The sequence below is a fragment of the Corythoichthys intestinalis genome, chromosome 14 (assembly GCF_030265065.1).
Source record: "Corythoichthys intestinalis isolate RoL2023-P3 chromosome 14, ASM3026506v1, whole genome shotgun sequence".
NCBI classification, from domain to species: Eukaryota; Metazoa; Chordata; class Actinopteri; order Syngnathiformes; family Syngnathidae; genus Corythoichthys; species Corythoichthys intestinalis.
In genome coordinates, this window is record NC_080408.1 from 46,920,899 (window position 1) to 47,022,625 (window position 101,727).

The 101,727-nt window shown below is 41.3% G+C and overlaps 1 protein-coding gene across 7 annotated transcripts; it reads left to right on the forward strand.

Annotated features, from left to right (window-relative positions):
* The first annotated feature begins 1,187 nt into the window (after positions 1-1,187).
* Positions 1,188-92,671, forward strand: LOC130929477 (microtubule cross-linking factor 1). Of its 7 annotated transcripts, XM_057856632.1 has the most exons (16): positions 1,191-2,385; positions 9,563-9,787; positions 9,854-10,012; positions 33,990-34,043; positions 34,555-35,895; positions 45,726-45,851; positions 51,637-51,741; positions 53,969-54,196; positions 62,716-62,820; positions 62,944-63,111; positions 73,651-73,926; positions 78,154-78,459; positions 78,525-78,601; positions 78,871-80,263; positions 84,333-84,382; positions 91,145-91,293. In XM_057856632.1, the coding sequence occupies exons 1-15, from the start codon at positions 1,702-1,704 to the stop codon at positions 84,369-84,371; spliced, it is 5,286 nt and encodes a 1,761-aa protein (XP_057712615.1). In that variant the 5' UTR covers positions 1,191-1,701; the 3' UTR covers positions 84,372-84,382; positions 91,145-91,293. The 7 variants fall into 7 exon arrangements, 6 of the variants coding, with proteins under 6 accessions (XP_057712613.1, XP_057712612.1, XP_057712617.1 ...); XM_057856630.1 differs by lacking the exon at positions 84,333-84,382 and having other exon boundaries at positions 1,188-2,385; positions 78,160-78,459; positions 91,145-92,671; XR_009066901.1 differs by having other exon boundaries at positions 1,190-2,385; positions 78,871-84,382; positions 91,145-91,251.
* The last annotated feature ends 9,056 nt before the right edge of the window (positions 92,672-101,727 follow it).

The window sequence follows — 101,727 nt, forward strand, 5'->3', positions numbered from 1 at the left end:
GCCTGACCTGGGCTACAGAGAAGCGGCACTGGACTGTTGCTCAGTGGTCCAAAGTGCTTTTTTCAGATGAAAGCAAATTTTGCATGTCATTCGGAAATCAAGGTGCCAGAGTTTGGAGGAAGACTGGGGAGAAGGAAATGCCAAAATGCCTGAAGTCCAATGTCAAGTACCCACAGTCAGTGATGGTCTGGGGTGCCATGTCAGCTGCTGGTGTTGGTCTACTGTGTTTTATCAGGGGCAGGGTCAATGCAGCTAACTATCAGGAGATTTTGGAGCACTTCATGCTTCCATCTGCTGAAAAGCTTTATGGAGATGAAGATTTAATTTTTAAGCACGACCTGGCACCTGCTCACAGTGCCAAAACCACTGGTAAATGGTTTACTGACCATGGCATTACTGCACTCAATTGGCCTGCCAACTCTCCTGACCTGAACCCCAGAGAGAATCTGTGGGATATTGTGAAGAAGAAGTTGAGAGACACCAGACCCAACGCTGTGGATGAGCTTAAGGCCGCTATCCAAGCATCCTGGGCCTCCATAACACCTCAGCGGTGCCACAGGCTGATTGCCTCCATGCCACGCCACATTGAAGTAGTCATTTCTGCAAAAGGATTCCCGACCAAGTATTGAGTGCATAGCTAATATAATTAATTGGTTGACTTTTTTTGTATTACCAAACACTTTTTTGTATTGGTCGGATGAAATATGCTAATTTTTTGTGATAGGGATTTTTGGTTTTTCTTGACTTTTTTGCCAAAATCTTCAATATTAAAACAATAAAAGGCTAGCACTACTTCAGTTGTGTGTAATGAATCTAAAATATATGAAAGTCTAATGTTTATCAGTGCATTACAGAAAATAATAAATTTTATCAAAATATGTTAATTTTTTGAGAAGGACAAGTATATGTAAGTATCGGTTTGATATCGGTATCGGATTTTTGGATTTAGACAATATCGGAATATCGGTTATTGGTTAAAAAGCTTTGTCGGACAACTCAGCTTAAAATTTGTATGTGTCAAACTATGCAGTTGGACATGGGCAGAGGTCCAAGATATTTCTTTCTCATGATCGACGTTTCTCTTAAACGACTAATCCATTTTGACTGGGAGGGATCGCTGCTGACCCTCCCAGTCTCAATAGATTAGTCGTCTGTCGCCGTCAGTGGCAGCAAATGATAACACTGCTGGAATAAATTAAAATTCTACCCTATGCTAATATCTTAGTCACGTGGTAGAAGTGTGCACTTTTCTAACGAGCGACCTGCTTCCATCCAAAACCCACGAGGTGCGTGTGTGTGCGTGTGTTGCAGCCTGCGCATGCGCCGTGAAGTCAATCACGGGCGTCACACAACCGCAGCGATTGCGGATCTGGCACGTCGATCACAGCCGAGGAGTAGTAACCGATACGCGGGCAGGACGGAGATGGCGAGCCGCTGCCGACGTGGAGGCCGAGTGTAGCGACGCCTCCCCCGCCAGCATGTCTGCAACCTGGCCGTCTCCTCCCCCTTAATCCAGTGTGACTGCAGTCGTCCTCCTCCGCGGGGACCGCTATGACACCCTGCAGGAATAAGTGAGTGAGTGAACGCGGTACCGCGCAGGATGCTCATCTGCAAGCCGACCTGGAAGACGCTCCGCAATTGTTCCCGACCCCCGGTGCCGAGGACCGAGCGTTTCCCACGTCAACTTCCCGCTGCTGGTGTATGATGGAGAGCTCCAATGGTTCTGCAGTTAGCGACACCAGACCGAACCAGCCGGAGAAAAAGAGACCGAACCGGGTGCCCTCCCCGGCAAGACCTCTTCTGAAGGACGTGCACGCCCGTGCCGCGAAACCGCCGCTCATAGGACCCAAATCGCCCAAACTCGGCAAGCAGCAGGCTCCCATCCGGGGCTCCAGGCGCAATCTCACCGCCGTGAAAGAGAAACCCGCCGCGGCCGCCAGGAGTAGCGCCAAGGCCGGGTTGACCAAAAAGCCCGGTAGGCTACCCGGAGCCGAACTCAAAGGAGCCGGCAGTCCGATCCTCGCCAAGGCTAGGAAGACAAAAGTCGTCTCGGCGAGTGCCGGACATCCCGGTCATGGCTCCCCGCTCCGTGTACCGACAGGTCTGGTGGGTCAGACCGACAGCAGTTCGGACCTGTCGGACTGCCCGTCCGAGTTGGCGCCGGTGGCCAGCAGCGACGCCGAATCTGCCACGGGCTCGAGCGACAGGGACCACCCGGGGGCAGAGCGTCCGCTCAGGGCAGAAACACCTGCAACTCCGGTGGTTCATCCCCTCCCCAAGGCTTCTCTGTCTCTGGTCCGGTCTGGTCCAAAGAAACCCAAAGGAACCGAGGATGAACTACTAAGGGAAATTGAGGATTTGCGATCTGAGAACGATTATTTGAAGGTAAGCACATGTAAGCACTTATGATCAACTCAGTGGCTGCCATTGACGGCAATAGACGTCCAATCCATTTGAACAGCAAGTAATTACGTTAATTACGTTCCGGTACCACTGACGGCGATAAACGTCTAACCCATTTGAAGTGAGAGGGCAGGCAGTGAAAGATCATGTTTCATTCCCATTGACAACAATATACGTGACGTCTAAATGAACTGGAGATCTCTCGCCATCAATACCAGGTCATGGGACAATATTCAGCCTAGGGCACACATTGCAAACATTACCACGCACACATTTTATACATTACAGAGACTTTTGCTTGGTGATTCAGACTTGTTGATTTGTCTTTTAACAGGTGAAACCAAAGTTAAACTCAGTGACTTGTGTTATTGAGTGTTTCATACATGCGTGTGTGCACATTTGTGTGTCTCTTGGCCTTGGTGACAATTTTGCGAATGGTTAATCAGCTTTGCTCTCCACCCCGACTCTCAGGACTCGCATGTCCCATGTGTGCTCGAGCTCAGGCGACCTCCCGCAGGGCCAGCTGGTCCAACATGCTAACCCCAACACACGCATACATACACACATACTTTGCATGAATGACATTGATGAACCACCTAGTTACGCTAAACACGGCAGTTTCACTCTCACTAGCTGCAATATTGTCACAATCTGGCTAAGCGGCAGGACCGGGATCAAATCCCGCTGAGCCAGCCTGACGTGTGGTCCGGGAAGGCCTGTCTTAGTATACATTTTAGATGAAGCTGTTCGTTAATTGCATTAATAACGTCGTTAACACAAACCCCATTATTTTTTTTTAAACATGCGATAAATTATAGCTCTTCCCGCACTCCGTAGTTTGTAATTCAAGACAACGTGCAGTGCGCTCCTGTTGACGCCAGCTCTGGGAGAGAGAATCATCCTGCTGACTTGATTCTGATAAAACCTCATTTCGGGTTTTAATGGCCCAAATGGGGCATTCTGAGGCAGTGTGACGAGCATGAACCTGCCTTGCCACTTGGCACGACCCATAATGGTTTTTGAGCAATTTTGGATGAAATTACAGCAATGAACCTCCTGCCACTTTGGGCAGTTGTCGTGGCTGCCCGAGATGCATTATAGGTGGGTGCAAGCTCACGGAGGATCGGTGTGAAATCCCCATGTCAAGCAACTTTGGCTTTTTTAGCCCAAAATGTGGCACTCTGAGGTGGACTGTGGCATTTATTGAGCTGCAATTCACAAATAAACTGTGAATTAATGTGTAGAAAGAAAGAATGAGAACCTCCAGTGTGGAGGCTCCAGCTCCTGTCGCAGCCGCCCGAAGCTCACTATTTTTGGGCACAAAGTCAAGGAAGACTGGGGTGACAGCCACGCTCTCTGGCAAAATGTAACTTTGTATTTATATATTTATAACATATTATTTTTGCATTTTGAACAATAATGCCATTAATCGCAAGTTAACTGCAGACTGCATGCGATTAATCGCGAGTTAACTATAAAACTACACTATAGCCAAGACCAATGAGCAATCGAAGGACACCAGAGACAAAATTGTACACCTGCACCAGGCTGGGATGACTGAATCTGCAATAGGTAAAACGCTCGGTGTAAAGAAATCAACTGTGGGAGCAATTATTAGAAAATGGAAGACAAACAAGACCACTGATAATCTCCCTTGATGTGGGGCTCCATGCAAGATCTCACCCCGTGGCGTCAAATTGATAACAAGAACGGTGAGCAAAAATCCCAGATCCACATAGGGGGAGCTAGTGAATGACCTACAGAGAGCTGGGACCACAGTAACAAAGGCTACTATCAGTAACACAATGCGCCGCCAGGGACTCAAATCCTGAACTGCCAGATGTGTCCCCCTGCTGAAGAAAGTACACATCCAGGCATGTCTGCGGTTCACTAGAGAGCATTTGGATGATCCAGAAGAGGACTAGGAGAATGTGTTATGGTCAGATGAAACCAAAATAGAACTTTTTGGTAGAAACACAGGTTCTCGTGTTTGGAGGAGAAAGAATATTGAATTGCATCCGAAGAACACCATACCCACTGTGAAGCATGGGGGTGGAAACATCATGCTTTGGGGCTGGGGCTGCAAAGGGACCAGGGCAACTAATCTGTGTAAAGGAAAGAATGAATGGGGCCATGTATCGAGAGATTTTGAGTGAAAATCTCCTTCCATCAGCAAGGGCATTGAAGATTAGACGTGGCTGGGTCTTTCAGCATGACAATGATCCCAAACACACTGCCAGGGCAACAAAGGAGTGGCTTCGTAATGAGCATTTCAAGGTCCTGGAGTGGCCTAGCCAGTCTCCAGATCTCAACCCCATAGCAAATCTGTGGAGGGAGATGAAAGTCTGTGTTGCCCAACGACAGCCCCAAAACATCACTGCTCTAGAGGAGATCTGCATGGAGGAATGGGCCAAAATACCAGCAACAGTGTGTGAAAAGCTTGTGAAGAGTTACAGAAAACGTTCAGCCTCCGTTATTGCCAACAAAGGGTACATAACAAAGTATTGAGATGAACATTTGGTATTGATCAAATAGTTATTTTCCACCATGATTTGCAAATAAATTCTTTAAAAATCAAACAATGTGATTTTCTGCTTTTCCCCCCTCATGTTCTGTCTCTCATGGTTGAGGTTTACCCATGTTGACAATTACAGGCCTCTCTAATATTTTCAAGTGGGAGAATTTGCACAATTAGTGGTTGACTAAATACTAATTTGCCCCACTGTAAGTACATTGCTTCAATACAGTAGGTCACGACATAAGGTGACGTGAAACTCCAGGGCTGAACACGAGTCACAATATTATTAGTAGACACAGAAAAGGAACATACTTTAAAAAAAGAGGGATTTAAAGGTTCCATTTAGTGCCAGTTAAATCAGTTTGAAAATGACACCTGCAGTGTTGAGTTTCCACATAGGGCCAAATTTTTTGAATGATGCACTTTTCACTCATTAGATTCTCTTATTTACCTACTTTAAATAGCGGACCGTAAAACTCTCGCCCTTTAAAACGGTCGCTGTTGTATTTCCTTCCGAGGCTCAATGAATCAATACGGCTCGCTTGTTGTAAAAGGCTGTCGCCAGACGAAACGTTCAAAGGATTGCTGATTTATCACTGGAAATGAAATTTATCTGCAAATTAGCGCTGCCGCAAACGATTGTTTTCATAGTCGATTAATCATTGAGCATTTTCGTTGGCTAATCAGCTCACATTTTAATCTCGTTTTTTTCTTTCATTTTTAATTTTTTTATTTACTCTTGGCTTGACATTTTAGCTACATGTAAAATGTACAATGGAACCAAAACCTGCACTGAGAAATTTGGAATATCAATATTAAGTAATTATTTAACTGTGTCATTGTTTTCCTAATCAAAAGCACATATGCAAATAGACAATTTTAAATTATTCACTGCCATCGACGTGGGTGTCGCCAGACATATTTCAATGGGGCACGTGCCCCAGTATTGATCTGCAGTGCCCTGGTATAAATTTCACCGGATAAAAAAACAACTTTTAAGTCTACATGACATAATCTACAGAATAAGCCTATTTAATATGGTTATATTACTCTATTCATTCCATATACACAATCCTCAAATGGCTCCTTGATATTTATGCACATTTATGCACGTAACTTTGGCTGTGAGAGGCATATGAGTTGACGCTTCTGCGAAACACCTCCGGGAGACACGCTGCGCTCATTATTGTCGCGAGATCTGAGTTCCCAAGTTGGTAAATCGTTCTGATGTGTTGTAAAGTCGTAATGTGTGATAGAAACATGGTTTCTACAAAGAAGGGTAGCATATTTTAATGATCCAACGATTTTCCCCATCTCCATCTTAATTTTCTCCATCTCGTTTTGAGTGTTAAAGACTAACTGATTAATAAATTAGATTATTCCATTTAAGTTAAGTAAATATTACTATTTGTTCGTATTAAGCCCGTACATCTAAAAGTTGGTCATTTTTCACCCAAAACCAGAAAAAAAAATTGCTTTCAAATAATGTTATGAACTATATCTGTTCTTGAATTATGAACATTTCTGACAAACAATTTTTTAAAGATTAAACATAATAACTTTTTGCTTAAAATAGGTCTGCTAAGGTTTTTTTCAGCTAGCTATTCAAGAAATAAATGTGAATGTGAATGTGAAAGTGAATAAAATTTACATGAATCACTGGCAGATCATTTCACTTATTTCTGGTAGATTTACACTGAAAACATGGGAATTTTACTAGTTTTAAGTAGGTATGTTTTTGCATTACATATGTGTTGGTTCAGGTGATACACTGTTCAATTAAACCTTTGTTTTCAAAAACTACTAAAGAAACATTTTGTAAACTTTCAGAATAAATGTCTGGCTTTTATTAGCAAGTTTAAATTGCAATATTTGAACATAAATTATATTAAAATACACAATAAATACTGTTAATAATCTCTTAACTATCCACGAATGCAAATAATAAACATTTGCCTTAAGACCACTCAACATTGTCTAACTAAATAAATTAAATATAGTATAACTGAAAAAACGTCTTAGTGTATAACAAAAATAAATACAAATGGAGCCTTCCTTCAGGTAAAACACTACAGCTTTTGTCCACAAGCACAGCCAAACTTTTAACATAAAATTAAATCTTCTTTGGGCTGGTTTAAGACCACATGAATAAAATAAAAATGAAAATTAGGGAGAAGGGGGTAAACCTCGATTCACTAAATTTCTCACAGTTTAATTAATGCTAACAGTAGAAAACACATACAGGAGGATGTTTTTCTCAAAGCTTCCTACTCGAGTTCGGGAAAATCACACAGATTAATGTTATGCTACCTCTGATGCAGGACAGACTTTCAGTAGCAAAATTAGTGGTGTGTTACACCTTCAAAACATTGACATTACTTACAGTGGCTGCTTCTAGTGGAAAAAAAAAACTTCTAATATTCCTCGTCTATGAAGGAAGCGGAGGAGGTGGCACGTTGTATTTGTGTCAGAGCAGCGCTAAGAGCCGCAGGTTGCAGACCCCTGTTGTAGTTCTTTTTCCTTTTATTTGGCCCTAATACGCACGACATTACCACAACAATAATAGTCTTTCTGTCAACGGACCCATTTCAAGGAATAAGGGGGAAATCCTAACAGCCGTGTAAAGAGCTTTACTAGTTTTGGTGTAGATGAGTAGTTTTTGTTGTTGTTCGTGAACTACGTTTCCACACAAACGCACATCGAGGTACCATTAAATTAGCACGGAAAGGTATGAGAGTCATTTTTCAAGTGTCCTAGAGCTCGCGAAACTTGGGGGAAAAAAAGCACATTCATCAAAGTTTCATCAGCCATGATTGCGTACATATATCCGTCTGCCGAAACAGCCTGATAGCACAGATATAAGTATGCCTGCCCCTCTCGCAGCAAATTCATTCAAACTTGGCCTTCCGTCCGAGACGGCCGTCCAATGCTTACTTTCGCCGAAAAGTCCGATCCAAACCACTGTAATGTCCCGGATATGGGGAAGAAGGAGAGGAGTCGGTATTAGCTTACCTGCTTTATTGTGGTAACAATAATAAAGAAAAACAATAACAAAATAACAGCGGGCTGCCGCGAGATGCGACCGCTATCTCTTGCTATCTTGCCCGTTCTCCCATTCTTCCTACTCGCTTCCCCCTACGTCACAGCTCTCCAGTCCAATCGTCTCTTAAGGGGGTCGCGGGTAGTTGTGGACATTACAATACACAATTAAGAGGTTGCCGCTGAACTCTTCACACTCGGCTGCCTCTAGTTTGAAACGGCCTTAAAGCAACAACAACAAAAAAACCCATCTCATTTGCAAGGCGTGGCGGCTTTTATTTTGGTGTGGCGGTGCGCCATAATCTGTTGTATGTAGGGGAAACACTGCACTTAATCATCATAGGGGCTATTCTATCCTTACAAGATGTGGGAAGACAATCTAAATTACCTATATAACTGATCTCATTACAGTATATGATGCAAATAAGGTTGCTTAAAAGTTGGTGGGGACAATTTGAGCATCCTGAAAAGTTGGTAGTGTTATGTCACCACTAACACCCCTATGCAAACCTACGCCTTTGCATTGATGGCAATAGACGTCCAATTTTTTTAACTGCCAGTTTGGATGATTCGGACGTCTCATCACCATGAACGGAAAATGCAATAAGACATGTCAAGGGCAAGTTTTTTTTGTTTTGAATGTGAAACTAGAATAGAATAAAGCGTACCTTTGGGGATTACATGCTAATACGTGTTTGTGATTAGAGAGGTCCGGCAGTGTGGCTGCTGATGATGTAACTAAGCATCTTATCTTTGTGGGTTGCTCCAATATTTCATGTCTCCTTTCAGCATCCAACTCAGCTTCCATGTGCGATTTGGCATGACAGTTTGAGAATTGCTTAGTAGAAGGGAAGGAGGCTCAAGGATAGCATAATATAGGATGACAAAAGAAAGTCTGAATCATCCATGTCGCAGATGGATTTAAAAAATTTTTTTTTATTGCGAGTGCCATTGAGGTAATCAGCAGCTTCTAAAAAGATATGTAATTCATCTCATGATATTTGCAGTCATTTCATTTGTTTATTAATTTAATCCATGTAAAAAAAATTAAAAAAAAACATAAACATAAATCAACCAGATTTCAGCAATACACAAAATAATCTGATAGGATAAATCAGTGGAACTGTGTTTCGTATTCTGAGGAACCAGGTTCTTTTTTAGATTGGTAAACCCTGCTGTAGGAAATATTGATCTGGATCGATACACGGATCGGTTAAGCTATGATCCAATCAAATCAATTGAAACTCAACACATGGATCGATATCTTTTAAAGATATGCATTTCTGTTTAAAAAGGTATACAGTAGTTTTCATGCAAACGTCTAAAAATTTTCCACATCAAAATGATCCAAAATACCAAAACTGTCCAGTATTTTTTATTCCTTTAGGTGAAATACAGATGAAAACTTGTGCTTACTTAAAATCTTAATTCATCTTAATTTATTGGAAGTTTCATTTTTACATAGTGTATGAATTTAATACAAAAACTACATTTATAGCCCAGCAGTTGGAGAACACAGCGGCCCATTTATATACAATACGTAATGTATCATCTTAGTCCTAATTTGCCATTTTTTAAAACCTAAACCCATTGTGGTCGCAGGATGAGGCGGAAGAACTGCGGGCGGAGATGGAAGAGCTTCGTGACACCTACATGGACGAAGAGGTGTACCAATTGCAGGAGCTGCGGCGTGAACTCGAGCGCTCCAATAAGAACTGCCGCATCCTTCAATACCGCCTTAGGAAGGCCGAGCAGAAAGGCCTGCGTGCCGCCCAGACGGGACACGTGGACGGGGAGCTGCTGCGCGCCCTCGAGCAGGACCTTAAGGTGTCACTGCGTGTGTGTGTCCTTATTTCCTGCCTCTGCGAGACTGACTGACCCGTCTGACCTCAGGTGGCCAAAGACGTATCGGTGCGCTTGCACAACGAGCTGGAGAGCGTGGAGGACAAGCGCAGCCGGGCCGAGGACGAGAACGAGCAGCTGCGTCAGAGGATCATCGAGGTGGAGATCTCCAAGCAGGCCCTGCACAATGAGCTGGAGCGTGCCAAAGAGGTCAGTGAAAAAGAATCGGTTGCTGTGGGTATAGACTACATACGCTGCAGGAAGCGAACTTTTTTTAGGTCATGTCACCACTTGTTTCGAGGGAAAATTCGATAATTTGTGCTCCAAAAGCCCAATTAGATTAAACTGACACACAGTAGGCCGGTCATGCTCTCTATGGTTGTTACGTTGACACCAGTGGCAGTGTCTTTCAAGGCGGGGAAGCTCAGTTTCGGTCTACATCATAAAATTTGTCCGTTTATATACAGTATGTGTAAATTCTAACTCTACCTGAGCCCAGCTCACTGTCCCATAGACCTCCAGAGACGCTGGGTATCTGATGGACAGGACAAGCACAGCATTAATCCAATGACTCGTCTTGTTTCGCTGCAATGGAACAATGCACTCTCAACTCTGTAGACGCTCAGCGTCCACACTGTGTAAAACACTAAAGTTTGAAGCTGAATTTGAGCGCGTTATAGCACATAGTTAGGCAATGACATGTACACAGTACCCTATTGGCCCGAAAAGACGGCCCTGATTATAAGACGACCCCCTCTTTTTCAAGACTCGAGTTTAACAAAAGACTTTTTGAACACCAAATTAATTTTTATACAGAAAATAATTACAGTACATCTGAAACAAATGATTATAACAACATATTTGAGAGAAAAAAATTGTTATTTTGCCTCATTCAAATCTCAATATCTGAACATTTAAAAATGTAAACTAAAGTGCAATCTTATTCGTAAATGAATCGCTTCTGGTTTTTGAAATGTAAATAAAGCAATCTATTGTGATAAAACAACAAAATTTCCCAATTGTCCCAGAAAAAGAAACGCTGCCTCTGTTCCCCTTTTCCTACCACCAATCGATCTCTTAGTAAAGCTTTACACCAAAGTCATCAAGAGCTAAACTAGAGGAGCACGCTGAGAAGCACTCCCGCCTACGCCACCAAATTCAAAGCATCGCCATATTTGGTAGCCCTGCAAATTTGAGTTAAATAAGCTAATCTGTTATCAAGTTATTGCAAATGTCCTTTTCTGACTTCTATGACCTTTGACCTCATTAACCCAAAATTTATACACCTGGTCTGTGTATTACAAATACTAGTCCCTCTCAAAAAATTAGCATAATGTGATAAAGTTCATTATTTTCTGTAATGTACTGATAAACATTAGACTTTCATGTATTTTAGATTCATAACACGCAACTGAAGTAGTTCAAGCTTTTTATTGTTTTAATATTGATGATTTTGGCAAAAAAAAACTCAAGAAAACCAAAACTCGCCATCTCAAAAAATTAGCATATTTCATCCGACCAATACAAAAAAGTGTATTTTAATACAAAAAAAAGTCAACCTTCAATTAATTACATCAGCTATGAACTCAATACTTGGTCGGGAATCCTTTTGCAGAAATGACTGCTTCAATGCGGCGTGGCATGGAGGCAATCAGCCCGTGGCACTGCTGAGGTGTTATGGAGGCCCAGGATGCTTTGATAGCGGCCTTAAGCTCATCCACAGAGTTGGGTCTGGTGTCTCTCAACTTCCTCTTTACAATATCCCACAGATTCTCTATAGGGTTAAGGTCAGGAGAGTAAAGTGCTGAAAAATGAAATCATCATCTCCATAAAGCTTTTCAGCAAATGGAAGCATGAAGTGCTCTAAAATATCCTGATAGCTAGCTGCATTGACCCTGCCCTTGATAAAACACAGTAGACCAACACCAGCAGCTGACATGGCACCCCAGACCATCACTTACTGTGGGTACTTGACACTGGACTTCAGGCATTTTGGCATTTCCTTCTCCCCAGTTTTCCTCCAAACTCTGGCATCTTGATTTCCGAATGACATGCAAAATTTGCTTTCATCTGAAAAAAGTACTTTGGACCACTGACCAACAGTCCAGTCCTGCTTCTCTGTAGCCCAGGTCAGGCGCTTCTGCCACTGTTTCAGGTTCAAAAGTGGCTTGACCTGGGGAATGCGGCACCTGTAGCCCATTTCCAGCACACGCATGTACACGGTGGCTCTGGATGTTTCTACTCCAGACTCAGTCATCTATTTCTGCAGGTCCCCCAAGGTCTCGAATCGGCCCTTCTCCACAATCTTTCTCAGGGTGTGGTCACCTCTTCTGGTTGTGCAGCGTTTCCTGCCACACTTTTCCTTCCCACAGACTTCCACTGAGGTGCCTTGATACAGCACTCTGGGAACAGCTTATTCGCTCAGAAATTTCTTTCTGTGTCTTAGCCTCTTGCTTGAGGGTGTCAGTGATGGCCTTCTGGACAGCAGTCAGGTCGGCAGTCTTGCCCATGATTGCGGCTTTGAGTCATGAACCAGGCTGGGAATTTTTAAAAGCCTCAGGAATCTTTTGCAGGGGATTTGAGCTACGCGTTATTTTCGGCTGGGACTTGAGCTGGCGGCCGGTGTCGGCACAACACCGGCCCGACGAGTGGTGGGAATGGTTCTTGCTTCTTAAAGCTTTTCAGAAATACAGTGATCCCTCGTTTTTCGCGGGTAATGGGGACCAGAACCCGCCGCAATAGGTGAAAACCGTGAAGTAGCGCCCCCCTCCCCACATCCCAATTTTTGGGTGCGTGTTCAATGTGCTTATTCAGATTTTACATGGGAAAAAAGATACATATATAAGACATGTTTTTTCACTTTTTTCCCCCAAAGTATCATTTATAAATGGTTTTTAAGCACTTCAAAATGTAAGAATTATGATAAGTTTTAAACATGTTACTGCCCCACTGAATTTTTAAACAAGAATAAAGTAGTAAGAAAATGCTTGGCTTTATTAAATGCTTTATAGTGAGTCTATTCAAACCCTCTCAGGCTGCTCACTTTGTTAAACGATGATTGACACATGGGCAAACTTTTTCTATTATTGAATTATTATTTTTTTTAATTTAAGTGAGTTTTTTTTTTTTTTTTTTGAAGCAACTTATTTTTGATTGAATAATAAAGACACAAATGTCCTAGCCAAAATGTGGCCCAAACGCAAAACAACATTACTTCAATGGAAAAAGTTGTTTTAATCAAGAAAAATACTTTTCAAATGCTTTTTTTTGTCTCAAATTTATTCTTGCAATCAAAAACAATTTTTTTTATTGAAGTGACTTTTTTGGGATTAAAAATATATATTTTGATTGAAGCAACTTTTTTTTTGGATTGAATTATAAAGACACAAATCTACCTCCCGAGTTATTGAGAGAGAAAAAAATTAAGAAAGCTATAAAAATAAAAGCCACCGGGGAGTCTTTTTTTTTTTTTTTTTTTTTTTAAGATTTATATTTCATTATATGGACATGCCTCATAAGGAAAGGAGATTGAGGGATAAAAAAAGGAGTTGGATGAGGCTGCTAAAGGCAGTGGATACCTCATCAGCTGGGTGAATAGCACACTTGGTAAGAATAAGTTTGCAAGGATAGTCGGGTAAAAAATACAATTATAAACACAATTACAATGTTATTTTTCTATAAGATTTTATGCCATTGCTTTATTAATTATTAGGTATTAGAGTTGTTAAGTATGGATAATAATGAAATAATAGTTTTGAGAAAACTGTGCTGTTGGTGGCTCAGTGACCATCTAATGTGGTTTGTTTTCAGATGAACAAGTTGAGGAAGGAAGTTTTGATGCAGATGTTGAAGGAAGAAAAGAGGCACACTGACTGAGTTACACCAGAAAGTGCAGATGACAGTGTTGATTTCAATTCACTGTTGCCCCCTCCCAATTAAAGTATGTCACAGTTGCAGCCAATTATTATCTAAAGCTGGTTAAAATTGAAGTTATGTTGTTTTAAGGTGTATTAAGTACTTGTTCATGTGCCCCTTTTGATCTACGAGCACCCGCCCCTCCACCGGTCTCTGCACGACCCTGCTGAAACACAGTGTGGGTCGACAGAGCTCAATATTTTGTTGGGTTGTACAGTGTACCGGAACATATTTCCTCCACACCCTTCTCACCTTTTTAACCCCTGACCCATTTTCATGCCTGTAATCAATTCACGTTTGAATCAAACTATTATAATATTAAAGTTTTTGAAAATTATATATATAAATAAAAAAAAAAAACTTTTCACAAACCCAAAAATAATTAAAGGGTGATGGTCAGCCGGCCGGCCGGCGTTAACAATGAGCAACCCCACTCCTCACCGAACACGGATGTCGAAACCCGTCGAATATTGGCGTGTGGCTTCGCTCATCAGAATCATTTTGAAGAAAGTGAGGGAATCTCATTGACCCAGTTAGCATGTGATGCCGTGTGTGTGCGACTCCGCCAATGAGTGAGGAGATTCTCTGCCGCAGTGGCACACATAAGGCGTACTGCATGCATCCTCCCTTTGAACAGAAATACACAACCGCTATCTATAATTCACGACGGCGCTACATTATCATTAACTTTCTTTGAACCGTCTGTTTCAGTGCCATTGACGGTGATAGACGTCGAATCCATTTGAACCGGGAGAGCCGTCAATGGCAGTGAACAAGATTCCAAAAACTTCTGAGTGATGCGTTTTATGTGACAAGGTTTTCCCACTTCCCCCAGTGAATCCGCTCTCCCCGTTTTCCATATCGCTGATCCCGTGGCTTCTGTCGGGTGGCGATAACGGCAGGCGGTCACAGAGGCTCCTCCCCCCTCGTTAGTTACTAATTGTGAGCCGTGGGACTGGCACAAGAGGGCTGGTGTGGGGAGGGCGTGCGAGGGTGGCCTCATTATCAACCAGCTGGATGTGCCAAAAGCCGACACCCGCGCCCCCTCCTCTTCAAATTCAAGCCCCCCTGCATAAGTAACCCTCTGTTGTCTGGGGTTCATTCCTTCTCTTTTGTTTGGGACGCACGCAAGCACTTTTGGGAGGCCGGGCTTAATTTGATTTGCTGTGGTCACCTTTGTTTTTTGGTTAGGCGGTCTTGTTTGGAAGTGACTTTCTTCTGATTACTGATTGGTTGATGGGTTTTGAAGCCACAAGATCAAATGTCAGTGAAGAACAATCGCCAGCTCATCATCTGTTGCAACAATGGACGGATGTCAGGCTTAATACGTGATTATCCAAGTAGGGCTGCCACGATTCATCGACCACTATTTCATAAGCAGTGTTGTTAATACCTGCATTAGAGTATTACGGTGTTTCTAACGGCGTTATTTTTTTTCCAGACGTGATTAATCTAATTAATTACTTTTCACATCTTTGCAACGCCGTTACCGTTACTGAGGATGTGAAGGGGCGCGTAACTACAATTTGGTTGAATGAAGTGCGAGTTGCCTGATTTTGTCAGATATCAGCTGCCTGCCTGGAGAGAGCAGAGCGGACAGGTGGTGACGGCATTGAAAACGCAATGATGAATGGCTAGGTGGGTGGATCATGTCCTGCCTCATTGCACGCTCTGGCAAACACAATAAGACAGCGATAATGCCGACGAGCCAGGGTATTTCAACTGTAGAATTCTCAAACTTGAATTATAATATATATTATTACTTTATGGAATATTTAAGGATAGTTTTCTGCTTATTGTGCAGTAGGCCTAACATACAGTTTGCATTTGTGTTTTCTTAACAGAAGAATATATTTGATCCGAATAAATACCACATGTTCTAAAATACTGTATATACAGCAGTGTTTTATTCTTCAATCGGTTAATAATAAACATATTTGATGTGAAAGATGTTATACAATGTACAGGTAGTCCCCAGGTTATGAACGAGTTTCGTTCCTATGCTGGCGACGTATCCCGAATTTCTGCGTAAGTCTGAATTAACCATTTAAGTATGTTTAGTCTCAAAATGACGATTCAAAAAGTCCAAATTATTGAATTTTGTTCAATGATGGAGGATACACTGCCTTCTGGTGGTAGCGTTGGTTCGGGCTGGACTGTATGAATGACGAGCAGACTCGTCTGACATGGATAATGTACAGCTGCGCTCTGGTTTGGCCCACATAAGGCTGTAATTTGTTTCTGCTAATATATGGTCGTGTTTGCATTTGTAATAAAGTTTAGAGCTACAGTTTGCGGAGTTACAGTATATATAAGCGATTTGCTACGAGAATTGTAAATACGTTAGCATTCGTAGCATTAAAGATGTGTCAAAAAGTCAAAAGCTTCAAAAAGCACATGTGCCTTGTTTGCTGTCTGCAAAGCTGAACAACTTCACATATAGTGAGGACAGAACACGTATATTTTATACATGTACATATTGATAAAGTAAAGTAAAAAATAAGATACTGTGAGGTACAATAAGGTACTGTTTACGCGACTAAAAAATGGCAAATCGCATAAGTCGAGTGTGTCGTAACCCAGGGACTACGTGTATATTGTAATAACGTGTAGAGAATGAAAAGTAACTTGTGTTACTTTGACTAACTAATTACTCTTACAATGAGGTAACCGAGCAATTACTTTTTGGGAGAAGTAATTTGTAACTGACTAATTACTTTTTTAAATTAAGATTAACAACACTGGTTATAAGTCGATTATTTGTTTAGAAACATTGCACTTGTAAATAATGTTTTAATTCTTTTTTTTTTTTTTTTTTTTTTTTTTTACAATGTTAAAAGTTACCAAAAATGTACTTATCAAAAAAAGGTTTCATTAATTTATGGATTAAAAAAAAAAAAAAAACATTTAACAAATATTCATAAATAATCACTGATTGATTCCTGTAGTCCAGATGAAAGCCCCTGATATGTAATGAATCAATATTTGCCAACATCTGCTTTTGCTGTCATAATACTCTGACATAGCCTTGCAAGCAAGACAATACTTTAGTAATTAAAAAAATACATTTTTTTTTCAAACTTTTTTTTTTTTTTTATTATTAATCAAATTAATTAAAAACAACAACAACAACAAAAAACTACTCATAAGTAATTCATTGATTCATCATGTAGTACCATCTCACAAACCTCAACTGTCCAACCACTTCCCCGGTCATCTGAGCTTTGAGCCACTCAGGAGAAAGAGGTGGGACCAGGAAGACAGAAAACACTTGCTCTTTCGCGAACCAAAACGTCCTACTGTGGCTTCATATGGATTGTTCGCCTTCTGATGGTGAGCCAATAAAGGAAGAGTGGCGGTAGCTGCAGACGTGACAAGAAGCGACTATCTTTAGAATTCTATTGCGGAATTAATTTCCCCATTAAAAGAGGCGTAAAGAACGTCACTAAGTTTTCACGAGTGTGACGAAAAACTGTACCCACATATACTATTAAGTTTGATAATTTGTACCCACAGTTTACTAATCTTTACCTACAGATTAAGGAAATTGTGGGTACTATACTATACTAATCTATACCTACAGTTAACAAATCTTTATTGACAGATTAGTAAACTGCGTACAGATTAACTATGATTTTCTTGTTTATCCTGGCACCAAGGGGGCTCCGTAGTTTTCTTTGGACTTGGACGATACAATTCTAGAACGATCTATTTCAAACTTTCATGTGAAGCTTGAACTGCATTGGGATCTGAATATAATTGCCAGAACTGGAAGAGGATATGGATAGAGTATTTCACTTATTATTTTATTAAGTACAATGACTCAATTTTGTCTCTAGTATTTTCTAATCTTGATAACCTGAGGCTGCTACTTTTTTTAATCCTTCAAATCTTCAATTGTCTTTCAACTTTCAAGACATAACTTCATAACTTTGATGACTGTATCTTGATCGAGCCAAAAAATGGGACTTATTCCCCCTGCATGAACTTATAATGAGTGTCCGCCCGCTGAAAAAAAGATTTGCAGTCGCTTAATCTGCCAAGTTAGCGCGAAACTTGGAGTTACTGCAAATTACGAGTAGTTTAGTTGTTAGGTGTTATTAAATGTTCTAATTTACTGGTGGTGGCTGTTTGTCGTGCACGGCCTGACACGTTGTTGTTGTTGGGCTCCACCAGCCTGTGTGTGTATATACACATCCATTAACACAGCCCATTAAAGCACCATTGTGCGGACTTGCGTGTCGGCTCCCCGGCCAGGGTCAGCGGCGGCTTAGTGGTACTAGTATACACTTTGCGGCCAACACACACACTGATTCTCAGGTGCAGAATCAATCGAACCTGGACATTTGTGGTTGTTTTAGAAGAGATTTCATCTATCAGTCTGATAAAACATTTGGAATTTATGGTCAAATACCGGTAACTGTGGTTGCCATGATATTAAACTTTAAAATACTTCACATGTTTACAATTAGGGGTGCAACGGTTCATTTAGCCCACGGTTCGGTTTGAACCTCGGTTTTGGGATCCCGGTTTCGGTTCGGTTTCGGTTTGCGTTTTGCATTTTTTAAAAAATGAAAAACTGCCTTTATTTTCCTTTTAAGAAAGTGAAATAAACACTTAAAATGTAAACATTTTCGACTGTTAAAATGTCTCTTAGCTCTGTGTCGAGTGTAGTGACTAACTACTGAAATACACACACAGTAGTTACCTTTCATGTTTTTTTTCATGTTGTGAATCAACCATTAAAGTAGATAAAATTGCTAGTTTAGTTAGTTCCCTAGTTCATTAGTTCCCTTCTGTCTACTTGCGACATGTGAAAATTTTAAAACTGTTTCATCCTTTAAAGATAGACTCAAGTCAAGATTTTGCCGATTTAGGAGTATTTTAGATAAAAAGTTACTTAGGTTCGCTAGGAAGGTTCACTACGACAGAGCCTCTCTGAGAAGTTTACTGCTCTAAAATGGCGGCTGTTTACTAACGCTACAGAGTCTGTCATTTCGTATGTAGTTCTATATGCATGAGATATCTAGGCGTAGATTGTAGGCTGTCGGCTACAGTCAGGAAATATTGGAGCCACCTAGCCTAGCATCGCGTTTGCTACAGCATCACAACAAACACTCTTCCCTCTCTGTGTAACTGACTTTTATGGCGTCATTCAACCAACGTATTAACGCACATTGTCTCGTTGCCGAAAAGGGTGACAGAATCCAAACGGAGGAAAAAAAAAACGTAATGCACGAAAAACGTACACATTTAAAAATCAGTGCTCACTTGTACAAATTACGCCAAGACCGTACAACTTGACAGGTATGAATTATAGTGGAGGGTCACAGTTAGGTAGTAGCACATGTAGCACAGGACGTCCAACTATCAGTGGTCAGGGCGGAACTATGTGCTTTAGCGAAATAATCTTCGATGGCTTTGCATGCCTGTGACGGCCCCTGGCCGTTTAATGGTTAATTTTCTGAGATTCTTCCAGTCAGCTGATCGTCGCCTCCACCAGCTGGCTGCTTCCCCTCCCACTGTGACGGAAGCTGATCGACGCAGGATGGACTGACGACGTCGCCGCTGCTGATTGGCCAAGAAAAAGGCGCCAAGCTTCATAAACCTGCCGCTGTCAACTTTCTAGGAGGTCGCAATTTGGCAGCATTCTGTCACGTTCCTCCTCGCTAGCTATTTGCTCGCCATTCACGCTCGTTTGCATTTTGATCGCTAGTTTGATACACTCCCGCTTTTTCGGTGAGGTCTTTTGTGTTTATTCGTCATTGGATCGTTTTTGTTCACCACTGTAAATAAGAGCACTGAAGCAAGTAAGGGTAAGTCGCCATTTCTGTTCAACCCGTTTTCTCCTGTTTTGTATAGAGTAGGAAGTTAGGTTAGAAGCTGTCTTTTCTTTGTTCCTTTTACATGATCAGGGCTTAGTTAGCGGGTGGGGTTTAAGTGTAGTTGCTTTTGTTTGTTGTTTTGGCCTGGGCTTACCCTGAAGTCACGCTTCCTAGGCATTTTGTACATATTCATTGCGAGTTTTATTATTGTGTAAATAAATTTGTGTCCACTTGTCCATTTGTGTGGATTGTTTTATGTTACGCCTTTCGCGAGCCATCTTTGGCACGTAACATAAAATTGGGGGCTCGTCCGGGAGACGGACCCGGGACCTCTGTTACGTGCCAAAGATGGCTCGCGAAAGGCGTAACATAAAACAATCCACACAAATGGACAAGTGGACACAAATTTATTTACACAATAATCAAACTCGCAATGAATATGTACAAAATGCTGAGGAAGCGTGACTTCAGGGTAAGCCCAGGCCAAAACAACAAACAAAAGCAACTACACTTAAACCCCACCCGCTAACTAAGCCCTGATCATGTAAAAGGAACAAAGAAAAGACAGCTTCTAACCTAACTTCCTACTCTATACAAAACAGGAGAAAACGGGTTGAACAGAAATGGCGACTTACCCTTACTTGCTTCAGTGCTCTTATTTACAGTGGTGAACAAAAACGATCCAATAACTAATAAACACAAAAGACCTCACCGAAAAAGCGGGAGTGTATCAAACTAGCGATCAAAATGCAAACGAGCGTGAATGGCGAGCAAATAGCTAGCGAGGAGGAACGCGACAGAATGCTGCCAAATTGCGACCTCCTAGAACGTTGACAGCGGCAGGTTTATGAAGCTTGGCGCCTTTTTCTTGGCCAATCAGCAGCGACGACGTCGTCAGTCCATCCTGCGTCGATCAGCTTCCGTCACAGTGGGAGGGGAAGCAGCCAGCTGGTGGAGGCGACGATCAGCTGACTGGAAGAATCTCAGAAAATTAACCATTAAACGGCCAGGGGCCGTCACAATGCCATTTAATAAATGTCGGGTATTACGTTGTTGGATAAATATGTCCGCGAGGGAACAATGTAATGCGGGTCAAGCGTTGCAAATAAATTAACGAAGCCCGCCGTGTGTTTTCACTGGTGTCCTCTTTTGGGTAGTCCTGCTCTGAGAAAGTGATATCTGTGGGTGATGCCAGCCGGCTGAGGTGCCGGAGTCATGTCATAAGTGTTGCCATTAGCATAGAGAACAAGCGCTGAGCAATGCTTGAAAATTATTTATTTTTTTCAATATTTTCTCTCCCTCCACATTGTAGTCCACGGGGAACCCAAAATGTTGTCACACCGCAGATTCGAAAGACGCCGGTGCTTCTTTAAAATTCGGTCTCTCCACTCCTCCGCTCGCCATAGTGTTTTGTTTTCTTTCTTGTTTCACTTTCACTTTCCTTTCCTGATTCACCATTGTGTCGTCTCCAGACTCTTTGCAGGCTTGCACACACGGTAAGAGAGAATATGCAATGTTGCTTTAGCCTTTAAAGGTCTTTGCTGAATGATCATCACACTGTAAATGTAATTCACCCGCCGGTGCCCTCTCCAGTCTTCCCATTGCCTGTTTTGAGATACACACACTAATACCCCTTTCCCACTGGCCAAAAAACCCGCGTCAACCCGCTAACAATCGGCTTTTGGTGGTAGTGGGAAAGGTGCAGCGACCCGCCTCGACCCGAGTCAATCAACCCGCCAAGCAACCCGCGTTAAAATCACCTCGGCTCTGATCGCCATGCAGTGTGAAAGCAAAACCTGGGGTCAACAATCAACACCCTAATCTATGTGGTGACGTAGGCTAATACGTGATGCGTCATAACAAAAACCAAAAACCATGTGCTCTAGCCCGGATCCACATACGGCGAACAGTCGGTGTAGCAGCGTTAGCAATAGCCATAACAGATGAAACAAAGGCTCTTCTCCTCCTTCTGTGACGTACACGACTCCTTTCAATTTCAAACCAAAATTTACGTCGCCTACGTTGCCTCAGCACAAGCACAGTGTTGATCCTTTGCTGCATTTTGACCATTTTGCGGGCAGTAAAAAGCATGAAAACAGAGAACACAAACAGAATGGAGGCTTCCATGTTGCTTTGCATTGTTAACTTCCTTGAACTGAACGAATTCGGTCGCAGTTGTCGAAGCGCATCTTAGCGTGGTGACATCACGCACCTTACGCACGGCTGAGGAGGGGTGGGGGAAAAAAAGAAAAAGACACGGCTTTTTTCGTCAATGGGAAAGGTGCCAAATGCCAATTGCTAGTGGGATGCATCGGCTTGGAAAAACGCGCGTTGACCCACTAGTTTCAGTGGGAAAGGGGTATAAGATTAGTCTTCTTTTCTTGGCAAGAATACAGAAAATGCAATGAATCCTTAGCCTTTAAAGGTCTGTGCTAAGTGGTCATCATACACTAAATGTAACTTGTCGCATTAGCATAGCATTTACGTTAGCATCAGGCTATTGCTAACGGCGGGCGTCCACTTAAACTCTCTGTGCTGAGTGATCGTCACACACTAAATGTAACTCGTAGCGTGAGCATAACATTCAATGTTTGCATTACCATCGGGCTACTGCTAACGGCGAGCGGCCTCTTAAACTGTCAGACAACTTTTTTTTACATACAGTTCGTGGCGTCCTGATGGGTATAATTACTATTATTTTTATTTTACAGACGAAAACATTTTTATTAAATGTCGACTAAAACTAGACGAAATTAGTATTGAGTTTTCGTCAACAAAAACTAGACGAAGACAAACACATTTTGAGATAACTAAAATATTACTAAGACTAATAAGTATTGTGTTCCAAAAGACTAAGACTAAGACGAAATTTAAAAAGGTTGCTAAAAAAAACAATGAGCAAACCGGCCCGCATTCAAATATTCAAATAATATAATATATATATATAATATTCATAAGTTTATATGGATTGATAGCAGTGTGTGCATGACGCACACAAATGCGGACAGTTTGCCTTGACTCTCGGCCATGTACGCAATCTTGAAATATTGCTCATTTGGCGCACAGAAAGAAAACTGAGCATTCTCCCATTTTATTTTTTTATGACTGTTGTCAAGTTCGGCTCTTCCCTAAATGCTGCGTTGAAGCTAGGCGCTAACGCTATAGCACAGCGCCATCGCTAACGTAGCGTCCCGTCTCTCTCGCTTTTAGCTGACGTAATTGCTGCATGAATTGCGATTTGGGGACTTGATAATTCAGTCCACATCCACATTCTGGAAAAATGTGGGCCAGATCGGATTTTAACCAGATACGAAAGCGACCTAGATCGGATTTGAAATAGTCCACTCTTATGCGACCTGACCCCTTCAGACCGCCATTAAGACTTGCGGTATGAACCTCGCCATAGAGACATCAAATCCGTTTCAGTTGGGAAGGCTGGCATTGAGTGATCACGTTTAACTGCCAGTGACAGCGATAGACGTCCAACTCAATTTGACTGGGGACGCTTAAAATTGTTTTTTGTTTTTTCACAGGCACAAACACATAGACGACCCTACTTATCCCATGTATTGTCACAGCTTTATGGCTACACTTGTATACCACTAAAATGCTGCAGGTGGACATTTATCATCTGTAACAAGTTGCGTCTCAAAGGGCCTCCTCCAAGCATACCGTCGGAAAAATTCTTGTCATTTTTCTTCGTCTGATTTTATTTCACGTCAAAACATTTTCATGTCTTTGCGTTTTATCAGCGACGCAGCCGTCTGGTTTACAAGACGCTCGCCTCCTCCTCCTCTAGGGAGGGGGGGCCTGACCTTGAAGCGACCTCGGGGAATGCCGCATCCCGCCTGTCTCGCTGACAAATGTTCTCTCTTCTGACGCTCTTCGCTCAAACACGTGCGCACAGATGCAGACAAACAGCAACTGTTCATGTATGCTAACTAGATGTACTGAATACAATTGTATGCCGTTAGTCAGTCAGTTCATTCATTGAGTTGTTAATTGGACAGTCAGTTGGCAAAGAGGCCAGGGAAAAAAGGCATTCAAATTGGTTAGAACCATTTGAAGTATATAATTATTTTGTTTGTGTGTCCTCTTCATACGCACCTTATTGTAGCCTTCTTGCGCTAGTGCACCTGCGTCAATATTAACATCGAATTTCAGTCACGCTGCTTCTTTGGCATGATGGAGCATATATTTAGATCTAGTAGAGGCTTATACTGCAAGTCCCGCAAGCTGAATATAGATCTGTATAGGATTTGTGCTGTGAAATATGCAGGGGCATCTTAGTCTACCGTCATTGTGAAAAGGCTACCATGTTCCTTCCACACAAATTGACAAAATATAGAATTTTATCCTATTAGGCAATGGTTCTCAAAAACATGGACTCTCTCTGGCATTGTTGTTTTTGGCAGCCCTTTTAATTTTCGTCTTAGTCTTTTGGATTATAATACTTATTCGTTTTAGCCATATTATAGTGTGTGTTTTCATCTAGTTTTTGTTGATGAAAACTCCGACTAATTTCGTATACTTTTAGTCGACATTTACTCTATATTTCACTCCAAAAATACATAAATAAAAAGAGGTTTCCAACGATTTCGAATGAACATTGATAGATGAGCACGTATTGTAGCATCTACAAGCATCTACAACTCTATCATGTGATAATACACACTCAGCAGGAAAACAGCACATTATTTTCAATTAATTATACACTTGGATGCCACAAACTGTATGTAGAAAAAGTTGTCCGGGAGCTTAAGAGCACGCTTGCTGTTAGAAATAGCCTAATCCTAATGCGAATGTGAATGCTATGCTAATGCTACATTTACATTTAGTGTGTGATTATCATTCAGCACAGACCTTTAAAGGCTAAAGAGACATTGCATATTCTCTATTGCCAAGATAAAAAGACAAATCTTACCGTGTGTGTCTCAAAACAAGTAATGGGGAGACTGGAGAGGACACTAGGTGAGTTGGGGTGGGGGGGTACAGCACGTCACATGAGTGACACAACCAGGCACTGCTACAATGCAGGCTAACGACACATATTGTACAGTATATTAGAAAATGTCACAGATTGTGAATTTAGGACAGAAACTACAGTATAGCGCATTTTCATCTCATCAGACGACAACTGGGATTCGTGTCATTATGTTTTAGGCCATGTCTACACCTAGGAGGGTTTTTTAAAACCGAGGATCCTTCCCTAATATGTCGGGAAAAAATAACTACGTCCACACCAGCACATTTGTAGATTAAAAAAAAGCTTCCACAGCCAACTGCGTACATTCATTTTTGAGTAATGGCGTGCGTGGCTCAGTGGTAGAGTAGTTTTCCCCTAACACAGAGGTTGTGGGTTCAATTCTCTGCCCTGATGAACTCGCCTAAGTATCCTTGAGCAAGATACTGAACCCCACATAACTCCTGCATGCAGTAGGTAGATGGATTAGATGTAGTGTAAAGCGCTTTGAGCAACTTGAAAGCTTTGAACCTTGAAAGGTGGAAAAGCGCTAAATAAGTATAACACCAACACCAAGTGCATTGATAACAATGCGTGAAAAATAATTGCCCATAATACCCCATCCTTCTCATGTGTTCTTCAATATGAAGCACTGCAAGAGTTTGTACATAAATAGAAGCAAAAAAACATCTAATTTACTCCAAATGTAAACATTGGTCTCATGTGTGACGTAGGGACAAAGTTTGTCACAGTCAGTGACGTTTCCAGTTAAATCTTCGGTTATCAGTGTCCACATGATGGCGCCACAAATTCGCACACCTTCTCTTTGGACGGCGTTTTTAAGAACCCTTGTTTAAATGTGCGTGTGTGTGGATGATAGGCCAAACTGTAGATAAAGTTATTCTATTTGCCAAATACCCTGCTACGTGTAGACATAGCCTCGGTCTCCCAAGACACATTTTTAGCTCGTTATTGTCTCGTCATCGGCATGAAAAAAAATGTTCGTCCACGAAATATTTCCGTTATGGTCATTGTTGATGAAAACAACACTTCTCTCTAATGCATAGGTGTCAAACTCAAGATATTTTTTTGGCGCGCGAAAGTAAATCAAGTTCATTGACTGAAATAAATTTGAACTAAAGCAACCAGTTCAGGGTGTCCCCTGCCTACTGCCCGGAGTTAGCTGGGATAGGCTCCAGCACCTCCGCGACCCTTGTGAGGAAAAGCGGCATGGAAAATGAATGAATGAATGAATTTCAATAAGAGGAATCCTCCAGTTACGAACGAGCTCCATTCCTATGCTGGCGACGTAACCCGAATTTCGGAAAGTTGGATTTCACCATTAAAGTCAAAATATACTTCAAAATACTTCGTATGAAAAAGGTAAAATGCATTAAAACAAAAAATAAGAAGCTGTACTTACCATTACGACTGAGAGGAGAACGGAGAGTTAGGATTTTTAATGTTTATATGCAACTTAATGCACGGAACACTACTACTACTGTAAACAACCTTCTCGCTCTGGCCACTCCTCCCGCTCTAACTCCAGTTAGACACGCGGTTTGTTTAGAGACAGCCCAGAAAATACAACACTCAACACATCAATATTGCAATCTGAAGCATACATGCAACCCGATTCGTTACATTACTGTCCTTATTTTTACGTTTCGGAAACTGGAGGTTTAGTGAACTTTAACTGTTGGCGACGTAAGGTCTGTGTCAACACAAAGCTGCTTTTTAAAAATAAAACATTTCACGGATAAATAAATATTCATAGAGAAATTTCCTGAGCGAAAAACCTTTCATAATTTCTGCTCCGAGTGTCCGGTTTAGACAGAACAACATGAAGTGCGGTTGAAGTAAGCAATGTGTTGACAGCGTTAAAACTGCAAAATCAAACCAGAGGAACCCACAGAACCTCCAAAAATGGATTCAGTTCGATGTAGATGAGACTCTGAGACTTTTTGTGCTGTGCGCGAACTTCCTGGTTGGAAGCTGAATGTTTTGAACGGCATCCGGCTTCAAAGCGCCAGTGTGGGTCCACCTCGCCATACGGCTTAAATTGAAACCAGCTGCAGACAATAAGTTAAGAATGTGCTTTAAACCTAAGGATCTACCTAAAATATTGTATGTTTGTTCTTATCACTTTGTTGATCATTTGTGGACAAAATTATAACAACCTTTGCAGCCTGTGTTGATATGATGTGTAGATTGATACGCCGGCCACTTGAGTGACCCAAATGAGGTGAATTTACAAATTACATTACAGTTGCCGAATGCAGAAGGGCTAACACAGATTTTGTTGTTACAAGGAAATACTAAAAGATATGTATTGTAAATATAAACCAAAATAGTGTGTCATTCTTTTTTATTGTAGAAATTGATCGCAAGAAAACATTTGGACAAGATGATTCCATTTCTTGTTTTATTTAAAATAATTGGTGCATGTGCAAAACAGGTCAATAAATCATAATTTATAAAATTACTAGAAAAATATTAACGAAGGTGGAGCATAAGTCGAGCCTTCCATCATCAAAGTACAACACAAGTAGTCTCAATATATGTCCATCGGCGTACAGTAAGTGTTGTTGTGAGGCACATCAATTTGTCCTCCCTTACCGAAAAGCGTTTTCCACCTGTAAATAAACAAACAAAATACACAGGCTAGCAACAGATAGCATGTGTTGCAGCCACAGAAGTACAGTAGTAGTAAATAATATTAAACATCATCATAATTACAATCATCATCGTAATAAATAACAATATCAAACGAAACAAGTCGTTTCATGAGCAAGATTTTAGCTTTAGTATTTTTTTGAGCACCGGACACAGAGTCTCAAAAAACAGGATTTTCACAATTGTTAGTTAAAAAATGTCTCAAATTAAAATAGTTGTTGACTAGTCCATTCATTGTGGCAGCCCTTATTGGCAAACAAAACCCTCCAATGTGACCCATGACAAAAGATGAGTTTGACCCCGTTGCTTTAGTGGTATGTGAAAAATAGACTAAATTGAATGTTTGAATGACTGCCTGAATTAAACCAAACAGTTTAGGATCAAGGATTACAATCACAAAACCACACCGCATGCTTGGGCGCTAATCATCCAAGTAGTATTTACACTCACTCGAGTGCGTGCGCAGTATTAATGAATCTACTGAAATGGATTAGAGTCCGCATTCGACTCTTCTAATCGTCCTCGGAACAATTTATAGCGACATTTATTCCACTGTTGTGCGCGAGTCTTAGAGACAAGCTTTATCTGCATCCAGCCGCCCTCTAAAGCTCCTTTTGTGCAGGCATCCCGCCCCCTTTCAGGGAGCGCTCCCCCCGTTAAATCCCATTAGCGACGATGACGACGGAGCTCGTTCCGTGTTGTATCGTGGCTGTCCAAGTCATACATTTCAGTGGCTCAGCTTCAATATTTTCAGGGTGATAGACTGTTTTAAAGTTTTGTTGTATACTAAAGTGAACCACGATGTCGTTATCAGCGTCTGACGGGGGTCTCAAGAAGCTTTGTCTAATCCAGTGTCTCCCCAGACAGACAGATTAGCCGTGTCACCGTAGTGAGGAATTAGAACAGTACTGGTGTTGGAGACTCTTAGCGGGGCGACAAAGTGAGCGGACGGGAGCCGGATTGGTCATGACCCACTAAGAAAGAAAGAAAGAAAGATAGCTATAAATAGCTATGGATAACTATAGATGGCAATCGATAAATAGCTATAGATTGCTATAGATTAAGGATCTCCAAACCAATCCTCAAGGGCTGCTGTGGTCCTGGTTTTTGTTCCTACCGATGGAACACAGTTTAACCAATGAGGTTTCTGCTAAAACAAGCAGCATCTGACTGCAATCAACTGATTACTCTTGTAAGTAAGGGTGGGAACCTCTTTGTACCTCCCGATACGATGCGATTTGTGATACAAAGCTCACGATAACGATGATCTCACGATATGGCAATACAACAATGATCAATGATACATTGGTCAGGAAATCATTCTAGAATATTCTGCAAAATAACTAATAAACGGAAAAACAAGCTATCTTCATCCTTTTGCTGTAAGTTTAACACTAGTAGACGTCCAATACATTTGAACTGGGAGGGTGGCAGCGAATGAACCGCCCCCTCTTCGAAATGCCCCTCCCACTTCTGTGGCGGCTAATGCAAGATGACGAGGTAATTTTCAGGTGACCTGGGACTGATTAGGCAGTGACTCAAACTCAACAGGAAGTGACCTGTAAATGCCCTAAAATGAACAGAAAGTGACCTGTAAATGCCCCGAAAATCGGAAAGAGTGACTGTTAATGCTCTGGTATCGAATGAACGAACGTTCTTTCGCCCTTCCCAGTCTTAATGGATTGGTCGTCAAGCGCCGTAATGGCAGGCATAGAGTTAACTGACACACTATTATGGTGGAAGATTTTGTTCGGCAAATCTATATTGACTTATACGAACTTTCAAACTGCAAATTTATAACGTCTTTATCTGATATTTTTTCTTAAATCTAGTCGAATAATTTTCTCTATCTTGTTTTGAGTGTTAAAGGCTAGTTAACAGGTTAATGTAGCAGATTCTCCCACTTATTTTAAGTAAATACTACTATTATTAAGTATTTGTACTTATTAAGGCCATACATCTAAAAGTCGGTCATTTTTCATCTAGATCAAGAAATAAGTGCTTTCAAATAATGTTTTGAACAATATCTACTCTTGAATTAAGAACGTTTCTGACAAACAAGTTTTTTTAATATTAACTATACAAAGTTTTTGCTTAAAATATGTCTGTTAAGCTCATTTTCAGCTAGGTATTTTTCTTATTTCAAGAAATCCGAGTAAAATTTACTTGAATCGCTGGCAGATAATTTCACTTTTTTCTAGCAGATTTACATTGAAAACAAGGGATCCCCCCAGCTTTAAGGAGGTGGGGTTTTGCAGTGTATATGTATTGGTTTAGGTGGTACACTGTTCGATTCAAAACTTTGTTTTCAAAAACTACGAAAGAAACATTTTGAAAACTTCCAGTATAAGTGTCTGGATTTTATAAGCAAATCTAAATTGCAATATTTGAACACAAAATACATTAACATACACAAGAAATACAAACTTTTCAATCATCTCTTAACTATCCAGGAATGCAAAAAATAAACAGTTCTGCGCATGCGCTTAATGTTAAAAATGGCCGCGAATGCAGCGTTTCCAAAGTAAACACTACAAACTATCTATAAAGAAAGGAACATTTACTTACGTATTATCATGGACGGACATGTAGAAAAGCTCTCCTCAGACACATCCTGCCATGTGGCTGCACACAACTCAACTGCACGACGCTCTCTCTTTGTTAACGTCTTCGCCGTGTCTTTCAGCATTTATTTATGCCATAATCATGTTGCACGTTTATGTTTATGATGTTACTTGTTTATTTAGCACTTTTAGACAACATTGAGAGTCCACCCAAATGTAAAAGAGTGCTTGTTCACCACCACAAAGGCTTTGGGAGCAAAACATTATAGGGTTAAAAATTTGACAGGACACCGGCTGGGAACGCTTGTGTGTGTGTGTGTGTAGGGAGGGAGGGTCAAGTCATCAGCCAATCAAACTTGCGTTTGAGGGGCGGAAAAATGCACTAGTACATTCAGCATGTGAAAAGGGGTCAATGGAAGTCTGAACATATTGAAAGTACTGTAATTCACTCAATAATGGTAGGGTTAATTCTATCCTTACAGCATGGGAAGACAATCTAAATTACCTATACAATTGAAGTCATTATAAAATCCAAATAAGGTTGCGTAAAAGTTGGTGGGGACAATTTGAGCATCCTGAAAAGCTGGTAGTGTTATGTCCCTACCGTCCCTATGCAAATCTACGCCCTTGGATGCAAAGTTTTATAATATATCACCATTTCGATATTTTGTCACACCCCTACTTGTAAGACACCAGATTAGTGAAACGTTTTCTTGTTTTGTTGGAATGAAATCCTGTACCCACTGCGGCCCTATGTGGAATAGTTTGGAGACCCCTGCTGTAGATGGATAGCTATAGATAGGTGGCTACAGATAGATGGTTATAGATCGATAGCTGTAGATGGCTATAGATGGATGATTATAGATCAGGGGTGGGCAAATTATTCCACAAAGGGCAGCAGTGAAAACAGGTTTTTGTTGCAACCCATCAAGAGGACACTTTTTCACCAATCAGGTGCCTTACAACTGCAATCAGTTGATTGCAGTTAGGTGCTTCTTGTTTCCCTGGGCCCCTCATTGGTTAAACTGCCAGTGATGGGTCAGTTGTAGCAACAACCAGGACCCAGTGCAGCCCTTGACGACCAGTTTGCCCGCCCCTGTTATAAATACGTAGCTACTGATGGCTATAGATAGATGGTTATATATAGCTAGATAGTGTAGATATATCTATTCCCTCATATTAGTTCATATTGGTTTTTAATTGGTGGATAAGATAAGAGTACAGCTTTCAGCTTTTTTGTCTGAAACAAGGTCCACGCAGAGAACATACATAGTTGCTAGTAAAATTCCTCTTTCTTTTGAGCCACTTCATGGGTTAACATGGGGGCCTGCCTTTTCACATTAGGATTAACAAAAAGTGTATGTGTTGAAAAGTTGGGACAGAAGCTTCTGGAAGGCACCTGGGGCATTCCAGGGCAGGGGTCTCCAATCCGGTCCTCAAAGGCCCACTGTGGGTGCAGGATTTCATTGCAACCAAACAAGATGACTGCACTTTTTCACCAATCTGGTGTTTTACAAGTGCAATCAGTTGATTGCAGTCAGGTGCTGCTTGTTTTAGCAGAAACCTCATTGGTTCAACTATCTGTGCTGGATCAGCAGGAACAAAAACCACGACCCACAGCGGGCCTTTGATGACCGGGTTTGAGACCACTGCTATAGGGGATTCAGTCCTGGCCGGCCAGCTTTTAATTGTTCTTTTCTTAATATTTGTATTTAAGCTTTGGTGATTATTGCTTTCTTTTCCTCCTGGATTGTGTGTCGTCATCTCCTGTTCTTTAAGAGAATTAAAAGAACGCGTATAAAGAGAAAATAATCTTTTTTCTTCTTCAATTGCTATAGATAGATAGTTATACAGTACATAGATAGTTATATATATAGTACGTAGCTATAGATAGTTAGAGACAGCTATAAATAGCTAGATAGATAGCATTTAGTCAGAAAGACTGGCCCATACAGGAACATTACCAAAATGTTTTTGAGTTATTTTTTGAGATATTTTTTAGATGGATGGATGATTAGAGAAACGGGTGTAAGATAGATTAAGGGCTGAAAGATGAATGGAAGAATGGATGATGATAGATATGGATGATGGATAGATTCATTGATAAATGCTTGGTCAGATTAGAAGGTTTATGATAGATGAAGAGCTGGAAAATGGATGAAAAGGCAGATGGTTATATACAGTCGCTGCATTGACTGATGGGTGGGTGGATGAAAGACAGATGTAGAAGAATTGATAAAATGATGACAATGGCAGATGATGAATAAATGGACCTGCATGTGAAAGGAGTGTAATTCACCAATTTTATGACGTACGATATTGAATCCTTAGCAGTGGTGGATGAAGTACTCACTTTTTATTTTACTTAAGTAAAGGTACAGATACAGTACATTGGCAAAAGAAAACTTAAGTAAAAGTACAAATATCGAAGAAAAATATACTCAAGTAAAAGTTCAAAAGTACTTGCTTTAAAAATTAATTTGCTAGTAAAAATTAGTATTTTCTCCCCATGCAAAAATGTGATATACTGTATATACAACAGAGAGAGATATGAGCCAATATTCAAAGAAATAGAGAATTCACTGACTGTTCACTTTTATTTTAAACTGCAGAATAAAAAAAAAAACAAGCAACAAAACAGCCTGCACAGTAAACAGAAGCTTAACAAGCTCAAAAAAACTCCAAAATTTAGTTTAATGGCAGATTGCAAGCAACTATCAGGTGCATACTGCCACCGACTGTACAAGAGTGTGCAGCACCCATCTAAAAGCACGCTCCTCTCACTGTTGGTTTTTATTGGTCAGTATTTTGTTCACCTGCCGAACTCATGTTGCTCCCTCTAGTGCTCAATTACGATAGACAGTATTTTCCCTGGGCTTATCGATTGCACCGGAGGTATGAAAACAAAACTATGTATTCACAATGAGAAAAAAACAAGCAAAGAAACAAAAGTAATGAGTAACGCAGGCGACAATTTGAGAAGTAATGGAGTAAAAAGTACAGATACCTGCTGTAAAATGTAGTGAAGTATAAAGTACCACTTAATATTTGTACTCAAGTAAAGTATAGATACACAAAAATGTACTTAAGTACAGTAACGAAGTACTTTTACTTCGTTACATTCCACCACTGATCTTTAGGCAACGATACAATATTTGCTGAAATTATAATCTGTGATATGTACTCATTTGATCAGTTACATTTCACCTAATGTAATAAAAAAAACAAAGCAATTTTGACATTTTTGATCGTATTGTAGCTAAAACATTTCAGATTTTGGAATAAAAACAATTCTTTTGAACCCTTTCACGTACAAATTATGACTTACAGTATTTCCCCTTACAGAACACTTATTGACTATCATTGATGGTGCTAGACATCCAATCCATTTTGATTGGACGGGGCGAATGAACGTTCGCGCTGCCAATGGCACTGAAAGATGAGTTCCCACTTTAAATGAATTGGACGTCTATCGCCTTGTGGTATGCAATGAGTTCAATACTATGAAAATAAAAGTGGGGGGATGTAACCAGAGTACATTTTTTGTTTTATTCATTTTAATTTCATGAATCACCATTATGAGAATTGTTGGCTCATGAATTAATAGATGGATGGTAGATGAGTGGATGAATGGTCAGGTATAACTGAATGACTGTATGGATAATAAACGATGGAGATTTAACTCAGGGAGTAGCGGGTGGGAAAGGATAGTGGAAAAGTCCGATGTGTGTTGCGATTATGTTTTGGTCATGTTGCTAAGTGGGCGTTTCCTCCTTGCTGCCGAGCCAAGGAATGAGTCAAGGCCTACTGCCCCGACATGGATGACTCAATTATGAGACCCAATGACTAAATAATTTTATTGTCCTTTATAATTTTATCATACGTACGCATCTGTACAGAGGAACAGCATTTGAAAAGTAATATCGTTGCCCTCTATTCATCCAGATGTTGATCACTTGGCTTGAAAGAAGGTTCTAAAACAAGGATGTGATCTCATACTAAACTTCCATCCATCAACAGATGTTGAACTGATGACGGAAATGTTTATTGTTGCGCAAGATACTCAACGAGGATGAATGCTCTGCAGACTCTGTCTTTTATGGGATTATTATCAATAAAATCTCGAGCGGATCTCCGCTCCTGAGCCTCATCTATTGCGCTCGCTCATCATGTTCTCTCAATGCTGGAATAGAATAAATGGTGGTTGAATTTCTGTCTCTTTTTTTGGGGGGGGTGTTTTACAGACTGCACTGAGGCGACGAGGTGGCTCATTTAAGGACAAGAAATCCACCAACCAGGTAATTACAAAGCAGTTTAATTATTGTAAGCATTAAAATGTACTTATTTTCATTAATTTTCCATTTGTATTAAATAGTCTCAGTAGCAGAATAGTAAGAGTTCAACCCCCACCCTGATGACCTTGGCGGAATATCTTTGAGCATGATACTGAAACCCATGTTGCTGCTGATGCTGTGTCATCAGTAAGTGAATGAGAACAAAGTGTCAAAGCGCGTTGAGTAACTTGAAGGTAGAAAAGGACAGGCTAGGACATAATTTCAGAGCAAGGAGATATCATTCCAGATACAAAATGTCAAAGGAAACAGATACAACAAATACACATTGTACAAGATTTGATAGAACGAGTTGCCTGCCAGATCACCATGGAAGGCGCTCCGGTTATTAGATAAAGGCACGAAAAGGAAAGGGGGGCAGGAAAGATAAGGGTGCAAAAGCTCAGGAAAAAGCGACTTCATCCAATGAAGGCTAGTGAAAGTCCAGATGAGTTTAATGAGAATTTCTCGCCACTAGGAGGACTGTGCTGACCTCAGATGCCAACTCCAGTTTGCCAAGGAGGAGTCAGGTCTTATGCGAAAAAAAATGGCCAAACTCGGGCGAGAGAAAGACGAACTGGAGCAGGAGCTGCAGAAGTACAAGTCGGTTTACGGGGATGTGGACAGTCCCCTTCCCCTGGCCGAGTGCTCTGGTGGAGGCCCTCATTCAACCCGGGAAGCAGAACTACGGCTGCGACTCAAGCTAGTGGAGGAGGAAGCTAACATCTTGGGAAGGAAGATTGTGGAGTTGGAGGTGGAGAACCGCAGCCTGCGGGCCGAAAACGACGACATCCGCTGCCAGTACGAGCGAGATTGCTTCGGCCGGGAGCCATTCTCCAGCATGCCGTCGTCACCTTATGGCGGCGACGTGCTAGAGTCTGCCGGCGAGCTCCGCCGGCATCTCCAGTTTGTGGAGGAGGAAGCAGAGTTGCTGCGTCGCTCCATCTCGGAGATCGAGGACCACAACAGGCAGCTAACCTCAGAACTCAACCGCTTTAAGTTTGGCTGCGGGCCGGTAGGCGAAGATGGTGGTGATGGAGGATTTAAACCTGCTAATGGCTCCAATGGCGGGATGATGATGGAAGAGCTGAAATCCGCAAGAATGCAGATCAACGAGCTGAGCGGAAAAGTCATGAAGCTTCAGTACGAGAACCGAGTTCTCCTGTCCAATGTCCAGCGTTGCGACCTAGCAGCGCACCTAGGTTTGAGAACAGGTAGCCCACGAGACAGTGATGCAGACAGCGATGCAGGTCGGCGGGAAGCGGCTGAAGACGATGAGGCAGGGCGACTCCTTCTTCTCCAACCCAAGAGGGAGGGCCCCATTGGTGGGGAGAGCGACTCGGAAGACCTGTTTGAAAAAACCACCACCACCTCTGGATTCGGAAGCATCAGACCCTCAGATGGCATCGAACTTAGTGCGGCAGAACTCGCCAACCGCCGCAGAGAGGAACGGGAATCCTTTGCCAATGTAAAAAGAGAGGCTGATAGACTCGGCAAGTCTGTGGACCGTCTGATCAATGACACGGACAATCTGATACTGGAGGGAAGGCTTCTGGTGACAACACCTGAGGGTCCGCAAGGAGGAGGGGACCCTCAAGTATTGGACACAATCAATACCCGAATGAAAGCTTTCCGCACTGAGCTGCATGTCTTCGTTGAAAAGCTAGAACACGTCAGCGATGGACTCAGGGACAGGACTGATGATCTATCCCCGATGCCCAACCTCACCGAGTCCAGCAGCTTCCTGTCCACGGTCACCTCGATGTCCCGGGATTCTCCCATCGGCACCTTCGGAAGAGATCTGATGACGGACTTCCAGGTAATGTAAATTTTGTGTTGTTTGCCAAGTAACATCTCCAACCTCACATACACTGTATTTGTAAATGTTGGCTTACACAGTGACCCTAGGCAGGATAAGGTGTAGAAAGTGAGTCAAGTGTGCACTCGTCACTAGTCATTTCCATCTGGATTAAGTGAGATCTTAGGTTAGTAGTTTTCTTTGTTCAGGCCAACAATATTCTTTATTACGGATAAAGCTGGAAGACGTGATACTGTTTTAACTGTTCATAGGGAGTCCTGTGCCTAAATACATGGACAAAACAATTTTGATAAAATCTTGGATCTTGTGAACAGGAAGATGAGGATATTACAAACCATGGCAGTAACAATGCGGTATAGCTAAGTTCAGGTTGATTCAGATCAATAATCATTATCAGGTTTGCCGGATAGAAATTGCTGCATTGTAAACACCACAATGCAACAAAGAAAAAAACATTTTGCTAATGTTAGCTGTGAACGTTTGAGGCAAATGCTGTAACTTTCTGTCTCTAGATGTGTTAGTACGTCTCCTGAAATATAGGACAATTTGGATCTCACAATTTTGCAACAAAGCCCAAAAAAACGAAGATAGTTTTGAACCTAACTATTCTGTTCTACCTGACTGAAAGAGGTTTCTTAGCCCTTAGCAAAAGCATGCTGGACAACCATTTTATGAATCCTGAAAAAGACAGATTGATACGGATTTGGGTAGACTTGAAAATCCTGACGTGAAATAGAATAGAATAGAATAGAATAGAATAGAATAGAATAGAATAGAATAGAATAGAATAGAATAGAATAGAAAGCCTTTATTGTAATTGTGCAGAGTACAACTAGATTTAAAATAAGTGGGGAGAACAAGTATTTGATACACTGCCAATGGGAAAACCCATTGGCAGTGTATCAAATACTTGTTCTCACCACTGTAAATCCGGTATCCTAGATAGACTTTATTTGTCTATGCTAAGGTGAGCTGAGCGTGGTTTCAAGCTTAACGTTTGAGGATTCGCCATGGAAAATGAGTTACGAGGACTCTTTCAATTAGTGTTTATATCAAGAAGCTTTTCGGGAGTTGTATCAATATGATACAATTTGCGATACAAGGCTCATAACGGTTATCGCGCAATATGGCGATATAACAATTATCCATACATCGGGTCAAGAAAACAATCTACAATATTCTACGAAACAGCCATTGAAGCTAAAAACATGCTATTTCTAAATAAAAAAAAAACTATTTTTGTCACTCTTTCGGAAAATCTGTCAAAAACGTTTGTCTTTCTCACAGACTATTAGTCAGCATTTGTAAATAGCAACATTGTATTATTGCAACATTCTCATGAAGATTAAGTATCTGTCTTAACTCATTGCCTGCCACTGAAAATGATGGACGTCTAATTCATTTAAACTGGGAGGGCTGGCTTTGAATGCACATGTTAAAGTGCCGTTAATGTCGATGGCGGTCAATGAGTTAACATAGACACTATTCTAGTCGAAAATTTTGGTCTAGTGGGATATAAACTATTGTGATATATTGTCACACCTCTAATCGGGAGCCACCCAGCTCTACCACACTGGCACCGCTGCCCATCCCCCGCCACCATCATTTCCTGCTGCCGCCACATTGCCACTGACATCTTCATACACATGCACCCCATCGAGCGCCGCCTCGCTTGCCGCCCGCACGCACTGCCTGCTCACTTGGCCGCGATCCGAGCGTCTTTTGACTTGACTGCATGGTGGATGGCTTCTGAACAGGCCTGCCTCTTATCGCTATTTTTTAATGGGCGTCACTGTTTTGTGTTTGTACGTTGTCACCAAGGAGACAAAACATCACTTTGTGTGTCGTCAAACAAAAAGGCTCTAAAGCAGGGTTGCATGATGAAGGGAGCTTGGCCACTTTCGGGAATGTTTTCCAACCGCTAAGGCCGAGAAGGGAAGCTGCCTTCATCCCCTCCCACTTCTTGCCCTCCTCTTCCTGCAGAGCTCGCTGGCTTAGTCCCGGTGGAGCTGGGTGGATTCTGCACTCGCAGCTCTAACAAGTTTAAAGTAATAAGGTTTCCAGTCGGCCTCACTTTCAGTAGGGATGAACAAGATTTAGGTGGAAAATCACCATGTCATATCTTAGGGGTCGGCAAACTTTAACAATGAAACCAAAGAATAAACAACACTGGGAGCCGCATGGACAAATTGACATTTGAAAAGATACAGTGCCTTGCAAAAGTATTCGGCCCCCTTGAATCTTGCAACCTTTCGCCACATTTCAGGCTTCAAACATAAAGATACGAAATTTAATTTTTTTGTCAAGAATCAACAACAAGTGGGACACAATCGTGAAGTGGAACAACATTTATTGGATAATTTAAACTTTTTTAACAAATAAAAAACTGAAAAGTGGGGCGTGCAATATTATTCGGCCCCTTTACTTTCAGTGCAGCAAACTCACTCCAGAAGTTCAGTGAGGATCTCTGAATGATCCAATGTTGTCCTAAATGACCGATGATGATAAATAGAATCCACCGGTGTGTAATCAAGTCTCCGTATAAATGCACCTGCTCTGTGATAGTCTCAGGGTTCTATTTAAAGCGCAGAGAACATTATGAAAACCAAGGAACACACCAGGCAGGTCCGAGATACTGTTGTGGAGACGTTTAAAGCTGGATTTGGATACAAAAAGATTTCCCAAGCTTTAAACATCTCAAGGAGTACTGTGCAAGCCATCATATTGAAATGGAAGGAGCATCAGACCACTGCAAATCTACCAAGACCCGGCCGTCCTTCCAAACTTTCTTCTCAAACAAGGGGAAAACTGATCAGAAATGCAGCCAAGAGGCCCATGATCACTCTGGATGAACTGCAGAGATCTACAGCTGAGGTGGGAGAGTCTGTCCATAGGACAACAATCAGTCGTATACTGCACAAATCTGGCCTTTATGGAAGAGTGGCAAGAAGAAAGCCATTTCTCAAAGATATCCATAAAAAGTCTCGTTTAAAGTTTGCCACAAGCCACCTGGGAGACACACCAAACATGTGGAAGAAGGTGCTCTGGTCAGATGAAACCAAAATGGAACTTTTTAGCCACAATGCAAAACGATATGTTTGGCGTAAAAGCAACACAGCTCATCACCCTGAACACATCATCCCCACTGTCAAACATGATGGTGGCAGCATCATGGTTTGGGCCTGCTTTTCTTCAGCAGGGACAGGGAAGATGGTTAAAATTAACGGGAAGATGGATGCATGCAAATACAGGAACATTCTGGAAGAAAACCAGTTGGTATCTGCACAAGACCTGAGACTGGGACGGAGATTTATCTTCCAACAGGACAATGGTCCAAAATATAAAGTCAAATCTACAATGGAATGGTTTAAAAATAAACGTATCCAGGCGTTAGAATGGCCAAGTCAAAGTCCAGACCTGAATCCAATCGAGAATCTGTGGAAAGAGCTGAAGACTGCTGTTCACAAACACTCTCCATCCAACCTCACTGAGCTCGAGCTGTTTTGCAAGGAAGAATGGGCAAGAATGTCAGTCTCTCGATGTGCAAAACTGATAGAAACATACCCCAAGCGACTTGCAGCTGTAATTGGAGCAAAAGGTGGCGCTACAAAGTATTAACGCAAGGGGGCCGAATAATATTGCACGCCCCACTTTTGTTTTTTATTTGTTAAAAAAGTTTAAATTATCCAATAAATTTTGTTCCACTTCACGATTGTGTCCCACTTGTTGTTGATTCTTGACAAAAAATTAAAATTTTATATCTTTATGTTTGAAGCCTGAAATGTGGTGAAAGGTTGCAAGGTTCAAGGGGGCCGAATACTTTTGCAAGGCACTGTATATGTAATAGAAATATGGATACAGTGAGGAAAATAAGTATTTGAACACCCTGCAGTTTTGCAAGTTCTCCCACTAAGAAATGGTGGGTGGGTTTGAAATTTTCATGGAAGGTGCTTGTCCACTGTGAGAAACAATCTAAAGAGAAAAAAAGTCAGGAATCACAATGTATGATGTTTTAACAATTTATTTGTATTATACTGCCGCAAATAAGTATTTGAACAGCTGTCTGCTAGCTTGAATTGTGAGCTTCAAAGACCTGTTAGTCACCTTTAAAAAGTCCAACGAATAAGTGGAGTGGAGGTGGACTTTTTGAGTCTGCTTTTTGACCTATTCGAGGTGGTTCGCTGCATATAAACACCTGTCCACCCCATACAATCAGGAAGACTTCAATTACTCACATGGTCAAGACCAAAGAGCTGTCCAAAGACACCAGAGACAGAATTGTAGGCCTCTACAAGGCTGAAAAGGGTTACGGGGCAATTAAGCAGCTTGGTGATATAACATCCACTGTTGGAGCATTTATTAGAAAATGGAAGAAGCCAAACATGATCTCCCTCGGACTGGGGCTCCATGCAAGATCTACTTCGTAGAGTCCTAGGAATGGTGAGGAATCAGCCAAGAACTACACAGTAGGAGTGGGTCAATGACCTAGATGGAGTTGGACCACCATTTCCTAGGTTACTGTTGGTAATACACTAAGATGTCATGGTTTAAAATGCTGCATGGAAAGGAAGGTTCCCCTGCTTAAACCAGCATATGTCCTAGCCCATTTTAAGTTTGCCAATGACCATTTGGATGATCAAAAGGAAACATGGGAGAAAGTCATGTCGTCATATGAGATTAAAATGGAACTTTTTGGTCTTAATTCCACTCATAGTGATTGGAGGAAGAAGAATGAAGAGTGCCAACCCAAGAACACCATCTCTACTGTGAAACATGGAGGTGGTAGCATCATGCTTTGGGGGTATTTTTCTGCATATGGGACTAGACGACAGCACTGTATTAAGGAGAGGATGACCAGTGCCATATAGTGTAAGATTTTGGGGAATAACCTCCTTCCCTCAGAGCATTGAAAATGGGTCGTGACTAGGTCTTCCAACATGACAATGGCCCGAAGCAGAAAGCCATGAAGTGGCTTCGTAAAAATCATATCAAGGTTCTGGAGGAGCCTAGCCAATCTCCAGACTCAAACCTAATAAAAAATCTTTGGAGGAAGCTCAAACTCCGTGTTTCTCAGTGACAGCCCAGAAACCTGATTGATCTAGAGAAGATCTGTGTGGAGTAGTGGTGCCAACTCCCTGCTGCAGTCTGTGCAAACCTGGTGAAAAATTACAGGAAATGTTTGACCTCTGTAATTGTGATCAGAAGCTACTATACCAAATATTAACATTGATGTTCCCAGGTGTTCAAATACTTATTTGCAGCAGTGTAATACAAATAGATTGTTAAAAAATCGGACACTGTGATTTTGGGATTTTTTTCTTTTAGATTGTCTCTCACGGTGGATGAGCACTTACCATTAAAAGGTCACACCCGCCCATCATTTCTAAGTGGGAGAACTTCGCAGGGTGTTCAAATACTTATTTTCCTCACTGTGAACAAAAAAAACACTGTGGTGCATATTGATTTAATGAAGGAGTTCATAATCCTATTAGTAAGCAGAATAAGTACTTTTTACTCAAGAACGCGCCATTCACAGGAGTAGAGACTTGTAGGTACATGTTCCGAGTCATGGCGCAATGACATGGATACGCCTTCCGATTTGCAACTGTGACTTTACATAGTTGGTGAGTTCATGACTTGCAAGAGTGTTCTGTTAACAAACACACAAAACAGTGGGCCTGACTTTGTTAAATCTAGAATTCATTTTAATCCAATTTTCATTTATGTAATATACTGTAAATGTGAGCCGCATCACAGGGTTCAAAGAGCCACGGGTTGCCGACCCCCGTCTTAGACGCTTCCTAGTTGAAAAAGGATATCACAGGTAGACAATATCATTTTTGTTTCTTGGGCAAGGGCAATAATAAGTCAAATTGCAGACACAATCTTCAAATAAAATCAAAAGAATTCTTGAATATTTATGTATTAGCTACCAGGACTCCCCTATTTGTCTTTTGGAGTGGTGGGGTAACACAAAAAAGTGTTGTTTATAGTTTTTGTGTCCGTCAGTTAGCTCACAGGATAAATCCTGGCTAATGGGAAAGTGATTCATTGATGTTTGACTATACTGTACAATTTGTCTTTGGGATTGAGGGACAGTTTGTCGTGACTCAAAAGTAAAAAATAACAAACAAACCAAAAAAAAACCAAATCGTGGAGTGATTTTTTTTTTTACTTGTCCGCGTAGTTGTTAGCATGTAGTCTACTTAATTCTTGCTTGATAGAGACGAAAGGATGTGTGACTTCAATATTTGTCTTCTGGGGAGGGACCAAGATAGGTTTCATTGACACTCAAAACTCAAAAAGAGATAATTATACTCAAATATTTTTGTTTTTGATTGTCATTTTGTTATCTACTAGGTACTATCTGTTTTATGGGGAATGACCAAAGGACATAGAACAGTTATTCCCTCGTGACTCAAATGTCAAAAAGGAAATATTGTATTCGTAAAAAGTGGAGAAAAAAAAAAAAATCCTTTGAACGTATCTTGTTAGCAACCAGGCTATATCCTGGTTCAATGAGTTTGAAAAGTAAAAGTAGTGAAAGAAGTTGAATCAACTTGTCTGCAAGCTAGCAGGCTAGCTCCTAGTTTAACAAGAGTGAGTGTAAGATGACAAGACTAGATATCTACCAATATGGGTTTTTCAGGACCGATACTGATACCGATTATTAGTAGTCAGAGGGGCCGATAACTGATTTTTGGAGCCGACGTCCATTTGCATTAAAAGTGTAAAAATTGGGGTGAAAAAATTGAATGATGCAAACACTGAAATTCATTGAAATGCCTAAAGCATTTTTGTTGAATCACACAAATAGAAAAAAAATAGCTCCAGAAGTGCCTAAATTTCCTAGACTCAGAACCATCTCTTATAAAGTTGAATAAAAGGTTCAATAAATAGTTCTGAATTTTTTTCTGCAGAAAATACAATACAACAAAAATACAGGGAGTTCTCAGGCCCAGCATCACCTCTTATAAAGTTAAATAAAAACTTAGATAATAGCTCCCTAAATTTGACTCTGAATTCTCCACTCTGATGACCTCCTCTAAGTATCCTTGAGCAAGATACTGAACCCCACGTTTCTCCTGGTGCTGTGTCACCAGTAGATAGATGAGATTATAGTCTGAAGCGCTTTGAGAGCCTTTAAAAGGTGGAAAGGCACAATACAAGTGTAACTCTATTTACCATTTCCATTTAACCAATCAGAAGACGGGGTGAATACTAGTGCAGGAGACAGCAGGCAAGAAAAAGAGGCGCAGCTGCATCTGAGCCGAAATTACCCAGTTTTAAATTATTTTTTTTTCATATCGGCGGTTCGATTAAAAAGAGGCCCATACCAATACATGTCTAATTTTCAACTACCTGCCAATTATCGGTCTATCGCTAAACAGGACTGTACCATTTTTTACCTTCAACCGGATACAATGTCATACAATCTCCATACAAACTTTTGTACATACAAAATAGGGTTGCCAACTCCCTGAAAATATAAATAAGGGACACCTCATTGATAGAGCCAGCTGGCCTGATAAGCGTCACCCTTTAATATTTTTTTTTGTATGTGAAAAGTGTTTTTTTTAAAACAATAATTGTAATATAATATTTTCAATCAAATCTGAATTAATTAGGTGCATATTTGGGTGATATAAGCACATGGAAAAACAATAATTATCGGCAATGTATTCCCCCCCCCAAAAAAATAGTAGAATAAAATATACATCAATCATGCTTAATTTAAAATTGTAGAATTTAACCCTTAAGGTCCTCCGCCTTTTTGTGTGTGTGCGTGTGTGTGTATTTGGCCGTTTTTTAAAAATACTTTTTGAAAAGTGCAAATATAAGCTGAGGTAAGTTCAAAGTACCCTCAGCAATAACCGTTTCGCAAATGATCACTCCAAATACAGTATAAGGTTGAAATGCAAACAAAATTGACAAAATACAAAAATCAAATAGCGAAAATAAAGTACACAGAGAAGAACAAGAAAACGAGTGATCATCATTTTAAACTTGCTTTTTACTCAAGCTTCACTCAAACCTCTTAACTCCCACACTCCCACATGTTATCTTCCAGTATCATAGTGACGAGCCACAGTACTTTGTCGAATGAGATGAGCGGGTTTGTTATTGTTCTGTCAGCGCATTGGTCAAAAACCAGGGGAGGCGGGGGAATGCGTTCCCCTACATATTCTTAAAAAGCACTATACAGTACTAGCATTCGTTCATTCTAACAATAAAACACTATAGTTATCCCTCGTTTTTCCACGGGTACTGGGGACCGCCCCCCGATAACGCGAAAATCGAAATTCCACGAAGTACAAGCTACATATAAGGCATGTTTTTTCCCAAAGTATCATTAAAAAAAAACAAAAAAAACTTATATGTATATTTTAATCAATGTTTTTTAAGCAATTACTATATAAATGAGATATATATGAAAGAAAACAAGTATATTTTCATAAATATTTTTTAAGCAATTACGATATAAATGAGATATACGTAAAAGAAAATAATTTGTACATGTATACATGCATATACTGTATCTTAACATTTTTAAATAAAATACTGTATTTATTAATTTTTTTCAATTGAAAAAGTTCGCAATAGACAGAGGGCACGAAGTTTGAAGCGCGATATAGCGAGGGATCACTGTATTTTCGATTTTCATGACAATATAGGACAAAGCGTGTCCCTTGTAAGATTAATACAGGACGCTTACTTTTGTTTCTGAATACTGGATGATCCCGTTATTCAAGGGACGGTTGGCAACCCTAATACAAAATCACATGCTTTTATTATGACATCGGCGCCGTAAAACCATATATACAGTATGTGTGATTGAGCGCGTGCATTACTGCACTTGACTCGCTTTCATGTTCGCAGTTACATTCGTTCATTCGCCTCCTCCCAGACAAAATGGATTGGATGTCTTGCCAACATAAAACCAACAGGAGGTGACACCAAATCACCAGGAAATGATCCAAAATTAACTGAAAGTTACCCAAAAGTAACTTAAAATGACATGGAAGTGATGCAAAATGCCTGCAATTGGCAATGAAAGACGTCCAATTCTCTCATACTGGAAGGACTGGTTTTGAATGCTCACCTTCCAGTACTGGAAACTTAGTTGGCCGAAAAATGAACTACAGTAGTCATATATTGTTGCCATAAATTTGGCCCGCGAACCAAAACGAGTTTTACACTCCTGATGTAGTCCATGTCTACGTTACGTAGTAGTTACATAGTTCGTGGTTTTAAACAAACTGACATTGACACAATTTTTTTTTTCTTACTTTGGGCAACATGTCAGCATGTTGAGCGGCCATTTTGTTGTTCCTGGCACGCTCGCTTTGCCGCACTGCACCTTTTTTTGCCATGGTTACTTCTCAAGCCAGCTGCTTTGGTTTGGACTCACGTGTCCGTCATTGCATGCGCTTCATAACAAGTCTTTTGCATTCTTTCCACCCCCCCTGCCCTGAACCCCTTGTAATCCCCCCACCTTCTCACTCCCTTCAGATGTTCCAGCCCGCCATTTTGTTCATTCTCATTCTTGTCCTCTTCTCATCTCTGTCATACGCCGTCATCTTTAAGTTGGTCTTCCTCTTTGCGCTCTTTTTTCTACTTTAGTCTATTTTTTGTCTTTTTAGTTGCCCCCCCTTGCTCGTATTCATCAGCCATTCACTGTTTTTTCTTTCTGTTTCCCGCTCGCGTTCTTTCTTCCTCACCCGCTTTGTGGTCCTCTTGTCTTTTTTGTCCACCTGTCACATCACCACAATCTCCACCACACCCTCCTTTCCACTTCCCGGACCCCCCCCCCCCATCCTCACTCACAGTCCGGTCAGCGGGATGAGCTGGAGTGGCGTGTAGGACAGGAGCGAAGCGTGGAGACCCACAACCAGAGCAGGGGAGGTGCGGCGGGACTCGCTAGGTACCACAGACCCCTGGTTTTAAGAGCAGAGGTCAGTGACGCCCAAATCCTCCCTGTCCCCATCTACTTCCTGCCCCTGTGGACTGTGCGAACCCTTGACCCCTGTGACTTTTTTCTCTAATACCAATATAATATCACCAATTCATGATGAAACAAAAACATTTTATTGCAATTAATGTGACTGTGTGAAATGAAACACCACAATTTTTAACATAATTTTTTTTTTTATGTACATACAGTGGTCCCTCTACTTACGAATCTCTCTACATGCAGAATTTTCAGGGAAAATATTGCCTCTTGTTTAGAAAAAAAAAAGGATTTGAAAGGTATACAGTATGGCTGGGACTCGCAGCTCCCAGAGTTTACTGAACGTAACATACAGTGGTATGAAAAAGTATTTTGAACCTTTTGGAATATCTCAAATTTCTGCATAAAATTACCATCAAATGTGATCTGTTCTCTGTCAAAATCACACAGATGTAAGAACAGTGTTTTAACTAAAACCACCCAAACATTTATAGGTTTTCATATTATAATGAGGATAGCATGCAAACAATGACAGATGGGGGGGGGGGGGGGGGGGGGGGGGTAAGTGAACCCTCTGCCCTAAGGAGACTTAAATGGCTTGGTCAAAAGAGCTGTCTGAAGACCTGCAGATCAAGGAATGATGATTTTTATATAGCTGGGAAAGGATACAAATCCCATCTCTAAAAGTCTGGATGTTCATCATTCGACAGTTAGAGAAGTTGTCTACAAATGGAGATTCGGCACTGTTGCTTCTCTCCCAAGGAGTGGCTGTCCACAACAGATGACACCAAGAGTTTAGCGCAGAATACCCAGAGAGGTAAAAAAAGAACCCTAGAGTGTTTGCTAAAGACAATCACTGGACAGTCCATATCTCTGTGCACACATCAACTATGCGGAGGAAGCCACTGCTGTCTAAAAAAAAAAAAAAATATTGTTGCTCGTTTAATGTTCGCAAAAAGGCACTTGGACACTCCACAGACGTTTTGGCAAAATATTTTGTGGACTGATGAAACCAAAGTTGAATTGTTTGGGAGTAACACACAACGTCATGTGTGGAGGAAAAATGGAACAGCTCACAAACATCAACACCTCATCCCCACCCTGAAGCATTGTGGAGGGAGCATCATGATTTGGGGCTGTTTTCCTGCCTCAGGGCCTGTACAACTTGCAATCATTAATGGAAGAATGAATCCAAAAGTTTATCAGGATGTTTGGCAGGAAAACCTGAGGTCGTCTGTCAGACAATTAGAGCTAAAAAGAGGATGGATGCTGCAACAAGACAATGATCCAAAATACAGAGGTAAATCAACTTCAGAATGGTTTCAGGAGAGCAATATACACGTTCTGGAGTGGCCAACTCAAAGTCCAGACATAAACCCCACATCCCAAGAATCTGACTGAACTACAGCAGTTTTGTAGAGAACAATGGTCCAAGATGAATCCTGATCGGTGTGCCAGACTGATCTGCAGCAACAGGAAGCGTCTGGTTGAAGTTATTGCTGCCAAAGGGTGTGTGTGTGTGTGCAAAATATTAAATGTCATGGTTCATGTACTTATTTTTCCCCCTTCTGTCATTGTTTGCATACTGTCCTCATTAAAATATGAAAACCTATAAATGTTTGGGTGGCTTTAGTTCACGCAGACACTGTTTTTTTTTCATCTGTGTGATTTTGACAAAGATCATTTCACATTTGATGGTGATTTTATGCAGAAATGTGAGAAATTTCAAAAGATTCAGATACTTTTTCATACCACTGTAGTTTGAAACATGTAAATAAAACATTAGTACAGTACTATAAATAACATACATTAAGTAATGTATAAATAATGTAAATAATACGGACTGTACATTCATTCTCTCAATCTCTTATAGGACACGTGTGTTTGTAAGAGTGTATACATACGTAGATGTAAATAAAGAGTATATAAATATGTTTTCAGAACTCTTTTTTTTCTTATAACAAGATAAAAAAATCTATGACGCAGCAAGGGAGCGAAAGTTCAGCCGTAAAGTAGCGAGTGATCACTGTATTTAAAAACATATATACTATATTAACACACATTTTTGTTTTGACACCCTCAAAATATATAGCTACCTCACTACAGTGGTACCTTGAGATATGAAAGTTTCAGTACGCGGAAAAATAATTTTACAATCATTTTTTAGAAGCTTTTTCGCTTAATCAGTGTTGTTTTTGGCAGCCCTTTTAATTTTCGGCTTAGTCTTTTGGACGAAAATACTACAAACGATTATGATCAAAATCAGGTTCATACCAGCACTAAATCAGGGGCAGATTTGTCTAAACTACTACCATTTTTAAAAATGAGATGTAAAGGATTAATTCAGGAGTACTGCTCCTAAATTATGTCCAAACCACCAAACGCATCCATTCTTCCTATAATACTCTCTCAGTAGGAATTCAGTGTATTATTTTCAATTAATTGTACCGACCTGGATGCAACGGACTGTTTTAAGTTTAACTTTAAGAGGGCGCTTTAGCATTTAGCGAATGGGAATGCTATGCTAACATTACGAGTTACAGTTAGTGTGTGATGATCACTCTGCACAGACCTTTGAAGGCTGAAGCAATATTGCATATTCTCTTTTGCCAAGATAAGAACGCAAATCTTACCATTTGTGTCAAAAAAAGCAAGCCTGGAGGGAAGCCTAGCTTGAAGCCTGGTAAGTTTGCTAGAAAGGTGGAGATATGGTTAAGTCACATGAGTGGCACAACCAAACATGGTGAAGATGTAGGCTTACTAACTACACGTACAATAAACAAATATCACGCATTGTGAACATATGACAGAAACTTTTGCATTACATTTTCGTCTCGTTCTCGTCTTGCTAAATGAAAACTGGCAATGGTCTCATCATGTTGGAGTCATCCAAGATCTTTTTAGCTCACCATTGTCATGTCTTGGTCATGAAAAATATGTTTGTTAACAAAATGTTTTCGTTATCGTCATCATTGACGAAAACAACAGTGCGCTTCATACTACAAAATATTATCATACGAAAGATAATATGCATTGTAACAGATAATTCCCACTGGCAGCAGTGCGAAAATGTTACGTTTGACTATAAATGTAATTGAATGAAATATACACGCCACAATGTGTTACACAATGCTCATTTGTATGAAATGAAAGAATATATATAACATAACTAACAAGCGATGCTTTATCCAGAAACAAACAGCGAGGTAGCTAGCAAGCAAGCAATGGCTGCTGAAGGCAGCTCGTCTTTTAGCAGGTGTTTGCTATGAGCTTGAGTAGTCATGTGATAACGTATGTAGAATGAGCTTGAACCTAACAAACTAGTTACACTTAGGGGGGCGACAAAGCATTACAAATAAAGACAGGCAATCAGAGGACATGACAGCAAATTTATTGTGTTTTTAGGAACGAATTAGGCGATTTACATGTAAAACGCGATTCATTATATTAAAAAAAAAAAAAAAAAGAAAAAAGTCGTGATACGAAAGCCACTCTGGAGCAAATTAATTTTTTGAGGTACCACTGTATATATCTTCTAATTACAATACCGTAGATAATTTCTTGATAATTAATTTTAAAGCAACACTTAATAACTTTTCAACTTTCATTAAACATACGCTTAACTTTTGTGATTAACCATGGACGTACAAGTAGTTGAATGACTCCTCTGTCATCTGTATCACTTTCACTGGCACTTAGCAGCTTGGAAGAGGGTGGTAAGGACCCAGCCACACACAAAAAAACTGCCAATGTGCTGCCTGCTTTCAACAAATGTCACCTCACCCTTCCCCCATTTGTTACATTGTCAATTTGTCATATGATATTGTTTAGCCACAATTAGATGCATATCCTCATCACTATTCATACTTCGCACAGCCACTGGAAACACAAATGTTGTTCAGTCCGAATGTAGTTCAGTTACAACACTTGCGCAAGTCTTCATGGGAAGTGCGTCTTCTGTTAGGCAAAACACTACCACTTTTGTCCACTGGCGTAGCAAAAATCACTGACACTGAAAATTATTAAGTGTTGCTATAAGAAAAAGTATATTATTATTAAAATTCGAAAATTCCTGTGATTGGCTGGCAACCAATTCAGGGTGTACCCTGCCTACTGCCCGTAGTGAGCTGGGATAGGCTCCAGCACCTCCGCGACCCTCGTGAGGAAAAGCGGCATGGAAAATGAATGAATGAATGAATGAATGAAATTCGAAAATTCACCACCAAAGACTCCATTTTTCTTTACAGTGTTATTCTGAAATATCAAGAACATGTATCATAAGAACAGAGAAATACCAAATCTAGAGTGAGAGCCGCAATACATGATTAACTATGATGTACTACATATTCCAATTAAGAGTCATCATTTAATTGGCTACCTTCATAAAACATTCTTATCTTAAATTAGAGTAGCTAACCCTATGTAATAGGTTGGAAGTGCCACTAATTTCTTGTAGCCCCACACCCCAAAAGATTTTACCAGTCTTTGAATATGAAAAATAGTTTTGTTTTTCGCTAATAAAAACAATAAAAACTGTTTTAACATAAGTAAATAAAATGCATGTCATTGTCACTCCAAAAAAAAAAAAAAAACCACAAAAAAAAATATCTTTCATTGTATGTGACAAATAGTTTAGTACAAATTAATACCGCCCCTTTCTTCATTTATGGGCAAAAAACACTTTGATTTGTTATTCAAAGAATTGTTTTAAAATTAAGGTGCCGTTTACATGGTGACGCTGTCTCCATTCCACCGAGGGTGCAATTCCATGTGAAAACGATGTAGTATTCATGCCAGGCCCTAGGGAGCGGTGCAGTTTTACGAGGCGACAGCCAATGATGCACTTCCTTGACACCAACCTCCTCAGCCCAGAAGACAACATACCCGCCCACTCGAACCAATGGCGTCCACACGTTTTTTTTCTTTTGCTTCATTGGGCACAAAAACGCAAACATAAAATATATTTGAATTAATAATATTATAAAAACAGTAAATTAAAGCTAACGCTCCGCCATGTTTGCTGTTCTGAATGTTTACTAGCAGTGACTGCACGTGCCCAAAGTGACGTGTGCTAGTGCTGATGTCATCGGAGCGAGAGCGTTCCATTCATATGGTTACGCCGCAATCCCCGCAATCGAATCATTCCGCTTTGGAGACCGGAATCAGAAGTTTACATTTTCGCCGTCACCATGTACAATAGTTGCGTCTTGGTGTCGCAGCGTCACCATGTAAACGGTCCAAAAATCACCAAATTTTAATGTGTCAGACTGATAGTAATCTCTGATTATGTTGTAAATAAATGCATCATTAACTCTATCCCTGCTTTACCACTAACAGATGCAGTAATGTACTTTAAATGATTTTCATAAACTTTCATTCATTCCAGTTTTTCTACTGACTATCAGGTAGACTTACTGTATATAGTATATGCTTTTTAACGCTGCACTTCCCACCCCCACCCCTCACTTTGCTTGCTTTCCCGCTTGATTTAATCTGGAAAAACTTCACGATTTGACTCTCCTTTTGCCTCACAATGTGACTTTAGTTCAAACGTACAATCGGTTAAATGTGATGTAACAAATTACAGCACATCTGCGTGCACGCCTTCCGTAATCCGTGAGGTGGAGAGGGAATGAGGCGGGATTAGCTCTGTGTGGCCCACGTTTGACCGGGTCCAGTCGTGATGTTGGCAAACGATTAATTTTTTTCTTAAACAGGAGAATCGTGTGGACCTTTCTCAAAATGGGTGGCGTAGTCACATGTGTAAAACTGACTTTTGTCGCACATAGCCACGGGAGATTCCCACTCTCGACGCCCAGCTTCGTCCGGATCACGAACGATTGATGAGAGTCACGACAGAAGAGCGGGATGCGCCGGTCGTCTCATTGCCTCAGGTAGAGGGATTCATGCTATTAGCCCTTTATTTCGTACTCGTTTAACTCATTGGCTGCCATTGATGGTGCCAATGCTGTCAATGGCACTGAAAAAGAGTAAGATTTAAAGCCAAGCCTTCCATTTTAAATAAATTGGACGTCTATTGTTGCCCAAAAAATCTTTTATAGTCTTATTTGAGACCATAAAAAGAGTGTATTTTTCAGTTATTTTTTCCATTTTAATGTTATTAATTTCCATTAATTTATTAATGTATAATTTTGTTTAGTTATAAAAAATTATATAAATACAGTTGTATGAAAAAGTATCTGAACCTTTTGGAATTTCTCACATTACTGCATAAAATCACCATTAAATGTGATCTGATCTTTGTCAAAATCACACAGATGAAAAAACAGCGTCTGCTTTAACTAAAACCACCCAAACATTTATATGTTTTCATATTTTAATGAGGATAGCATGCAAACAATGACAGAAGGGGGAAAAATAAGTAAGCAAACCCTCTGCCTAAGGAGACTTAAGAGCAATTGAAACCTATTTCTATCAAACACTTTAATTCAGGTGTGTGCACAATCACTGATGAGTGGTTTAAAGCTGTCCTGCCCACTATAAAACACACACCTGGTAAGAATTGTCTTGATGAGAAGCATTGTCTGATGTGCGTCATGGCTCGGTCGAAAAAGCTGTTTGAAGACCTGCGATCAAGGTTTGTTGATTTGTGTTAAGCTGGGAAAGGATACAAAACCATCTGTAAAAGTCTGGATGTTCATCAATGGACAGTCAGAGAAGTTGTCCACAAATGGAGAGAGTTTGGCACTGTTTCTTCTCTCCCAAGGAGTGGCCGTCCACCAAAGATGATGCCAAGAGTTCAGCGTAGAATACTCAGAGTGGTAAAAAAGAACCCTAGAGTGTCTGCTAAAGACTTACAGAAATCACTGGCACTGTCCAATATCTCTGTGCACACATCAACTAAATGTAAAACTATGACCAAGAATGGTGTTCATGGGAGTCCACGGAGGAAGCCATTGCTGTCAAAAAAAAAGCATTGTTGCTCGTTTAATGTTCTCAAAAAGGCACTTGGACACTCCACAGAAGTTTTGGCAAAATATTTTGTGGACTGATGAAACCAAAGTTGAAATGTTTGGGAGTAACGCAAAACATCATGTGTGGAGGAAAAATGGAACAGCTCACCTACATCAACACACCATCCCCACCGTGAAGCATAGTGGAGGGAGCATCATGATTTAGGGCTGTTTTGCTTCCTCAGGCCCTGGCAATCATTAATGGGAGAATGAATTCAAAAGCTTATCAAGATGTTTTGCAGGAAAACCCGAGGCCGTCTGTCAGACAGAGTTAAAAAGAGGATGGATGCTGCAACAAGACAATGATCCAAAACACAGAAATAAATCAATTTCAGAATGGTTTCAGAACAACAAAATACACGTTCTGGAGTGGCCAAGTCAAAGTCCAGACTTGAATCCCATTGAGGTGCTGTGGCATGACCTAAAGACAGCAATTCATGCCTGACATCCCAGGAATATGACTGAACTACATCAATTTTGTAGAGAAGAATGGGCCAAGAATAGTCCTGATCAATGTGCCAAACTGATCTGCAGCTACAGGAAGCGTCTGGTTGGAGTTATTGCTGCCAAAGGGGGGGTTCACTTTTTTATTTTCCCCCTTTCTGTCATTGTTTGCATACTAAGCTCATTAAAATATGAAAACCTTTAAATGTTTGGGTGGTTTTAGTTAAAACTGTTTTTTCATCTGTGTGATTTTGACAAAGATCAGATCACATTTGACGGTGATTTTATGCAGAAATGTGAAAAATTCCAAAGGGTTCAGATACATTTTCATACCTTTGTATATATAAGATCTGGCATCCACGTATGTGAAAATCACATTTTGGGTTATACAGGGCACTCTTGTTATCCAAACATGAATATTGTGGCCTAACATTACCCAAAATGCAGTACGTGAGTTAAAGAAAATACTGTATGATACATGACAATCAATGTTGATATTCAACATGATAACATGATATCTTGGTGACAGGTGAATTATCATGTTTCAGTACCACTGACCTCCAACCTATTTGAACTCGGAGGCGCTTCCAGCTTCTCCTAGTTGTATGGATTAGACATCTATCACTATCAGTGCAGGCGGAAGCTAATGAAGTAAGACAATATTTACTACATTTCATTGTTTCTGCTCACGCTGTTTTCACAGGAGGACGAGCGCATGCATCCGGAGCCCCAGCGCCCACGTCTGGAGCTACCGGGCCTCCTCCAGGCTCCGGAAGCTTCCTGGGCTCAGGAGCGAGCTGTCCTGCAGCAAGAGGTCCGCCTCTTCCGCCGCAATACAGCTATCTTCTATGTGAAGCTCAAGTCCATCCTGGCACGTTGGAGGCTCGGAGGCAAGGACGGCACTTTACCCGACGACGGCACACAACCAGAAGTGAGCCGCTCTGAAATTTATTTGGAAGTGGTACGGCAGGAATTGTGATGATAAGATACTACACAGGTGTCAAACTGGTGGCCCCTGGGCCAGATTCGGCCTGCCACTGCATTTTGCTTGGCCCGCCAAAGTAAATGATGTTTCTCGCTGAAATTAAATTTCTCTTTTCTTCAATGTAGGATCAAGGGCTAAAGAAATTTGAGAATAGCTACTGAGCTGTCCCTTTTTTCATTCATTCATCTTCCAAGCTGCTTATCTTCAACGAGGGTTGCGGGGTGCTGGAGCCTATCCCAGATAACTGGGCAGACTGAATTGGTTGCCAGCTAACACAGGGCACAATGAAACAAACAACAATTTATGCACACTGTTGGGTCTAAACTTACTTGTATCTAGCAAAATAATAAAGACCTAGAGGAGGGCGGAGAGAGAATCAGACTTGAGACGAAAATAAAGCTTTTAACACTGACGGCCGTCAGGAGAAAGATTGATGCAGCCCGTGTGGCTTCAACAAGCTTATCTAATCTAACCCCTGAGGAGGCCAGCCTTTTATTAAGGAGTAGGAGAGCATTCATTGCACATGCGTAAGTTTTGTTTTATCATTTACTGAGAACAAAAACCAGAATGAAACATTATGGTGTCATTTACTGAAAACAGAAACTTTACTCTTTCCATTGTGTAAACACTAAAAAGCATAAGTGAATAGAGAAAACAATCATAACACCTAGTTTTAAACACACATAATTGCACTTACTATTGTAAATATTGTTAATACTGTTATTGTAAATATTGTTAATACTGTTATTGTGCAAAAGCATTAAAGCACATCTCACATTTCCCTCCTGTTGTGGGTTTAAAACTTTTCAGCTTTCATCAGAGTTAGACATTCCCGAGAGTGGGGTTGGTGTCAGACCCGTCAATTATCCATTAGCAGGAGTTATGAAATTGCCACGATAGGGGCGAAAAACCTAAGCACGTAGGAAAAAATTCCCCTATTCCCTCCCCATTAGCACTAGGGACGAGAGCAGCTTCATTGCCATGGCTTCATGGAACACAAAACATTGAAATAATATGGTGAGCAAGTGTATATACAGGCTGGGATTCTTTTGAACGCCATATTTCAGCGATTTATGATCGCCGCGTTAGTGTTATTTATCGAGAGTCCATAGGGTTGCAGAGTCGGGATGGCCAAAATGGGGAAAACTGTTTTAGACGACATTGTCCGTATTGTCACTGTCCATATCGCTGTCAATATCCTCTGAGTGATCTTGGGCTACGGACTCGTACTGGACGGTGTGGGCGATGAACATGGCGCTAACCTTCTGGTCCATGTTCGAGAGCACGCGGTTGATGATAAACTTGCAGAGGGGCACACAGCAACAGGAGAGAACGAGAACAACGACCAGGATGAAGGCCATTGCAGTGATGGCGGAGATGACGACGTTCCTCCAGCTGCCAAACTTGTCCTGGAACCACTTGAGGATAGCATTCTCAGGAACTCCTTCGTTATGGTGAAGTTTCTCTTTGAAATCGGTGAACCAGTCCATGAGCTGGGGGATGGAGCCGTTCTTGGCGGTGTGGAGTGGGACCATGGTGCAGCACTCTCCTGTTTGCTTGATGAAGCTGCATAGTCCGCCTTTCTCTGCGAGGAGCATGTCCAGGGCTTCCCTATTCTAGATAGCCGTAAGGGAAACCGCGTGCAGTTGCTCAGAGTACTTAGACTGTACCAAGTTGGTATAGTTGTAGAGAACCTTCGTCGATGAGCTTGGCCTTGTCAGGAATGTTCCTCGGCTGCCGGATGGACTCAGTTTGCGTCGGTGAGCAGCTCAGCCAAGATGGATCTTTTTCTTCGGCGAGTGGACTTTGGTTCTTCATCAGCTGTCATGTTGCTGTGTCTTTGATCGAGCACGATCGTTGTGGACTTTTGGAGGGGGGTGACGAGGGCACATCGTCCGATCCATTCCATCAGGAGCTTGGAGTATAGTGTTACTCCTCCACAGAACCACCAGAGGCCGGTCCTGATGACATGCCAGTGTTCTGGACTGCTTGGTTTGACAATGGTAAGGTTGCATATCAGGGGGTCAAGGTTTCCCAAGGCTTTGCAGGGTGGTCAGGAAACTGTGTAGGGGCCGTTCCCAGCGTGGGCTTGACCAGTTTTTTCTCTTGATGACTTTAGGTGAGGTCGGGACGTTAGGAATCAGGGCCTGGTGGACTGGCGTCGCTAGGTCCTTCTGGCAACCGGAAAGACTTTCACTGCAGTCGAGCTGAAGCCCACCATCTCGTAAGGACCGTCCCAGCGTTCACTGTCCCATCTGGCACGCTGCAACACTTTCAGGAAGACCAAGTCTCCGACCTGCACCTTGAGAGTCTGTGGATCGGAACATTCTGGCAGATCATTGTTGTCTCAAACTTGTCTTTGATCAAACTGTTTCTTTATGTGAGCTAGAATGCTGCCAGAACCTTTAACAGGTCCTGGGGTTAAATCTGGCAGTTTAAAAGGTGGCAAGGTCTTTCCTTCTGCATCAGTCTGTTATTAAATTGTCCAATTTGTCTTTTCCAATAGTCTGGCAGACTGGGGTCTGTACATGCAATCACTGTTTTTTCGTCCTCATGTACGCTACGAAAAATCTTAACTAATCTAGAAAATACATCTATTTTTTCCCCAGGCAATATCTTTTCCCCAACAGTCTATTTAATTCAATATAATACATGTGCAATGTATGAAATAGTTCAGTTGGTTCTAGAAACCTCCCTCTTTTTGGTCTCAAATTTTTTTTTTCTTTCCAAGTATGAATTGAAAACATTGGGCCACAATTGTCATAGTGTCTATTAACCAATTATTAACCAACTCAGTCCTCCCCCCTGTAGACACTTGACAATCGTGTGGCTCTATTCAGCTGCCCATATGATCAATAATTTTGGTAGAAACCTTTCATCGCCCATTTTTGCTTTCCTGTTGACGATGCTATGTTTTGGTAGCCTTTAAATTTCTGCAATTAGTGCCTCAACTGTTTTATCTAGCCCCCCGAGTGGGAGCGTCAAGTGACCAATGGTATCAGATGTCATCATAAGCCTCCACAACGAACTGGGAAGTCTGATCTTTTGCTATTTTGTATCTTCCCAGTAGATTGTGTGGCCAGTTAGGTGCCATGACAACTATACACATTGTTTCTGGATCTTCTTTGGGTTCACTTATCGCATTTAAAGTTGTTTTCCCTTTAGCTGACATGACGCGGATTGTTTTATTAAACGTCTTAAACGTGCAATGTCTTTAACGCACGAATGTTCCGCTCCTGAATCTACAAGGAAAAAGTTGGCGTGTTTCCCATCAATATTGTCATTTCCGGTCTTTGTCTATAGTTTGTTTCATCAACTAAGAGGTACAGATCAACCTCCTCCGTGGGAAGGGCCTTCTCCAAAGCCGCGCCCTCAGAGGTGCGATCCTCCTCCAGTCACGCCCTGCGTCTCGAATTTACTTTTTCTTCGACCCGGAACATTCACCACCTCCCCTTCGCTTATGTCTTCTATCTCACATTCCTTTGCCAAATGTCCCCTTTGATGGCACAAAAAAACCCTTCTTTCTGACATATCTAAATCTCCCTGTTTACTTAGTTAGCTTCTATAGACTCCACGTTAAACAAATTCCACAAAATCAACCAAATGTTAGCTCAATAAATTAAGCTTATCTTGGGAGAATTGTAATCATATATCGCAAATTTGAGAACAACGCACAATCTCTTAAACCCCATACTATTACGGTTACCGTTACTATTACCCTATCAAAAACAATTTACGTTCCGCAATCAACCCAAAGTTACAGAGTTACAATTCTCCCAGTATAATAATTTCCACTTGGCAAATGCCAATATTTGCTTATGATCAGTTTTGTCAGCTCCCATTTTAATCAATAAATTGAATTTTGCAGCGGCACTAATATATCGCGCAATGTTCCACTCAAAATTACAAAATTGGAATTTGTCTTTGTTTTGGAATTTCTTTAGAGCTGACAAAATGTCTTTTCACCTTCTTTGGGTCACTGTTGAAGATTCATCAACATGTAATCCAAAAATTACGATTCCACGACACAATTATAATCTATTCAATCGATTGTTTTTAGTCAAAATCTAATTCTTTAGGATCAATTTACTTCACAAAATATTTTAACTTTCTCTTTTATTCCACTATGGCTTCTCTGCTATTCTTTAACACTTAAAACACTACCTCTTATAGCATTCAATTCAATTTTTTAATTCCAATCATTTTCAACTGACATCCATATAATTTATAATGGAGGATAATTCAGCAGTCCAGAGGAGAACAAAGAATGCTTTTTCGTGCACTAAAAAACATCCATTTGTATTTCACTCCAGGTTGGTAGAACTATCTGCTTTCATTCTGAAGAACTTACTTTAACAATATCTATTCTTGAATGAACATTTATAACAATCTGATTTTCTTTTTATCAAACATACTAGCTCTTTGCTTAAAATAAATCTGTTAAGTTTATTTTCAAACAGCTATTTATCAACAGTTGATCTTTTCCTTTTTCAAAACATTAACTATTTTCTTTCTCTTTTAGCCATTCTCTTATTTTCTTTTAAGAGTGTTCTATAAGTTTCAATTTAGCTCAATAGTCTATTTTTTATCTCTAATGAGATTCCATTTCAAATATCATATCCTAAATAGTACAAGGGAAAGGCTGGAATATTCCCAGCTGCAATTACAACCTTCCCTTATAATTAATTTGGGCAAAAACCCAGCGGATGCCGTCGAGGACCCCATGTTGCAAATAGGGGCCACCGAAGGGCCGCACTCCTCATGTTGAAAAACTCCCAGTTTTTTCCGATTTTGCACAAAAAACGGTCAGTTATTTACAAACACTTCCCTCGCTTATCGACGCTCGTCTCACACGCCCAAAAATTTCCAAGCCCCACTTCCACAGCTCCTCTTTTCCCCAAACTTATGGTTATCTCTCCCCTTCATGCAACTTACTCAAACCTTCAACATCACAATTCACCAATTATCACTATGAACATGAAAAATCATGAAAGAAAGACACAACGGAGCCTCATAATCAGTCACATGACAACAACCATAGTTATCCACAATGACTTATCATACAAGACAGTACTATTTCAAATACAAATCAACTAATGGTTCACACCAGACCAAAAATAAAAGCATACAAACAATTTGAGCTCAATGACAAACTGTCAACACAGATACACAGAAATTCCTATTCACAACCGAATTCACCTTTCGTTTTTCCCGTTTCATCATTTTCCAGTCTATCTTCTATTGTTTTAGCGACGTTTTGACCCATTTTCGCAAGTTTCGTTGTTTCAATTACCTCTATTTTCACGTAATTTCGATTTTATTTGCCGTGCACGGGCTTGTATAACTTAAGTATTTTATGTCGGCACGTTATTTGTACGCTTCCGTCTATTTATGGCTTATAATTTGTGTAATTTTAGTCTTCCTCGCTTCTGCTCCTACTTTATCACTCCTTTAAAGTCCGTTGGGTCCCAGACCCTTTTCTCTACGATATTTCGTAACGCAAAATACCGCTCTACGTGTTAATATTCCGTAACGCAGAATATTATTTTTCCCGAAACGTCTCGTAACGCAAGACGTACGCACGTTATTTCTATGTACGTGTTAATATTCCGTAACGCAGAATATTATTTTTCCCGAAACGCCTCGTAACGCAAGACGCACGCACGTTATTTCTATGTGCAGTTCCCTGAACTAAATTTGTAAGTCCCTGACATTACACAAATGCACATCAATATCTCTACGGACTCGAAAAGCTTTAAATTCTGTCCTACCTTGGCTTTTTATTACGCTATTATGTTTGCTTTATCTCGTCTCTGACTCCGGGTTCGGACATTTTTATAACTTTTTATGGCTCGGTACTTCGGCCCGCTTTCCGCAATATTTTGTCTTTACTTCGCAAAATATCGCCTGTGTGTTAGTCCTCAGTACTTCGAGGATTACTGTTTACGTAACGTTTTTAGACCCTTTAAACGCACGTAATTCGTCACACAATAGTTCAGTACTTCGAACTAGGATGGTTTAAATTTCAACGGTTTACTTAACGGATGTTCAGTACTTCGAACAATTATGAGTCAGTACTTCGACTTCACAATTCAATCCGCCCCGTATTTAAACCCGAAAGCGTCAACAACTTAATTAAACTTTATCCTACCTCACTCCGTCCTGCCCTGGTTCGTCTGGGACCTGTCACCGGCCATCCGGGTCGTCGCAGGAACAAAGGCGCAGCCGCCCGGTCACGAGAAGAAGGTCGTAAATATCCCGGCGGCGTCCACTGGCCCCGCGGCGGCCCGGAAGGACGCGGATTTTTAGGCCCCGGCTTTCGGCACCAAGAATTGTTGGGTCTAAACTTACTTGTATCTAGCAAAATAATAAAGACCTAGAGGAGGGCGGAGAGAGAATCAGACTTGAGACGAAAATAAAGCTTTTAACACTGACGGCCGTCAGGAGAAAGATTGATGCAGCCCGTGTGGCTTCAACAAGCTTATCTAATCTAACCCCTGAGGAGGCCAGCCTTTTATTAAGGAGTAGGAGAGCACTCATTGCACATGCGTAAGTTTTGTTTTATCATTTACTGAGAACAAAAACCAGAATGAAACATTATGGTGTCATTTACTGAAAACAGAAACTTTACTCTTTCCATTGTGTAAACACTAAAAAGCATAAGTGAATAGAGAAAACAATCATAACACCTAGTTTTAAACACACATAATTGCACTTACTATTGTAAATATTGTTAATACTGTTATTGTAAATATTGTTAATACTGTTATTGTGCAAAAGCATTAAAGCACATCTCACACACACGCTCTTACCAAGAGACCATTTAGAGTGTTCAATCACCCTATCATGCATGTTTTTGCGATGTGGGAGGAAACTGGAGTACTCGGAGAAAACCCAGGCAGGCACACAGAGAACATGCAAACTCCACACGGGCCGGAATTGAACCCTTGATCTTAGAACTGTGAGGCGGATGTGCTAACCACTCGACCACCACAGTTATTATAATATAAATTAATATATCAGAATATATGAAAATTTGAATATCGACTAGGGATGTCCCGGTCGCATATTTTGGCACCCGAGTCCCCTGATTTTGAGAATCTGCTGATACCGAGTCCCGATCCGAAACCGAAAAAAAAGGTTCATAATGTGAATTATTTTCAAACAATAATAACGTTGAAAAATGCTTGTTTTTATTAAATACTTCACTGAGTGAGTCCACTCACACAGCAGTGAACAGCTTCTCACACATTGAGTTGCCACAGCACACTTATACAAATTTAATGATGATTGACAGATTTGTGCCTTTGATCGTAGAGCTACCAAGCTTCTTTGGCAAGATCAAAGCTACAAACCTGCCAATCATTGTTAAATTTAAGTACCAAACGCAAGCTGGACTGTTTGGCTGCACTGCTTAGCAGGAGGGAGGTTGAGAGGCTGTGGTACTGTACGAGCATGAAGCAGAAAAATTGTATTTTTTAAATTAAAAACCCGATCCTTTTCACCCAATTCTAATTAGACCTGTCCCAAACGATTATTTTTCTCCCGATTAGTCTTTTAACGATTAGTCGAGTAGTCTAACAATTAAAAAAAACATTTTTTTTTCTAACTAGTTTATTAAAGTCGATGGGATGTTGTGCTTGTCGAGGCATTTATGTCATCAACTGAGTCGACTAATCTGGACTGTTCTAATTCCGATCCTCTGTAAAATGTAATTGGATCAGGGTATCCCTGATATTGACATTGGTTTTTCATTATCGGTTTTGGGTCCTTCTGCCTTTGTACAAGGGATGGTCACAGCTTAGCACAAAAGTTAGGCTTATTGACCATTACATGTCTCCAAATTAAGATTCTTGGGATTTGTTATGGGAGGGGACCATATGACCTTGGCATCACAATAATATGTAAAGTGCATGACCGCATATTGTCGCATATTATCCATATTACCGCAGTTGGACAATATCGTAATTCTGGTTAAAAAGTAATTATCGTACAACTGTGATAAAAAGTAAAGTTTTTTTCACCCTGTCTTTTGTTTTTTTAATAAGAAAATGAAAAATATAAAATCAATTCAAAAAAGTAAATACTTTTTTTTTTGCTCCTTTTTGTCTTTTTCCATTGAAAAATGAAAACAGATACAAAGGAAAAATAACTTTAAAAAAGGATTACAATTAATTTACTTTTTAGTAAAAAAATGTATCAAAACTGAATCAATTTAAATATATCTATATTTATATAAAAATAAAGAAAATATTTACTGTTTATCTTTTTTTTTTTTTTTTTTTATTAAAATAAATTTAAAAATATATTTACTGTAAGTTCCCCCTTTTATTGTTTGAATCGAACCCATAAGAAAGAAACTAAAATGTGGCCCGCATCAAAGATGACTCTAATACCCCTGATCTAGGGGGACTTCAGATTATGCCCTGAGATTAAAAAGTGGGGATATTCATCTGCCTATGCAGGTTGAGAAGTCGGAGAGTGCCCCCGAGCTGGGTGGGATGATGCAACCGGCGGAGGGTGACGGTGTATCGGCTCCGGTGTCTCCCAATGGACAGTACCAGCATCAGGTAATCCCACTGGATTTTAGACTGCATATTGGACAGTTGTATGGAGCGTCCACAAAAAAAGCCACAAACAACAGGACAGATCAGTATATAAAAATTCTTTTCTGACATCCAACACGTTTGCAGTTTGGGGAGAACCGGCGAATGCTGCAGGCACTGCGCACCCTGCTCGAGCAGTTTCGGGAAGAGCTCCGCGAGGAAGAGTCACGACGCTGCCAACTGCAGCAGGCCTACGCCAACGACAAAGCCGCATGGGAGGTGAAATGGGCCGAGATGAAGTGCCAACTCGCACAGGTACGCGCAGATGGCCGCTCAGCCCCCCTCGACCTTAAAGGGGACGGAATGCAATGAGGCAATAGTGAATATGTTGTTGTTAGCGAAGTGGGAGCAAAATTAGTGGGGGGGGGGGGCTTTGGGTAACTCATAATACGATACAATTTGCAATACAAGGCTCACTATCACAATTATGGCAGTGAATGAACATTCGTCCATGCATTATCATTACATTCGTTCATTCATTGTCATTGGCTGCCATCCCTCCCTCTTAAAAACAGATTGGACATCTATGGCAGTCAATGGCAGCCAATGTATTAAATTTGGGGCATTTCAGGCCATTTGCTGTTGATTTTTTTGTCGCTCCTTGTTGATTTCGGGCCATTTCTGGGTCACTTCCTGTGATTTTGGATTACTGAATTGGAAGTGACCCGGCAGTGATTCAAACTGGAAAGGAAGTGACCTGTAAATCCCCTAAAATGAACACAATGTTCTTTCTAAGCTGTGTGCGTGCGCACTGCTTGCACAGACTCAGCACACAAGAAAATCTATGCAGCGTACAAAATTAAATTCTACAGAAACGTATTGTAGCATCACTAGGTCTACTATTTGCGTCACAATGACGTGTCAGCACGGCACTCCTATTGGTGCGTTCAATACGGCAACGTGGCGCTCCCATTGGTGGGTTAAGAGGTGCATGACCTGTGGAGTGCGGAGAAAAATTAAGAGTGTGAGTGACCAAGACTCATGTGCTGATTTGCTGAAGCCATATTCCGCTGCCAACTTGTGCAAGCGCTACAGTATTATTTAATATCTAATTTTAGAATTTAAATAATCTAGTTAATTGCACCAATAATATTGTTTTCTGTAACCTTTTGCAACGTAACTCAATATACGATAGGTGTTTAGAACAGTGTTTTACAACTGGTATGCCGCGGCACACTAGTGTGCCATGAGAGATTGTAAGATGTGCCGTGAGAAATTTTCCAATATCGCATTTATCACAAGGAAGGACTAGGTAGAAAGTTTCGGTTGTGTGCAGATGAGCGAGGTATTGTTCGTGTCACGTTCAATAACTGCTCGGATTTCTAACCATCACCCACCTTGCTGTCCTCGACATTGTGGACCCCAGCACGTCTACTGTACATTATAGGCATCATTGGATTGGACTAGTCAAGTGTCGATGTCCACGCAAGTGTCCTTTCTATTTTATTCAGGGGTGAAAGTGGGCCAGAACGGTCAGGAACGCAGTTCCGGTATAAGATTCAGGGCCGGAATGCAGTTCCGGTACATGTGCTTTGATTCTGAAAATATGATGGCAAATGTCAGAACGCTATGTAAAAGAAAAAAATACAAAGCTGCCACACATGCATTTCATCTCCAAGAAGAAAACAATCCACCAACATCAGATTTACATACACAAGTGTTAACAACAAGCATAATAAAGGGCTTGTGTAGCGTAATCCGTTTCCACAGATATTTATTATTTATTTTATTCCACGGACGGAATGGAGGTTTCCCCAGCTGCTGCAGTTATCTGGGTCTAAAGATGACGAGTCACCTAAATGTGCGAATGCATGCAGCAAAGCAAAACGCTTGGACTCATTTATCCGTTCAATTGGCTGACATACTGACATGTGATCACTAGAGATAGTTAGCTCTAAATGGTTCAAATGTGCATGTTTTTTGAAACAGCAAAAAAAAAAAAAGTTTGTTGAATTGATGCGACAAAAAAGGGCAATGCAACAGAAAATTGATCAAATCTTTAAGAGCAAGGCAAAAGTTAAGGAGGTTTATTTATCTTATTTAGTTTTATTTGCTCTGATGGGGAGGTTCAGAACATCTTAGCTGTCAATGTGCACTTTGGACTTATATTTCTTCATTTATGTTAGGCTACTTGTTCATTTCCTTATGATTTAAAAAAGTGCGCGATCTTCAAAATATATTTCATTTCAATCTGCATAATATAAGTCATTTGTACTTATTTTTCTGAATGTATGTTACTTATATCTTTATTATTAAAAAACACAACAAAAAGTAAATGTTTATATTAACTTCAATTTTAAGATACATCCTATGTTCTTGAGTAATTAAAATTGAGATTTGGCATTTAGTATGTGAGGAAATGAGGGAAAATAAAAATTAGGAGATGGAGTTTGGGGTTATTGCTGTTTTTGTTAACTTTTATTTTGCAAATCATTGAAAAAATACAATTTTGAATGAAAATCAGTTTATGTACGTGTTATAGAAATAACTGACCAAAACAACCCCCCCAAAAAGAAAGAAAGAAAGAAAGAAAGAAAGAAAGAAAGAAAGAAAGAAAGAAAGAAAGAAAGAAAGAAAGAAAGAACGAACATTTCCGTGGTGACCTTCAGAGTTACGGCAAGAAATTCTAACCACTTTCACCCCTGATTTTTTCCATATGTGACGACCGTCAATCCTTCCCCTGTGTTTTATTCCAATACATTGTCGAGGACAGCAAGGTGGCTGATGGCTAGAAATCAGAGGAGTTCTTGAATGCAACACGAGCAGCTATCCAACAGCGCCATGGTGCCAAGCAAGCTTAAACGTCATCTCTAAATGAAACACCCGTCAGTTCCAAACAATTCGATGGATTTTGTTCGCCTTTGTGAAAACACAGAGAAACAGGCAACTTTTTGGAGGAACAACTACAAAGGTAAATGAGGAAGCCCTCAAAGCCATTCAAAGAGTCCCACACTGTGGCATAGAAATGAATACTACCTTCCTGCAAAGTAAAGCCTGAGTTATACTCCCGCGTTGCGGTGACGGCGTAGCGACTACGGCGTCATTCGACATTCGATAGTTCTTCGGTGAGGGAACACGTTGCTCTGTAATTCACCGCCAAGCCACTAGAGGGATGTGGCGTTATGTTTGTACGGTTTTGGGGCATGCTTGTTTACTTCCGCTAGTCGGAGAAAAAATAAACAATGCAAGATGTAACTCTTGAAAGTAAATATTCTGCTCATCAACACTGAATAAATATTGAACATACAAATGTTGACGGGCAGGCGACGCAGAAGACGGTTTCGAGGCGGTCTGGCCGACTTTTGATGCCGCACAGAGAGTTTTAGACTCGGGTGGAGAGAGCTAGCTGTGGCGGCTAGCTTCAAACTGGCGTCGAGCACTGCGTTCAAGGTCTGCAAAGCCCTCCAGCCTGATTTGTTTGCCGTGTCCTACAACCAGCCAGTGGGAAGCCATAGCAGATTTCTGGCGTCTAGGGAACTTCCCAAACTGCGTTGGGAGGCTTGATTTTAATGTTATCATAAAAAGCACCGAGGCACTCTCAATCAGTGATGATGTATTGTGTGTGTGAACTGTCTGTTATTGAAAATTAAAGATCAAAACAACTCTTTTGACACCAAATCTGTGCTTTATTCTTCATATACTTGAAACATATGTACACAGTAAATGATGAAGTGCACCAACCAAAAATACGACATAAAGTGATAAAAAGTTGGCAGTTTTTGGCCGACTGTGTCACCGCTTCGTGTGGCCACTCGGTTCCGACCACCCACGTCTCGGTGGTTCTTCCATTTATTTATTTTTTCGATCGCCGACCTTGCCATTTGGCAGTCACAATAATAATTTCTTGACGAGACTTGCTCTTCGATGATACTCCCGTCGGCTTGGTGCATTTTTGCGTGTAGAAAATAATGTTTGATTCTATTCTACAATGGCGGTGTTTTCGCCCGGAAACAACAGTCTGAGCGTACCAATCACAGTCCGTTTTCGCTACGTCTACGCGTCTACGCGACGCGAAGGTTAGAAAAATCAAGAGGTGCGCGTCAGGCTACGGCGTAGGGTCGTAACTCGATTCTTCCTTGACGGCGTAGGTCTGACGCGGAAGTATAACTCGGCCTTAATTGTCAGCGAGATGCTCGGCCCTGGTGTGGTTAAAGACATTGCTAAAGTCCCCCTGTCTGATAAGTCTGAGCTTTTCAAGCCTAACTGTGATAAAAAAAATAAAAACAGAAAGACAAAGAGCTGTTGAAGAACAGCTCTGTGTGTGTCTTTCTTCAATTCCAGCCAGGATATTGGCTTCGTGTTCATCTAAACAGGCTCACGTCACACTGAGAATAAATATTGAGAAATTATTGGATAATTAAAAATACTGCACAGGAAGTAATTTTGGAGCCTTTTTAGTTTGTGGTGTGCCGCAACATTTTTTTCCTATGTAAAAACGTGCCGTGATTCAGAAAAGTTTGAAAAACACTGGTCTAGACAATAATACGTTAGAGTTCACTTACGCTACACAGCCAATCGTACATTGACAGTGTTTGCATATGTGCCCTGTCCATACGTCCCGTGCAGGTTAGCTAGCCAACAATAATGCAGCGGAGTTAAGAGAAACAAATGCTAACCCTTTATCATGGTGAAACATAAGGACAGTGCCACTACACTCATAAAGCCAAAGTAAAAAAGAAAACGCGGTTCTTTTAAGATGGTATAAATGACGGAGTATGGGCAAATCGAAGAGCAAGCTGTGAAACTGGGAGATTTTTTTTTTTTTTAACCTGTCCTGTAAAGCTGCTTAGACACAGATAATAGGAATCTTGAGTGTCTTTAATCTCTGAACAGTTTTAATGTGGGACTTTGATATACTCCCATACTCGGAGAGTAAGAGGGCAACAGGGGGAATAGCCCCCTCCCCGGAGGCCGAAAACGTCATTGCATATAATTGACTTTATTTAAAATTAAGACTGTGCCGGTAAAATGTTGTCTATAAAAGTTGTAAAGCAATAAAACAAACAACAAAAATGAATGAAATTAACAAAAAAAAAAAAAAAAAACTGATCAGTATTATTTTTCAAACAAATCATGTGACTCGCGCCTTAGAGACGGTCATTTGCTTTGCCTAGCCAAAAAAAAAAAAACACCTGGGGACAGAAGAGGAAAGAGGGATATATGTAATTTTTTCAAACCTAACCTTTCAAAAGCGACCGCAGCTACTGAGCGAGAACCAAGGACTGAATATGTGGTCCATAAAACGCTTGACAGCACCGCTAAAATGATGAGCGGTGTTTCAGTTTGCTCCACTAAAGAAATTAACCCGAAAAAATGATGGAAAACCAATAGCGGTCATTTTCAACGTTTTATTATAAATGTTCCTGGCTGGAATATTCAGTCAAAAAGGATGCAGCATCTACTAGGTAAGACAGGAAAACGCGCACGCTCAAACATGGACGCACACACACACAGCTGGGATGCCTGTATGTATGAGCATGGACTAAGCTACTATCTGAGCATATATCTTGTAAATTGATTTTCGGGGGTCATCAACATTTTTGTCCCCCCTACCACAAAAGTACAATCTGCCTATGTATACTCCCACTGTGGTTGTTCATTATGTTTATTTATTAATTCACCCGTGCTACAACTGGACCATACCCAGGCCAAAGCAGGACTCGTCCTGTGTTAAAGCAGGACTCTCACATACTGTATAACATAGTTCACATCTCATGAACAACTAGATTTGCGTTTTTCATTTTGAGTGGGGCAAATCAATTATATTTAAAGTAAACTGATGACAATTGCTACTATAGTTTGATTCTTTTAATAAGCTATGTAACTTGCTATGATTCAAGGTTTTAAACAGGCGTGATGGCCACAGGGTACACATCTGATGTTGCTCACAGTGGTCCTCAGTGTGCTCAGAGAGCTTGTGTGTCTGCTCAGACACATGAAAGATTAGAGGGAACATTGCTTAGAAATGCCCTGAAAATCATAAAGACTAGCTGCGAATGCTCTGGTTTCCAGTTATTAAACGTTCATTCGTCCCTCCAAGCCAAAATGGACTGGGAGTCTACTGCCGTCAATGGCAGCCATTGAATTAACAGAGAACAATATATCGATTCAACTTCAGGATTATATTGATAACCTATTGGGATTCAAAGTATCACGATATACAGTATTACTATTTCAATATATTGTCACACCCCTAGTAAATAGTGTCATCTCATCGCAAACCATATCATGCAACTTCCTAAACTAAACACGTCACTGAGAAAGGTACTAACAATAATCATTTCCATTTTACACACAAAACCATTGCAAATAAGTTGGGGATTGCGGAGAGCTATACAGTGGTACCTCAACATATGAACGCACCGACATTAGGGGTGTGCCATCTTAGGCACCCCATGATTCGATTCGATTACGATTCAGGGTGCTACGTTTCGATTTTCTAACGATGATCACGGTATCGACGATGATCGCAGTTATCGCGATTATCACGATTATCGATGCATCGTACAGTACTGATTAATAAAGTAGCCAAACAAATTTATGTCCATTATTTATTTAAAATATCCTTATGATTCAACAGGAACGATGGAAACATGCCCATACAATAAAAAGCTGCCCTTAAGCTGCTTTTGTATTTATTTATTTTTTACAAGAAAGTGCAAAAACATTAACCATTTTAAAGGGAGTAATTATTTCTCTCAACAATACAATAAAATTTACACTGGTGGAATGAATTCCACATTTTCTGGACACAAACAAAGTGTCTTTAGAAATAGGACTTCTTTTGACCAATATACTTTGTTTTCAAAGTGTTACCTCCCTTGTAGGGATGGGAATCGAAATCCGATTCAAATTCGGAACCGGTTCCGAGTGTTTCGAGGCCGCGACATCACAATGAAAAAGCCTTAACGATCCCTTTAACGATTCCTAAAGACGCGTATTGTGTCGTGACGTGTGTTGTTGTCCAGATGCATCAAACTAGCATGGCGCCAAGAACCACTCGCTCCTAAGTTTGACTACACTTCACCAGGAAAGAGTGTGAAAATGAAAGGTTACGACGGGTAAGCACGAGCATTGCAGCCATAAACATAACAATGACAACACGTAGGTTCAAACGCTCGAAAGTGTGTCTTCACTTCACGAGGAAAAATTACAACAAAGCGACTTGCAGTAATTGCAAGGTGGAGATAACTGCATCGGGAGGGAATACGATTGCGCTGTCCTCACAGCGAGGCTAAGGCTCAGTCCTGGCTATAAAAAAAAAATAAAATAAAAGTCCCGGCTATACAGCTAGCTAAACTCCCAAATGATGATGCAGAAGACGTTGGTATAATTTGCTGACTTTATTCAACCATCACTTGAAGAGTGAAACTAAGAATAGAAATGAAACAAATCAATTTCGTCCCCAATAACAAACAGGTTTTAACCGCAATAACGAGGAATCACTGTATTCTTATGGAGAAATCCGTGTCAACATACGACCATTTCGACAAACAAACCAGGTCCTGGAACTAGTCAAATTCATATGTCGAGGCACCACTGTACGATGGTGTCACATGACATCATAATGCAACTTTTTTCTGGGCTTGTGTGAAAACACGCATCAGCCTTCATCAATTAAGCCCTTTTTATTTTTTTTTTCTGAAGGGATTTTCAGAGGGTGATTATCTGTCCGGCCTCGCTTTTAATCTGCAGAGTTTTACATGCTCCGTATCCTTCCACGAGGTCAACAGCCCCTCCGTGGGAGCTAATTTACTTAGCTTGCTCGGGTAGCATGCAACTCTCTGGTACCCAGGCTTATGCACAATTGACAGGAGAAACTTTGCGTATTAGGATTTCTGCTGGTGCAGAACTCGTTCTCGCCTAATGTAATTGGGGTGACTGTGGCGCCATTGGACTCACGTTAAGCGCTTTGTGACGCCTGTATGTGGAAGACGGTATATGTGAGTAAAATAGCGTTAAGTAGTACCCCTAGGAAAGTGCAATTACACAATCGCAGAATTTACTGCAGATTTCAGCGTCTTCTGTGAAGATCAAATCAAAATACAGAGCCAGGTGCAGAACATTCACATACCTGTCAACCCGATGCCGTTGGCAATCTTACAAATAGTGACATATGCTCTTCCAAATTGGTGACTAATCTTACAATGTCGTATATAGCAAGCAATATGAAACAAAAATAAAACTCAAATTTTTAAAATAATATGAATTTATTGGTAATATTGTAACATAACCTGGTGCAATCAAAGAACAATCAATATCTTCAGCTACATCATGATTACTAAAATTTAACAGGGACTTTTTTTTATAATTGTATGTAGCACTTTTGGCAATTTCTATCATGTCTTTTGATGGCTGCACTTCATGGCACTTCAGCTCGCAATTCAGTTTGACTTGAAGGTAGTTTGTTAGTGTGTCCAATTATAAATTAAATTGATTGATAATTACTTTTAAAAAAGTAATTAATTACAGTTACAAATTACTTCTCTCAAAAAGGTATTGAGTTAGTAACTCAGTTACCTGAATGTAAGACTAATTAGTTACTTGGCAAAGTTACCTTTCATGTTTTTTTTTTTTTTTTTTTTTTCATTTTTTCAAATAAAAAAAAAAAAAAGACAAAAAAAACATAGTAACCTTTTGCTATGTTTGGAAGTCATTTAATGTTGTGAATCAACCGTTAAAGTTGTTAAAATTGGTTTGGTCCCGTTTTTGCATTAGTTCCCTTCTGTCTACTTTCGACATGTGAAAGTTTTCAAACTTTCGTCATTTAAAGTGCATACGACAGAATAAAAAAAAAATCTTAAATAGCATTATTATGTGAATTAGAATCATATTATAAGATATTATAAAATTATATATATTATATTATAAGACGTAAACAGCGAGAGTCATACGTGAGCAGCTGCAGTTGTTGTGCAGCTAACATGACAATGTGTACGAGGAGAGCTTTTTGCATGCCCATCCATGATCAAACGTAAGTAGTACTTTATTTAAAGAATGTTTGTAGTGCTTACATTGTAATCGCTGTATTCGCAGCTATTTTTAAACACAAAGTTGCAATTTCTGATCGGGTGGAAAATTTGACAGAACACGGAGCACATGAAGAGGGCAACAAGCCGAGTATAGTGCTCTCCCGGCGGGGGGATGTGCGACAAGCCGCCGGTGTTGTCGGCCGAGTCGACAAAGAGCATGTTAGCCACAAAATGCAAGCCACCTACGTATTAAAATGATCCCAGTATTTGACATAATACAAAACACAATGTTTACTCACTTTCTCCTAAGTTCAATGGTCCCACAGTAATAGGGCTTGTTTTGACCAATATCCATCGGTGAATGGCAACCTTTTGAAATCCCAAAAAGGCTCACACGCCTCTCCCTGGTGCAGAATTTTTTTTCTGCAGCTGTTTGGCTGGCATGATGCAAAAAATAAACGAATTAATCCGCAAAATCAGCTGAATCCTTAGTCCTTCTCGTACAACAGTACGGCTGGACAGTGAAGAGGACTCCTTCCACTGTACATGTCACAGCGCCCTCTTTCTCAACTCGAGACTGTAGCAGGAAGTCACTCATTTTCATTGCACGGGATTAAAAAAAAACTAAATAAATATAGCGATCGCTTCCACACACATCCAAGCGGTCCATTTCATTCAGGAGCATAAAATACCGCGGAAAATATGAAAAAAAAACATGCATTTTGCTGTCATAGGCACTTTAAAGATAGATTCAAGTCAAGATTTTGCCGATTTAGGAGTATTTTAGATAAAAAGTTACATAGGTTAGCTTGGAAGGTTCACAATAACAGAGCCTTTCTGAGAAGTCTACTGCTTTAAAAAGGCGGCTGTTTACCAACGCCGCCGAGTCTGTCATTTTGCATGTAGTTCTATATGCATGTGATATCTAGGCGTAGATTGTAGGCTGTCGGCTACAGTCAGGAAATATTGGAGCCACCTAGCCTAGCATCGCGTTTGCTACAGCATCACAACAAACACTCTTCTCTCTCCATGTCTCTGACTTTTATCACGTCATTCAAACAACGTAACGCACTTTGTCTCGTGTCTGAAACGGTGACAAAATCCGGAGAAAAAAAACGTAATGCACGAAAAATGTACAGATTTTGAACGTACGGCGTACACATTTAAAAAACAGTGCTCACTTGTACAAATCACGCCGAAACCGTACAACTTGACAGGTATGTCACCTAAATTTGCCCCAAAATTACCACAAGAAAATTGACAGTTACACATTTGTAACCACAACGTTTCACAGTGTTTTGGTATTGCATTAATTTGCTTTATAACTAGACATTTTAGTTTTTTTGGGGTTTTTGTATATTATGAAAAAACAGGTGATTATTTTGAGGAGGTGTCATTATTATTAGTCAATGACATAGGGTTTGTCGGGTTTGTTTTCACTTATATAAATGAGATTTTCATTTTTAAATGAAAATCCTCTAAATGAAATTTAAGTGTTTTTTTAATTACCGATAATTGTCATAATAAATAAGGAACATTAACAAAAATACACAATAACATTACCAGTGAACTAGAACAGGCATAGAATGTTTCTTCAACAGGAAGGATAATTTTTTTCTGGTTATTTTATAAAAACAAGAGCTCATTGCACCCAAAAACTCATTCAGAGGTATTAAATTACAGATAAAGTCCAGAACTCAACTTCTTCTGGTCTGATAGCTGGATGACAATCACGCACCCTCGAAGTTTGTGAATTTGATGGATCACATGTTGTTGATAGCTGAACAAACACAGCATCTGAGTAATCATGTCTGTCGTGCAGGTGGAGGAGGAAGCGCGAGGGAGAACGCGTGGCCAGGCTCAGGGAGGCGAAGGAGAAGCGTCGTCCCGGGACCCCGAGTGGGCACTGAAGCAGGAGCGCGAGGAGCACCGGCGCCTGCTGGCCGAAAGCCACAACACCTCGCTGGATCTCCGCTGGCGGCTGCAGCACGGCGAGAAGCGGTGGAGCCGTGAGAGGGCTGAGCTGCTGGAAAACTTTGAGCGGCAGAGGCAAGAGTGGGACGGCGGAAACCGCGAACTCTACCATAAGATGGAGAGGGTAAGGGAGGGATCATTTCGTACTACTTTACTCTTCATTTTTGTTCTGTATTCCATTCAATATCACAACTATTCAATGTAACAAGATATAAATAAAAATGCGGGTGATATTAGGATAAAGATATTAGGGATATTTCAATCCCATAGCGTGATCGGAAATCGGGCTGATCGCGCCATTTTTCAGAGGATCAGAATCAGGTGGAAAAGATCGGGTTTTTAATTTAAAAACTATGCAGGTAGTCCCCAGGTTACGAATGAGTTCCATTCCTATGCTGGCGACATAACCCGAATTTCTGCATCAATCGCAATTGACCCTTTAAGTACCCCTAAACACCTCCCAGATCTCAAAATAACTATCCAAAACCATGTATTACACATCATTGTACTATCCTCGCCAAGACGTTGGAGCTAAGTCCTAACCTGACAGCGAGCTGAGCTCCGAAATGACGATGTCTGACGTCGTGTGGTTTGCTGACTTAATTCAGCTGCTCATGACTTTAACACTTGCTAAAGTAAAAATTAAATTAAATCTGGTTCATCTTCAATAACAGCAATTTGTTTGGTTTTGTATTTGTTTTCTCCTAGTGTAACTTGTCCCTGTGATTGCCCATTGATTTCACCTGATGTGCCTTCTCCTAGCCTATCCTCCTGTGCTCACCTGTTCCTTGTTGTCTCGTTAACCCTTGTTTGCGTGTGTGTATATAAGCTCCCATTTTCTGTTCACTCCTTGTTGCGTCATTGTCTATGTCTATGTCTACGTCAATTTCAAGTCCGGTCCAAGCCCTCGTGTACCAGTCCCTCCGATTTAAGTAAGTTTTGTTTGAATCTTGCCCTTTTGATCCTCAGTGCTTTCAGTTGTACTTTGTGTTTTTGTTAGATATCATTAAACGTTTTTTGAGTTCACCTGCCTTGCCGCTTTTGTTTCCCTGCAATTGGGTCCACACAACCTGCCTGCCTGCCCGCGTCCCTGACAGAATGACGCAACCAATTGTGGACCCAGCGGGAAAAATCCGGCACCGGCGTGCACGCCGACGACCATCCGCCCGTTCCCCTGATTATGTTCTGCCTCGCCACGTTTTTTTAGATTCAGATTTTTCTGATTTTGAAGAGTATCACAATTCATATGATTTTCTTTCTGACACCGACTCCGACCCAGATTTTGATTCCATGCCCTATTCTTCACCCTCTCAGTTTTTGTCACGCCTCAGTCATTCCACGTCCCCTTCCCAGCCTTTTTCTCTGGACCCTTACCTGGGTTCCCGTTTGGCCATCTACACTGGACCTCCGCGTGGTGGCCAGCGGGGGCGCCCAGGTAAGGGCCGTAGTTCCTCCACCCCTCCTTCTATTTCACCCCATAATGTGCCACCCAGTCTGCCATCGAACACCGTACGGAAGCCTCGGCGTGCTCAACCACGCCGACGTCACGGGCCCGCGCCGGTTCCCCGCAGTCAAGTTCCTCCCGCGCCGGCTCCCCGCAGTCAAGTTCCTCCCGCACCGGCTCCCCGCAGTCAAGTTCCTCCCGCGCCGGCTCCCCGCAGTCAAGTACCTCCCGCGCCGGCTCCCCGCAGTCAAGTACCTCTCGCGCCGATGTCCAAGCTGCCCGAGGTGCCCGTCCCGGCGCCTCGTCGCCTAGTCCCTGTCCCGTCCCCTCGCCGTCTGGCCTCCGTTCCAGTGCCCGCGCCGACTCCCCGCAGTCAAGTGCCCGCGCCGACTCCCCGCAGTCAAGTGCCTCCCGCGCCGACTCCCCGCAGTCAAGTGCCTCCCGCGCCGACTCCCCGCAGTCAAGTGCCTCCCGCGCCGACTCCCCGCAGTCAAGTGCCTCCCGGGCCGACTCCCCGCAGTCAAGTGCCTCCCGCGCCGACTCCCCGCAGTCAAGTGCCTCCCGTGCCGACTCCCCGCAGTCAAGTGCCCGCGCCGACTCCCCGCAGTCTTGTGCCTGCGCCGACTCCCCGCAGTCTTGTGCCCGCGCCGACCGCTCCTGTTTTCTCCTGCGACTCCGCTGCTGTCCCGCCAGCAGACCCCTGCGACTCCGCTGCTGTCCCGCCAGCAGACCCCTGCGACTCCGCTGCTGCCCCGCCAGCAGACCCCTGCGACTCCACTGCTGTCCCGCCAGCAGACCCCTGCGACTCCGCTGCTGCCCCGCCAGCAGACCCCTGCGACTCCGCTGCTGTCCCGCCAGCAGACCCCTGCGACTCCGCTGCTGTCCCGCCAGCAGACCCCTGCGACTCCGCTGCTGTCCCGCCAGCAGACCCCTGCGACTCCGCTGCTGTCACGCCAGCAGACCCCTGCGACTCCGCTGCTGTCACGCCAGCAGACGACGACGACTCCGCTGCTGTCACGCCAGCAGACGACGACGACTCCGACGACGCCTCAGTTCCTGGTCCGCCCGACTCCGACGACGCCTCAGTTCCTGGTCCGCCCGACTCCGACGACGCCTCAGTTCCTGGTCCGCCCGACTCCGACGACGTGCCTGATTCTCTTCACGATGACGACGATGTTGCTCCCCGCTTCCTGCCACGGCTTGGTGGCATGAACGGCAAAGTCCTACCTCACCCAGGGCGCCCGCCTGATCATCCTGTGCGGTCGCCCAACGTCTGGCGCCCCAAACGCCCACCCGATCGACCCGTGCGATCGGCCCACGTCTGTCGTCCTGGACGCCCGCCTGACTAGCCCTGACGGGCTAATGTTGCTCCCTCCTTCGGCATCCTTCTTCCCGCCGTGTTGGGGACTTTGTTTTCATCGGGACGTCTGGGATCCGTCCCTTGAGGGGGGGGAACTGTTAGGTTTTGTATTTGTTTTCTCTTAGTGTAACTTGTCCCTGTGATTGCCCATTGATTTCACCTGATGTGCCTTCTCCTAGCCTATCCTCCTGTGCTCACCTGTTCCTTGTTGTCTCGTTAACCCTTGTTTGCGTGTGTGTATATAAGCTCCCATTTTCTGTTCACTCCTTGTTGCGTCATTGTCTATGTCTATGTCTACGTCAATTTCAAGTCCGGTCCAAGCCCTCGTGTACCAGTCCCTCCGATTTAAGTAAGTTTTGTTTGAATCTTGCCCTTTTGATCCTCAGTGCTTTCAGTTGTACTTTGTGTTTTTGTTAGATATCATTAAACGTTTTTTGAGTTCACCTGCCTTGCCGCTTTTGTTTCCCTGCAATTGGGTCCACACAACCTGCCTGCCTGCCCGCGTCCCTGACACAATTCAAACTTGCGTTTATAACTAGCTGCTGATACAGCAATAACAATCCACACAAACGATTAGCATGTATCAGTTAGCCTCCGCACATCATCAACATAAACTTGCCCCGAGTATTTGATACCAGCTCTATGCTTCCTGTGCCAAAATAAAAGCATTTATCACCAAACAAAAGTCAACTGGAGAGAAAATGGCGGACGAGACACACGGAAGTCGGGTACGTCGTAACCCAGGGACTACTTGCATTCATGTTTTTCTGCCTCATGCTCATACAGCGCCACAGCGTCTCACCCTCCCTCCTGGTAAGCGGTGTTGCCAAACTGTCCAACTTGCATTTGATACTTAAAGTTAACGATGATTGACAGTTTTGTAGCTTTGATGTGGCCAGAGAAGCTTGGTAGCTCTCGAATCAAAAGCACAAATGTGTCAATCATCGTTAAACTCTCAATAGTGTGCTGTGGCAACTCATTGTGTAAATGAGAGGCTGTTCTCAGCAGCGTCAGCTGACTTGTCGCCCAATGAAGCATTTAATAAAAACAAGCATTTTTCTACGTTATTCTTGTTTAAAAATAATTCACATTATGAAAGTGGTGGGACAGTAACATGGTTGGAACTTTTGCTAAAAAAACAACTTTTTTTCCGGTACCGGATCGTGACTCGGTATCGGCAGATTCTCAAAATCAGGTGACTCGGACTCAGGAGCAAAAATATGCAATCGGGACATCCCTAATATGTATTACAGCAGGGATGTCATGTGTATTGTCCAATCGGGTTGTTCTGCCTTCATTCATACTGTACATTCAATATCACATGCTTATATTTTGCCATTGGCACCGTCAAACCATAAATTTGTGATTTGTATGATCGAGTGCGTGTACTACTGCACTTGATCGTCGTGTACGCAGTTATATTCGTTCATTCGCCCCCTGCTAGTCAAAATGAATTGGACGTCCTGCACCGTCAATGGCAGCAAATTAGTCAACATACTGTATACAAGTGCTTTCACCCTAAAGTATCCTAATACGTTTTCCGTCAGCTGCAGAGGGAGCTGAATTGCCGACGAGGCGAGGGCACTGAGGACGGCGGCTCCTGCTCTGGCACCCGCTCCCCTCGTTCCCCGCGATCCCCACGCTCCCCGCGGTCCCCCGCCCCCATCCTGGTGCCACCTGTCCGCTCCCTCTCCGACTCGGATGCTGGACAAGTAGGCACTACCTCCGGGAGGCTGAGAAGCCCAACAGAGAGCCCCTTTCTGGATGCACTGTCTCTGGATCCCCTGGCCAGCCTTGAGGTCCCCCCGCCCTGCAGGCTTGAGGGTGAGAAGAGGTTTCCCTGCATGAAGGAGGTAAGGTTTTGGAGGTTTTCGTCAACATTCGCTCCATGACCAATGCGGAAATTTTTGTCTGTTAGGCCCTCAATGTGATTTCCGAGAGAGAAGCTACGGATTTGTACCCCGACGAAGAGATGGGTGGCGGCAGTTTGCTTAGGTAAGCTTGAAGGTCCAACATTCTCAAGCGGTATACAAAAGAAGGGACTCCATGACTAAGGCGGTCTATATTGGGGTGAGTTAAGAACCTGCTAGTTGGGTAATACAGGTGTTCAGGAATCTTTGGGTCTGCAATGACTACAGTATTTTAACTCCAGAAACTACAAGTGTCAAGTGCTAAGGCTGGGCATGTTACTGAACTAAATTGCAAATTCTATTCTCAATTGTTCTGATGGTTTTGTCATAATTTTGTGCGCGCATTCCAACCAGAGCCAAGTCTGTTTGCTCCATGAGCGACTTCCAACGCCTGATGGACAGCTCGCCGTTCCTCCCTGACAAGACGCGCCCCGGTGAGCAAGGCCAAGACGACGTCACCCCACCCCTTTCACCAGATGACCTCAAGTACATTGAGGAGTTCAACAACAAGGGTTGGGATTTCCCGTCATCTGCCGCCGTCCCTACAGAGCCGCGGGGAGCGGAAGCGGACTCCTTCCAAACACCCTCCTGGTTCCTCACCACCAGCGCTAGCCTGACAACCACCAGCACACTTAACAGTCGGGCAGGTGTGGGAGCAGACGCCTATGGGGTCCACATCCTCCACAGCCCCACCAGGCCCGGGCCAGAGTCTGAATCTGACCTGCTTTACACAAAAGGGAGCAAGGCGAGAGGAGACGGGGAGGCGGCCAGCGGGTCAGATGAGGTGTTCGGCAGCGGGAGGTGGCCTTGTGGCCTTCTGGAAACTGGGGGGTTAAGGACTTCTCCGAACCAGTCCCCCATTTGCCCCACAGTGGGCTACGCTTCCTCGCTAGAGCTCCAGCTTTCTCGGAACATGAGCGACGATATGAAAGAAGTGGCCATTTCAGTAAGGAACGCCATCCGCTCCCCGCCGGGGCCCATTGTCCGGGACTCGGCCTCCCAGACCAACGGGTTCACTACGAGGGGCACTCAGACCACGCAGACCATCAGCGTGGGTTTACAAACCGACCTGCTGAGGACACTAACCAGCAGCCCCCACCGCTGCCTTACCCCAAAAGGTAGCGGCACCCCCATCTCGTCCCCATCACGGAATACCCGGAAGGTGCAGTACTCGCCCGTCATCCAGAGTAAGTTTGAGCGACCTTGCTGCTCACCTAAGTACGGCTCACCCAAAGTTCAACGCAAGATGTCTTCGGCCAACAAGGCGGACATACCCAACACCAGCCGGGCCGCCACCCCTACCACCCCGCAAAAGGGCAACAACGAGTCTGCATGGGCCCGCTCCACAACCACGCGGGACAGCCCAGTTCACACGACCATCAACGACGGCCTCTCCAGCCTCTTCAACATCATCGACCACACGCCTGTTGTTTACGACGCCGGCCAAAAGTTTAACAAGTCCCCGAGCCGGTCTCGCCCCACAAATGCCGCCGAGTCCGGCCCTGACCCCAGGAGTGCCAGGGGCCGCTCCCCCAGCCCTGTGCAGTTGATCGTGGAGACGCAAGGGGACCGGAACGCTGAAGTAGTCAGCATTCGGCAGGACCTGTCCGCACCGCCGGGATACACTCTGGCCGAGAACGCCGCCCGCATCCTTAACAAGAAACTGCAGGACGAAAGGAGGATGCAAGCGGGAGGACTGGGAAGCAAGGTGGTTGACCCGGAAAGAGCGCAGCCTGGATGCATGGAGGTAAATCACTTAACATTGTTCCTCGAATGGGGACGTCTCCAATTGATCGTTAAATTTACGGTAACATTAGCTGTGGTTCCATGAAAAGAAAACCATAAAATTCAACAAAGTGTTTTTCGTATATCTTTTTTTCATCTTAAAATTATAACAGACAAAATAGACGGTGCCATCGACGATAATAGACATCTTAATCATGTAGCTCTTTCCATCCTGTGAATTCCCGTTACTTTGTTGCTACTAGAAGTCCAATCTATTTGAACTGGGAAGATTGGATGTCTATCACTGTCAATGGCAGTCAAAGAGTTATTAAAGCATTTTTTAAAAAAATACTCTGATATATGCATAAATGTTCTCTTGTCATCCTCACTCTCCAACACACACATCTTGGCAGTCCAGCGTGCTGACTGCTGAGCTACTGACGACCGCTGAGAGCAGTTGTTTGTAGTTTGATGTTCATTGGAAATTTTAATGGTACAATTCTGTCAGCTACAGCTGCCAGTATTTTACTGCATATTTAACTTGTTTACAGTGTATGAGCTCTGTCTTCACCAATTTTATTTTAATAGGTCTACATTCTTCTGGCTTTCTCATGTTTCAGTACAAAGACATCATGTGATTTGCCGGATACATGTGTCCCTTTAATGGAATTGCTGGAACTTCTCTTGACCAAATAAATGTGTCGGCTCAGCCAAGATATGAAAGGGATCATGCTTACAAATGAGCGTAACGATTCGGGATTAGCGGAAGATTATTTTGGTAAAGTTGCAGATAATCCTCTTAACAAGAATCAATCTTCACCAAAGCAAAAAAAAAGCTTTGCAGTAATTGCAGGCATTCTATCATGAATTCCTGACCTGCATCTTCAGCATTTTTATGGGGAGTCAAACAAGCTTCACTGCTATATGCCAAGACGAAAACTAAAGTAGATTACAATTCATCTTTTTCTATCTGACTTGTGAGCAGTATTGTTTTTGGCAGCGTTTTTAATTTTTGTCTTAGTCTTTTGGACAAAAATACTTATTCATCTTAGTCATGTTTTGGTCACTTCAATATGTGTTAGTTGTGTATTGTTCATTAAAATATTCTACTAGATTTAGTCAACAAATACAATGTTTTCATCTTCAAAAATTCAAGGGCCTGCTGACCTTGACTCGAGATGTTGTGAGTTGGTGGGCTAAATACTTTGAAGACCTCCTCAACTCCACCAACACACCTTCCCATGAGGAAGGAGAGCCCAAGGACTTTGACCTACTATCTTGGGTGTTGATGTTGCTGAGGTGGTTGAAAAGCTCCTTGGTGACAAAGCCCACGGGTTGCATGAGATCCACTCGGAGTTTCTAAAGGCTCTAGATGGTGTGGAGTTGTCTTATATGACACGCCTCTGCAACATTGCTTGGAAATCGGGGACAGTGCCTCTGGATTGGCAGACCGTGATGTTGATCACACTCCTCAGCTCCCATGTAAGGTCAATTCAGGGGTACTGGAGAGGAGGGTCCGTCAGGAAGTTGTATCACAAATTCATGAGGAGCAGTGTGCTTTTTTTCCTGGCTGCAGAACAGTCAATCACCTCTATACCCTTAGCAGGGTTTTTCGTGGGGTCATGGGAGTTGGCCCAACCAATCGACATGTGTTTTGTGGATTTGGAGAAGGCGTTCGACCATGTCCCCCAGGGAGTTCTGTGGGGGGTGATCCGGGACTGTGGGGTACTGGAACCCCTGATATTGGGGATCTGGTCCCTGTATCACCGGTGTCAGAGTTTGCTCCGTGTACCTGGCAGTAAGTCGTATCCGTTTCCAGTGAGGGTTGGACTCCGCCAAGGCTGCCCTATGTCACGGATTCTGTTAATAACTTTTATGGACAGAATATCTAGGAGCAGCTAAGGCTGCTTTGGTGACCTCGGTACTGCATCTCTCCTTTTTGCAGAGGATGTATTTCTATTGGCTTTATCAGGCCGGGATCTTCAACTCTCACTGGACCGAGTGTGAAGCGGTTGGGATCAGAATCAGCATCTCCAAATCTGAGATCATTGTCTTCAGTCTCGAAAAGGTGGAATGCCTTTTCCGGGTCAGGGGTGAGGTCCTTCTCCAAGTGGAGGAGTGTCTCAGGGTCTTGTTCACGTGTGCGTAGAGAAAGGAGTGGTAGAAAAACTGGCGGATCGGTGCGGCGTCTGCATTGGTCCTTCATGGTGAAGAAGGAGCTGAGCTGAAAGGTGAAGCTCTCTATTTACCGGTCGATCCACGTTCCTATCTTCACCTATGGTCAGGAGCTGTGGGTCGTGACCAAAAGAACAAGAATCCTGATACACGCGGCCGAAATGAGTTTCCTCTGAAGGGGTTCCCGGCTCTCCCTTAGAGATGGTGTGAGAAGCTCGGTCATCTGGGAGGGGCTTAGAGTCGAGCCGCTGCTCCTCCGGTTTGAAAGGAGCCAGATGAGGTGGCTCGGGCATTTGATTAGGATGCCTTCCAGACGACTTGTGAGGTGTACTGAGCATGTCTTACTGGGATGAGGCGGCGGGGATGACCCAGGACACCCTGTGGAGACTATGTCTCCCGGCTGGCCTGGGATCGCCTTGGGATTCTCTCGGAAGAGCTGGATGAAGAGGCTGGGGAGAGGGAAGTCTGTACTTCCTTGCTAAAGCTGCTGCCCCCCGCGACCCATCCTCAGATAAGCCGGAGAAAATGGATCAATGGAAAATTCGAAGGTTTTAGTCAAAAAATAAAAACAGGTTTCAAACATTTTGGAATGAACAGCCTAACGTTAATGCTAACGCGAATGCTATGCTAATGCTAAGAGTTACAATAAGTGTGTGATGATCACTCAGCCCAGACCTCTAAAGGCTAAAGCAACATTGCATGAGTTAACCACCAAACGCAAACATAGCTATGATGCAGGCTGACTAATTATACATACAATAAGAAAATGTCACGCCTTATGAACATCTCACAGAAACTACATACAGCATGTCGCTTTTTCGTCTTGTTTTCATCTCGTCAGACAAAAACAGGCGTAGAGAACATTTTTTTCAAATGAAAAAAACAATGCTTGTGAGGCTCTAAAAATGTTTTGTCTCTGACTAAATCCAGCAACTACAGTGATACCTCGACATTCGATCACTTCGACACACAATCCTTTCGACATCCAACGTAAAATTTGACTCGCCATTTGTTTCTACATCCGACGACATGCTCGAAATAGCGAAAGCGCAGCTTTGCTTTCCTGCAAGACGGACGGGAGAAATCACCATGGGTTTCAAGAATGTTAGCGCAGGTGGTGAAAAAAGGAAAAAGGTGAGGCTTACCATTGAAATGAAGATGGAAATGATAGAAAAATACGAGTGTGGTGTGCGCCTCAGTGAATTGGCTTGAAAAGAAGAACGTTTACGATCACGACGGTCCTCCTCCGACCTCCATTCGTCAGTCTTTATAAGTTAAGGTGATAATTATGTTTGAACATTGCCCAAAAAACCGCCAGCTTCGTCAGGTTTATAATCATTTCTTTCAGAACTGTGCAACACAACATGCCTACTATCCGCCACAGTTGAACATGAAAAGTGAAAGTAAAAAGTCCTCTCTCACTCTGTCAAGTCAGCCACACGATGCGTTCAGGTACACCACACAAAACATATTCGCCACATTAGAACCTGATTCTTACATTAGTTCAGGTATTGTTATTATTACTATTATTATATGATCATTCCCATTTTAATTCATAATTTATTTGTTTTGCTCTGTGTAATTGCTATTTGCAATAGTGCCCACAATATCTATTAAAGATTTAGTGTAGGTTTTCGCGATGTGGAATGCAGTAATGGAATTATAATGTATTCTTATGGGAAGATCCTGCTCGATATACGACCATTTTGACTTACAAACAAGGTCCTGGAACGAATTAACTTCGTATGTAAAGGTACCGCTGTATTTGACTTTTTTTTTTCCATTGCAAGCGTCACAATTCGAATTCACCCGACATATCGGCTGGTCGTTCCCGGTTTTTATTCCCAGGTCATCCTCTTGTCCTCCAGCTGGATTTAAACCTTTCCCGGTTTGTCTTTCCCCCCTCTTTGCTCCAGAAGCACACTGTCATACTAACAACTCCGTGGGGACTATAAGTCTCCACCATGTAAGTTTCTCCTTCTCCAAGCCACGCAAACCATCACCCTCCTCATCCTGTTCAGGAATACATTGTCAGTCATTTGAACGCATGCTTTACAGGACAAAGGAAGAATGATGGACCATGCTGCTGTTTTACTGCCATATGAAAAAAATATTGGCTTAAATCCAGTGTTTTACTCTTGTAAAATACTGCATGTATATGCATTTTTGTCTTCAAAAGTATATAAATACTTATAAAATAATAACTATAGATAAATACCAAAATGTGTCAAAACAGGGGATGGGCATGGAGGACCTAAACGCAGGGAAACAAAGGCAGGTAGGCGAGGCAGGGTGGTGGAAACTATTGATTGTTAACAAAAAAAACAAAGTACAAACAAAAACCAAGGGGACCAAACAAAAGCTATCAAAACTTACAATGGCAAGGATCCAAGGAACAACAAGGGCAAGAACATTGACAGGACACATGCTTGGATAGACAATGACCGAACAAGAATAGACAGCCCATGGGAGACTTAAATACAGACATGTGGTAACGAGACAATGAGACACAGGTGATTGATACTAGAGGCAGTGGATTGGTCAAGACACAAGGAGCAGGCCACAACAGGTGAAATCAATTGGTAATCACATGGACAAGGAACACTCGGGAAAAATCCTAACAAAACTCAACTCAGGGCATGACAAAAAGGTGCCCTTCAAAATTGACTAGTTAAATAAAATAATAATTAAGAATATACTGTATATTACAGGTGGTCCCTGGGTTATAAACGAGTTCCGTTCCTAGGCTGGCGATGAAACCCGAATTTCTGCATAAATCGGAATTAACCCTTCAAGTACCACATGATACCCCCGAACCTCAAAATAACTGTCCAAAAACATGTATTATAAGGCATATTAATAAGTTTAAGTAAAAAATAAGATACTGTGAGGTACGTTGTGTTGAATGCTGTTATATTCAATGACTATTCGCGCTTACAAAAAAAACAAAAAAAAAACTATTCGGGCTTTACTCGCGAGTTGGTCGCCTTGCTGAGAGCAAAGGGTGCTGTGGAAAGAGTAGCGAGGCGAGAAAAGGGGGGTATCATGGCCGCTCAGGTCGCCAGCGTCACCTCTCGTTACGCGAGGTCGCCGTCCGAACGCAACAGGATTTGGACTCGCAAGAGGAGTCCGCGCCAGGCATTAAAACAAGGGAGTGGGACCTGCCGTCAGGAACTGCAGGACGGCGATGACGCTGCTGGGAAAGGAGGCGATCCTGATATGGCAATAACTAAGTACTCTTTACGCGACTACAAAAAAAAAAAAGGAAAAAAAAAGGACAGGAGACACAATGGCGGACAAGACACCGGCGTTGTAAAGTCAAAATCACGTAAGTGGGTACGTACTAACCCGGGGACTACATTGGTATGTAAAAGTATCAACCTTTTGGAATTTCTCACATTTCTGCATAAAATCACCATCAAATGTGATCAGATCTTTGTCAAAATCACACAGATGAAAATACAGTGTCTGCTTTAACTAAAACCACCCCAAACATTTATAGGTTTTCATATTTTAATGAGTATAGCATGCAAACAATGACAGAAGGGGGAAAACTAAGTAAGTGAACCCTCTGCCTAAGGAGACTTAAAGAGCAGTAGAAACCAATTTATACCAAACATTTTATGTCAGGTGTGTGGCCAATTACTTGAGTGGTTTAAAGCTGCCCTGCCCACTATAAAACACACACCTGGTAAGAAATGTCTTAATGAGAAGCATTGTCTGATGTGCATCGTGGCTCGGTCAGAAGAGCTGTCTGAAGACCTGCGATCAAGGATTGTTGATTTGTGTAAAGCTGGGTAGGGATACAAAACCATCTCTAAAACTCTGGATGTTTATCAATCGACAGTCAGAGAAGTTGTCTACAAATGGAGAGAGTTTGGCACTGTTGCTTCTAGAGCTGGGAATCTTTGGGCACCTAACGATTCGATTACGATTACGATTCAGAGGCTCCGATTTGATTATAAAACGATTATTGATGCACCCCCCTCCTTTTTTAAAAAACATAACATTTTTTTTTTTTTTTTTTTATAAAGTTTTGTACATTAGTTCCAAAATTGTTCAAAAATACTCTCAGGCTAAACCAAACTATTTCAGTATCAAGTTAACATATAGCAGTAAACAAATATACAAAAATAACATTAAATAAAAAAAACTCCAGTCCCCATTCTGTATCAGCAGCTTTAAACTACATTCAATTAATTTAATGTTGTGAATCAACCGTTAAAGTTGTTAAAATTGCTCCCATTATTCCATAATTTCCCTTTTGTCTACTTTTGACATGTGAAAGTTTTAAAACGATTTTAAAGATAGATTCAAGTCAATATTTTACCGATTTAGGAGTATTTTAGATAAAAAGTTAATTCGGTTTGCTTGGAAGGTTCGCTACAACAGCATTGCAGGGAAGTTTACTGCTTTAAGATGGCGGCCGTTTACTAACGCCCGCATCTAGCTTTTTGCAGATGTGCTGCTACCGCTACCGAGTCAATATTCCATCTAGTCCTATATAAATGATATCTACCGTAACATTATGTAGCTTAGCTGTACTTGTAGCAGCTTTTCGGCAGCAGTCAGGTATGTTGTTGTGTTTTTTTATCTCATGGCATGAGTTGAGCTAGAGCCGTGAGTTGAGCGTTGGCATTACCCGAGGGGCCGGTTAATGAGAAGCATAATGTTTAGCTACTCTCGCTCGGTTCCGTCCCGAAGACCGCGCGGCGCGCTGAGTGTGTTGTACTTCCGCTTTACTTGGCATATTTCAATAATCGGAATTTGGATGTTTGTGAATCGTTCTCGAATCTTCCACGGCCGAATCGCGAATAATCTAAGAATCGGAAATTTTGCACACCTCTAGTTGCTTCCCTTCCAAGGAATGGCCGTCCACCAAAGATGACGCCATGAGTTCGGCGCAGAATACTCAGAGAGGTAAAAAAGAACCCTAGAGTGTGTGCTAAAGACTCCACAGAGGAGGCCACTACGGTCTAAAAAAAACCAACAACATTATTGCTCGTTTAATGTTCGCGAAAAGGCACTTGGACACTCCACCGAAGTTTTGGCAAAATATTTTGTGGATTGATGAAACCAAAGTTGAATTGTTTGGGAGTAACACACACAGCGTCATGTGTGGAGGAAAAATGGAACAGCTTACCAACATCAACACCTCATTCCCACCGTGAAGCATGTTGGAAGGAGCATCATGATTTGGGGCTGTTTTCCACCTCAGGGCCTGGACAACTTGCAATCATTAATGGAATGAATTCAAAACCTGCGGCGGTTTGTCAGACAGGTGAAGTATAAAAGAGGATGGATGCTGCAACAAGACAATGATCCAAAACACAGAAGTAAATCAAATTCAGAATGGTTTCAGAAGAACAAAACACACGTTCAGGAGTGTCAAAGTCCAGACTTGAACCCTATTGAGATGCTGCGGCATCACCTAAAGACAGTGATTCATGCCAGACATCCCAGGAATCTGACTGAACTATAGCAGTTTTGTAGCGAAGTATGGGCAGTGATTAGTCCTGATCGATGTGCCAGAATGATCTGCAGCAACAAGAAGCGTCTGGTTGAAGTCATGGGGTTGGCACAAAATATTAAATATGATGGTTCATTTACTTGTTTTTCCCCCTTCTGTCATTATTGGCATACTAACCTCATTGAAATATGAAAACCTGAAAATGTTTGGGTGGTTTGAGTTGAAGCAGACACTGTTTTTTTATCTGTGTGATTTTGACAAAGATCAGATCACATTTGATGGTGATTTTATGTACAAATGTGAGAAATTCCAAAAGATTTAGTTACTTTTTGATATCACTGTAGCTGTATTTAATACTTTATTTATTACTACTCATTACTTTACTACTTAATTCCTTTCAGGGAACGCCGACACGTTTAAACTTTTATTGGGCAAATGACTATTTTTGATCCGAAAAAATAGTTTAGTTAATTCATTATTATTTTTTTTAATATTGATGACCCGTTTTTTGTTGTTGTTGTTGTCGGTTTTTTTTTTTTGCATTTTTATATGAAAATGGTTAAAAGAAAGTGGGCAATTTCATGAATTTAGGCTCTTTTATTAAAAGATAAATTTTTTAATTAAAAATAATCTTTTTTTCAGATTACTTTTTCATGTAATGCAATTTATGTCATTAAAGATATTTCTCTTTATTCAATCCTCCCAATCATTGATTTATTTCTGAGAAAATGTGACCTTTTTCTCATTAGATTTCTCAGGGGAAAAATCCTTCAACGAAACAATAATATACTCCTTTTTTATGCATGATATTGCTTTATAACAATAACTGCTTTCCATATGTCAATGAATCGTTGCCATTGGTAATCTACAGCGCCCTCTTGAGTTTCACACCACACACAGCATCTTCACGACTAGTTTCAATTCAACCAACTACTGTACACTAATGGTTACATCAATTTTGAAGAAAAAAAAATGCAGTGTGCTCCTATAAATCTTCATGTGAGTCAAACACGCCAAATGAATGTGGGATTCCTTTGGCGTGTTTCTCCACGTTTCATGACAGGTCGTGATGTGCTGTTTCTGAAATGAACATTTTCTCATTTCTTTCATTCATACATTTCAGCCCACAGTTTCTTTCCCAGTTTCAATCCTCACTGTCGCATTAAAAAGCCAATGGAAGAGCCCCATTTTCTCGTCGTCGTTGCGTGTTTGTCATGTAACTGAACACTTGAGTGGTGAAACAAAGTCTACCTTAAGACACAACTTTGTGTTAAGAAAGAATAAAAAATTACTCAAGAAAATGCTTTCATTATCTGCTAAAGAAATAGAGTAACGAGCAAATATTCTGTTTTAAGGTGGATATGTTTTTGCCCTTTTGTGGATCATGTTTGTGTGTTTGAGTGACTTCTTTTGCATGATTTGTATAGTATACGACGTCAGCTTGTAAAATAGAACCTCTTCAATCCCAGCAACTTTTCCAGGAAAATATTGAGTGTTGTTTTTTTTAAAAATAATAATAAGAAAGAAAAGTGACGACAACATGAAAAAAGTTTGATGAGAAACAAAAACGTAATATATATTCTACTTAAAAAAATAAATAAAATAACATATTACCGCATTTTACAGACAATTTGTAACACTTTTTTCATTGTAAAGTGCGACTTATGTACCATAATTTTCGGACTATAAGCCGCTACTTTTTTCCGTTATTTTGAATCCTGCAGCTTATTTGCTGATTTATTTGGGTTAATTAGGTAACACTTTATTTGACAGCAGCGTCATAAGAATGTGATAAGACCGTCATAATTATGACAGTACACTATCATGAACATTACTAAATTCTTATGACAGATGTCATCAAGTGTCATCCGGCAAATTATGTCACTAACTCCATTAATGTCCAGCTCGGATTTTTACATCCATTCGAAAGTGAGATAATTTATCGGATGACACTAAATGACATCTGTTCTAAGCATTCAAAAATGCTCATGACAGTGTCATGTCATAATTATGATTGTCTAATGGCAGTCTTAGGGCACCACTGTCAAATAAAGTGTTACCAAATACTATAACTAGCAATTAATTAAACAATTGGAACAGTAACTGAAGAAATAATTAGAACAGAACATCAATTTTGATTGTTATGTATATCTGCAGCGCTGCAATGCTTGCTAGGAAGCATGCTGGATGACAACAATGTTGGCAGCAGGTGGCAGCAGAGGTTTTCTGTCTACCTCAGAGGAGCAGTGATGGCCAAATGAAGCATCTTGAAGCAATGAAGCTTTGCAGCCAATTGGTTCAACGCTTCATGGTTCTTCATTTGGTCTTATGACGACACTATTATGATGCCGCTGTCAAATAAAGTGTTACCCGTTAATATCTTTTGGTGTGAATATCCCATAATACAGTGAGGACACTTGCGTCTTATAGTCCAGTGCGGCTTATCTATGAACAAATGCTGTTTTCGTGTCAAATTTGGTTGGTGGCGGCTTTATAGTCTGGTGCGTCTTATAGTCCGAAAATTATGGTACTTTTGTTTTTTTTTTCACTCTGACCGCAAACACCCTGTTATTATGTTTTAAAGCTATAGTTATTAGTTAAAAACTGTTAATATGTTACGTTAACAGATGCCTATTTTGCCAATTGCTGTCCATTTAACTATATATTTTTAATGGATTGTTTTTCTTGGTTTCTAATTAAAAAATGTTTTTTCCCCTCTTCATTATGCTATTGCGACTTATACTCAGGTGTGACTTCATAACTACATAATTATATTTAAGAATCATTGTAATAATTAACAATAACATTTTATATTGATTTCTTGTGAAGAAAAAAAACTTTCTTGGAAGACTATAACTGTCTGAAAAAAAAAACAGTTTTTTTTTAAATTATTATTTTCTTTGAATTAAATAGTTGAAACAATTTTTATAACTTTAAAACTATATTGTTTTGAGTATGTATTTTATATAATTAATATCTATATAAGTATTTTTGCAGGGTGAGTAAAAAAACTATCATAATTTTACTTTTGAAAAAATGAGTTCAATTACACATTTGTAATAATTATTTTAAATTGTTTTTAAAATCAACTTTCCTTTCTAGAATGTTCTTTACTGATAAAATAATTCCGAAAAAAAATATATTTTTATATATTTTATATTCTTTTTCTTGACACATATGACTGGTCGTGAACTACACTGTCGTTGTCAGTTAGCGGTGCAAACCAATTTGGTTGTTGACCCTATTTGTCATTGATAGGACCTCCCCCACTCTCTGGTGGTTCCGCCCTTGGAGTGGCACTACCTGCGCCGAGCCCGCCCCCCCAACCGCCGCCCACCCTCGCGCTGGGCCAACCTCTCGCCGCCCCCCTCCTCTCACGCGGCGTCCGGAAGGAGGTTCACCTTCCCACCTCCGGGGCGGTGCAGAAGCATCCCGGCTGGCGACGCGCCAACTTAACGGTCAGCCTCTACCTCTGACGGCACCCCCTCACTCATTCATTCGTTCGCTCTCCAAAATGACTCTAAAGCTCATTGGTCACCTGAGAATCACCAGCTGACCCCTCAGTGGGAATTTGAAGAAAAAAAAAACTTCAAGATGTACTGTAATCATCATCAACAACAAAAAATACAGTAGTACAAATCATCACAAATGTATTTCCATAAAAGGTGCCTCGTCCTTTTGACTTCATTTTTTGTCCATATATTTTTTGGGAGTGTGTGTGTACATTTTTTTACTTGAATATTATATTTCAACCTGCCTCAAGTCATATGCAAGAGTATTAGAGCCACACTGAAAAGAAAAGAGACAAATTATACTTAAAATACAGTATTTAAGGAGGCAGTTTATATTTTGTCGGGGAAAATCACTTGGACTCACTCAAGTATTGGATTCAGAGGGGGGAAAGGTTAATCTAAAAAAAAAAAAAAAACATCTTGGAAAAAAAATACAGTAGACTACGCCAATCCACACACTCACATAACTCGTTTTTTTCTCGAATTGTTTGGTTTTTTTGTTTGAGTTTTTCTTCCTTTCACCCCCTTTCATGACTTATTTTCTCTGTTTTAAACCTCTACCACATAAAATATATGTACGTTTCCCCAAAGAAAAACACTTTCTTGCAATAATCATGCTTTTTTAGAATTATTGATATGCAAATTTACATACCTATAATATTTATATAAATATATTCTGCCCGTTCAGAATATGAATGAATATACAGTGAGGACCAGAAGTATTTGCACCCCTTGTGATTTTGCAAGTTCACCCACTTAGAAAATAGGTAGTGTCAGGAAAACACGGGCAGGCAGGTTGTATGGACCTAAATGCAGGAAAAAGGAGGCGAGGCAGATGAACGGTGCAAAAAAGGGTTCAATTAAAGCCAACGAAAAACAAAGTGCAAAACAAAGGCTTTGAAGTGCAAAACAAAGGCTGTGATGATACAAAGAAAGTACAGAAGCAAACAAAACTGTTACTAACAAAAGACTGGGTATCAAAGAAACTCACTTGGAACCAGAGGTTGCGCTAGACTTTTTCGTTGTCTGTCATTTTGACTGACAGGGTCATAAAAATCCGGTCATAATAATAATAATAATAATTATAATAATAATAATGACATATTCAATAGTATTTAGTTTTCATTCATCTTTAATTAATATTCTGTCCGAACAAGCTTAACAGAGAATCCACACCGCGCCATCACACATCAAGCAGCTGTGCGTTATTAGCGCCTAGCTTGCCTTGAAAACGGCTTTTTAGGAAGGGTCGGACTTGACAAGTCATTAAAAAAAGAAAAAAGGTTTGAGGATAAGCCTGAGAATGATCGGTTCTCTCTTTGCTCCATATAAGCAATATTACAACATTGCTTACACAGCCGAGAGTCGGGGCAAACTGCTCGTATGTGTGTGTGACATGCACGAACAGTGCGTGCATGCTATCGATCCATATACTTTGAATATAAACCTGTACAGGGATTATTTATGCCTGTTATATGTGTCCTCTTTTTAATAAGCAAAATATTATATCCCTGGAATGACGGATGACAGGCAGCATGTGTGATTGTATGGTCATTTGTTTTGATGCTTCTGTGCATGCAGGTCGTCTTGCTCAGCGCATGTCGGACTGCGAATTAGTGCGTAATACTTGAATGGTTTCAATGGACAAAGGCAGTCTGAATGGGCACGCCAAAAAACCAGATATGACAAAAAATCGGATTCGTGCATTAAGACCTGTAGTATGAACGTAGCCATAGGCTTGTTGCTGTTAAAAAGAGGACACAAATAACAGGCATATATAATCCCTGTTTAGGCTTATATTCAAAGTATATGGATCGATAGCATGCACGCACTGTTCGTGCATGTCACACACACATATGGGCAGTTTGCCCCGACTCTCGGCCGTGTAAGCAATGTTGAAATATTGCTTATATGAAGCAGAGAGAACACCGATCATTCTCAGCCTTATCCCTAAACCTATTTTTATTTTTTATGACTGTTGTCAAGTCCGACCCTTCCTAAAAAGCCGTGTTCAAGGCAACCTAGGTGCTAATAACGCACTGCTGCATCGCTACCGTAGCTACCGTACCGTCTCTCGCTTTTTGATGACGTAATTGGTGCATTAAATCCGATTTGCGGGACTGGACAGTACAGACCGCCGCAACAGTCTGGAAAAATGTGGCCCAGATCGGATTTAGACCACATACGAAACTGACCCAGATCGGATTTAAAAAGGTTCCCGTTCTATGCGACTTGTCTCGTTAAGACCGTCAAGTTAATGCCTCACTCGAGTCGGAAAAACACGAAAAAATCGGATTCGTGCCTTAAGACCTGTAGTATGAACGTAGCCTTAGTTCGGATGCTCAGTTGCCTTGACATTTTTCCGAGTAAGGCCAACGACGTCATGCATCAAGAGAGACAATAGCTAATTAATATGCTCACTCGCCACCCTGTGGTCTGGGGTGTGAATTGCAACCTGTCAAAATGACGGATGGACTTCAGTTTTTTCCATCACCATTTTAAAAAACCGGTCAACGACGGAAAATATTCGGTTAACGCGACCCCTGCTTGGAACACAAGGGCTTGGATAGACATGAATACTGCTGACCAGAACTTGACATGGACATTGACAACGACGCAACAAGGAGTGAAAAGAAACTGGGAGCTTAAATACACACAGAGACGAAGGGTAACGAGACAACGAGGAACAGATGGGTGACACAGAAGGATGCAGGTTGGCGGATGCACTAGGAGCAGGTACAACAGGTGAAATCAATGGGCAATCACAGAAACACACTAGGAGGGAACCAACACAAAACCTAACAGGTTGAAGAGTCTGACATTTAAATCATAGATGCATTTCCACTCATAGAGACATAATCTTTAAAAAATCCAGAAATCACATTGTAGGATTTTTAAAATAATTTATTTGTAATTTACTGGGTTTCATAAGTATTTGTCCCCCTAACAATCAGCAAGTTATGACACTCAAAGAGTTGTCAGTCTGCCTTTTAAAAAAATCCACCTTTACCCCATGAGTAACCACCCACCCACCACCTGTTTGAGCTCATTATTGTCACCTCTGCACCCCACAGTCAGTCATAATACAATTAGACCCATGGGCAAGACCAGAGAGTTATCGAAAGACAACAGAGAAAAAAGATTGTTGAGCTCCACAAAGCTGGAAAAGGTTATGGGACAATTGGAAAGCATCTTGGTGAGAATAAATCAACAGTTGTGGCAATTGTTAGAAAATTGAAAAGGTTTAACATGACTGATAATCTACCTCGGACTGGGGCTCCATGTAAAATCTCTCCTTGTGGGGCATCACTCATGATGAGAAAAGTGAGGGCTCGGCCTAGAACTATACACGGCAGGAACTGGTTAATGATCTGAAGAGAGCTGGATGTACAGTTTCAAAGGCTACTGTCAGTAGAACACTGCGGTACAATGGTTTAAAATCATGCATTGCTCAGAAAGTTCCCCTTTTGAAGCCAGTACATATGAAGGCCCGTCTGAAGTTTGCCAGGGACCATCTGAATGATGCAGAGGGGTCATGGGAGAAAGTCATGTGGTCAGGTAAGACCAAAGTAGAACTTTACTCGTCGTGTGTGGAGAAAAAAGAAGGATAAGTACAATCCGAAGAACACCATCCCCACTGTGAAGTATGGGGGTGGAAACCTCATGCTTTGGGGCTGCTTTTCGGCATATGGGACAGGACGACTGCACTGCAAAAAAGCAGAGGATGAATGTAGAAATGCATCGTCACATTTGAGCCACAGCCTCCTTCCCTCAGTCAGAGACTTGAAGAAGAGTCATGGCTGGATCTTCCAACATGACAATGATCCGAAGCACACAGCCAAGCTGACCAAGGAGTGGGTAAAAAGCATATTAAAGTTCTGGATTGGCCTAGCCAGTCTCCAGATCTTAATCTAATAGAAAATTTTTGGATAGAGCTGAAACTTGGAGTTTTTCAATGACAGCCACGAAACCTGACAGATCTAGAGTAGATTTGTGGGGAGGAATGGGCCAAAATCCCTGTTTCCATAAGTGAAAACCTGCTGAAGAACTGCAGAAAGCGTCTGACCTCTGTAATTGCAAACAAAGGCTTCAGCACTCAATATTAGCACTGATTTTCTCAGGGGTACAAATACTTATTAACCCAAGTAAATTACAAATAAACGATTAAAAAATCATACAATGAGAGTTCCGGATTTTTTTTAAAAAAGATTATATATAAGTGGAAATTCATCTATTATTGCAATTTCAGATTTCTTCCCCTTTTCTAAGTGGGTGAACTTGCAAAATCACTAGGGGTGCAAATACTTCTGCTCCTCACAGTATGTATAGAGTGGAAATAGATTGGACATTCATTGTCGTCAGTTTGTGTTTTCAATATCAATTCCCCTCTTTTACTAACTACCACAACACTTACTCTGTGAACACTGTTCTTGAAAGAGTTAAAAATATAAAAATAAAAAAACTTGTAAAATGACTTTCCCTTCTCTGAAGTCTTTTTTTTTTTTGTTGATATATACAGTGTATATATATTTCTATTTAGTGTGGCCCTTATAGCTCTTGATCGGGAGCAACAAGTCCAACTCCATTTCCCTCTAAGGTGCCTGTTCACACTTGAGTTCCTCACCTACGTCTACATCTACATTTGCACCCTCTGGTTTGTCATGTGAATGTCACACCACATCAATTAAAAATGTTTAATTGCGAAAGAAACCTCCGCTTCTGTGGTGCGAAGCGGAGACACATGATGTCATTTTTTTCCTCTCCCGACGCCAATGTCATCGTTTGTATGCGTCGGGGTTTTGTTTTTCAAATGTAAACGGGTGAAGAGAATGACAAAAATTATGCATCAGTTCAATATTTGCATGACACTAGCACTTTAGTGCACGTTCAAGATAAGCGCTCGTCACTGTTATACTGAACTGTTTCTAGTTTTGGTTTGTGTGTTTTTTATAGTGGACGACCGCACCTGTCAGCGCGTCTTTGTACATTTGTTGTACGTCCGAGCAGAATGTTGTACGTTGAAAAAGAATGTTTTAGATGAGAATCTATGTGAAAACTATAGTCTCTTGTAAATAGTCTATTAATATCATTAAACATGAATGTTTATTTACAAGATCACTGCCTGATTGTCTTTCAGTGTGTATGTGTGTGTGTTTCCATATATCACCTGTTTCCACCAATTAACAGCTATAGTCGTTAAATTCATTTAAGATTTAATTAAAAAAAAAAAAAAATTTAAATGTAGCAGTGCTGCAACGATTAATTGAGTAATTCGATTAGAAAAAAGCTTTGAATCAAATTTAGCTGCTTCGATTAGCTTTAGAGTGACGTTTTGATGGTTTGTATTGAAACTGTTGGATACACTGCCCTCTAGTGGCAAAAGTGAATATGCCAGAACGCGTCAAACATGGCTGAATCCAGCTGCTCCCTGTTAAGACCAACATAAAAAATATTTTTGTTTGAGCTAATATGTTTATGAATTCTTTATTTAGATAAGAAGTACATTTAGCATTTTTTGGTGGGAATACATCTTTGAACAATTAAAAAAGAAACCTTAGCATTATATAGCATTCAAGCTAGTGGACTTTTGCAATACAAGTTCGCCAATTGTTCTTTTTTTGCACTTAGAGCCGCATTTTTTTAAAATATCGTTTGGGGGCTTTTATTTTTAAATCCATTTATTGCGCTTGTGAAAGGAAAGTGCAATTCTGCATAGTTTGAAAAAACAGGAATTTTATATTGTATTCACAGTTAATCATCTTTTGAAAGTGTAATCATAGCAAGCAAAAAATATTATTGAAAGCATAAACACTTGTTTATTTGTGATCATATGCTACAATTTATTCTGCATCGCAGTAATAGTTTGTTATCCGTTTACTCGATAATTCAAACAAACCCTAACCCTGATAGATTGAACGATTACCTAAATAATCGATAGCTTCAGCTCTAAAATGTAGGCCTAAGTAAATTTTTCTAGGGAACACACCAGTGCTATAAAAGTTTACACTGCCATAATACAACTTAAATGCCATGTTTATTCATTTTAGAATTAGAATTTAATCACATAATTTAATAATTTACATTATTGTAAAGAACATGTACAGTACACTCTATTTTTCAATGTGTCCTCCCTTAAGTGTCACAACAGCCTCCAGGCGCCTTTATGTAGGATGCTGTCATCTTTTCCCAAGATCTAACAATGGACCTCTCCAAGGCTGCCACAGAAGTTTGTGGCGTTTTACAGGCACTGTCCTCCACAGTTGCCCATATGCTATAATCCAGGGGATTGAGATCTGGACTCTGGGGTGGCCACATATCACCTTGTCAATCAACTTTTTGGTCCGCACAGATCGGGTTTTCCAGACCCAGGTTTTCGTGATGCTGTTCCAGTATCTTTTAGCTTCTTTTTAACTTTGTAGACTGCACATCTGGATATTCTCAGATTTGCTGCAATCTCAGTAGGTGTCAGACCGGCACGCAGCAATTCAGGTACAGCTAAAGTTTTCTTCATTTTCAGCAGAAGCACAGGAATTGTAGAGACGAGAGATTACCAGCTGCATTGAGTGACCTTAATGAATCACTTAAGCATGACAACCTATTTAGATGTGTTTCAATGGCTTTTAAACAAGCAGTCAACTGAGTGTAAACTTTTTTTTGGGTCACCCTGTAAGTGTTATTCATAGGTTGACTTTTATGACCTTTAACCTTTGATAGGGCAAGTGACTATTTTTGGTTCTTTAAAAAATATAATATTTGAAATTTACCGTGTTATTATTTTTAATTATTAATCATGTTTTATATTGTATAATCATAAATAAATTTATGAATACAATGTTAATAAAAAACTAAATTAATCACATTAGAATGAATTAAAACAGAAAAACACACTGGTTACAGCCCAAGGTAACACTCTAAGGGGCAAAACACACAGGAGGCGACTTCGCTCACGTTTAATACATTTTCTATGGAACGAGCGTGACATTGCAAAAATCTTGTCGAGCTTGAGCCATAGAGAATGTATTGAACGTGAGCTACGTCACCTCCAATGTGTTTTGTCCCTAAAGCTGATTTTTGCCATTGCTAGCGACAGAGGTCTAATCCATTTTGACTGTAGGTTATTAGTGATGAGTTCATAATTCCTACACGAAATGATTACATTATACACAATCTGAACCTCATATACAGTGGTACCTCTACTTTAGGAGTGTGACAAAACATCGAAAGGGTGATATATCGTGATACTTTGTATCACACAAGGTTATTGATATGCTCCTGACAAGAATCGAGATATCGTTTTAAAATGGTGTCAATGTCTAAAAAAATAAATAAAAAGGAAACCAACAAGTTGCTACTGAAATCTTCCACCATAATAGTGTCTCATTTGACTCTAAAGCCTGAGTTATGCTCCCGCGTTGCAGTGACTACGGCGTCATTCGACATTTGATGGTTCTCCGGCCAGGTGACGCTTTGCTCTGTAATTCACCGCCAAGCCACTAGAGGGGTGTGGTGTTATGTTTGTACGTTTTTGGTTGCCTGGCATGGCCAGACTGTTCTCCCTGTGTTTTTCCAAACACTGAGAGTATAGTCTGGGACCCAGCCCATTAATAGCCTCTCGAGCAAGTACAAAATCAATCGACAAATAAGATTCGTTTATTTGCGTGACATGTTCTTAACGAGCAACGTCACTCTTCCGTGTCGAAAGTCGTCTCCACAACAACACCGATGGCGAACAGGAGAGCCGAGAATATGTTCCAATCCATGGTAAAATCAGTTTTAAATTAACAAAAATACATCGACACAAGTCATTGACAACAGTCTGTCGTGCGCTAGCCATGTTGAATAAACTCCGCTCTCCTCGTGTGTTTACTTCCGCGCGCAAGTCCCTTGTCCCACCCGTCGCTGATTGGTCCACTCCGCTGTCTGTTTGCTGTGGCTTGCTCCGCCCTGGAATTTTTATCTGCTTAATGGTGGCCAGACTCAATTGCTGGAACAGCGGTTAGTCTGGAGTACCAGGCTACGTTTTTGGGGCATGCTTGTTGACTTCCTCTTGTCTAGTTTAACGGAGAAAAAATAAACAATGCAAGATGGAACGTTTGAATGTGGATTTTCAGCTCATCAACATTGAATAAATGTTGATCATACAAATGTTGAGGGGCAGGCGACGCAATAGACGGTTTCGAGGCGGTCTTCTGTCCAACTTATGATGCCGCATAGAGTTCTTCTAGCCTCGGGTGAAAACCAGCTAGCGGTGGTGGTTTTGTCCGAGGTCTGCAAAGCCCTCCAGCCTGATTTGTTTGCCGTGTCCTACAACTAGCCAGTGGGAAGCCATAGCAGATTTCTGGCGTCTATGGAACTTCCCGAACTGCTTTCGAAGCCTTGATGTGTTAACGTTATCATAAAAAGCACCGAGGCACTGTCATTCAGTGATGATGTATCGTGTGTGAACTGTCTGTTATTGAAAATTAAAGATCAAAACAACTCTTTTGACACCAAACTTGTGCTTTATTCTTCATATACTTGAAGTGTGACACGTAAATAAGTCACACTCACAGCAAACACATGTACATAATAAATGATGAAGTGCACCAACCGAAAATACGACATAAGGTGATAAAAAGCTGGCAGTTTTTGGTCGACTAGGTCACCGCTTTGTGTGGCCACTCGATTCCGAACACTCATGTCTCAGTGGTTCTTCCATTTTTTAAATTCAATCGCTCACCTTGCCATTTGGCAAACTTTATGATGTCTTGACGAGACTTGCTCTTCGATGATACTCCCATCTTGGTCCATTTTTGCGTGTAGAAAGATAATGTTTTACAATGGCGGTGATTTCGTGAATTTCGGAAACAACAGTCTGAGCGAACCAATCACAGTCCATTTCCGTCACGTCATATGCTATGACGTGACACTAGGGTTTGAAAAATCAATAGGACCGAGTCAGGCTACGGCGTAGGGTCGTAAATCAGGTCTTCTTTGACGGCGCTGGTCTGACACGGAAGTATAACTCGGCCTTAAGGCTGCATTGACTGTGCACGACGTCGAATCCATTTAGACTGGGAACGTTCGTTCATTCGAAACCTGAGCATTCACAGTCATTGTGTCCGATTTTCAGGGCATTTATAGATCTGTACTGCCCAAAACAGTGTGTTTCCTTTGTGCAGTGCCCGACAGCCAGCTAACATTGAATGCACCTCCATAAATCACAAGGCTTTGTCTTTTCTTGTTTTTATGTGAGGACACCCGTCTTAATATTGTGAAACTACAACACAAAAAACATACACAAATTCAACACTCAATACACAACCATATATACACAACTATTATACAGATAGCACAACTTGCTTGAGCTATTAGCCATTGGCTAGCCTCTACAACACAATACAACTTAATAAGTTTTGTACATGTGACCCTTCACCACCTAGGTATACATACACTGCCCATCCATATGTTATTATACACATAAAATACTTACAGACATATATTTCCGAGGCAGAAACGCAACCGAAAGCACTCACGAGTGTCAATGATACCGCTAGACACCACACTGTGAAAGTGAATGAGCTTATGATCAAAACTGTGACAAAAACCATGGGTGCAGCGAATTATCCTGCCCAACAGGTGGCAGCAACGTACCGCAAATGGTCAACTGATGGCCCATATTACTGCAGAAAGTCAGCACAAGATCATTTCCTGTTGAGTTTGAGTCACTGCCTATTCATTTGGTTGATTCCCAGGTCACTTCTTGTTCTGTAACTCAAAATAAACAGGAAGTGACCTATAAAATACTCCAAAATCAAGAGGAAGTAACTGAAAATCAACAAGTAAATGACCTTAAATAGCCCAAAATTACCTCATTGCCTGGCATTGGCTTCCACTGACGGCCATAGACGTTCAATTAATTTGAAGTCCAATCCATTTGAGTTCAAATGGATTGGACGTCTACTAGTGATAAACTCAGTCCAATTCACAGCAGAAGCTTGTTTTTCTGTTTATTAGTTGTTTGTAGAATATTCTAGAATGATTTGCTGAGCAATGTATCGATAATGATTGTATCGCCATATCGTCTGATCATCGTTATCCTGAGCTTTGTATCGCAAATCGTATCGTATCGTGAGGTACCAAGAGGTTCCCACTCCTACTCTACTTACTAACGTCATTTTCAGGTTACGACACTCATAAACGGGAAAATATTACCTCTTTTTAAGAAAAAAATTTCAGGTTACGAAATGCAAAAATATTTTTCTGTAAAAGGTAGGTATGTACGGTGTTTTTTGCACTGAAATAAGACTGAAAAAGTGGGGGTCGTCTTATATTCGCGGTCATATCATT

Bases quoted from the DNA above. Each gene is read 5' to 3' on its own strand.
- LOC130929477 (XM_057856629.1), top strand. From the start codon at position 1,702: ATGATGGAGAGCTCCAATGGTTCTGCAGTTAGCGACACCAGACCGAAC. The intron at 54,197-62,715 runs GTGAGCCGCTCT...CTGCCTATGCAG, and splicing joins ACGACGGCACACAACCAGAA to GTTGAGAAGTCGGAGAGTGC. The intron at 78,602-78,870 runs GTAAGCTTGAAG...CATTCCAACCAG, and splicing joins GGTGGCGGCAGTTTGCTTAG to AGCCAAGTCTGTTTGCTCCA.